Genomic DNA, 144,179 nt, shown 5'->3' with positions numbered 1-144,179 from the left:
TGTAGGTACACAGTTTAAGAATAATTTAAAATAAGACTATCAATGTTTGGCGACTTTCTTGTATTTGTAACATCAGCAATCACATGTCTCCATTTAGGTGGTGTACTACACATGGGGTGCACTCACTCTGTCGTCTGCTATTGTTCCCCACTTATCTGGTAAGGGAGTGCAAGGGACCTTGCAGATGGCCTTTTAAACTTTGTAAACCCTCCAAACATTCTGTATTGAATATTGCTGGTGCTTGGCTTTGTATAGTCATGTTAAATCTGAGAAATGTAGAAGTTTTGCTTCTCAGTCAGCAATTAAACATTCAGCTGTCTGAAAGATGCTTAAAGACTGTAGCTGTTGCATGCGCCTTCATTTCTGTCTATGAAATTGTTGCCGGTTATACCCGCAAGTGCAGGAGGAGGATTGGGCCAAATGTGAGACCTGCAACGGCTGGCTGCACAAGGACTGTGCCAATTACGAGGCCAGTCAGTCATCTGATTATTTTTTTTTATCCTGTGGGTGTGTCCTGCCTGAGCCATACTCCTTCACCAGGTTTGACCAAATGATTTGTCACCCTTCTTCTTAAATATGTATGTCAATAACTGATCTTTGAGAAATTACATACTCTGCTGTAGTGCTTTATTTTATTTTTTAATTTACAGCACTTTGACCTGCCTCATGAGCAAAGGAGTAGAATGCCTCATTTCAAAAGAAAGAATACAGGTTTGCATTTATTATCATTATCATAGTTACTCGTATAGTAAATGTTGCAACTAACGATGTTAACAGATGTCATTCTTAAAGGCACTGAAAGAAATGTTGGAACGCGGGGAGAGGAAGTCCAACAGGATGTACCTGTGGCAAAACCCTGGCAGTAATAGTGGACTTAAACAGATCCTTAATACAAAACCAACATGTTTCAGTGAGGGCCATGTAAATCAAAGTATTTAAAAGTGGTAACTTTATCAAAGTGCCAGAAAACTAGATGATGATTTACCCTTACTTTGTCCAACAGATGAGTGACCTAATTGACTTGGTGAAGACTGTGTAGTCCTATCCTTGGACTACACAGTCTGGAGAAATGTTGACTTCATCATTGACGTGATGGTGCCAGAGGTATCTTCAATTTCAGTTGGGCAAAGACATTTATTTCCATTGATATCCAATTTCTACTGTCCTAACAGTTTTTTGGTTATATTGTTTACTTTATCACCCATTGACCCCATGGATTGTCTTTCTTGTAATGGATCTATTTTTCTTCTATCGTCCACTAAAATGTGTTCTGTTTTGTAGGCCACCATAGACATCTTGATGCGGCATGAGGACTTTCCGAGCTTCCATACCGAAACAATCCTTGGAAGTGTCATCGATGAGTGACTTCAGGTGGATGGGTTGTTTGAGTTCTGTAAATAAATGTTAATTTTTTGGACTCTATAATCTGTGATTTTTGCTGAAATGTTGGTTACACAAATGCACACATGTTTCAGTAGGTATGATTGTAGGGATTAGTGCGTATCTAGCATCAGAAAGGAGGAAGACAATCGTAATGGTATTAACCTGCTGCTGAAGAGTGATAGTTTACATTGTTCTCTTACAGTGTACAATGTCCTTTTGCAATAGTGTTTTGTTCTACGGTTCACATCCTTAAGGAATCCAAAACCACTTCACAGACCACTAAACTGGTCGCGACCAGTATCTTTAGCACCCTTAGCGGTAGAGACCACTGGTCTGTGCCAGACCACTGAATTGGCTACAACCCCCTGTCTCTTCTCTCCGACTCTTGTGTCTTCTTCTCACTGGAAGCGTGTGTACGTGAGCTTGGAGGGGGTGTAAACAGGAGAGAGGGGCTCTCCAAGGGCTAGGTAGTTTAGAGCGGCAAGGTGTATGGGTGGTGTTCCAGTTAAAGAACAGGAGGATGCAGATGTTCCCTTTGTAGAGGGTTTATTGACTGCGGTCTGTAATAGCAATAACAATACAGAAAATATTATATAACATCATTCATTATGTACAATTAAACATAAAGATAATAAAGGACTGTATTAACAGATAAATTATATTTATAAATAACAGAATAAACAAATCCTCACACGTGGTTCATATGCAAAGAGGCTTCTGCTGATTAGCTTACCTAACAATAGAAATTAGCAACAGCCCATGCTCGGCTAGAGAATATAAATTGACAAACTCTAGAATTAAACAACAACACAAAACCATAATTCAACTCACCTTTCGTCAGTCACACACAGAAATAAACCAGGGACAACCAGGTGAGCGTTATGAAAGAGTGAAAACTCCGCTAGCCTATGCGGCACCGAGGAGGAAAACTAGCGTCTGACGGGCTGCATCTCACACACGATGCGTTCGATAACGAAAGTGAAACTAAACTGCGGTGCATTCAGGAGCCCAGGAAACATGAAAACGTATCGATAAACACTACAACTGCACAGTAACTAGGCAGAAAACGAATTCACAATCATAAACAACATGGGCTTTCGAACAGGGTGCTTGTTTTATACACAGCTGTATTTCGCCTCACAGGCGGAAGTATATGTAACATAGTCCCTGTAACCAGCGCGGAATAAGTCGTTTAAATAACGAAAAAAAAAAGAAGAAAAACATGCGTGTAAACTCCAAATTAGTGCAGACTTGTAAAAGTATTGATACTTTAGTATTAGAATCAATCCTACACGGACATGTTTGATATCGGAAGTATCAATTCTTTGGTATTGATTCGCACATCACTAAAAAAAATGATAATTTTGCACCGATTAATAAAAAGCCAAATGTTGGAACCTCACCAGTTTCTGTGGATGTGGAAGGAGAATTCTTTTTTTTATTTATTTTTTATTTTTAATCAACTTCGAGTGCTGTTGCTATTTGTTCGAAGTCAAACAAAAACTTACAGTCACTCGTATTAAATTTGATCAACCTCAACACGGACTTATCTCAGAATTCCCAATGTGAAAGATTTGGATTTTTACAGCTTATTGTCCAAGATAACAACTAACCTACTTATATCAACCTCAGATAAGATTAGCAAACAAAATACCAACTTCAGTGTGAACAAGCTCTTACATCAACATTGACACTGCCAAAAAAAATTGGAAGTGTTCAGTTTGTTGAGGCGTGGAAGGTAAAAAATGCCCTAAGCTTACCTCACAATGCAGAGTATTCAAATGATGCAATTCTTATCTGTGAGTCATCAGTCCTATAGGAGAGCATGCTTTGACATGAACTGCCTTGCCCTTGTGATTCAGTCACTGCCGAGTGCCAACAATGAAGTGCGCCATGAGAAAGCTTTGCTGTGCCCGGTACATGATTTAATATATGAGCAATGACAAGATGTCCTGGCAACTTTCTGTCAACTTCCTGTCAACTTTTTTCAACATGCAGGGGCCTCCATCAAACTAGCAGCAATCAAACCACATACAAGGTGATGTAAGCTTTTTTCATGATTCATTCATTTTTTTTTTTTTTTAAATCTATTTATCTTTACTGATGACAACGCACAGAAACATTGGGCCCATCTGAGCAAAGACACCAAGACGCCCAAAAGCAAACACAACACAACTCACACTGTCCACACCCAACACACCCACCTGCCCCCCCACCTCCGCCCCCCCCCCAGACACACACGTATGTATGTATACATTTACACATATATACATACCAGAGATGTCAGTCAATTAAATTCTTTAATCGCGATTAATCACATGAGTGTTCTGAGTTAACTCACAGTTATTCGAAAATTAAATGTAAAAAAATTAATAATAATGCGTTAAATTCAACAGCCATAATACATACACATATATACATATCATGTGTGTGTATACATGATATGTATATATCATGTATATATTTGTGTGTGTGTGTGTGTGTGTGTGTGTGTGTGTGTGTGTGTGTGTGTGTGTGTATTCTTTAGGTAGGTGCAATGTTATCAGGGCAACGTGTTGCGACATATCTCAGGTTTAACTCAAACATATGATATTGTATGATAAATCATTTTTAAATCATTGTGGAAGATCCTTCTAGTGGAGTGAGGGGTTTTCCAAGATACTGTATTTTACTATTCTGGATATTCCTGTTAAATTCAATGCAACATTATAGAAATAAGAACTTATTATGTCGGCAAAACATTTTTTTTTCCAATCTGCATTTCTACTTTTCTGTTCTGCATTTGTATGTTTTCTTTTCTCACGGTTTAAAGTTACACTTTTAAAACCCAAGTCAGCCCCCAAATTAGTCAACCTGTGTATCGAGGACAAGTCATTGCCCCACACACCCAGCAAATGCAGGTTGCGGGTGATAAACCGGTCAGCCGAAGCCGAGATGAAAGGCAAGGTTTCATAAATGCTTGACATTTACACTTTTGACAGTGTAATTAATTAGAAGTTGAGTTAGCTCTTTTTACGGTATTCTGTTAGTTTGGGTGTGTCACTTTGAAAAGAATAAAAGCAGCTGTCTTCTGAGAAATCTCACTACCTTTTTCAAGACTGCAAGGCTGCAAGACAGAGAGAAAGTAAGTTTCATTCCATTAAAGATTATCATCTTACTTTTTAAAAAAGCGTTGCACTCAACTGCATGTGGTACGGTGGCGGTGCAGCTGTTTAGACCGGCTTGTTTATTTGATGTATGTATGTATTAAAGATGACTATAAGGTTTTCCTCAGCCACAGGGAAATAATACTATTAAAAAGAAACATATACATGAAAAAAATGACGTACATTTTAACTAGGTTGTGTTATTACAACCCTACAATTAAACTACAGAAAAGAGTTATTTGAATAATAAATCAAGATCCCTATCATGAAACCACAAATAAATAATTTATACAGTCTATCAGACTATCTTAAAATTTGTAGGCATAGAATACTGTGCAACTTTGTGAGGTCTTTGTTTTTTTCTATTTTTGTCAGTTGATTCCACAAAATGTCATTATTTTACATTGTAAACGAAAATAAACTATTCATTCATTTACTATTTCAATTCATGTTGTTGACCAGTTTACATTTCATGAATGTTCAATAAAACGCTTATTCATCAGCATTATGTAGATCACTAAATAATCAATTTTGTTCATAACTTCTAAATATCTTGTTTCTCCTTTTTACTCTGTAAAAAAAAAAAAAAAAAACATTTATTTTTAATCAAAATATTTTCCATCTCTTTGCACTACTTTTTGTTGCTGTAATGATGCAAATTTCCCCATCGTGGGATTAATAAAGGTGTTATATTCTATCTTATTCTATTCTATTCTATTCTACTTGTGTAGACACAAATCTATAACCGTGGAGTGCATTTCAAACCTCTGCCCTTATTTCTTTATTCGTAGACACGATGGCAACACCGTCCCCTCTTTCCGAGGCCAACACAGCCTTCGCTCTGGACTTGTTGACAAAGCTGAGTGATGAGGACAAGACCAAGAATGTCTTCTTCTCCCCCTTCAGCATCTCGTCGGCCCTGGCGATGGCGCTGCTGGGGGCTCGAGGCAACACGGCTCAACAGATGTCAGAGGTAACCCAGTCGCTCGCACACACTTGGGCTCAAGACAAGTTGTCTTTGGGTAAAGTTAGTGACTCGGTGAGTTGGTTAAGGACATGTGTCCTCCGCAATATCCTGGCCTGCACAATCTCCATGCGACACATGACCCGTTTCTATGCACCACACACCAATTTAGGGAAAAAGAAGTGGGGAAACATTAAAAATACACAAAGAATGACAAACCCCCACACCTTGTTTTTAAGGCACCACAGGTGTGAACATCCTATTAACAGGGAAAAGAAGGTTGGATAAATAGATAGATCAGACAAGGGCAAACTACAGCCCGGGGGCCATGTGTGGCCTGTTAAACTATTTAATCTGGCCCGCCGGACTTGAAGAAATTATATTGAATTATATTGATGGTAAGTAAGTCGTAAAATAGCTGTTTTTCATTTGAGTAAAGAGTGTATTTGAGTAATTTCAATAAAGAGACAAAGGGGGGTGGGGGGGGGGGTGACGTATGCAGGCTGGCATATATGGTTAGGTAGAGCTCTGAGGCATCCTATATATAATTCATAACATAACAGATACACATATTTAATTATTTTTTCCCCTCTTCTGCAATTACCATTTTTTTCCTGTTTGATAATTATAGGTATAGATTATTATATATACACACACACACACACACACACACACACCCATCAATTTTGACCAGCTCAGTGGTCTAGTGGTAGAGTATCCGCCCTTAGACTGGTAGGGTAGGTTGTGGGTTCGATCCCCGGCATTGTCATACCAAAGACTCTAAAGATGGTACCCATTGCTTCCCTGCTTGGCACTCAGTATTTGGGGTTGGGATTGGGGGGTTAGATCACCTTATGATTCCCAGGCGCGGCACTGCTGCTGCCCACCACTCCCCTTGAGGGGATGATGGGTCAAATGTGGAGAACAAATTTCGTATACAAGATCTGACAATCACTGGGACTTTAACTTAGATATTTTTTAACACATTAATTTAGTTTGTTATTCACTCTGTCTATCTGTTAATGTCATTGCTATGTTCTAGCACCCTAAAAATGTAAAAATTAGTGCAGTGTTAAAAGGGGTTTGAGTTAATGCGTTATTAACACGTTATTAACTTCGACACCACTAATATATATGTATATATATATGTGTGTGTGTGTGTGCATTCATATGTATATATACATATATATGTATATGTATATATACATGTATATGTATATGTACATACACATATACATAGTCTTGTGTACTTTGTATCCTATATTTATAGTGATTAATCACATTTTCAATTTCATCCATAGGTCCTCCATTTTAACGATGCAAAAAAGTCTGAGTTTTCAGAAGAACAACAACTACAAGGACTACAACAACAACAACAACAACAACTACAACAACAAAAACAACAACAACAACAACAGCAGCAGCAGCAAGTCCAAGCCAAACTTCCAGAGGTAACACAAAATCAACAATTGCGCGAGCTGATGAACCTAAGACGGCGCTTGGGTCAACCTCTGTCAATTTGGTAGCAATTGGTAGCAACTTGTGTGAAGCAAGATGTGGTGGCAGCCGCAGCAACATAGCTAAACTCTGATCGGTCGATTGACGATTTAAATGCATTTTCGTAACAGTTTTGTCTCTTCACAGTGGTTAAAAGCTAAAGCTCGTCAGGATGATGTCAGCGCTGGCTTTAAGAAACTACTGAGTGAGCTGAACAAGCCAGGGGCTCCGTATGCTCTCAGTGTTGCCAACCGACTGTACGGGGAGCAGTCTTTCCATTTCCTGAAGGTGTGTGTTGTGTAATAAGCATGCCAGTTTTAATGCACAAACACACACACACACACACACACACACACACACATATATATACATATACATATACATATATACATATATACATATATATGTATATATGTACATATATATATGTATATATATATATATATATATATATATATATATATATATATATATATATATGTATATATATATATATATATATATATATATGTATATATATATATATATATATATGTATGTATATATATATATATATATATATATATGTATATATATATATATATATATATATATATATGTATATATATATATATATATATACATATATATATATATGGACTTTATTGATCCAAAAAGTAACTACACTGTATGACTACTAGTACTACTTCTCCTAATAAATGTAAGACACAAGAAACATGCAAGTCAATCTATGTGCAACGAACAAAGATATCTATCTATCTAACTCTCTCTCTCTCTCTCCATTTATATATACACACACACACACACACACACACATATACATATATATATATATATATATATATATATATATATATATATATATATATATATATATATACATGTATATGTATATATATATGTATATATATATATATATATATATATATATATATATATATATATATATATATATATACACACACACACATATATATATATATATATACATTTATATATGTGGCAAGACAAAGGTGATTGTGTCGATATTAACTGTTCTATCAACCACCCTAAGTCAGTCTGGAATATTCACTCCTTGAAATTAACTCAACATAATGTTCTTGATTTTTCAGGAGTACCTGGAAAACATCAGCAAGTACTACGGTGAGCTGGAGCCTGTGAATTTCAGCAGCGGATTGGAAGCAGCAAGACTGAACATCAACAACTGGGTGGAGGAACAAACTCAAGGTGTTTTGTCTGGAAATGTAACAAATGTTTTCTTGAATTTGTGAAACATCACAACTCATCCATGTCCATGCGATCTTTTAGGAAAAATCAAGGATTTGCTGGCTAATGGTGTGTTGGATAGCAGGACCAAGCTGGTGCTGGTTAATGCCGTTTACTTCAAAGGCACCTGGGAGAAGATATTTGAGGAGAGCAACACTTGCAATGCCGAGTTCAGAATGAATAAGGTACCACCGATCAATGAAGCGAAATCTGCCTAGTTGTCCCGTTGTCCCTTCAAAATTCATGGTCTGTTAACAATTAATATTATAATATTAATATTAATTGTTATATTAATATTAACAATTATACATACATATATACATACATATATATATATATATATATATATATATATATATACATACATATATATATATATATATATATATATATATATATATATATATATATATATATATATATGTATGTATATATATATATATATATATATATATATATATATATATATATATATATATATGTATATATATATATATATATTAGTTTTGTTATCATGTCTTAATGAGCTGATGTCTTGTACATACAGTACCTGATACCCTGATACCCTTCAAACGCTGCAGTTTAAATCCTGCGATATACATCACTGCAAAAGGTGATTTCACCTAGTTCCTTGATGTTAACATATTTTTTTTATTTCCTCCTTGGAGAATGACAAGAAGCAGGTGAAGATGATGTTCCAGGAGGCTAGATTTCCCTTCACCTTCATTCCTCAAGTCAACTGCCAGGTCCTACCAATTTCTTGCCTTTTATGAGCCGCCAGAAATACCGATTTCTGATCAGAAAAAAAATCAATCACGATAATCATGCTTGAAATGCTCCCTTGAACAGATCCTGGAGTTGCCTTACAAAGGAAGAGATCTCAGCATGTTCATCTTTTTACCTCAAGAAGTAGCGGACGGTACTACAGGCCTGGAGAAGGTGGGACAGAAACTTGGACACACATTTATAAGAAAAACAAGAACAATGAGACATTCAGAAAAGTCATTCAAATCAACCACCAGCTGGAGAAGGAGCTGACCTATGAGAACTTTGTGGAGTGGACTCAACCGACTAGGATGGACGTTGTCAAGGTCCAGGTGAAGATGCCAAGGTTCAAGATGGAGGAGGAGTACGGACTGAAAGACGTCCTGGTCAGCATGGGGATGGTCGATGCCTTCAGGGACTCACTGAGCGACTTCTCTGGTAGGACACGACTTGTTCCAAACTTGAAACAAATCTTATTCTTACTTGTATGCATTCTTGTATTTTCTTCTATTCTACAAAGCTCATAGGGAGGAAAAAAGGGTTAAGATTCCTGTGGAGACAGTCACTCCACAATGGAATGTTTGGGGTCATTTTTTTTTTTCAGACCAATCAAGTGAAATTGAATCAATGCTCACGACACACCTGACATTATCTCACAAGTGTACTCGCGCGTTGCGGCACAGTGGTGGAGAAACACGGTTTAGACTATAATACAGAACATCGATCAAATACATCTGCCGTCTGACATATATCTCTCTCTGACAGGCATGTCTCCAGACCAAAGCCTGACTCTTTCAGATGTGGTCCACAAGGCGTATGTTGAGGTCAATGAGAAGGGAACAGAAGCTGCTGCTGCAACTGGTGTGGTCGTGGGCACTATGATGTACGAACCTCCAAAAGAGTTCACTGCAGACCACCCCTTCTTGTTGTTCATTCAACACAAGCCCTCCAGGAGCATTCTCTTTGCTGGCAGATACTGCAGCCCAGAGTGAGATCTGCAGCCCTGTGGGTGATTTTAATTCATAAGGGCTTTGTTGTTTTTAAATTGCTGCTCTGTATTTCAAATCTAGTTGGAGTTTCTTTATTTCTAAACCTTGACTTAACGTCTGAATCACTTCCACATCACTGATTATAAATAACAAAAAACTATTGCTCATTACAACTGTTTAAATAATTCAGTAATTCTCATTTTCTGGCAAACAAGAATAAAGACATGAATTGCCTTGATTGAAAACTCATTGACTGATGCTTGACTCAACAATCTCAATATATACGTGTGTGTGTGTGTGTGTGTGTATGTATGTATGTGTGTACATACTTTATTAGCTTAATAATAAGTGGAAGTGCTTGCTGTCTTAGTCTAATAATTTTAATCACGGTAAGTAATATTGTACTGATAGTCGCACAAATCAATTTCACCGTTCCCTTGAGATATCAAGTGGACTGGATCGAACCTGAAGTATTTACTGGCAAAATAACACAAACACAATGATGAAATTAACGGTTGTCTGCAGAATCAAACTGAATTTTCTGCTGATTCTTGCCAATTGGGCCTTTGGATAGGAACTCTGTGTATAGGTTGCCTCTGAAAAACAATGCCAATGACCTTTTCCTTTTTTTTTTTTTTATCATTCCACGTTACTTGGATTTCTGAAGATTTTCTTCATCATAGTATATCTTATCTTTATCTGTCGGTAGAAGATAAAGATCACATGAGCTGGACCTGTTCTTGTGATCTCGAAGATGTTTCGCCTGTCATCCAAAAGGTTTCTTCAAGTCTCAAAAAAGGGGTTGGAGAGTCCCAGGTACGTTTGTACATTGTGAAAGATTGTTTGGGTTTGAGACAATCTCCCTAATAATTTTGGTCTCCTCATCATCTACTGTGGGCGCTCCGGTCAGAGAGTCACAAGACAGCAGGACTCGGTGCACTCCGGGGACTGATTGGTGAACAGGCAGTAATGTGTGGTTTCTGGAATGATCACAAAATATATATTTATGGATACATAATTCAAATAACTCAATTCCAAATTTCATGCAAAAATAAATCTCCAACTGAACTCAGGAAAGAAATGACTTAGGTGCCGCATGGGCATTAACTCTGTAGGTTAAAATCCAAACAGAACAAAAACAACGGCCGCCAAACCTATTTATCAGCTCAGTGCTTATTCCCTTTTCCCACTGCCGTGAGGTAAGGCATTCACCATTCTCCTGACTGCAACTAAGGAAATAAATCAATTTGTATAGGCATGTGAATATTTGTGTACATGTTAAATCGTGCTTTCCTACCGTCAAAATGCTGCTTCATATGTGCCTCAATATACCCGCAGCACCGTGTAGGATCGGACCAGACTAACAAAAGCTTTCGGCTCAGCTAATCTAAAAGAAATAACATTTCTATTCCGCCCCTGCACATGTCAAGTACAAGTTGCAGCTTGCCACCTGTTAGATTCAAAGGACTATGATAATAACTAATAGAACTACTGTGCAAATAAAAACATACAGAAATGCATTTGAAATATCTGTATTTACTGGACAAGACAGCTTCCTGGCAGGAAAGAGGCTTTGATTTGATTGTGAAGACAAAAAAAAAAAAATACAACCAATAAAGGAGCTCTCAAGAATGTCAACAGTTTTCACAGTATTGTGGCCAACTTGGCCAAGACAACTATGTACAGTAACAAACAGTCATGTCTTGAGGCACAGGTCAGTCAATATCAAGCAGCAAGTGCATTATACTCAATGTAGTATTATATAATAATACAATATAACTGATGGTGTCTTCTAACTGAGTTCACCACTGGGATGCAGAGGAGGAGAGGAGAGTCTACAGCTGCCGTCAGTGTAGGAGGACCTTCAGTGTAGAAGAACACCACGTTAGCAGCTCTAGTGGAGACCCTGGAGAAGACTGGACTCCAAGATGCTCCTGCTGATCACTGCTATGCTGGAGCTGGAGATGTGGCCTGTGATGTCTGCACTGGAAGGAAACTGAAGGCCCTCAAGTCCTGTCTGGACTGTCGGGCCTCCTACTGTTACTCTCACCTCCAGCCTCATCGTGATGCTGCTCCCCTACAGAGACACAAGCTGGTGCAACCCAGCCAGCAACTCCGGGAGAACATTTGCCCTCGTCACGATGAGGTGATGAAGATGTTCTGCCGCACTGATCAGAAGATCATCTGTGGTTTATGCTGTGTGGATGATCATAAAGGTCACGACACAGTGGCAGCAGCAGCAGAGAGGACTGAGAGGCAGAGAGAGCTGGAGGAGACCAGGCAGAAGATCCAGCAGAAGATCCAGCACACAGAGGAAGAGCTGAAGGTGCTTCAGAAGGAGGTGGAGTCCATCAACGGCTCTGCTGATAAAGCAGTGAAGGACAGCGAGAAGATCCTCACCCAGATGATCCGTCTGCTGGAGAAAAGACGCTCTGAGGTGCAGCAGTGAGTGGAGTCAAAGAGCTTGAGAAGAAGCTGGAGCAGGAGATGATGGAGCTGAAGAGGAGAGACGCTGAGCTGGAGAAGATCTCACACACACTGGACCACAGCCAGTTTCTCCACAGGTTCTCCTCACTGCCAGCACTCAGTCCGTCTCCAGACTCCTCCAGCCTGGAGATCCGTCCTCGGAGATACTTTGAGGACGTGGCAGCAGCTGTGACCAAACTGAGAGATGAAATACAGCAAGTTCTGATGGAGACTCAGACAAACATCTCATGGACAGTGAGCAACGTTGATGTTCTACTGAAGGTACCAGAACCCAGGAGCAGAGAGGACTTCCTCAGATGTTCACCTCAAATCACTCTGGATCCAAACACAGTGAACTAACATCTGTTATTATCTGAGGATAACAGAAAAGTGACACACATGATGGGAGTTCAGTCTTATTGTGATCATCCAGACAGATTCACTGACTGGGAGCAGGTCCTGAGTAGAGAGGGTCTGACTGGACGATGTTACTGGGAGGTGGAGTGGAGAGGGAGGGTTGAGGTAGCAGTGGCCTACAGGAACATCAGCAGAGGGTCAGAGGAAATGGAATTTGGATGCAATGACAAATCCTGGAGTTTATATTGTTACTCAGGTGGATATGGGTTTTATCACAACAGCATCAGGACTGATGTCTCAGGTCCTCAGTCCTCCAGAGTGGGAGTGTACCTGGACCACAGAGCAGGTCTTCTGTCCTTCTACAGTGTCTCTGGAACCATGGAGCTCCTCCACAGAGTCCAGACCTCCTTCACTCAGCCGCTACATGTTGGATACTGGGTTCCTTCAGGTTGTTCAGCTGAGTTGATGAAAGTGTGACTGAAGTCGTCAGAGAGACTCTGAGCTGAATTCTCACCTTTGATTCTTCTTCTGTCTTCACGTTTGTTGCCCAGTGTCTCCGGCTGTCAATCACAGGATGGGCGGGGCCTGGACGCCACTTCCTGTTTGTGCTGCTGGTGACTGTTTTCCACCTGATGTTTGTCTCCACGGCTGCTGGATGTTTGTGCCACATGTTTCTCTTCCTCTGCAGCCTATTCATCCCACAGATTAATAATGTGTCATTAGTCCACATGACAACTTTATTACTGTGGAAACACAGCTGAGGTCTGTTTCCACTCTGGACCTTTCCACCCTGACCTTTGACCTTTCAACAACTCATCCATCTGATCAACCTTCTGACTGTTGATCTGTTTGTCAACAATCAGATGAATGCATGTAAATATTGTGGGAGAATTTTGTCTTTTGATTCTGCTTGTTGGCTCAATGTGACAACAGTCAATCAATAATCCATTAAATATGCCATCAGTCTGTATTGCACAACAATGTCAAGTCAATGATCAACTGTTGAATTGAAGCAATAAAGCATCAAGACAATCCAGATAGCAGTGGGAGTGTTTCCTGGCAGTGAACTGGTGCCAGCCAATGAGCTGAAGTGACTGATGTCAGGCTGCAGGACCAGCTGCTCACCACAGGGGGGAGGCAGAGAGTCAGCAGGAACTCAGTCCAAGGTCTCATTTTGGTTTCACACAGACCTCAAAGTTGTCTAGGAGAAATAAATGAAACAACTTTGAGAGCTCACCTTGGCAAAATCTTTCCTCCATGTTCCACCTGTGCATCTGACCCAATTACCCATTGTTTCCACCTGTGCCTTTTTACCCTGTGTGTTTAAATATCTGGAACTGCAATGGTTATTGAATTATAAATGAGACAAAAGAAGTTTCCCTCAAAATCTTTCATGGTTTTGATCCTTGCCAGATGTTTCTGTGGAGATTTCCGAAGGACGTCAATGAATCAGAAGGAAACCAGATCATTTGTTTTGCTCTTCTCCCTCTCTGCTGTTTTCTAGCAAGACTTTGAAAATGTTTTCACTCTTTCTTTCTTTGTTTTTAAAACTGAGCTCAAACATATTTCAATGAGTCAATATTCTGAAAGTAAAAAGCATCACAACCACTGACCTGTGTGACCTTGACCTCAAGTGATCTTTCATTTCTGCCTGTATATTTTCTTCTGTTAATGTTTTCGTTGTTTGGAAATTGTATTGTTTTCTTTATGCCTTTTGTGTATTAAACAAAATGAATGTGAAACAAAAAGAAAGATACATGAGAGGGAGGAAATTAAGATATTGGGACATCAGGATACATCTGTGGTGAGGTAGCACCTGACAGAGGCGCCTGTGGGCTGCCCCCTAGTGCCCAACTGGAGCACCTGAATACTCTTTCATAAAATCTACTGAAGAGTGGAGCTGAAGGAAGTCTCCAAGCATTGCTTTGACTTTCTACACAACACAGGATGATTAGGAGCAAGTTTTGATTTTCTTCAAGTTTACAGACTGTAGGTGGCGCTAATGTTCCCTATAATGTGACATCTGGCATGTGACAACTTGAGTTGGACCTGAAGAAGTACAAGACAACCATGGAGGGAAGATTGAGTGATTCCAGAAACTGCAGGAAGGCTGTGATACATTTAGGGTACATATAGTGTGTGTGTGTGTGTGTGTGTGTGTGTGTGTGTGTGTGTGTGTGTGTGTGTGTGTCTGTGCGTGTGCGCTCTTGGTGTTAGCCACCCTGCTGATATATAAGCAGCTCCTTCAGTTACAGGGTGAATCAACATCAGCAGGTTCAGCAGGTTGTTTCAGGTGCCGCATTTGTGGGCGTGTTTGCACCTGCATGTCATTAGCGCAAAAACCTTTGTGGATCCCCGCATCTGTGGCCACAATCTCGCCGCAAAACACGTCACATTTTACTGCTACGCGCCCTTCTTTGTGGATCTGCCCCTGAGTGGTGACTTTTAGCAGGAGGCTGTCAACACAGGGCTAACTCAGCTGCTTTGTGTTGGATGGTGAGTGGAGTGAAGCTGCTCCACTGGAGTCCAGGATGGAGATGAAGATGTGACAGTGGCAGAATGAGGAGCTTTGATCAGTGTGAAGGATTCATGCAGACAGTCAATCAACACAATCAACACATTGAACACACAAACACATCACATCCTTCCTTCATTGGGCAGCAGGCAATAAAACAGCAGTTGGATCAAAGATGCAGTGGAGTCCAAAGAGACGCCAGTGAAGGAACTCTGATCCAGTGGAGCTCAAACCTGCAGTGACTTTACACACAACTGAGCATCATGTTGAGTTGAAGCAGCAGATCAGAGCAACACTGTCAGTCACAACAGGACGTGTTGACACTCAGTGGCTGGAACACACTGGAGTGTGAAGCTGCACTGAGTTCCCTTGGTGAGACTGAGTTCCCTTGGTGAGGACACTAGTGGAGACACTGAGAACCTGCTGATGAAGATGATGATGATAGTGGTGGTGGTGGTGATGATGATGATGGAAGCAGCTGATCAGCTTGTCGATTCTCTGCTCTCCTTCATTCAGTGTTCTCTCAGAGCTTGAGTGTGCAGTGGTGTCTTCAGTTCTGCAGTCCAGCCCCTCCCACCTCACACACCTGAGTAAGAACCACCTGAAGGATTCATCAGTGAAGCCACTGATGGATCTTGTCTACAGCAGAGACTATCAACTGGAGAGTGTGAGGTCAGTACTGGTTTGGAACCAGTGGATGATGGTTCCAGCACCAAAGCCAGTTGATCCCACAGGAGAGGTCCAGTGTTCCCAGTCACAGTGTGAGAGGAGGATGGTGACGTCCAGTTGCTCCTCATTCATCCAACATCTGCTGCCAAACTGCTTCTTCTCTCAGTTCACCACTCAATTATTGATCAGTTCATCTTCATCAGGCCTCAGTATCAGTCCAACACTCCATGGCCACATGACCTTCATATGTTCCACACTTGACATGTGACTGAGAGTCTGCTTCTTCTGACCAGTCACTCCATCATCTCCATCAACAGTCAACGTCTCTGTGATGATGCGTTCAAGGACCATGAGTCCTGACTGCTGCTGTCTTTTCTTCTCTCTACAGGTGGAGGTGGGATGATTATTGAGGGAGTGTGGAGGGGCAAAGTGGCCTCCCCACGAAAAAGGGGATCTGGACCGACCGGATTGAGGTGGTGGAGTAGAAGGAGGAGGAGGCAGCGTCAATTGCAGGAAGAAATTAAGTTTTATTCTTTTAACCCAAAAACCATAAATAAGCGACAGGAGACAGCTTCACAGTCCTCTAGTCTCTCACCAGACTAGTCGGCTCTCCCTCCCACACCAAAATGAGCGCCCCTTATAGTGGGCAGCATCCTAGGGCCAATTGGGCCACCCCACTAACCGTGGTGACCTCGACACAGTCGAACATTTCCAAAACAAAACAACAACAAAGAAATACATCCTTCAATAAACAGAATCCAATCCCCCTAAACATACAAACCCTTAAATACAAATAAACCCCACATCCCTTAATTACCGTATTTTCCGCACTATAAGGCGCACTTAAAAGCCTTGTTTTTTTCAAAAAACGACAGTGCGCCTTATATATGGATTGATTCTGGTTGTGCTTGCTGACGTCGAAGCGATTTTGAGAGGTACACGGCACTCTGTCAAAGTGTTTTACCGTAGTACGACTTAGGTAAATTATAAAGCCGCACCGCTCGCAGCATTACGGCTATCGCGGAGTAATACATAACCCCTGTTTTACACCAGAAGCGTTTGCAGAGCGTCCGCGTCGACGCAGTGAAACGCGGCCACTAAAGTCAATGAGCAGGTTTACACCAGGCGCAGAGCGGCCACGTTTCAGAAGCGTCCCAGAAGCAGTAAAACGCGATCAATAGTGTAAAAACACGGTGGATCCGGATGATTTTCATCATAAAACACAATGTGCTGGATTTTGTATTTATATGTGCTGTACTTTACTGTGAAACATCAACGTGACGCATTGGCTTCAACGCTGTTCAGGTCGGCCGTCAAACAAAAAACGATTTCACTTTGAATCTCAAACTATGATGAACAAAATGCATCTATACTTTAAATACCTGCATTTTGCATGATGCCAGCAGTTCGCGTTATTATTTTTTTTCTTTTTTACACACATCGATACTTCCAGACACTGTCGATGTTTTGTTTCATTGTTGTTTTCTTTAAAAACACGCGAAAACTACCTGGGTTGTCGCGCGATCTTGCAATCCTCGCGTGAACCGATCGAGACGCTCTGCTCGTAAAACGCGTCCTGTGTGGGAGGGTGCTGGAGCGTGAGCAGAGCGTCAACGCGGTCGCTCTATCGCGTAGATGAAGTGAGACAGTGTTCAGGAGTCCGGCGGTGCTGTAGAATCAAGCACTGATGGAACGTAATCGAACACCTTCCGAACCGTGGTAGAGAACCTCCGGTGGATTTCAACTCGCGTTGGTAACATATTTCTAGCGGTATCATTCTGTTTTTTATTTGTTACAAACAAGTTTTAGGGTTACTGTGAACGCAGTTAATAAAGTCTGACGGACTTATCTCTGATTCTTTTGTTTCGCTTAATGCGCCTTATAATGTGGTGCGCCTTATAGTGCGGAAAATACGGTACACATTCAAACCAAAACTAACCCCCCCTCTTACGGCAATGGGCTACTCCACTTTAGCCGGCGCTCCATAAAACCCCACCCCTGCAGCGGCGCGCGCTTCCGCCCAGGAGCAGCGGAGCCGACCGGGACCAAGCGGATGCAGGTGAGGTGAGGTGTGGGTGAGCAGCACGGTGAGATATGATGGTGTGAGATGATTGACCAGTGCACAAACTGTTACATGTTGGGAAATGGGACAGAATGGGAGTCGCGGTGCTCCGCGCTCCCGACACCGACACCCTGCTCACGCCACCCATTCCTCCGCCCCAAAGCACGGCAGGGCACAAGAACAATATGAAATACAAAATAAAAATCCCCTACACAACCGTGTGTGCCACTTTGTGTGTGTGTGCGTGCGCACGCGTAAAACAGCGTCACTTTCGCTCGCTCTCCCGTGTGGGCAACGCCACGCTGCCGCGTCCTCGTGGGGGAGACAGTGAGAAGGGGAGGCGGAGATCGCTCACTTTCTCACAGGGAGGATGAGGAGGAGAGTGAAGAGGAGCACTCCAACTAGTGGTGGCTGATAGAACCACAACTACTGGAGATGAGTGACACACCGAGGCTCTACCCCTCCTCCACCTGCAAGCTACACACACACACGAGTCGTGCTCCAAGTGGACACTCTAACACTGTGTGGGCGTGTCACGACCTTTGACCCCAGTGGAGCCTGGTGGCTGGCGGACTGGTTCTCCCTACAAGCTGCTGTGGTTACTGGGAGAGACGTCCCAGAAGCCACTGGTGCACTGGAGGTCGCCACAATCTGAAGTGAATCCAAACTTTTGGAGGCCATTAATGAAACAAAACATTTGTTGATTCATTTTTGAAAAACATTCAAAGGTTGTGACAGAATCATCTGGAGTGAACTGACCAGAGGTCAAAGGTCAGAGGTTTGACTAACTACAAAGACCATAATTAATTAGATTATTTTCTTTAATCGAGTCCCAGCACTAATAAATATATATTTGTATGCGTACCCATATAAGTCCATCAATGTTTAATGCACCTTTTTTCTTGAGCAGTATCACTAAATCTCCACCTGCTTGTCTTTGCATGTTTAGGTAGATTGATATCTATGTAGATCTATGTTAGTAGCTTCAATGTGCTGTGAAATGTGGCATCTTCACCAATACTTGTATCATTTGACTCAGGTGTCTCACCTCAGCAACAATCACAGTTGTTGCTTCTTCATGTTGTTCTTTGATTTCTTGTTGTTTTATTTCTTTAGCAGCAGTGAAGCCCACACCACATCTATATTCATCATATGTATACAGCGTAGGATGATCCACCATCTCCAGTGTCGGGACAGCCTTCTCATTGGCCTTCTCTTGGAGTGCCAGACCCCGTCCCCAACCTTCAACTAGTGGATTTACTTCATTGACTTTAGTTCAGGTTCAGATTTTCCTTGTGGTTCTTGTTTGGTTCTGATCGTCTTCGTCCTCCCTCCAGAACTTCGTCTAGGACTGATTCCAGTGTTTTCAATAAAGAGCTAAACACCCTGGTGGTTCTGGATGGTTCTGGATGTTTCTAAGAGTTAAATGCCCTGGTGGTTCTGGATAGTTCTATGGGGTTCTAAGAGCTAAAAACCGTGGAGGTTCTGGATGGTTCTAAGAGCTCAACAACCTGGTGGTTCTGGATGGTTCTAGGGGGTTCTAAGAGCTCAACACCCTGGTGGGGCTTCACAGACACTGATGTGGTTGCAACTTTGCTTCATTGTCCATTGACATTAAAGGTGACCTATTCTACTCATTTTGGGGCCTTTGTATTTGATGTCTGGCTCCTCCAGAGCAGCAACACATGATTCCCAGCACTGAAAGCTTTGTAGATCTGTGTATCTCGCTGCATCGCTTCCTCCTATTTCCTGCATCCTGTGAAAACTGTTTTGCTTCACTCCACCCCCGGCCTCCTCCGTGTCCGCCTCCCACCCAGCCCACTGCGCTGTGATTGGTCAGACTCTCGGTGTGGGAGTTGAGAGTAAAGGAGTGGAAAATCACAGCGATCACAGCAGGGAAGGAGCATGGGGAGTCTGAGTACCAATCAGAACATTCAAAGAAAGAAGCACACTAGCAGGTTGGAAGAGAGTAGTTCAGATGAAGGCAATAGAGTAACACGCAAAAAGGTTTCGAAGGGGGAGTTTCAAATTATTCTGAGCTACAGGAAGAGGACAAACACATCAAACTAAGCCCCATAGCGCTGACCAGAGAACTAAGAAAGAAACTTGATTAAGTGGAAATGGGAAAATCTGGTGGCATGGAAACTTATTGGTCATGTGTCAAACGGAGGAGCAGAGAAATAAAGCCATGCAGGTGGAAAGTATATGCAAGAAGGTGGTGGCTGAAGGAATGGTATTAGGGCTAGAAATGGGTCAGAACCGGGATTCCAGTAGATGAAGACTTGGAGAAAGTAAAAAGGAGTCTGAGTGGAGGAGAGGTCAATTCAGACTGCAAACAACAGGTGATGGGCAAAGACAAGATATCATGGCAGTCCTTCTGTAATCTCCAGGGTCCATTCTCCCAGAGAGACTTCAAATAGGGAGCATGAGCTTCCCAGTTCTGATATTCCACCACCACTTAGATGCCATCAATGCCAAAGATATGGACACATAGCTGCAGTTTGCAAAGGAAATAAGAGATCATAGGTTGGAAGAATGTGAAGAGGGAGCGCAAGATAAATGTTGCACTGGTGGGGGACAACACAGGGTGACATATGGTGGTTGCCAAGCTATAGACAGAAGGCAATAAAAGCAACTCCAATCAAAAGAGCCAGCAACTGAAGCTATGCAGAGGCAGTGAAGAGAGTAAATGAGCAAAGATGATTAGAGAAAATGATTGAGGTTCAACACAATGTAAGACAAGAAGGGGATGAGGCATTAGAGGTGGGAAAAGTGCTTTTGTTGATGGCCTACATAATAAAGTGTACTGATCAAGTCAAAGACAAAACAGAGGAGATGAGAATAATTGTAAAGGGGGCTGAAAAGTATTTGGGAATGAGGGAGGCATCCTGTGAAGATATCAGTAGAAAACTGGAGGCTGACAAGAAAGCAGGGGCAGCAAATGAAAAGACAGACTGATTATATTACAATGCAACGCTAGAGGTCTCATAGCAAATGGTCAAGAGCTAAAAGCTTTGATTAGAGACTTTAAGAAAGCAGCAGACATCTGCTGCATTCAAGAAACATGGCTGAAAGCAGTATTGGATTTGACCATTGAAGGTTCTGATAGTGTGCGTAGAGATAGAGGAGAGGCAAATGGTGGTGGATGTGTAATGTTGATGCAACAAGATACACAATACAGTGTGGTGGGCAAAGGAAGGCAAATGGAATATAGAGTCATTGAAATTTGGGCAAAAGAGGCAAATATGAAAAGAGTTCATTTTTATAATGCAGCTAACAGTAGGTGGTCAGAAGCCTTGGATGAACTGGCAGATTATCTAGAGGGCAAAGTGATATGTGGTGGGGATTTGAATGCACATAGCACTTTATGGGACAGTAAAAATGATAGCAATGGAGCGCTGGTAGAAGAATGAATGGAGACTAAAAATCTGCTGTGTCTTAATGACGGAAGAGGGACAAGAGTTGATGTTAGAACAGGGACAGAATCAGCGAAAAAGCTCTATAGGAAGTGACCATGAGCCAATAATGATAGAAGTGCCATTGAATCTACAACACCAAGATATAGGGAGAGCACAGGCGCGTTCATTTAGTGGTGCTGAGTGGGAGAAATTTAGGCACATTAGTCATAAAGACATTGGACAAATTCATCCAAGTCTTGATATTGATAGCTTGAATCAGGGGTGTCCAAATAACAGCGGTCTGCCCGCAAGAAATGTTATAAATAGAATAGAATATGGCCCGCACTTCAACTTTTGCCTGAGTGTATTGCACTTCTTAGTGTTAACACCAGGGGGAGTGGCTCCCACTGAGTGCAATGCCGTTCCCACTTTAGGTGAGTAGAAAATATATTCCACAGTACCCGTGTGTTAATAAGCATGCATGTGCAGGTACACATGCGACAAATATCAATAATGCGCATCAATTCTGTCACTGCCCTGCTTTTGCACACCACTTTCTTATGCTTTTTCCTTGTTAACACACAGAGTAGAGTACACACCGCTGTGCACAGTGTACACACTGCACACGCAAAGTCAGCTGATCACATCTGATGCAGATTTGCTCCTTGATCGAGTGACATCTGTCCGGATCTTTGGCACGAGTGGCATCGGATCAGCACCACAGCTGGATGGCCCGGTTTACACACCCAGCGCAGCTGATACTCAGCAGAATAATTGACTATTTAATACACTAACGTTAAGGCTATATAGCTCATTTCTAGCAAGTGGCCCAGCCGCTCCTATATTTTTATGTATGTGGCCCTCAGTGAGAAAAGTTTGGGTTAAATGAATATATTTGTGCAGCTATTTTAAAAGCTGCCAAGAAAGCTACGAAGTTAAAGGGAGTTGGGCAAAGAAAGAAGGTTGTTCCATGGTGGACAGTGATGTGCACATCGATATCGTTATCGATATATCCATCGCTAATCAGAGTAAAACATCGTATCGACATGCGTACTTTTGTTTTTTAACCACAACCGTGCAGCTTACTTCTGACTATTGGACAAGCCAAAGCCCACTGCAGCAGTGCATGGAAGAGCAGAGAAATGGCGGCGGCCGGAGGAGAGTCTGATTGGTTAAGCGTTAAAAGGAAACGTAGCGTTGTGTGGTCATATTTCTCACCAGTGGACAAAAACCTTGCGCAATGCCATTTGTGTGACAAAAGAGTGTCGCACAGGAGCAACACCAGCAACCCGTTTTCACATTTGAAGAGCACGCACCCAACAGCACATAAGGTTTATAAAGTTAGGCTAGTGGATTTGGCTCGGCTTGAACCTGTTTAGAGGAGCGACACGCAACCCCTCTTGATTTGTAGGAAGCTGAAACCAAGCAGTTGCAGGTCCAGGATTCCTCTCCTTCTACTCCAGTTCCTCAAAAGACGTTGCAGGAGAGCTTTCTTGGACAAAGCAAATACCCAGGTGGGTACAGGTAGTAAGAAAGTGCTTTTCGAATACTTTTCCCGTCATAAAGTTACTGTTACTGTTTTAATTTGAATCATAGATTCACTGAAATGAATATAATGAATGGGAATGAATCCTATTCTTCACTCAAATACAAGGTTTTTCTTACCAAGAAGACAGTGCTGTCTGCATAACTTGTGGCTTCATCTTTGACCTTATTAGACCAATTGTTGATAACATCTGTGTAGATTATTGTCAACTATTCTTTACTTTGTTTAAAAAATATGTATGTGTATTTAGAACTCAGCTGAATGGAAATTCAAATCTTTTTCAGGTGATTCCCAAAGAGCACAGGACATCACAAGAAGCCTCTCTAAGATGATAGTTACTGACATGCAGCCCATCTCAATTGTGGAGGATCCGGGCTTCATCAAGTTTATGAAGGTGCTTGAGCCACGCTATCGTCTACCTGGACGGAAGACCCTGATGACAATACAAATACCACATTTGTATACTGAGGTGAAAACAGCAGTGAAATAATTTTTATACAGAGCTTCTAGTGTTGTCTTAACCACTGACATGTGGACCTCCCGGGCAACTCAAGCCTTTTTGACAGTGACAGCACACTGTATAGATGGGGAATGGGAAATCCAGGCTTACACCCTGGACACTGTCATTGTTGTAGAGGATCACACTGGTGACAGAGATCACAGATTGTGGAGGACTGGGGCAGAAACAATAAAATACATGCAGTTGTTGCCGATAATGCACCCAACATGGTCAAAGCTGTCAGGACCAACATGTGGAAACATATTCCATGTTATGCTCACTCATTAAATGTCGTAGTCAAAGACTCAATGAAGTCTGACCAGAGTTTGATGTCAGTAATTGAAAAGTGTAGCGCTGTTGTGAGTGTTGGGTATATTTCCACCATAGCTCCAAAGCAACAGAAATGCTTGAAAAACAACAAGATGCATTGAGACTGAAAGAAAAGAAATTGAAGCAGTCAGTCGAGACAAGATGGAACAGTGTCTGGAACAATGTTGGAGAGGCAAAGTGCTGTCTGAACAGCAACAAGCTGCTCAGACAGCACTTTGCCTCCTTGGTAAAGCCAACCTCTGTCTTAGTGAGGAAGACTGGCATTCTATTAGCCAGGCTATTGAAGCCCTCAAGCCATTTGAAGAGGTCACTAGAGAAGTGTCCGCAGATAAAAATGCCACACTTTCTAAAGTTATACCTCTGCTGTCTCTGCTCCAAAGAGCAAGTGCGTCTGCTGGGCCCAACGCTAATATACTGGCATCACACCTTGCAGAGAATTGCAGGAGGCATTTTTCCAAGCAGAGAGCAGAACTCTATTCTGGCAGCCAGCACTTTATTAGACCCTACATTCAAAAATGTGGTCTTTTCAGACAATGGAAATGTTGAATCTATGAGGTCCAAGCTCATCGGTGAGATGCAGAAAGAACACCACACAGAAAAGCATGCCAGTGATGCCCCAGTTTCCAATAACCTGTCTGTCAGTGTATCAACCTTCTCAGTGTTGCAAGCTTCTCCTACTCCTTCAACTTCAAGGTTATGGCAGGACATTGACATGCAGGTTTGGGCTTTAGAGGGAAATGGCACAGTCAACACTGACGCATACATCCAAATAAACCAACACATGGAGGATAAAGTGATGGCCAGGAAAGAGGACCCTTTGGGTTGGTGGAAGAAAAACGAGCAGTCACTTCCAATGCTCAGCAAACTGGCCAAGAAACACCTCACTGTTGCAAGCAGTGTTTGGTCACAAAGACTGTTTTCAAAGGCAGGGGAGTTACTCAGTGTTAAGAGAAACAGACTGAAAGCAAAAACATGTGAACATGCTCTTATTCTGAAACTCAAATTTAAAGCTTGTGAGCAGTTAAGAGAAAAAACAAACACACACTCACACACACTCTACACATGTAGCACACATAAGTATGCCCATGGTTGTGTTAGGGAGATACAGTAGGTGGTCTTGCAGAACTGACCAATCATCATGTTCGCGTTCCTTCTTGTTGTATTGTTTGTTTTTGTTTTTTTGTTTCGTTTTTTCCTGTGTACAGTCCGCCGCTCACTGGCCAAGATGGCATCGGCAAGGTTAGACATAGTTTGATTTTGTTCACTAAGTAGTGGCTTCTTATAGATTCATTTTTCTTTTGTCTTACGTTGTTGACATGGTTTGGTGGAGCTTCCGCCTTCCCCAGAAGTGGCACAACATGGCATGTGTGACGCATTTTATCAGCAGATGTTACGGAGGCGTGACCAACACCTGGCACACCTGAAGCAGTATCCAGGAGAGGTGAACGAGCAGCGGGAGTGTCCTTCACACTCCTCCATAACATCTGCTGATAAGACGCGTCACGCATGCCATCTTGTGACACTTCTGGGGAAGTGTCAACAAGGTAAGACAACCAAAAAAAAAACCATGTCTCAAAAAACAAACAAACTAAGTGTAACACTATCTAATACCGGTTGGTTGGAATAGATGTGTGAGTTCCACCCCAAAAAACACACGATGAAGAGCAGTGATGTTTTGGAAAGAATCATAATCAACTAACCCAAAGATACAGACTTTGCCATCACAATACTGGAAAAACAATGAAATAAAATAAAATCAAAATCAAGTTGGACACAATAATCAATAAACACAGTTGTCAAAATCCAGTGATCAACCAATACAAACACATTCACACCTCGATTTCACATTCAAAAATAAACTCTGAGATCTCAGGAAAAAAAAAAAAGTAATAAAACCCAAAATGTCTTCTCTGTAAATAACAGGGATAAAAAAAAAAAATAAAAAAAAAATGAGTGCACTCAAAAAAAAGAAAAATCCTACCACCCTCTCTCAGTGCAGGTCCAGTCAGTACGGTAGGAGCAGGTGGTGTCCAAGATGAAAAAATGGATCAGTTGCAGCAGGAGACGGTGGACGGCAGCTACGTGATCCAGCAGGACTCCAACCCAAGGAAAAAAACCAGCCGGGAACAACTTTCTGATGTCTTTTGGACGGCAACAAACGGAACGACAGTCACACAGGAACTTGGAACGCCCCTGGTCCTCTGTTGTCTGTATTTTAATTGCGATCAAATCTTCTTCTAATCTTCTTAATTGTTCTCATAATTTTCAATAAAACAGCTCTCTTCACTCGCACGACCACATGGACATGCACCGCAGGCAGGGAGGGAGGAGAGAAAAAAACGCTCAAAGATCATCCCGAATTGAGAGGATCACTCCCCATATCCCCAGCGCACGGGAACAGAATAAATCACCGCTACCTGCCTTAAAAGGTTCACATATATATATATATATATATATATATATATATATATATATATATATATATATATGTATACATAAAATGTTTTTCAAAGGTTTTGTTTTTCATTGTCATTTTAAGTTATACTTATCCATAATTATTTCTTTTTACAAAGTGTATTATATTTTGTATCTTTTTTTATTGAATGACTTTTATTTAGTTATGATTTATATTTTTATTTATTGCACTTTATTCTTATTCATAATTTCTATATTTATATTAATTTAAATTTGATGGCACTTTTTCTTTCATTGTTTTTCATTTTTTTTGTAATAAATATATACGATATAAATATATGTGAATATATATACATGTTGGCTGAAGGAAAGTGATGTAAACTAATAGGAAGTACACACTACATGTATTTTGACTGGCAAAAGGCGGAAAAATAAAAATTGAGGGGAGGTGTTCAGCAAGGACTTTTAACAAAAAAAAAAAAAGCTTGGATGGTGAAAAACGCATATAGTGTGTACTTCCTTTTGTCGCTAAGTTAACGTCACTTTCCTTCAGCCAAGCTCGGAACGATCAGGTATTGACTACTAATCCTGGTCTGAAAACCCCGCCCAGCGGCATTTGATTGACAAACCAGTCCATTTGGTAAAGGCAAAGACAAAAGGAAAATTACTTTGGTTTTGCCTTTGCCTTTGCCTTTTCCATTTGCAAAAGGCAAAGGCAAAGGCAAAAAATGTTGTCATTGGTTTTTCCATTTGTGTTTTACAATGCCAAAAGGGAAAAAAACAATGACAAAAATAAACCCTTGTACCTCTATTTCTACATTTATTTATTTATTTTTAAGTTTGGCACTCCTGTGATTCCATACGTGTTCACCTGACTGTCACTTATTTTTTGCTTTGACGTTGTGAGGACTGTTATATCTTGTATGCCATGGCTGGAGTTGGTGAATTTCTGAAATCACCTTCGGTGAAATTATTGGACGGGTATACAAAAGAGCAGTTATTGAAAATTGTGGAACATTTCGACATTGAGATTTGTGATAAATGTTTAAAAGATACTGTGAAAAGTGTGCTGAAAGCCAATTTTTTGGAGAGGAAGGTGTTGGAAGAGGGTGCTGAAATAAGTTCTCTTCCGTGTACGGTAGATGCGACTGGTATAAATCCATCAACATGTGCGTTAACGTTCAAACAGCAAAAGGAAATGTTAATTCTGCAATTAAAACACAATGAGGTTATGCATGTCATGCAACAGCAGCATGGACACTATGAGACCCAGAGTGAACAACCTGCTGCACTCTGAGCACTAAATTCAGATGATGTTCATTCTCATGAGTATTATTATTCATTGACTTTATTTCATTCATTTGATGAAGGATGTGTGACATTTACACTTATTGTCATCTATTGATCTCATTGTTTCTCTTCTCTTGTTCACTTTGAACTATTTGAATAAAATAACATCAGTAATGTGATATTGTGGTTGTGGTCTGGTGAAGGGGGGGTGGTTCAGCCAGGGCCCAATAGGACTTTATGCATAACTCACAACATGTATCCCACATGTAGATATATGTAGACTAGATCAGGGCTCCAGCTGCCATTTCCAAACTCATCCAGACAAACTGAATCTCATGCAATCAATGTCTCGCATTTGAGCTCACAGCTTTCATGTGAAACGCTTCACATTAGGAATAAGTGACAATACAATATGATGTTATGTCATTAAGTGAGATATTAGCATGGTTATACCTCCTATTAACAGGAGTTAGAGGTTTGCTCATCCTACTGTAGGTGGCGCATTATGACAGGAAAGGCATGAAGGAAAGACAGACAGCGGTGATGAGTGGCAGATGAGTGACAGGGGAAGCAAACTGTGTCAGAGTGGCAGCATTGCAGGCAGCATCTGTACAAGAAGAAACTATCCAAAGAAGAAGAGAGTCATGAAGGTCTCTGGACTGGGCTGTATTAAGGTCAGCATCAAAACACAACGGAAAGAATTGGCTCATGGCACTCCAACAAGGTCGTGGACATCACTTTGATTGTTCACTCACAACACATCTTCTCCCCATTTGTTCTAAAGTGCAGATTCTGCTGAGGGAGGAGGGGCCACTTCACATAGAAGTGCTTTTCCAAAAAATGCACTAAATTCATCAACATTTCAGCACAGTGACAAACACAATGAAATGATGGAAACTAAACCACATACATTGCATATACCTGCCATCAGTCTATGCAATGTATGCTAGAAATCAAAGCCATAAGCAAAAGGCCATTCAAACATTGCACAGATATAGATTAGACAGACAGCTGCATACTCAACACATAGTCAGTGTTCAGCATTAAGAGGAGAATTAACACTGTCACCAGACATTTCAGAGATGCCCATGGTGTTGAAATGACTGTGATAGCAGCGACTGTATGAAGTAGTCATGACTAGAACAGCTGAATACGGCCGTTTCCATGTTGCTCAGCAAAAAGCTTTCCAAATGTATCTCCATCTAATGCTTTAGTGCCTTTTGATGGACTGCTGAGTGCAGCCAAACTCCATGCCACAATATTTGATGACCTTCCCCCACCACTTTCAATAAGAGCCGCTAGCCTACCACAAGAAAAATAATGCACAACGCTAAGACGTCCAAATGTAAAGAAGTTCTACTGGTACGTTGCGGCCCAGTTCAAGCACTGCTAGTATAACTTGTATATATACAAGTCACTTTGTACACTGTCTTACAAAGTGCATTCTATGCACGCAAAGTGTAGTCTCTCTCTCCAGAGCAACAGCTCCAAAGGCTGGTTGAACAGTTGACCGCGGCATGCGGGAACAAACAAAACAGTTTACGTGTCCTTGAGCTCGTGCTGCAGAGTTTGCGTAACGCCACCAGAGATTGGTTGCGTACGGGTGTGCAGGAGTCTCCAGAGAATGGGTGGGCATGTCAGCTGTGGCCCACCTTTTGTGTCGGTCAGCCCGTCCTGGCTGTACAACACTGATGTTCATGTGAGGTGTAGTGTAAGGTGTGGTGTGAGGTGGAAAGGCAGGTGAAATAGCAGGGTGTGCTGGAACAGGAGTGCTGGAGGCAGTGATGGTGCCGTTGCCACCTTCTCCTCGGAAACTCTTCGTGCTGTCCAAGCACCAGATTGTGAAAACGATGATCCAGCTGATGAAGAAAAGGCAGGCCAGCGTGCCCCGTTGGCCGCAAAAGCCTGGCCTGCGGAAAGGGTGCCAGGACACCGGACGTTCCATCTTGCTGCTTTCGTTGGAGTGAAGCGTTTTGATTCACCATTCACTCGTCAGCTCCCGGTGTCCTCGGCGTCCTCGGCGACAGGTGATGATCCGGCACGTGGCTCTCCTCCTCCCTCTGAAGTGCCTTTGTCAGCTCCCCAGCGACGACTCGCTTGCAGTGGCTCGCGTGGGTCCAGGTGGCCCTCTCGGCAACTTTGACGGCGGTCTGCGTCACCAGGAGCACCTGGAACGGCCCCAGCCAGCGATTTGCCTTCCAGCTTTTTCTCCTGAGGTCCTTCACCAGGACGTAGTCGCCAGGCCTCAGGCAGTGGAGCGGTCCCGTCGCAGCCTGAGGCAAAGCAGCAGACACTTGGCGCCTTACGTCTGCTAGAGCGGATGCAAGGTTGGAACAATAGGTTAGTATTGTATCTTCACACAAGGCCGTGGAGGGGAGTGCCTTTCTTCCTGTAGTCATCCCAATCTGGGGAGGAGCTGCAAACAAAACTTCAAAAGGACTGAGATTAGCGCGTGCGCGTCTCCTCATTCTCATGTACATCAGGACAATGGGAAGAGCTTTTGGCCACGGCAGGCCAGTGTCGGCACAACACTTGGCCAATTTGCTTTTTAACGTCCCGTTCTCACGCTCTACCGCCCCACCACTGGCAGGGTGATAAGCACAATGTTTTCTGAGGTCAATGCCAAACAGTTTGCCAATTTGATTAAATGCCTCGTTTGCGAAATGTGTCAAATGTACCATTATCGCTGGATACTTTGTTTGGAATTCCCCATCTGGGAATTATCTCAGTCAGCAAGGCCTTGGCCACATCGTTGGCTGATTGTGTGGCGCTGGGAAACGCTTCGACCCATTTCGACCACATATCAACCATGACCAGACAATACTTTTTCCCTGCTGATGGTGTCAATTCGATAAAATCCATCATGACATGTTCAAACGGTCTGGTTGGAGCCGGGTGTGCTGCTATTGCTGCCATCTTGACTGGTCGTCCTGCATTTTGTGAGAGGCAGATTAAACACGCTTCACAATGCTTTTGTGCTACGACTGAAAACCCTCTAGTAAACCAAAATTGATTGATTAATTCCAACATCCCCCCTTTTGACACATGGTCTAAACCGTGCGTCAATTTAGCGAAATGTGAAAATAAATGCTTTGGCAGACACGGGTTACCGTTTGGTCCTTCCCAAATGTCAGTAACGCGGTCCCAGCGTGCGCCTGCGGAGCGCCAAGCGGCCTTCTCCTTCGCTGTGGCGAGGGACTGCATCTCAGCCAGTGATGCATCAGCCTCCTCAAATGAGGCTGTCATCATCGGGGCTGACGAGGGTGCAGGCTGCCTTGCAGCGGACTTTGCTGCCGCGTCAGCTCTGGCGTTGCCCTGGGAAACAGGGTCACGAAGGTTAGTGTGAGCAGAATATTTACACACTGCTATTTGGGAGGGCAAAAGTATGGCCTGCAAGAGGTCAGCAATAAGCACATGATTTAACACCGGCTTCCCGTCTGACTTGAGGAAGTTCCTGCATTTCCACAGTGCCCCGAAGTCATGAACGACACCAAACGCATAACGGGAGTCTGTGTAGATTGTGACAGACTTGCCCTCTGCAAATTTACACGCTTCAGTTAGCGCAACCAGCTCTGCCCCTTGTGCTGAGAGGTGACATGGAAGGGAGTCAGAACAGATGACCTCCGAGTCGGAGACAACTGCGTAACCAACTCTGGTTGGCGCCTTTGTCGTCCCGGAACGCTGAACCATCTGTGTAGAAAACAAAATCAGCATTAGCAAGGGGTTCGTCAGTCAGGTCAGGTCGGGGGGAGCAAATTGTGTCTAGCTTTGCTATGCAGTCGTGTGGCTCTCCGTCGGTGGGGAGAGGCATGAGAGATGCTGGGTTAAATGTGTTGCACCTCTTCACAGTCACATTCGGCATTTCGAGCAGACAGGTGTGATAACGCAGGTACTGTGCAGCAGAGAGATGTGACGTGCGCTGCTCTGCTAGAATCAGGGACACTGCGTGCGGTACCAACAACGTGAGCTGCGCATATCCCACGATGTCACGGGATGCTGACAGGGCTTTTTCAGCGGCAGCTGTGGCGCGCAGACACTTTGGCAGGCCCGCCGCAACCGGATCGAGCTTTGCTGAAAAATAACCAACAGGTCTGAGGTCAGTGCCGTGTTTCTGCAAAAGAACAGAAGTCATGCATCCTTCTCTTTCATCCACAGCCTGAACGAACGGTCTTGTGGGGTCGGGGATGCCTAAAGTGGGCGGCGACTGCAGGGCCTTTTTCATGGCTGTAAACGCGTGTTCAGCTTCCTCAAACCAGGCGAGCTGAGATGACATAGTCATGTTCGGCTTGTGAATGAGCTCCCTCATTGGCTTCTCGAGGATCGAAAAATCTGGAACAAAATTTCTACAGTACCCACAAAGGCCCAAAAAGGACATCAGCTGTTTCTTTGTGCGCGGCTTGGGAAAAGATGAGATAGCTCCAATACGCTTCTGGGAGAGCGTACGACCTTGGCCTGATAAGACATGGCCCAAAAATGTTACAGTGTTCTGGCAGTACTGCATTTTCTGAAGGCTCGCTTTGTGGCCTTCTGCTGCGAGGTGTTTGAGCAGACTGACTGAATCAGCGCGGCATTGTTCCTGTGTTGGGGCTGCGATCAACAAATCATCCACGTACTGCAGCAGCGCAGAACCTTTTGACAGCTGTAAGGAAGCGAGGCTGTCGCGGAGGGCTGCATTAAAAATGGTGGGAGATTCACAGTAGCCCTGACACAGCCTTGTGAAGGTGTAGGGTTTGCCGTTGAACTCAAAAGCGAACCAAAACTGGCTATCCGGGTCAACAGGAACGCTGAAAAAAGCATTGGACAGGTCAACAACTGTGAACCACGTTGCATCAGTCGGAATTTGTGACAAAATCGTGTGTGGGTTGGGCACGTTCGGTGCCCTGGCGTGGACAGCAGCGTTAACTGCTCTCAAATCTTGAACAAACCTCCAGTCATCACGTTGAGGAGGAACTCTGGCCTTTTTCACAGGGAACATGGGTGTGCGCACTGGCGAGTCGGGGCATGGGACAATGACACCTGCTTCGAGAAGAGAATCAAAAACAGGAGTGATCCCTTCAACAGCTTCTGGTTTCAGGGGATATTGCGGCTGGTTGGGCCGAATATCACTTTTGGGTGTGATCTTCACCGGTTCGGCACCTTTGATCAGTCCTACATCGTATTTGTGAGCAGCCCACAGTGAGGAGGGAACCTCACTCAGTTCCTCGGGCAGCTGTGATATATCCGTAAAACATGCAAAACTGGTGTTAAAACGCTCGCCGTCACATGTGTCTGCTAGATGCAGAGAGCGCAGAGCTGGTGCTTCCAGTGGAAAATCAGTCTTGTGCACTTTCAGAGAGGGGGAATAAAAATGTCCCCGCTCATCCGGGTGCCAGTCTTTGGTTGACAGGCATTTTGTCACGGAGGGCCCTAGGTCCTTCCACTCATCGTCCGGACTCTTGGAGAGTGAAATGTGTGGAGTGGACCCTTGGACAGAAAAAAATGCACTCTGCTCTGGTGTGAGTGTAACAGAGGCAACGCATCGTTGGGGGCCCAAAACAAGGTTGAAACTAAAAGGTCATCATTCACGCTTGAAAAAAACTTACTCTCAAACACATTGTTTCTTTCATTCGTCACACTGGCTGTGCAGTGCAAATTAGGAGCTTTCATGAAGTGAGCATCACCTGGAACTTTATCTTTGGCCGCCGTTATCAATTTTTCAGAGGCCTCGAGGGGAAACAACCATTGGTAGACATGTAGGAGAGGCTTAGGAATTTGAGCCAAGGTCGAAGAAGATAACGACCTGGCAACAATTAGCCCGTCGGGGGTGGAGATGAGATTCATGCCTAAAGCTAGAAGCAAATCTCTCCCCAACAAATTCATCGGACACACTTCTGATAATATGAAGCTGTGTTTAATTTGTTTTCTAGATGCACATGTCTCGTTGTCATAATCAATGCAAGTAAGTGGAGCGGTGAGAGGCTCTCTTGTCTTCATTCCAGCTGCCCCGATAGAGTAAATGTATCTCCCAAATGTATTGTGTGAGTGTGTGCACCCTCGGCCGTTATCTCTGTCACCCCTGTGCTCCAGCGCACAGCGCTGTTCACACGTTTTTTCACTTGTTTCCTGTCCCTGACTTCTGCTTCAGTTTTCCAAATTGAAAAACACCTATCATGATCTTTGATGATCAGAACTGCATATTTGTTTGTTTTTTTCTTTTTTGTAACCTTTTCCTCTGCTATCTTCAATTTTCCCCGGAGGTTTTTCAATTCCTCCAAACTCAGTGATCCCCCTGCTGGGAAACCATACTTTTCAACCCAAATTTCCAACATGTCAAGACAATCTGGACCATATTTTTTTCTCATGTCGTCCACAATTGGTCCCCGCTGGGGAACAGCAGCAGCCACTTTGCTCTGGTTCTTCCCCATGTCTAGCTAGACTTACCCCTCCCGACTTTTCACTAAGTTTTCACAAACTTTCAAGTCGGAAAGTTACACAGGCGTCCCCGTGCACCCCTTTTTCTTACTAAGGCGCAAAAAGGTAGAGAAAAAACTCACCCCTTTGGTAGTTACCCACCAAAGGCTTCCGGCTCACTTGTGGAGCGGGAATTCAGTGTTGATTCAGAATCAACACCTACCTGACAGGCACGGTTAACATATGCGCTCCGTCCTGCCCCGGGACCGTTCGTAGACGACAAGGAAAACAACCCACCGGTCACTGATATGTCTGAGACAAGAACAATTACTTCTCACCCGATTTCCGAATCAGCACTTCCCCTCCAGGTTCGCTTGGATAGACGTGAAGCCGATCAGATCCACTCCAAAACATCGATCCTCTCGTCTCTGAATGCTTGGTTCGAGGTAGAGGTGGAACAAGGAGATTCCTCCGTTCCTGGTGGGCCCTACCCTCGACGTCCCAGAGTTTCACTGACGGGTCTCCAGCTATCCTGTTCGTGACGCCAAATTGTTGTGGAAAAGAGCGAAGATGCAGATGCAGGAATGCTGGGATAATAAGTAATTTAATGAACAAACAATAAAATAATGGATCGGAGCTCCGAGGCCCAAAACACAGTAAAAATGGGAGTGCGAGTGCATGTGCAAAGAGGGAAGGAGGAAGAAGGTCTTTTATACAGTAGACCGGGAGGGGAAGAGATAAGGAAAGAACAGGGAGGAGAACAGAGAGAGACAAACCAACAACTATACGATAGTTGACCGATTTCACAGCTCATATCCTGTACAGGGAGAGGATGAGCACATCCGTGGCAGGCCATAAAGGAAAATGAAATACGATGCATATATGTTAACCTAGGATTCTAACAGTTTACACGTGCTACTAGTGATCATACAATATAAACCAAGATAAAGAATAACACAAGAATACTTTTCCATTACAACCTGCATTGGTGTGGTTCCGTGTTTACCTGGCGACGTGAGGAAGCCATACCGAGGCTGCAGAGCTGGGGAGTCCATCATAGACAATCCACATCATCCACTGCACAGCGCCATCTCCAGGCAGAGGAGCAGCTTCAGTGACAGACTGCTGTCAATGTCCTGACACACTGACACACTGAGGAAATCATCCAGTGTAGATGATATATTTCTATATAGAGTGACTCACTATCATTCACTCACCATCACATCCTGAGCCAGCTGTTGACTCTCTCATTCTAACAGGAAATTATTGATCAGTTCATCTTCATCACGTCTCAGTATCAGTCCAACACACTCTGTGTTGACATTGAGACCATATGTGACAGAGAGTCTGCTTCTCATCAGCAGTGAATCCATCATCTCCACTCAACAGCAGTGAATGTCTCTGATGATGCCTTCAAGGACTGAAGTGTGAGTGCTGACTGCTGCCGTCTCTTCTTCTCTCCTCAGATGGAAGTGATGTGTTCATGTTGAGGGAGGATCACTTGGTCCTGAGGATGGGGGAGGGCTCTTCCAGAGTGCAGCCAGTAGGGGGCATTAGAGGCTCGGCCTCCTTGTTGTCCTCAGGAGCTGACAGGAAGTGTCACATCCCTCAACAAGTGTCCAGTCTCATCACGTCAGGGAGAAACAGGTGCAGCTCTTCAAAGAGGAAATCATATTTTTCTCTCCTGTAGTTCTGTAAAGAGCCGCCAGGGGGCGCCCTGAAGTCAAAACTACCTTCTACTCCAGACTTTACAGAACACATGCTGAAAAAATAACAAATTGATTGACAGGCAGATATTTCAGACAGGTCACTCTATAATATGTCAATAAGAAACAATGTGTTCAAATGTGGCCTTGAACCTTCAAACCTTCCTATGACGTGTCGGCCCTCGCAGCTCCCAGTTCTGCCACTGAGGGGCGCTGTTTGACCAGTTTTTGCTTGTTTGGTTTTGTTTGTAGCCACAATGCAACCATCAGTTGTATCATACTGGGGAGTTGATCTTTCTGCCCTGCCAACAAGACATTTCCAGCCAATAGAAAAACTATGTCAACATAATAATAATGCTGAAAATAAATCAACCCAGATTGAGACAACAGCGAGGCTCAGACTCTCCAGACAGGAGTCCAGCATGTGGATGGGAAGTGTGAACAGTGTGGAGCAGTTGAATGTGTGGAAGATGTGGGCAGGAGAGGAAAAGGAGCTCCACGTCGCCTTTGATTGAGAAAATCTACTGAAGAGTGGAGCTGAAGGAAGTCTCCAAGCATTGCTTTGACTTTCTACACAACACACAATTAATAGGAGCACCTTTTGATTGTCTTCAAGGTTACAGACCGTAGGTGGCGCTAATGCTCCCTATAATGTGACATCTGGCTGAATGGGGAGCAAACTGCCAAATAATAAGTGACAAGAAGAGCACACACACACACACAGAGCATAATGTGACTTCCTGGAAGTGTGGTATCAGTTGAGGCGGCTGGATGGGAGGAGCCGCTGACATAGCTGATATACCAAGAGCGCACACACACACACACACACACACACACACACACACGCACACATGCACTCTCTCTCTCTCTCACTCTCTCACTCAGCGTTATTGTGGAACCCACCGGAGTTCTAGGAAAACCCCGCCCATGCAGCTATAAACCCAGCCCCCGTGACGCCCTGTTACACTAACCTGGCCCCTGCTAAAGTTGCCCATGCTAATTAAATAATTTCCCCCCAAGAGCAAGGTTCACTTGGGGGGGGGGGGGGCTTAATGCTGGACACCCTGCCAAAGTCAGGACTGGACCAGACCACATGTACAGTCAGCCATCAAAGAGGGTTTGATCAATAGCTCCCCATGACATCTCTACCTTGGAAAAAAGTGAGTTGGGCCAAATATTAATTTACTTGAAATCTGTAGTTTTGCACTCATGTTAGCCTTTATGGTTGTTTAAATTTGCACTCAGTGTACTGTTGCCTTTATGGTAAATCTTTGCACGAAATAGAATGTATTCTGTTTATGGGAGACAAATAAAGAGACTAATTCTGTATACGTTATTTCATGTACTTATTATTTTGTTTGGTGACAGAATACACTGATCAGTTGGTCATTGGGCAAAGGCCAAACAGGATTTGCAATTCAACTCAATCATGCATTCATTAATACACCAGTGCTGATTTTAGTGTATTCTGTTGTATTTGTACATAATGTTTATTGATTGTGGATAATCAATTTAAGCTAAAGCAGGAGGATGCAATGCAAGCCTGCAGACAATAAATAATAAAGATGATAAAGAAAGTCCATCAATTTACTACAGAATATTAAATATCATTAAGCCCTTTCTTTGCAGTAAAACGGATCAATGAACCGTCCATTGAAGCTGAAACATATGTAGGCAAATGCCATAAAATATAGCTTATATTAGCTTCCTGAGATTAACTTTAAATTAATTTGTAATAAAAATACAAAAATCAAGGTGACGTTCAGAATGGAGCGTCACATACCCCTCGGAGCAGCGGGGGTAGGGTTTGCATGCCGCGTGGGCGGGGTTTGGTGCGTCACCAGCCCCTTTCTAGCAGCGGGGGCGGGGTTTTCCTAGAACTCAGGTGGGTTTGATGATAAGGCCTCACTCACACACAGCATCATTTGACTTCCTGGAAGTGTGGGAGCAGTTGAGGCGGCTGGATGGGAAGAGCCACAGTGAGCAGCAGAAGCAGGAAGAGAAGCTGAAAGTGAAAGTTGTTCTGTGTCAGGCTCCATTTTGAGGCAGCAGCAGCAGCAGCAGCAGCAGCAGTAGTAGCAGCAGCAGCAGCTCAGGTGAGTCTTGACTGACTGAATAACTCATTCAGTGTGACGCTAGTCAACAATGTGACTTCAGTCTGGTTGATTTCTTCCTGTTCACTCGCTCCCAAGTGGAAGTCAGAGTGTTCTGAGCTCACTGCCTCACTTCCTGTTTGACCTCCAGCTCAAGATGAGCGTTCGAGTGGAGGAAGAGGAGGACGGAGCAGCAGCGTCTCCAGGGTTCAGCTGTGAGTCTCTGAAGAGTCACCACTCCAAAGAAGAACCTCCACTCTTCAGTAATGAACCTGGACCTCCGGAGACACAGTAAAAACACTGTGTGTGTGTGTGTGTGTGTGTGTGTGTGTGTGTGTGTGTGTGTGTGTGTGTGTGTGTGAAGCTGGATCCAGTGACGTCAGTGTTGACACTGCAGCTCCTTCACATTTCAAAGTGTTGAAATCCAGTTCAGTCCAAAGCCAAACAAGCATCACTGTAGAGAAACACAACCCAGTGTTGACTTCAAAACTGAGCAGAGCTGATGAAATCATTTCTACTGGGCAGACTGGGAGCAGAGCATCATGGGAATTAGAGCTGATTTAGAGCCAAAGATTAAAATAAAGTTCATGTCAAAGACAAAATGAAGAATTTCAATAAACAAAGATTAAAAAGTGACGAGTTGATCAAAGTGTCTCCATCCACAGGAGGAGGAAGAGGAGGAAGAAGAGTGGTGGGTGTGGAGCAGCACTGCAACCTGCCAGTCACACCCAGACTGATCACAGTAAGACTGTCCACCTGCACCTCCTTCACTTCTGCCTCTGAGATCATGTCAGGACCTCCAGTGAGAAGATTCACTGAGGGACGTTGAGAACAACAGTCACACAGCAGCTTCACCACAGCAGCTGAAATGTTGTGGAGAGAAAATGATGCTCACACTGTCACACTGATGTTTTCTTCTCCTACCTTTTCTCTGCTCCAGAGGCTGATGATATTCTGCAGGAGATTCTACAGCAGCAGAAGATCAGTCTGGAGAGGAGATGTGAACGTGTGACTGAAGGTCAAGAAGGAGGAAGTCAAACCCTCCTCAACAGCATCTACGCTGACCTCTACATCACTGAGGGACTGAGTGAGGAGGTCAACAGAGAGCATGAGGTCAGGCAGCTGGAGACCAAGAAGAGCCTCCACGACCGTCCAAACAGGGGCAGCCAGATTTTTGAAGCCTCACCTGAGCAGAAGGGACTCAGAGTCAGAGTGGTGCTGACCAACGGCGTCGCTGGGGTTGGAAAAACCTTCTCAGTGCAGAAGTTCACTCTGGACTGGGCCCAGGGCCTGGACAACCAGGACCTTCATCTGGTGCTTCCTCTCTCATTCAGGGAGCTCAACTTGGTCAAAGAGCAGCACTACAGTCTTCTGGAGCTGCTCCATGTTTTCCATCCAACGTTAGAGAAGCTCACAGCAGAGCAGCTGCATGTCTGCAAACTTCTCTTCATCTTGGACGGCCTGGATGAAAGCAGACTGGCTCTGGACTTGAATAAGAAGAAGAAGGTGGTGACTGACGTCACTCAGAAGAAGTCAGTCAGCGTCCTGCTAACAAACCTGATCAGAGGAAATCTGCTTCCCTCGGCTCTGCTGTGGATAACTTCCAGACCTGCAGCAGCCAATCACATCCCTCCGTCATGTGTGGACAGGCTGACAGAAGTACGAGGCTTTCCCGATGACCAGAAGGAGGAGTATTTCAGGAGGAGGTTCAGAGATAGAGAAGATGTGTCCAGCAGGATTATCTCCCACGTCAAGGCCTCCAGGAGCCTCCACATCATGTGTGAGATCCCGGTCTTCTGCTGGATCACTGCCACAGTTCTGGAGAGCATGTTGAGCTCAGAGCAGAGAGGAGAGCTGCCCAAGACCCTGACTGACATGTACTCACACTTCCTGCTGGTCCAGACCAAGAGGAAGCAGCACAAGTATGGAGGAGGTCCACAGGAGCTGACGGAGGCTGACAGGGAGCTTCTTCTGAAGCTGGGCCAGCTGGCATTTGAACATCTGGAGAGTGGAAACATCATGTTCTACAGTGAAGACCTGGAGAAGTGTGGTCTCAGTGTGACTGACGCCTCTGTGTACTCAGGAGTTTGTACAGAGATCTTCAGAAGAGAGAGTGTGATCTTCCACAAAACCGTCTACTGCTTCGTTCATCTGAGCGTCCAGGAGTTTCTGGCTGCAGTCTACAGCTTCCACTGTCACACCAAGAGGAAGAAGGAGGTTCTTCAGAATTCCCTTAAATACACAAAAGCAGAGGCATCACAAAAAAATATGTTTTTAAAATTTTCAAATCTGTTTAAAAAAAAAAAAGCCCCAAACCCTAACCAAACCTTGGACACCCTGGATGAGTTCCTGAAGAGGATGATGAAGGAATCCCTGCAGAGTCCAAACGGTCACCTGGACTTGTTTGTTTGCTTTCTCCATGGACTCAGTCTGGAATCCAATCAGAGACTCTTAGGGGGCCTGCTGGGTCTCACTGACAACCATCCAGGAACCTTACAGAAGGTCATCAACAACCTGAAGAAGATGAACACTGGTGATGTTTCTCCTGACAGAAGCATCAACATCTTCCACTGTCTGCTGGAGGTGAAGGATCAGTCAGTGCATCAGGAGGTCCAAGAGTTCCTGCAGTCAGAGAACAGATCAGAGAAGAAACTCTCAGCCATCCAGTGTTCAGCTCTGGCCTACATGCTGCAGATGTCAGAGGAGGTTCTGGAGGAGTTGGACCTCAGCAAGTACAAGACAACCATGGAGGGAAAATTGAGACTGATTCCAGCTGTGAGGAACTGCAGGAAGGCTGTGATACTTTTAAAGTACGAAAACACTGTGTGTGTGTGTGTGTGTGTGTGTGTGTGTGTGTGTGTGTGTGTGTGTGTTGAAAGTCTATGTGCTGTCATTCTTGGCCAGGTCTCTCTTGTAAAAGAGATCTTGGATCTCAAAGGGACAAACCTGGTTAAATAGTTCTAATAATAATTCAACTACAGAAAAGATTTGTCAGAATAATCAATAAAGTTCCCTAAAGCACAAATCAATGGTTGATAGAGTCAAAGATCTTCCAATTCATAGATATAGTGGATTTGAAAACATTAGAAATACTATTTCCAGGAAAGAATGAAAATCTTGCACTCAGTATTCTAAGTTTTTTAAAGTGAGAGAAAATCAATCCATGTTCAGAGGGTTGAGTGTCTTTGAATGATGGAAGGTGAGAAGCATTGTTAAATATAGATGTCTTTCTTTTTTGGGAGTTCCATTTTGGAATGGGATCAGTGACCATTTGAAAATGTGTGCTTCTTTGTTGAGTTGAAAAAATCTTGAAGGGCAAAATACTTGATGATGATGAGGATAAATGATTGAATTGTGAGTCAATGATGAAGAATAATGTCAAGTATATTTTGTCTAGTTGCGTTTCTCTTTTTTTCCTTTTTGATTTTGTCTGACTAATTAATCCAGCTAATCTCATGGACTGTATAGGAGAGGCAAGAATCAGCTTGGGCTTCAGCATGCTGCTTTTTCCTTCACACAGTTGTTATGTTTTTGTTGTTGTGACTCTTTAGAATGTGCACATTTGTTTTGGAAGCTTCTTTTTCATTGTTGTCAGTTGATTGCACAAGATTGATTGAATTTACACTGTCAACCAAAATCAACTATTCAATCATTCATGATGATGGTGGTGATGGTGATGATGGTGATGATGATGGTAGTGATGGTGATGATGATGGTGGTGATGATGATGATGATGGTGATGATGGTGATGATGGTAGTGATGGTGATGATGATGATGATGATGATGATGGTGATGGTGGTGATGATGATGGTGATGATGATGGTGGTGATGATGGTGATGATGATGAAGATGATGGTGATGATGATGAAGATGATGATGATGATGATGGAAGCAGCAACTTCTCACTCTGCTCTCCTTCATTCAGTGAACTCTCAGACCTTGAGTGTGCAGTGGTGTCTTCAGCTCTGCAGTCCAGCCCCTGCCACCTGACACTGCTGGACCTGAGTACCAACATCCTGGAGGATCCTGGAGTGAAGCTGCTCTGTGCTGGACTGCAGAGTCCAAACTGCAGACTGGAAGTTCTCAGGTCAGTTCCTGCTTTCTACTGGTGGACAGTGTGTGTCAGCAGATGACAACTGGTGTGTAACGCTGCTCAGTGTGAAGACTTTGAAGCAGATACTAAAAACTCATCTAGACAAAGTGGATGTTGTTGATATTTTCATGTCAACAATCTGCAGCCAGAAAAGACTTTGGTTGGTGGAAGAAAGTGTGGAAAATGTCTCCAGTCACTTTGGAGCTCAATGGAAGTTGTTGATTGGTGATGAAGGTCACATGACTGAGCAGAAGATCCTGTGAAGAAATATTAGAGGCAGATTAATAGTGCAGCAGTATTTCTTCATCTTGTCTTTTGAATGCGTTTGTGTGCTTGTGGCTGTTTTCAGTCATCAGAGTCTCATTACAAGTCAAAGGACTCCCTGATTATTTTCCATCTTCACTGCTGATTGGCTGCACACTGACTGACACACTGCTGTTGTTATTGTGTTGACAACACACTAACACAATGACTCATTTGAGGGAATGACTCAGTGATCCCAACAGCTGCACATCTGGATCATCAACAGGGAGAAATGGCTCTTAATATGACATTTGCACCATGGAAGAAATCAAATATTGATTCTTTATTCAGGTTGAGGGGCTGCTGGTTGTCAGAGCTCCGCTGTGAATGGCTGCTCTCAGCTCTGAAGTCCAACCCCTCCCACCTCAGACTCCTGGACCTGAGTCACAACAAGCTGCAGGATTCATCAGTGAAGGTGCTGAGTGGTTTTCTGCAGAGTCCAGACTGTAAACTGGAGACTCTGAGGTCAGTTCACCCTCTTCACTCTACAACTTCTATCACTCTTGTTATTGTTGTCATGACTTTCACTTCACTGCTGTTGGAAATTCAATTTGCAGTCACTGGTTTGTGTTTGAAATGAGTGAAACTGAGGGGGGGGGGGATAATGTTTTCCACGGCGGAACAATGAACAAAAAGTGTTCAGTAGGTTGTAGCTCAGAAAAACACTGCTCAGGTTCACAGGATGGACAAATATTTGACAGGGAAAAGAGAAGAATTCAGGACATTCGGCCATGGCTCGCGCAGCGATCATTTCGGTGTCTGGTCTATTTTCTATTTTATGCACGAGCCACGAGTGAAAAAGCCAAGGACAGTGAAGAGTTGTTGAGCGCTGGTAGAATGTAATCAAACACCTTTGCATCAGTCCGAGATCTACGCCACGACAGGTGCGATATTATGACTTAGCGCACGCAACGCTCAACGTCACCCTGTGTGGCAGGTAGAAAATGTGATGTCGCATGACTGATGTTGTTGATGTGGTCAATTTCATCAAAAGAAGAGCCCTGAAAGCGCGGCTATGCTCTGCACTTTGTGAGGAGATGGGAGCACAACACAAAGCTGTGTTGTTTCACAGTGAAGCCAGGTGGTTGTCCCCAGGAAAAGTGCTGCCATTGGACAGAGGGCTGTGGGAATTCTGCTTCCTTTGGCCACATCCCATCCCTGTCAAATAGGCTTTTCAGCTGTTGCAATACTGAAGGCTAAGTACAGAGCTAAGCTCCACATTGAGCCTGATCTGCCAGTGGCAGCATCAAGCCTGCAACCCCACTGTGAGATGTTGTGCAAAGCAAAACAGGCCCATTGAAGCCACTAATACAGTAACTCTAACACACTCTCACTACTCTTGCCAAATACCTGCATTTCTTCTTTTATCTACATATTCAACTCCATTGTTTTTGTATTAGCGAAGTGAATGAATGGTTATTTGCACAACAGAATAACTTGATAGAAAACAGAAGGAATGTTGATGATAAAAAGTTCATTTTCTTTATTGGATGTTACAAAAGTGCTTTGCCAGAAAAGATATTTGCACAGCAGAAAAGTGAAAGTATTCTTGTTTAAAAAGTAATGTTCAGGATTTGATGCCACAAAGAGTGATTTGCTAAAGAGTGATTTGCTAAAGTTGTTTATTGGAACAACATAAATGAAGGGAAAAGTGAATTGAATGTGAAATGAATGTTGATGATAAAAAAAGAATGTTGGTTTTGATATCACAAAAAGTGTTGTGCCAAAGGTCAAACATTATTTGCACAGCAGAATGCGTAAAGGTGGTGAGAGGAATGTTCATCTTTTATGTTGTTTCAGTAAATTTGAAAAAAAATACTTTGTCACCATTTTGTCTGGGTGGAGGGGGGGGGGGGCATGAAACATTTCCTTCCTCCAAGGTGGGGCGCTACAGAGAAAAGTTTGAGAAGCACTGGTCTAAAGGCGGGGCGACACGGTGGCGCAGTGGTTAGCGCTGCTGCCTCACAGCGAGAAGGTCGTGGGTTCGTTTCCGGGGCCGGACCTGGGACCTTTCTGTGTGGAGTTTGCATGTTCTCCCTGTGTCTGCGTGGGTTCTCTCTGGGTTCTCCGGCTTCCTCCCACTGTCCAAAAAGCATGCATGTGAGGTCAATTGAACATTCTAAATTGTCCGTAGGTGTGCATGTGAGTGTCTGTTGTCTGTTTCTATGTGGCCCTGCGATGAACTGGCGACTTGTCCAGGGTGTCACCCTACCTTCGCCCTAAGACAGCTGGGATAGGCTCCAGCAGACCCCCGTGACCCTGAATAGGAATAAGCGGGTATAGAAGATGAATGAATGAATGAATGGTCTAAAGCAGGGCTATTCAACTTACGGCCCGTGGGCCAGTACCGGTCAAGACGCCAAGCGCGATCATTCAAAACAACATGGCACTTTCTAAGCGACGTAAGGTGGATGCAGAAAATCGAAAATTCAACGACGAATGGACAGATAACTATGTAGATAAAGCAAATGCTCAAGGACTTCCCATGTTCCTTTTGTGCTTCGATGTATGCTCCGTTAATGAGGTGTATAACGTGAGGAGGCACTTCAAGACGACGCACCAAACTTTTGACAACAAGTTTCCACCAGCATCCACGGCACGGCAGACCAAAGTAAGAGAACTTCCATCCATCCATCTTCTATACCCGCTTATTCCTATTCAGGGTCACGGGGGTCTGCTGGAGCCTATCCCAGCTGTCTTAGGGCGAAGAGAACTTATTCAGAGCTATGAGTGGCGTTCGACAACGTTATTCCGTGCACTCAATATGCGTCAAAGCTCAATGGCCGCATCCTTGCATGTTGCATGGATTTTGAGCAAAAAGAAAAGACCGTTCACTGACAGTGAAACGGTGAAAGAGTGCATGCTTGCTGCTGTCGAAGAAGTGGTCGCTGATCCGAAAGTAAAAGACCAGGTCATAACTTCAATACACTGTGAACCGTGAACTGTGGTTGTACCCAGGTCTTGTTGGTACTATTATTTTTTGCCTTAAGAGCCAACTCTAGTTTTCTGTTTTGTGCAATGTGTTTTTTTTTTTTTTTTTTTTTTAGCAAATAGCCAATTGTAGCAATTGTACATGAATGTTGTTGATACTTTCAACATTTTGCACTACATCCTTTCACGGCTATTGCATCTTTATTGATGTTAGGCTACCTCTAATTTTGCACAACATCAATGTTGGTTGCACAAAGCTGTTTTCAAATAAATCATTTTTTTTTTTAATTTTCGATCTATTTGTATGTGTCTAACGTGCAACAAACACCAACTAATGGTGTGGCGATTGAGTGGCCCGTTGGCTGGACAACCTTCCAAAAATTTGGCCCTTTCGAAATTTTAGTTGAATAGCCCTGGTCTAAAGGCACAGTGTGTAAAATCCTGCTATCTAGTGGTCAGATTTCAGACTGCAGTGCTCATTCACTCACCCTCTCTCCCTCCCTCTCTGTTTCTGTAGTGTCAGATTCTGAAGTCGACATTTCACTTTGATTTTCAGAGTGATGACACCCTGGAAAAACTCTCCATCATTATAAACTCTCCATCATTTATTCTCTATTCAGGTTGAAGTGGTCCAGTTTGTCAGAGCTCAGCTGTGATTGGCTGCTCTCAGCTCTGAAGTCCAACCCCTCCCACCTCAGACTCCAGGGGCCCGTTGCACGAAAGTAGGATTCCGTCATCCAAGATGAGTAACTAAGCCGCGCTCAACCAATCCGTGTGTCCAGGCTTAATCGGTTGCACAAAAACACATCCAGGATGAGAGCACACGGATTCATCAAGCCAGGTGAAACCTATCCTGGATAAGTGCACGCACGCGGCTTCCTCAGATAGACCCCCGTTATCCAGAATCAAGGATTTGCCATGACAACGAGAGCGGCGTCCCTTTCCCGTCCGAGGCGGAAATCATAAACAGAGGTTTACGAGGAGGTAAAAGAAGAAATACAGAAGAAAGGCAACACCACCACAGCGTTAAAACAGAGAGAAAAGCGTGGCGAAGTATCACAGACTGTCTGAATGCATAGGAAGTGCACAAATACGAACTCGCTCCTCCGCTGGAACAATCGCAATTACGATCATAATAGTTAATAATAATAATCATATCCGAAAACGAAGTCATACTCTGACTACGAACCAGTTGAAATTGTAGGTGGAATTTATTGCAGATGTGAGTGCAATTGTGTAAATGTAGCTCCAAAAAACTGTAACAATGTTGATAAATACACGACTTCGCTGACTTCACTGAATTTCCGTTTGAGCTTAAAAAAAAAAGGTTCTGCGATAAAATACAAGAACATCCTGCAAAATGGTAACCCTAACTAATATTTAAGATACACAAGTGTATGTTATATGCAGAAGGTGCCTGCTCACCTTTTGTTTTAGCATCATTTGGTGCCCACACAAAATTTCATTTGTGTAACAGGACTCAGATGCTGTGTATGGAGAGAGCCATCCTGGCAACATAGTGGGAATTAATGGAAGGAAATTCCCATAATGCAAAACTGCCACTGTGCTAATTTTCATTGGTTAACAGAACTCATAAGTTATCAGACAATTGTATGCCCAGCATCTACAGCAGCAAATGCAACTGGCTGATTTGGGCATACAATACAAGAAGGTAAAGACTGCAGACATTTTATTAGAGTCCGAAATAAAAAGGAAAAACAATAAGAAAACTCAACCTTGAAATGGAGAAGGAAAAAAGAAGAAGAAAAAACTTGAATTAGAGCTGAGGCATGCTTTCAATGCACATTGTATGCTTTTATCTGTAATCCTACCTTGGTGCTTTGATTAGTTGGAAGTTGAAACTCTGGCATCATTCATAAGGAATAGAAGAAATGCACTTAATGTACCATGAAATGCAACTCCTCAGAAATATTAAAACACTTTATGGTAATAAAACTTGAGAAGAGGGAACAGTTGAAATATCTATTCTTTAAGGTAGTAGATTTCATGACATTGAATTGAAAAAAAAAAGTACAGTGATAGTAAACTAACGTTTTGCAGCTTGTGAGGTGTAAATAGAAACCTCAATAAATGTGGCAAGACGCAAAGGGCCTGGGCAGGCTTCAAACCCCAGACTCCCAGGTCATTGTCATGCGCACCAACCATTTGGCCAAGTAGCCAGGGTGCATGATCAATTATTGGAGGCATTGGTGACAGGACTGTCAACTGTCACAAAAAAGAACCTCATGTTACTCTTTGATGTGTATTCATGTTTATATAGGATGTGTATTTTTATATATTGTCTTGTTTATATCTCCATCTTGTCTTTTGCTTATTTTAATATCATTTGATTTGTTTTATTTTTTTTGCCTATTGCCCCGTGGGTCTGTGAGGACTGAAATTTCATTCATGACATATGTCCAGTATGTGTGTGATGTTTGACAATAAAGTTGAGCTGAGTTGAGTTGATATATGATGCGTGGTAAAGTATAAGTTATGTAACAAATTATCAAATGATTGCAACATTATCTCAACTAATTTCTCGATAATGATTGAAATTAAGTGATTCCAAAAGTTGAAATGATATAATTAAATTATTCCAAACGTTGAAATAATGCCAGTGAGTCTAGTTGAATGTGATAATAATGTGTAGTGTTGAGTGGAATAACGATTGGTTTCCGTTGGTGGTGATTGTTTACTGAAATACAGGGTGAGATTAAATAGATCCTAGAATTTAGCCTGGTCTGGAGCAGGTTCACTCCACAGAATAAATCTCCATGGTAACTTATACCATAACATGTTGCTCTTCCACCTATCCTACTTTTGTGCAACTGGATCACGGATAAATTCATCCAGGATGACCAACATATCCCGGCTTAATCCCTTATCCTAGTTTGGTGCAACGGGCCCCTGGTGGACAAGGAAATCACATAACACAAGATATCACAGACAAATGTAATGAACGACATCACAGAGCACCACCCCCTCACGAAGCCTGTTACCACCCAAGAAATAAAATTGCACTTGGAGAAAATGAAATATAAAGCATCAGGAGAAGACACAATCAACACCATCCTAATAAAACAAGCAGCATTCACTTACCTCTGGCACCTCGGACTGCTCGTCACCTCCTGCATCACCACCGGACACTTCCCTTTGCCCTGGAAGACTGCACTTGTCACCATGATTCATAAACCCGGAAAAGACCCCCACAACGTCACCACGTACCGCCCCATAAGCCTTCTCAGCCATATTGGAAAACTGTTTGAAAGAATACTCACTTCACACCTCAGCAAACACATTGAATCGATGGGCCTCATTGCAATTCACCAAGCCGGTGTCAGAAAAGGAAGAGCCACCACAGACAACATCCTCCCCTTATCAGAAGACATCCATAGAAATCTCAACAAAAAAGAAATAACCCTTGCAATATTTTTCGACATAGAAAAAGCATTTGACAAAGTATGGCATAACAGACCCATATACAGGATACTGGACTCCAATCTCAAACTCCCACAACCCACCCAGTCAATCATCTCAAGTTTCCTCAATAACCGACAAATTAAGGTCAAAGTTGCATTTAACATCTCAAGATCCTTCACCCCCCAAGCAGGAGTCCCCCAAGGGGCAGTCCTAAGTCGCCTCCTCTTCCTCCTCTATATCTCTGACATCTATTACCCTCCAACCACCATCGCCAAAGTCTCCCAATTTACCGATGATGTCTGCTACTGGTCCAGGTCCAAAACTCCACAACTCGCAGCCAAAAAACTCCTCCACAGCTTTCACAGCTAGCACCTCAGTGGTTCGTGTCGGAGATGGAGAAAGGATTACAGAAGATCAAATTCATGATTGAAGGACGTCTAGAGAAGCTTTCTGAAACGATGGAAAAGATCGCTAAAGACAATGAAGCTATCAAGCATTGGGTAAAGAGCAACGAGGGGAAGCAATGTGAGTTTGATGACGCGCTAACAGCCATGATCTGAGAGAACAACTGGATGACCTAGAAAATAAAGCCCGCAGGAAGAATGTGAGGCTGACCGGCTTTCCAGAAGGAGTGGAGGGGAAAGACACAGGGGCATTTATACAAGAATGGCTGCCCAAGTTGCTAGACTTCGAAGGGGAAACTTTTGAAAGGGATCGTGCTCACAGGTCTATTTTACAACGTCCAGCAGATGGCGCCACACCCCGCACCATTGTGATCCACCTGCTCCACCTCTCTGGCACAGTCAAGATCATTGAGGCGGCCCAAAACACAATTCCACGACAATAAAGGCAACTCGACCATCATGATATTCAGAGATATATCAACTGCTCTGTACAAGAAAAGAAAAGCTTTTGCGCCACTGTAAAGGAAACTCAAAGAATAAAACATCACCTTCAGACTACTGCATCCAACCACCTTCCTAATGGATCTGGAGGGCGGACGGCGCACCTTCACAACTCCACAGGCAGCTGAAAACTACCTAAAAAAATATCACCCAGACCTGCTGTCTCAAAACTAACTCGCTACAGGTAAACTGGAATAGACACTTCGGACATGGACCTGTTTTGCCAGTGGCCCTTTTGTTGTGTTTGCTCCAACGCCGGAGCGCTGTATTTAGGAGAAACTGTGTGCTGCTTTCTCCCGTATAGTTTTGGCCACGCAGACTGGCTGTCAGATACTCTCCTTTTACAGACACTGATGGGACTTTCTCACCTCTGTCGTGGAGCCCAGATGTAAAGGTGACAGTCAATAATGCCATTACTGGTCGACTCGAAATCAAAAATACTACTCCATTCCTTTACAACATTTGTACAGGTTATCCTGGAACAGAGGTTGATTTGTTTAGTTATCAATAATGGTTTATTAGTTTAATTATTTAAAGGATTACTATTCATAAACTTTTGGCTTTGTGATTTCACGTGTGCATATATAATCTGAAATCGCCAGTTCTGAAGGGACCTAGTTCCGGTCTTATTATGGGGAGTTTTTCTTTTCTATAGTTTAACATGCTTGCAGTGCAACCTCACGTCAAATGAGTGTAACTTTCTGTGGTGAACTTGGTTTCATGGCTAATAGACAACCTAAGTTTCTAGGAGGACGGACATCATTTAGTGATGTATCAATATAGGTTTCAGCTGCATTAAAAAATGTCAGGAAGAATAGGGGTTCAGCACTACCTCAGTTCCAGAGGGGGTTGGGGCAAGAAGGGGGATCGTGGGGCTTAATGTTTTTTTTCTCTCTTTGTTTTTTGCACTATTGTTTTCTTTTACACTTTCAATCTGCGTACAAGACAAAATGTATTGCATAGACAAGACTGGACTCATTGCCCTAATTGTTTATGGATTATATATTGCCTCAGAGTAGAAATAAAGCAGGAAAATGACAGCTATAGCTTTTGTAGTGCCGCATCTGGGCCTAATCTTCTTTTCACAGGACAATAGGAATTTATTGCAGCACGGCCTTCCGATGAACCACGTTGGGAGGACGCAGAGGTGGTACCCGATTGGCTGTGATGCGACTCTTCTGATGATCAGATCTCATTTGGGGTCAGGAGAGACCATAAAATACCCACTTTAGGAAGACACTTTCCCCACAAATCACAGGGGGGAGTCAGTCCGAGGGGACCTGGCGCCAGGAACGAGGGGTCCTGCTTGGAACTATCCCCAAAGTTTACGACTCTTATCTGCTCCAGCACATTCCTCAGCTTTGAACAACAACACCAGATGTTCATGAAGGACTCACATTTGCAAAATGTTAAAAACTGTATTTTCTTCTCCACAGGGACACTTCAAACTCACGTATTCACAATTGTTGTCAAAATTAAAGCACAAATGGACTTTGAATGGTTTCCCTAGCTCAAGGTTTGGCCAACCCAGGATTCCATCCTGAAGGAGATCTGAGTACAATGGAACTTCAGGTGGAGCCACAGTGCCCTCAAGAGGCAGGAATAGGAAGTGCCTCTGGGGGGTGATTTAGACTTGGACAAATGTTTCATCAGTTTATCTCCCTCTGCGTTACACAGTTAATTCTTTCCTTCTCACATTTCTCTTACATGTCCCATGCTACACTCTAACAACATTCACTCTCACTAGGGTTACAACTATGGCACACTCGTGTCTTAGCTATCTCTAGCATTACACACATATACATATGCACATATATATATATATATATATATATATATATATATATATATATATATATATATATATACATATACATATAATATAGATACATACACTCATATACGTCGGTAATCTGTGTTTCATATATCTTTAGTTATGTCGGCAAAAGTAAAATAAAGATTTGTTTATGCCTTCTGTTACCCTGTTTCATTAAAATCTCGTTTTCAGGTATGTGTGTTTAGATTAGGTTTATACATGTGTTGATATATGTGGTACTTTATAATTAAGACGGTTCAATATGCTTGTGTCGTTTCTATCCGTTTAGTTATTTCATTTTCGTTTTCGTTGTCCCAGTTCAGAAAAGGGGCTATGTGATTGTGTTTATTCATCCTGTGCCTGTTCCAGTCATGGTCGGTTTAATTGGTTTATTGATTTATCAGCAACGAAACCTACACTACATCATACACAACTTGCGTAGGCGGACCTACCAGTTTTAGGGTCTGAACGGCCTTTTCATCAGCTCTCGGAGAGCGGGATACCGCCCCCGTCCCGAAACTTTAAGCTAGTGAATCTCACTGTGCTGTTCAGAAATTTCTCATCCCTCGTTTTGTGAAGGCCTTGTTTTCATTTGTTTTCCCTCTTGTACTTAGTTCGTTTTTGTCGTAATTGTTCGTTTTTGTTTGAATCATTTTTGCGTCGGGATTAAGCCAACTTTTTGCTTATTTAAGGCGGCAGCTGACAGCCCTAAGACTCGCTCCGAGATCGCTACTTTCATTTTAATTTTTACCTTTTTCAATTTTTCCCTTCCACGATCTGGAGACCGATTTTTGTCATTTTTCCTTTTTCTGTTTTTAATTGGCTCAACGTTTCGCATTCCTTGGCTACGCCGAGACCATCCGGATCGAGTGGGGGATTGTAGTGCCGCATGGAACCGAGTAGTTCGTTTGATCACCGCACTTATCTCGGATTACGCAAAGAAGAGCGCACGTCGATGCTGAACTGCCAGTGAAGACATCTCCCAGACAAGAGCAGAACGGGCTTCCAGCGTCTGAGCTTGGTGCGTCCATCTGAGCTCCCTGCGTGCTGCCGGACCCGAACGGCCCGGTACGATCTCCCAGGACCACCTTGGAGGACCATCAAGCAGCGATCTCCCGATCCCCTGCGGGCCGACGCTCAGCCAACGTAAGCCTCGTCACTCGCTTTTTGTTCTGAAGTCTGGTATGAATCATAATAAATTTAGTCTTAAATTCTAAACCCCGTAAACAGTCTGGTTGGCTGTTCTAACAGCCGATAGGTCATCATTTTTCTTCCCCTTTTATTTTGCTACTTTAGGTCTCAGTTTAGGGTCCGTTCCCAGTCACACACGCCCACACAACACACACGCACAACACGCTTAGATACTTTTCGTTGCTGGTGGTGTTTTTGTGGTCATTCTATGTCATACTGCCTCGTTTAAATTGTTTGATGTTTGTTAAAATAAATGTGTATTGAGCCTGACGTCGTTGTTTGACTGGGTTATTAAAGTGTGGTTCAAATTCCTGCGTACCGGCCAAGAACTCACCGTTAAGGTGAAACGGTACTGAGACTGGTTCTAGTGTTTCTTGCTCATACTAACAATCAAGAGCAGGTGGTGCTCCGAAAATTTTCATATCAAATATTCTTTCCTCTGTCCCGAGTCGGTCCGTCCGTGGGAACAGGGACGGCGTCACGCGTCCTCCCTGTCCCCTCGGAGTCCCTCTAGCGGCCAGAGTAAGAACTGCATGTAAAATCCATGTTTATATATTTGGCATTCCGTTTCATTCCTTAGGGAGTTTGATCAGTTAGATTAAACAATCATCCTCCCTCCACAACACTTTTAAGTATTTAACATGGGACACGTATGGCATCAAAGACCTGCCATAAAGCAGAGAGGTACTTAACTTTCTGAGAAACCACAAAATAGACATAGCTCGATTACAGGAGACTCATCTAACTGATGCAAAGCATATTAGACTAAGGGCCAATTCCAAGGGCCTTACGCCAAAGCTACGTCCAGTCTGTCAAGAGGACGACAACGATGAAGAAGAAGGAGAAGAAGAAAAAGACAATGAAAAAGGAAGAAGTCCTCCATCGCTACACAACGAGGTATACAAGTAACGCGAAGCCGGAACCACTGGTCCGGCTGACAAAAAAAAATGTTACGCAACAACGATGTCAATAATCCATAAAAAACTCTTAAACTAAGACAATAAAATGGTTTCGTAATATTTATATCTTTATTAACTAAGAAAATACTTCCATTTGTAGCTCGCTTTTTCATCGCCATCTTTTTCGAAGATGTCTAGGCGAAAATACGCAATGCCTTCTGGGTAGCCCTGACTCCCAAGGGTGGTGCCGGAGAATCTCAATATTGAGGGCGATACAGCCCTTAAACCCGTCCTCAACTTGGCGTTCTTAGAATCGGGACAGCACTTGCACCTCGCGGGAGCGCGCATTTTTGAGATTGAGGGTTGAGATTGAGGGTTAAGGGAGGAATTGAAATTCACCCTAACACGCCAGTGGCAAAGGCAGACCTTTTACTCTTCCTTCACTTCCCAATCTTGAGGCGTTGCCACATTGATAGGTAAAAATGTCCCTCTACTAGTGGATAATGTTGAGAAAGACAAACAAGGCAGATACTTAATAATTAAAGTCTCCCTAGCGGGTGAATCCATCACGCTAGTCAATATTTATGGCCCAAACTATGACTGCCCTCTTTTCTTTCAAAGTTTATTTTTCACACTAACCTGTCATGCTAGTGAACTCATCACAGGTGATGTTACGTTCCCCTTCTTGTTTTAGTTGTATGGTGTTTCTTGGGTTTGTTTTGTTCTTTCTCTCCCTCCCTCTGTCGCTCTCTGCAGGCCTGAGTTTGCCATCACCCCCATCATCTGCTGCATCTCCCAGCCACCTCACCTGCTGCTGATCAGAGAGCAACCATCAGCTGCGCTATAAAAGGGCGGGTTCCAGAGCCCTTTTCTCTCTCTCTCCATGATTCACACCAGCCACATGACCGTTGCTTATGAGGCCTTCCTGTTTGTTTCTCCTAGTGTGGCATCATAGTCATGCCCGAACCACTGATTGCCTGGCCTGTCAGCCAGTGATTAGGGGGTTGCCGTGCTATAAAGAGAGGGGTGGAAACAGTTGGCTTTTACTACACTTTGACGCCCCGTCACGTCACTTCCGCTGCCGTGGTCACGCTTCCTTGCGCCCGTCCGCGTCTGCCTCAGGTATGGTTGCCTCTGCGGACTTTGTTTTTAATTGTTTTGGGGTACTTGTTTTTAGATTGTATGGTTTATTTTTAGGGTTTGACATGTAGTGCGCCGTGGCTCTTTCGGCATGTGCTGCTTCTTACAACTTCCGGTGAGTATTTAATTTTTTTGAGTTTCGTCACTAGCATCTAACAGCTGATCAAACCACGTTAATGGCATTGTTTGTTTTTGTAGATACCGCCAAGAAACATGGCTTTGCCGCTGTACTGACAGCCCCTAAAAACCAGTCAACTGTACTGCTGCTTTGCTGACGCCGAAGTTTCCGATCACGTCATCTATTAAGACCCGAAATACGCAGCCGTTTGGCGTGTGACAGTCGGCGTGTAGTGGCCACCTAACCACTTCTGATTGTTTTGGTTGTTTAATTTTCGTTTTGTTGCATTGTTGATTTAATTGTGTATTTTTGTTTATTTGAATGTATACCTAGTGTGTGTGTGTGTGTGTGTGTGTGTGTGTAACCATTGATTCCGCATCCGCGTCCGTGATCCTTCCTAATTGTTTATTTTTGTTATTCAGAGGCTGAGGTCGACAGGTGTGGACGGGTGGTGGTATCCCTTTTTGTTTTAGTTTGCTGTGTCGTCACCACCCAATTCTGACTGCCCACTGGGATGCGAGCGTTTGTGCACGTGTGATTGGGGTGACTCCCCGGGCTTCCGTCCCCATCCAACCTGCTCCTGCTAGATCTAGGTGGCCTCAGCCCTGAACACCATCATCACCTTCCGTGAGTCATTTTGTTTCTGTTGCCCCCCCCCCCGTGTCGTGTCAGCCTGTCCTGCTTTTGTTTTGACCAGTCTCTTCCCCTTGTTTGAATCGTTGGTCCCTTTTATTTTGAAGATCCTTTCCCCTTTTTTTGAGTTTGAGAATTTGATTTGTCCATTTGCTTTGATATTTGTTGTTTAATTGTTCCCCGTTGTTCGTAAGTTGTTTGTGTTGAACGGTGCTTCCCCTCCTGTGTTTTTGGTATTGGTAGTTTACTTATAAATTTGTTTTCCTTTTTCTGAGTTTAGTTGATTCCAATCCGTAACTGCTGGGATTCCTTTTTGTTTAGATGCATTTCCCTTAAACAATAATAATAATAAAGCCTTGTCTTTCTTTGTAAACCACGTCTCAGCTCATTTGTAGACGAAACCTGTGTGCCTTTCATTATTTTATTCCTCAAACACAACTTGAGGTGGCGTTGTCATCCCATATCCCTACTCCTTAACAATAACCCCCTTACATTCTGTAAATTCATCAACATTATCTTCTCCCCTCCCACACACTGCTCCTTTGTGTTGCCACACTAGTTTTGCCATTTTTGGGACAGGTAAGAAAGGGGGCCTCCATACATAGGCATCACGTAGACTTCCAACTTTGTTAGTCACACCAGGTAAGGGGTGGTTGCCACCTTTGTATTTCATTCGCACGGATAGAGTAGTTAGGCAGCCAGGCTTTTGTTTTCTTGAAATGTTAATTAGTTAGTTAGTTTAGTGTGTGCCCCCCACCCCCTCCTAGCTGCTTGAGATTATTATTTTGGCAACACCCATGCCCCCCTGGCAGTGGCTTATTTTTGTTTTGGTACATTTTCACCCTTGTAAATAGCTAAATAAAAAAGAACAAGAGTAAAGAAAAACATGTTCCTACTCTTAATCCTGTGTTGACCCTCTTATTTTGCCTCCTCAATGCTTGGCTGCCCTCTGGTTTGTTAATTTATGTTGCAACCCTTGACCCTAGAGTAACTGGGTTCGTAACAGGTGGTGACATGAACTTAGTTCTGGACCCATCCAAAGATCGGTCATCCTCTAATGCCAAAACCCTGTCCCAAGCAGCCAAGCTGGTAGATTTATGGAGAGAGAAACACAAGTCGCTACATGAGTACTCGTTCTACTCACACGCTCACAAAAGCTAGTCCAGAATTGATATTTTTCTAGCTCATGCTGACAGAATGCACCTTGTATCCTCATACGAATATCTAGCTATGACACACTCAGACCATGCCCCTCTAATGCTCAAGATAGTGCACAAGAACGCTACTGGTAGTTATAGACTTTGGTGATTCCCACAGATTATGTTAAACTTATCAGCAACAAAATTGGCAGTTTTATCAGCATTAATAGAGAGACTGCCTTTCCAACAGCTGTGTGGGAATCCCTAAAAGCTTACGTGAGAGGTGAGACTATTGGCGAAATCATGGGAAAAAAAAGCAATACACGCTTAAAACTAAAACTCTGGAATCAGAGACCAGGGGCCTCATGTACAAAGACAAAGGTGGTGCTGGATATACTGCTACCCATCCTAACAAATTGTGGTCTGTCGGTCAGGTAGTCAGCTATCCAGGAGATGTGGGAGGGGTCCACATGCATGGAAGCCAGTTTTTCCTGCAGAAGTGATGGCTGAATGGTGTTAAACGCGCTAGAGAAGTCAAAGAAGATAATTCTCACAGCGCAACCTCCCTCCTCAAGATAGGAGTGGGTTCGGTGGAGGAGATACAGGACCGCGTCCTCCACTCCCATCTTCTCCCTGTAGGCAAACTGGAGTGGGTCTTGAGTCTGCTGCACCTGTGTCCTCAGGTGGTGCAGTACCCGTCTCTCCAGGGACTTCATTACCTGATAAGTGAGGGCGATGGGACGGAAGTCATTGGGGACCCTTGGTTGTTTTATCTTGGGGACAGGAATAATGCAGGAAGTCTTCCACAAGGAGGGGACTTTCCCCAGGTGCAGACTCAGATTGAAGACCTGCTGAAGAGGGTCGCCAAGCTCCTCAGCACAGGCTCTCAGGGGTCTGGGGCTCACCAGATCAGGACTGGCTGCTTTCCTGGGGTTAAGGCTTCTCAGCACACCTCTCACCTGATGAGCAGAGAGGAAGGGGATGGGGTGGGTGGGAATAGGGTGAGAGGCTGGGGAAGAGATGATGGATGAGGTGGACACTGTGTTGGGTGGAGGAGGTGGATGGGGAGATTGGGGAAATTGAGGGGACCAGGGGAGTGGGCTGCTAGGAGGGAGGGAGAGAACTACTGGAGGAGGTGCAGCTGTAGATGATGTGGTGGTGGAAGGGGATGAGGAGGCACCTGAGTTGAATCGGTTGAAGAAGGTGTTCAGCTCATTAGCCCTCGCTACACTTCCTTCAGCCCTTACTGCTGTTTTTTTGCACCCAGTGATGGTTTTCATGCCATCCCACACCTCTTGGATGTTGTTCAGTCTCAGCTTTCCCTCCAGTCTATTTTTGTAAGCCTTTTTGGCCTCCCTTAAAGATATTTTCAGTTCTTTCTGTACAGCCTTTATCTCCCCTGTGTCTTTGTTCCTGAACGCCCTCTTTTTCCTGTTGAGTACTGCCTTCACCTCGCCAGTGATCCACGGTTTGTTATTGGAAAAGCAGTGTACTTTGTTGGCAGGCACAGCAATGTCAGTGCAGAAGTTGATATACTCCGTCAGGCACTGTGTAACTTCCTCAATGTCTTGACCGTGAGGATCAAGCAGCACGCTCCAGTCGGTGCAACTGAAGCAGTCTCTCAGCACTTCCTCAGCCTCTGGTTTCCAGAGTTCTTGTGGTAATGGGCTGTCTCCTCACTAGTGGCATGTACCTGGGCTGCAGATAGACAAGGATGTGGTCGGACTTCCCCAGGGGTGGGAGGGGCGTGGCCGAGTAGGCATCCCTCACGTTGGCGTAGAGCAGGTCAATGGTCCTGTTGTTCCGGGTTGGACAGTCCACGTACTGATACATGACTGGCATGATGGAGTCCAAGTTGACGTGATTGAAGTCCCCCGAGATGATGACTAGAGCCTCTGGGTGTTGTGTCTGTAGCCCCTCAGTCGTGGAATGCACTATGTCAAGTGCCGCCTCAACATTAGCCCTCGGAGGAATGTAGACGCAGATCACAATGACCTGCATTAACTCCCTCTGTAAGTAGTACGGTCTTAGGCTAACGGCTAGCAGCTCACAATCACGGCAGCACATGACAGATTTAATACGGCAATGTCCTGGGTTACTCCATCTGTCGTTCACGTACACCACAAGCCCCCCACCTTTACTCTTCCCGCTGGCGCTGGTGTCTCGATCTGCCCTCACTGTAGCGAAACCGGGTAGCTCTATGTTACCGTCAGGTACGTGCGAAGTTAGCCAGGTCTCCGTGAGGAATATCAAGCAGCTCTCTCGGTAAATCTGTTGGTTTTTAACCAGAGCTGCCAACTTGTCCATCTTATTAGGCAAAGCATTTACATTCCCCATCAGCACTGAGGGAATCGGTGGCTTGAATCTTTGTTTTCTTGCTGTAGGCTTAGCCCTGCGTTTCACCCCAGCACGGCTTCCCCGGTACCTCCTCCTTAACTCCTGAGGTATAAAGTGGCAAAACTGTGGAATGTAAGTGTCCATGCTTTGGAAGGCAAAAGCCTATCTCGATGAACAATCTGCCGATAGGACAAGTCTAGGTCCTAAGCGTGGTGGTGGGATGAAGCGATGACACCAAGACCCCCAGGACAGCACAATCCACCTCCTGGCGCAGTGGTCATCACCTGCCGGGGACACAGGGACTGCGGCAGTATCATGCATATCGAGCATACTATGCAAAGCATAATGAGAGCAAGTTTGGACAGAGTAGATGGAGTCAAAGGTTGATTGGGTGAGGAAAGTGATAGAAGCTCCGCCTGCACAGAGCAACGATCCCTGTAACGGGAGCGAAAGATTTTCCCTCCACGGCGTAAGCCTATAGCAGCTTAACTGACAGTGGATGGAATCTAACTATAAGCTTTAAGAAAAAGGAAGGTCTTAAGTCTATTCTTTAATAAACTAACTGTGTCTGCCCCCCTCACCGAGGCTGGAAGATGATTCCAAAATAAAGGTGCCAGGAAACTGAAACACCTACCTCCTGATCTAACTCTAGAAATTTTTGGGATAACTGAAAGTCCTGAATCCTCAGAGTGAAGGGCTCTTGGAGGATGATAAAGTTCAATTAGTCCTCTAATATAAGAAGGAGCCTGAGAATGAAGAGCTTTGTAAGTTAAAACTAGAATCTTAAATTCAATTCTAAATTTGACTGGCAGCCAATGCAAGGAAGCTAAGATTGGAGTAATATGCTGCCTCCTTTTAGTTCCGGTTAACAATCGTGCCACAGAGTTTTGGATTAACTGTAATGTCCTAAGGGATGAATTTGGGCATCCTGCTAGTACTGGGTTACAGTAATCTAGCCTAGACGTAACAAAAGCATGGATTATTTTTTCTTTGTCTTTGAAGGACAAGAAACTTCGAATTTTGGCAATGTTTCTTAAGTGGAAGAAAGCTGACCTCCCTACAGTGTATTTAATACTCCCTATGAGTATTAAAGGTCAGGTCCTGATCAAAAGTGACTCCAAGGTTCCTCACAATAGAACTGGGTGTAAAACCAAATAGACCACATTGTCCATCAAAGGCTCTGTCCCTAAGCTCTCATGAGCCAAATTTAATGACCTCAGTTTTATTGGTATCAAGCAACAGGAAATTCTGTGTCATCCAGGTTTTGACGTCACTAAGACAAGATTCCAATTCAGCCAACTGATGAGCCTCATTTGCCTTAAAAGACAAGTACAGCTGTGTGTCATCTGCGTAAGAATGGAAGCTGATGTTATCCTTTCTAATGATGTCACCAAGAGGTGACATGTAGATGTTAAAAAGGAGTGGCCCAAGTACAGACCCTTGAGGGACACACCATGACTAACCCTCCTACGTTCTGATGAATGCTTATGAACATGAACAAACTGAAAACGGTCAGACAAGTAAGATCTAAACCAGTTTAAGGCCCGATCCTCGATGCCAATAGCATCTTCTAATCTCCTAAAATGAATGATATGGTCAACTGTATCAAATGCTGCAATGAGATCTAGGAGGACCAGAACAGAGAGAAGACCTCTGTCAGATGCACACAAGAGATCATTACTCACCTTAAGCAGTGCAGTTTCAGTGCTGTGATCAACTCTGAAACCTGACTGAAATGCCTCAAGCAGATTGTTGTCATTTAAGAAGTCAACAAGCTGCCTGGCAACAACTTTTTCTAAAATCTTAGAGAGAAAAATATACTCTACTCTACTATCGTACTATAAATGGCACAGTGCGCCAGCGAAAATCAAGTCACTAAACATTACGCACGTCTTTAATTGACGTACTTGGGGCTGCTTAACACACAAAGAAATTTGTGGGCTTAAAAAAAAAACCTTCAGAATTTGTTGTCAGTTGTTGTTTGCTACTGTCTTATTTAATATTAAAAGCAATGAATGAATGACAGTTGGAAGAGATGAGACACACGTCAGTGCACGTCCAGCAAGTTTTGATTTGTGTATTTATTTATTTATTTTTAAAAGTAAGACGATGGGCAACAACAACCGCCTCTTTTTTGTTCAGAGACAAAAAGTATTGGCAGGCAGTATAAAACCAAATACAAATAAAATATAAAACAAAAAGAAAATCGAAAATAAGTTTGGCAAATATTAAATTCTTCACAGTCTTTTACTTTTGTCAGGGTATTCATCGAGACAATTAATTCACTTTTCAGTCACCAAAAAGTCAACCATTGCCCACCATCCCAGCTGGAGACCGGCTTCACTCAATCATTTGTTGAAGACAGCATCTCTCGCCACAATATTAATAGCTACATCATGCGTGCACCACTGATCTAGATTCATGGAATGAATCGTGTGATCGCGCCTTTATGGCAATGGCTGTGCAGCTGCGTAACTCCGATTACGTTTGGAAATCAACCTCTTGCTGCAAATTGTGCTGTAATGTCGGCCAGATCAACTGCCGGGAATTTGATCAACTTGGTTGACACAAGGATGATTCCGTAACACACAACTGGCATGGTTGGACTGGGTCGACTGGGACCTCTCTTTGGAAGGAACTCCAGCATGGTCAGCAACTGTTGGCACCGCGGCTCCTTCTCGCACGGTGTTCTGAAGGGCTGTGGCTCAGAGCAGAGTTCTAAAAGAACCGCCCTTCAGAACTTGACACGGCTCATGAAGTTCGGATGGTCTCTTAAAATTCTTTGGTGGCGAACTGCTCTATTCACCTCATCCTTCATAGTACCCACACTGCCATTGTTGGCTTTATTTTCTACACCTCTGTGCGCCAGTGTTGTTCTTGGCAGGCATTTTAGATTTAGTCTTAGTCATAGACGAAATGCTTCTTCGTTTTAGTCATTTTGTATTCCTTGGTAGTTTTAGTCTAGCTTTAGTCGACTAAAACTGAAAAGGTTTTCGTCACATTTTAGTCATTTTGTATCTTTAATAGTTTTAGTCGACTAAAACTCAAATCAATTTTAGTCAATCTTTTGTCAATTAAATCACTAAAGGTTATGGTCCAGGTTCAGTTAATTTTTTTTTTAGAAGATGTTTATCAATAAGGCCAAAATTACATTGAATCCAAAAGTTGACAGGTCATATGAAGTGCAATTGAATTCATAAAGCAGTTCATTTGCCGAACCCTTTTGTAAAATAACTGTCACACCGTGGTGAGGTTTTGTCTTGTCTTGGAGTTTTGTCTCGTCATTTCCTGTTTTATTTTGACAACTTCCTCTCGTTTCAGATCACAACCCCTCCTCATGTTCCACCTGTTCGTCTGACCCAATTACCCATTGTTTCCAGCTGTGCCTTGTTCCCTTGTGTGTTCAAATAGTCTGCGTTCCCCTTGTCTTGTGCCAGAGTGTCTTCGTCCGTCACGTCTAGTCCGGAACCTGGTCACAGCCACAGCCTTCGCCTTAAGAGTCCACAGTAAGACGGTTGTTCCTCGAGATTGAGTGATTTTTTGTTAATGCTAAGTTTTGTTATTAGAATAGGATTTTGTTTACTAGTTAGTCTTTTTCCTCCTTGTGAGTGATTTTTTTTTTTTGTTTGTTTTGTCATTGGAATAGTACTTTTGTTAGTTAGTCAGTCCTCTTTCCTCCATGCGAGTGATTTTGATTTTGTTATCAGTGAGAATAGGATTCTTATAGCCTGTTTTATTTGATCTCTCTGATCTGCGGACAATTGCTTGTGTGAAATAAATTTACTTGTTTCCCATTAATCCTCTGCGTCTGAGTCCTGCCCCAAGTCCTGGCCTGACATTACACTCTGGCCAGAATGGACTCAGCAGAGGCATGCCAGCTTGCAGATGCGCTGCGCGCCCAGGGCGCAAGGATCTCTTGCCAGGAGGAATTCCAAGAAGCCATGACTGCCCAGGTGAGCCAGCTGGCCTCTCAGATCCAGGACCTGGTCAGTTTTGTCCGGCAGTGCCCTAAACCTGCAGCGCCGCCCCCGTCTCCGGACGCAGCCACTTCGGGAGAGGGAGCAGGCATCAGGTTGGCGCCCCCAGAGCGGTTCTCAGGAGAACCGGGTCAGTGCAAAGCATTCCTTATTGACTGTTCAATTCACTTCGAGCATTCCCCGCGAGCCTTCACCTCTGACCGCTCCAAGATAGCCTTCATGATCTCCCACTTCTCCGGGAGAGCGAGGATGTGGGCCACCGCGGAGTGGGATCAGGACTCACCCCTTTGCCGATCACTCCACGACTTCCAGGAAGCGCTCAAAAGGACCTTCGATCCTGTGGCAACGAACCGAGAGAAAGCCAGGGAACTGAGTGGACTGCGACAGGGAGGCAGCTCAGTCTGCGACTATGCCATCCGATTCCGGACGCTGGCGTCGAAGAGTGGGTGGAACGAGACTGCGTTATACGACATGTTCCTGAAGGGGTTGACGGTGCCTGTCCAGGATCGGCTGATTCCTCTGGACCTTCCAGCTGACTTGGACTCCCTCATTGCCCTCGCAATTTGTATGGATAACCGGATCCTTGAACTCAAGAAGCAACGGGAGGTCAGAGGCACCCCTGGGTGGTCTCCGCGCCCCTGGACCACGCCTGAACAGATTCCCCAAGTTCCAGAGCAGAGCCAGGCATCTCCCACAACCAACGGGGTCGAACCGATGCAGCTTGGCCGGGCGCGCCTGACTCCAGAGGAACGTCGAAGGCGACAAGTTCAGGGGTGTTGCTTCTACTGTGGAGAGAACTCCCATCTCGTGGTTTCATGCCCCGCCAAAAGACCCAAGACGGTGAGTTCTCCCTCTAAGTCCCACCGCACTTCACGAGGTCTCACGCCCGTGATTATCTCCCACCATGCAGTTTCAACCAACTTACGAGCACTAATCGACTCTGGGGCTGATAAATGTATGATGGACTGGGGGTTGGCTGCTCAGTTGGGTTTGCAGTCTGATCAATTGATGAGCCCCATAGAGGCTAAGGCCTTGAATGGACACAATCTCTTCATTACTCATCGGACTGAACCCGTCGAACTATGCATTGGCAGCCACAAAGAACAAATTAGTTTTCTCCTCTTCAAGTCGAACCCTGGTCTTGGGTTATTCATGGCTACGTGATCACAACCCAAACATTGACTGGCAAACTGGGGGTGTCTTAAGTTGGGGAAACCGGTGTGCTGAAAAGGGCGAGTGCCACGCTAATCAAGAATTTTTAGGACATATTGATCATGTCTCTCTTAATGTTATCACAGAATCCATGACAGACCTGAGTTCTGTGCCGACCTGCTACCACCATCTCCGTGAACTCTTCAGTAAAGCCAAAGCCTCATCTCTTCCACCACACGACCTTATGACTGCCCCATAGACTTGATTCCAGGTTCAACCATCCCGAAGGGCCGCCTTTACTCTCTCTCTGGTCCTGAGAGAGCAGCCATGATGGACTATATCAAGACCTCGTTGAAAGCGGGTCTTATTCGCCACTCTTAATCTGCAGCTGGGGCTGGGTTTTTCTTTGTAGAAAAGAAAGATGGGACGTTAAGACCCTGCATTGATTCGACATCACAACGACATCACAATTAAAAACCGCTATCCTTCACCTCATGTCCTCTGTGTTCGACCAACTTCAACAGGCTAAGATCTTTACCAAATTGGATCTTCGCAATGCATACCATCTCGTGAGAATCAGGGAGGGTGATGAGTGGAAGACAGGGTTCAACACTCCCAGTGGACATTATGAGTACCTCGTCATGCCTTTTGGTTTAACTAATGCTCCCGCAGTTTTTCAGGCCATGATCAATGATGTGTTAAGACCCTTTTTAGATCACTTCGTGTATGTTTATTTAGACGATATCCATATATATATTCACCTGACCTTGACACCCACAGAAAACATGTAACCACGGTTCTGCAACGACTCTTAGATCACCAGCTCTATGTCAAAGCGGAGAAAAGTGAGTTCCATGCCGACACCGTCTCTTTCCTCGGCTTCATTGTAGCCTCTGGAAGGGTTCAGATGGACCCGGCAAAAGTTTGCGCTGTAGCCGAGTGGCCCACTCCTGATAGCCGTAAGAAGGTTCAGCAGTTCCTCGGGTTCGCTAACTTCTACAGGCGGTTTATCCGGGGCTTCAGCGCTATAGCGTCTCCATTACATGCCCTTACTTCCTCCAAGGTGCGGTTCGCCTGGTCTCCAGAGGCCGAGGCTGCGTTCCAAGACCTCAAGGTTCGCTTCACCACTGCTCCGATCCTGTCGATGCCAGATCCCCAACGACAATTTGTTGTAGAGGTGGATGCATCTCTGAAGGGGATTGGTGCAGTCCTCTCCCAATGATCGGAGAAGGATGGGAAGATGCATCCCTGTGCCTTCCTGTCTAGGCGGTTGTCCAAGGCAGAACGAAATTACGACGTCGGCAACTGGGAATTGCTGGCTGTCAAGGTGGCCCTAGAGGAGTGGAGGCACTGGCTGGAGGGAGCTAAACACCCATTCATTGTATGGACTGACCATAAGAACCTGGAATACATGTGCAAAGCTAAGAGACTGAATTCTCACCAGGCCAGGTGGGCACTGTTCTTTAACCGCTTCTTCTTTTCTCTTTCCTATAGGCCAGGGTCCCAGAATGTCAAACCTGATGCCCTGTCTCGTCTCTGACCCTGAGCCTGTTGCCAAAGAACCCAGCCCTATCCTTCCACTGACATGTGTGGTCGGAGCGGTAACTTGGCAGATGGAAAACGAGGTTAAGCAAGCTAATGGTGAGGCTCCGCCACCTAGTGGGTTCCCTGAGAATCGATTATATGTCCCTGCCAATCTGCGCCCACAGGTGATTCATTGGGCCCACTCCTCGCTGCTTTCCTGCCATCCGGGAGTCCGGCGAACAATGTTTGCTATCTCCCGGAGGTTCTGGTGGCCTTCAATGGAACTGGAGGTTCGGGAGTACATCGAGGCATGCCCGGTCTGTGCCAGAAACAAGGTGTCTACTCAACCGCGCATGGGACTGCTACAACCTCTACCCATCCCCTCCAGACCGTGGGCCAACATCTCAATGGACTTTGTCACGGGGCTCCCGGTCTCCCAAGGCACTACCACAGTCCTCACTGTTGTAGACAGGTTTTCAAAGATGACTAAATTCATTGTCTTACCTAAGCTGCCCTCAGCCAAAGAATTGGCCGAACTCATGATACACGAAATTTTCAGAACTCATGGATTCCCCAGAGACATCGTGTCGGACCGGGGGCCCCAGTTTGTGTTCTGGAAGGAGTTCTGCAGACTCATTGGAGCCACAGTCAGCCTGACCTCATGCTACCACCCTGAGTCCAATGGTCAGGCCGAACGCCTCACCAGCAGTTGGAAACCGGCCTCCGGTGCCTAGTGTCCCAGAACCCCTTAACATGGAGCAAGCACCTGGTCTGGGTAGAGTATGCCCACAACTCACTGCCTACCTCTGCCACAGGGTTTACTCCCTTCAAGTGTGCCTACGGTTATGATCCTCCAGTGTTTGCCGCCCAAGAGCCCGAAGTGTCGGTTCCCTCAGCTCACGCCATGATACGTCGTTGTCGCCGCATCTGGGCAGCCGCCCGACAGGTTCTCATCCGCCAAGGTGACCGCACCAAGAAGGCAGCAGACCGCAGCAGGTGTGCACCCTCCTACCAGCCGGGCCAGAAAGTGTGGCTTTGTGCCAAGAATCTCCACCTCAAAGTACCCTCAAAGAAGCTGGCTCCAAGGTTCGTGGGTCCCTTCCCCATCGCCAAGGTAATCGGACCCGCTGCTGTCCGTCTCCGCCTTCCTCGATCCCTCCGAGTTCATCCCACCTTCCACGTCAGCCAGGTCAAGCCCGCCAAGGAAAGTTCCATGGTCCCGATCCTCCCGCCCCCGCCACCTCCAGTGATGGTTGACGGTGGGCCGGTTTACAAGGTAAAACGCCTGTTAGCTGTACGCAACAGGGGTCGGGGCAGGCAGTACCTGGTGGATTGGGTGGGTTACGGGCCAGAGGAAAGACAATGGGTTCCTGCTCGCTTTATTTTGGACTCTACTCTCATCAGTGACTTTCACCTGGATCATCCAGAGCATCCTGGACCGTCTGGTATCCAGTCCTAGAAGGGGGGCCCCAGAGTGTTCTGTCACACCGTGGTGAGGTCTCGTCTTGGGGTTTTGTCTTGTCATTTCCTGTTTTATTTTGACAACGTCCTCTCGTTTCGGATCACAACCCCTCCTCATGTTCCAGTTGTTCGTCTGACCCAATTACCCATTGTTTCCAGCTGTGCCTTGTTCCCTTGTGTGTTCAAATAGTCTGCGTTCCCCTTGTCTTGTGCCAGAGTGTCTTCGTCCATCGCGTCTAGGCCTGAACCTGTTCACAGCCACAGCCTTTGCCTTAAGAGTCCAAAGTAAGACGGTTTTTCCTCGAGATCGAGTGATGTTTTGTTATTAGAATAGGATTTTGTTTACTAGTTAGTCTTTTTCCTCGTGAGTGATTTTTTTGTTTTGTCATTAGAGTAGACCTTTTGTTAATTCGTCAGTCTTTTTCCTCGTGGGTAATTTTTTTTTGTTTTGTCATTAGAATAGTACTTTTGTTAGTTAGTCAGTCCTTTTTCCTCCATGCGAGTGATTTTGATTTTGTTATCAGTGAGAATAGGATTCTTATAGCCTGTTTTATTTGATCTCTCTGATCTGCGGACAATTGCTTGTGTGAAATAAATTTACTTGTTTCCCATTAATCCTCTGCGTCTGAGTCCTGCCCCAAGTCCCGGCCTGACAATAACTCATTCCTTACCATCACTTACCAGATTGATATCTCTCTTGCCTAGACTTCCCAATTGAGTGGAATCTGTTTATTATACTCTACAAGTTAAGAGACAAAATATTCTTTCTTTGGTTTTATTTTTGAGAACCATCAAAAGTGCAATCACAAAGTGATTAAAAACAGATAACACTAGGCAATCAGAGGGGCACACACACACCCCAATAGTTCTGAGACCCATCAAAAGTGCAATCATGAAGTGATCTGAACAGATATTGTCATTGAAATAGGCACATTGACCAACATCTGCTCAGCATTGTTTTAAAACAATATAGACACCAACACAGACATCAACAAAAGCCTCATTTATACTTAGTGGCATACTGGTGTACTGCTTAGTAAATAGCATATACACGAACTCACCATGTGTTAAGAACGTGATGCATGGTGAGCTTGTGTATCTGCTATTTACTGCATGCAACAAAATCAGGTTTAAGGATTTGCATCTGACGTCACCTTCATACGGAAGACAGTGCACCGTTTCTGGTTGGAACTCTGTAACGTGACTCACGTCCCCTTGTGGCTTTAGCCTGAAGGCGATAAGGCTCGACGTGCACTAATAAAGCATATAACATGACACAATAACTAACTGTAGCCCGTTGAAGCAACGCAGCTAGCCACCCGTCCCGTTTTACAGAATTGTTCTCTTTTTTTCACCACCTCACCACAAAAATAAAATCTCTCCCGTTTCTTCGGGAAAATGACAAAATCTCATTTGATTTCCGTCTGTGGTCTAGATAGGGTTGCCAACCCTCCCGTAAAATACGCGATTGTCCCATATTTGGCAACTAAAAAACCTGTTCCGTAATGAACTGATACGGGACGCACGTCACTTTGTCCCGTATATTTCGGGGACGCCTCCGCCCCCGTCGTTGACAGACTTGAGAGATCGGAACCCCGCCACCCCCGAGATGTCCCGGATTTGAAACTCTAGGAGGTGGCAACCCTACGAGCAACACAAACGTTTTCGTCTAGTCTCGTCTTGTCAACGAAAACGCACATTCGTCTCGCCACAATTTAGTCATCAAATACTTATGTTCGACTCGTCAACGTCACGTCTTCGTCACGAAAAAAAGGGGCGTTGACGAAATAATTTCGTCAACGTCATCGTCAACGAATACAACACTCCTGTGCGTGCATGCTTTGATACTGATTGATATAAATTAATTTGTTGTTCGTCAAAGCCTATTGAAAACCGCCTCAGAAATCCTTTCCCAACTTAACCAGTGAGTATCGCCAACGGACAACCAAGGGTAGAAATGTACGTACACAAGTTAAAGACTGGGCTTTTATAAAGCTTTTACATCTAATCTAATAACACCGCTAATGGATATGTTTAAACACTCACTTGAAATACACCAACTGCCAAAAACCTTAGAACAGGCTTTGATCACTGTCCTGCTAAAACCCGGAAAGGACCCAAAACTCTGTGGTTCCAATAGGCCGATATCCTTTCTTTCATCAGAATATAAAATACTCACCAAAGTAATAGCTACTAGGCTGGAGGAAATCATACCTGACCTTATACATAAAGATCAAACTGGCTTCATTCAGAACTGCCTTTCCTCTGATGACATCCGTAGATTTCTCATTTGAATGGTCTGTGCCGAAAACATCAGTACACCAGTCGTTGCCCTCTCATTAGATGATGAAAAGGCATTTGATCGTTTAGAATGGCCCTATCTTTTTGCAGTCTTAGAATTTTTTTTTTTGATACAAGTGATTTAGATACTATAAATCCATCAGCAATCCGAACAAATACTGACATCTTATCCCCTTTCCCCTTGGCACGTGGCACTTGCCAGCGCTCAAAAGCTGTTCATTGTCCTCTGGCTTTTTCGCTCGCAGCTCACGAATAAAATAGAAAAAAGACCAGACGCCGCGTTTGTTTTTCTCCTCTCTCGCTACCAAACACGCTGGATGAGAGAAAAGGTCTCACTCTGTGCATTTGTCTCGACACCTGTTCGCGTTGGCTCTATAGCGGAATGAACGGAGTGAGTGAACTCTCCTGTCAGTCATTAAGTCTCTTTGTCACGGGATGGGCGAGGCGGGCGCTGGCGCAGACACAGACACACACCGACACAGTGCTGCAAGTGAGCGAAGTGAAGGAAAAGCGAGCAAACGCTATGACTGATGAACAGTGTCAGTATGGGAACATTTCGGCTTCAAACGAAACGAACGAGGTGAGCCCATGAACACGGACGAGCCGATATGTCGCATTTGTTCGAAAGTAGTGGTGGTGAAGAAGGGGAATACGTCGAACATGCACGTGCACCTCAAGCACAATTATCCCCTCCAGTTTTCCCAACTGTGAAAAAAAAGTACCGCCCGACAGAGCAAAATGGTGCGCACTTACAGACAGCGTCAAAGTCCTTTCTTTCTGCTTTTTTTTTTTTTTTTTTTTAATTATCATGGCTTTTAAGTGCTATTTTTGATAAAACAGAATGTGAGTCCATTTTATTTTTATTGTTTTTTTGTTGTCTTTTATGTTTACTATGTTTGTTCATCTTATTTGCAACCTCTTAATCTTGAGAAATGAAATGTATTGTTTTTGACATTGTGTACTTGCATTATTATGTCATATATTATCATTATATGATAAAAAAAAAATGGTGTCAATAATATCGTTTATCGACAATAATTTGTAGCACTTTTACTGTCCAGCAAAATTTGTTATTGTGACAGGCCTAGTCGTCGCTCTTTCGGCATGTGCTGCCTCTTACAACTCCCGATACCGCCTGGAAACATGGCTTTGCCGCTGTACTGACAGCCCCTAAAACCAGTCAAATTTGCTGCTGCTTTGCTGACGCCGAAAGTTGTCGGATCACGTCATTAATTAAGATCCGAATTACGAAGCCGTTCTGCTTGTGACAGTTGGTGCGTAGTGACCACCTAACCATTTCTTATTGTTTTGTTTGTTTTGGTTGTTTATTTTTCGTTTTGCTGCATTGTTGAATTAATTGTGTATTTTTGTTTATTTGAATGTATACCTAACCCTGATGTGTGTGTGCTTGTGTGTGTGAGTGTAACCATTAATTCCGTATATGCGTCCTTGATCTCTCCTAATTGTGTTTCTTTTTGTTATTCAGAGGCTGAGATCGACAGGTGTGGACAGGTGGTGGTATCCCTTTTGTTTTAGTTTGCTGTGTCGTCACCACCCAAGTCTGACTGCCCACTGGGATGCGAGTGTTTGATTGTGCACGTGTGAGTGGGGTGACTCCCCTGGGCTTCCGTCCCCATCCAACCTGCTTGATGTAGATGGCCTCAGCCCTGAACAGCATCATCACCTTCCGTAAGTCATTTTGTTTCTGTTGCCCCCCGTGTGGTGTTGTCAGCCTGTCCTGCTTTTGTTTTGACCAGTCTCTTCCCCTTGTTTGAATCGTTGGCCCCTTTTATTTTGAAGATCCTTTCCCCTTTTTGAGTTTGAGAATTTGATTTGTCCATTTGTTTTGATATTTGTTTTTTTTGTTGTTGTTTAATTGTTCCCCCTTGTTAGTAAGTTGTTTGTTTTGAACGGTGCTTCCTCTCCTGTTTCTTGGTATTGATAGTTTACTTATAAATTTGTTTTTTTTCTTTTTCTGGGTTGAGTGATTCCAATCCGTAACTGCCGGGATTTCCTGTTTTTTTTAGGTGCACTTCCTTTAAATTATAATAAAGCCTTGTCTTTCTTTGTAAACCACGTCTCAGCTCATTCGTAAAGAAAAAGCCGTGTGCCTTCTATTGTTTTATTCCTCAAAAAAACAACTTGAGGTGGCGTTGTCGTCCCATATCCCTACTCCTTAACAATAACCCCCTTACATTCTGCAATTGCATCAACATTATCTTCTCCCCCCCCCCCCCCCCCCCCCCCCACACACACACACACACACACACACTGCTCCTTCGTGTTGCCACATTATGAAACTGTACCATGGGCAAACGTAGAACTACAGACGTTTCTGTTCTCTGTGGCTGAAGAAAAAGCTCAAAGAGAGCTGGATGGACGGAGCGACTACCGAAGCACCAAGGACTACAACGGTCGGAGTGGACCGAACAGAGAAAATGTTGGAGGTTTGTTCAGCCTAATGCAGATGCGATGGAACACCGGTGCGGTCAGCAACGGGAGTGAAATGGGCTCGACTCGGCCGGTGGACGACGAAAGAATAGTCGGCCACAACAAGTAAACAGTATTAAACAAAATCATTCTAAGCCCTACGTAAATGTCTCGCACAAAACAAAACAAAACCACGGTTAATACAAAAAGTGAATCCTATGGTTTCGGGGACACGGGAGGCACAAAAAACCGTTGGTTCACCTTGCAACCGTGACTCCAACCACGATCAGGTTCTGGTCAGGCTTAAGGAAATACCTTTCAACCGAACTGTCCCGTACCGCGGCTGGCACTAGCCGCTCAGGGCTAGTGGGTAAACGCTGAGAAACACTGCCTTGGAGGATTTTGAGTTAGATACTATAATACGAGGCAAGTATAATTCAAAATGCTTTTTTATCCTATGTTTATGACAGGCTAATGAGCAGTATAAAACAGACACAGACTCTGTCATCAATGAGACTGATTGGGAGCAGATCTGCAGTAGCTCTCAATCATTCTCCTATAACAGTCGGCATAAAGTATTCATAAAATAAGCAGTAACTACTCTGAAAACTGCCCTAGGTGTAAGACTGAAACAGGAACCCTCCTCCACGTGTTCTGGACGTGCAGGCACTTGGAACAGTACTGGAGATCTATTTTGGACATTGTCAAAGGAATTGTGGGGGTGGAAATCCCAGCCAATCCACGGCTGACAAATCCGTTTTGTCATCCGCTTCGCAGAAAATCGCATTCGTCACGGACGTGCGAACAGAATGCGAGCTCCGTCCCCATTAACGACCGCCTACTCGACTCACCTCTCCCGTGCACGTACTTGGTCGGAACCCCTCCTCCCGGCGTTGTAATTATAAAGTTACAAACAAGACTCTTTTATTAGGATGCTAATAAATTTCATTCCGCATTAGCGGATTTTGTCAGTGGAGCAGCGGTCGCAGTTTCCCACATATGTGATTAAATGTGCGACGAAAGTTTGCCAGCCACTGTTGATCCGAAAAAGAAGTCATCACCACTCTGTCCCACCAGTCGTTACTCCTTGTGCGGATCCATACGAGCTGCAGTAGAATTAAAACGACTGACTTGATATAGTTCGCAAACAGGAAGTTGATTCTTATTCGCTTTCAGGTAAAACTAGCCGTGGTTTTGCACTTCACTGCCCCCAGTCGTTAAAAATGCACTAATGCGATCACAAGTGGCACGCTCGAGACGCATGTTAATGCCATGTGCGAACAGATGCTTCAAGATGCGTATTTGTGATACGATCCCACAAAACAGTTACAAGTGACAAAGTGCAAACAGGGCCTTGGAGCACTTGCTTTCCCAACAAGAAGAATGGGGCCAGGAACCCAAATCGGTCGTGCACAGAGGCTACAGTTGAAAAGATCCCACGCTGGGTCATTGGTCTCTCATCGAGGGAGGCCTTAAAGGAGAAGGTGTCCTCCTTTACATTCCATTGTACTCCAAGTGCCGTCCAGACTGGGAGATCATTGTGACTAAGATCTACGTCCATCACTTCTTCGGCTCGTTCACTTGCACCGACAGATTGCAGGACCGCCTGGTGATGAGATATGAAGACATAACTGCCCTTTTACATGCACTGCTTGAGCTTCTACCACCAGCTGGATGGCAGCCTTTACAGACTCACGGCTTGCTATGCCATTGTCAACGTGAAAATGATTTTGGATGAAATTTGCCGTTTGCGGGTACTCTTTTTCGTTCTGGTGAATTCTTCTTTCTAGGATCTGAAGGAACTGTATGTCTTTCTGAGATGTGCTGCCTTCTCTTGGGTTTGTATCTGTAAAATTAATCGCGGCAGCTGGTGAAGCAGGTGGTAGCTCTCTTACGGATATGCGATTGCACAACCCTGTCGCATCCTTGGAGTTCACGCTCGGGGACACACCTCCAACAATACTCCAGCCCAAGTCTGTCCGTATACCATAGGGCTCGCTGTCGCCTCCTGTGATGACCTGACGCGGTGCTAAGGCTCTAGAGCAGTAATAGCCAATCAAAAGTCTGACTCCACAATCCATCAGTGGAGGTATCTCGTTGGCAATGGATGCAAGATGACTCCACCCGTTGCAGTATCACTGGTGGGAATGTGTGCTCTCTCTAGTGGGATGAAGTCTCTGCTGTAGACAGAAGGTAGGCTGATGGTGGTCTCTGAGGAATAACCTCTCACCTTAAGTCCACTGACTCTCTGGCTTTCTATAACTGAGTCCCTTCCCATCATGGTGGACAGCTTGAGCTTCACTGGTTCGCTTGCAGCCTGTAGCTTCTCACACAGATCTTGATCAACAAAGGTTTTACTGCTCTGGGTGTCGAATAAAGCATAAGCTAGGGTCTCTGATCCAGTAGTTCTTGATGATGATATCCATACTGGGACTATCATTTATGTGCTTCCGTTATCACCTCCATTCACCTTACATGCGTTTTCCTCCGTTTCTTGAGCTTTTTGTGAAGGTGGCTTCTCCACAGGTGGACGGTCTTCATGTAGCGGAGTGGGATGACTCTTTTTACATTTGCCACACGTCGCTTTCTTTCGACAGTCCTTTGAAATGTGACCTCTCCTGAGGCATGCGAAGCACAGTTTGTGGTCTCTAATAAACCTTTGCTTTTCTTCCATAGATGTTGTTGCTAATTTTTGACAGCTATAGATGGAGTGGCTCTCTTCGCAGTATATGCATTTCACTTCTTCAATTTTAGTGGAATCTTTGGGCTCTTCGTACTTGAATTCATCGCTGGTGTGGGATTCAAATATGGCGCTTGATGTTTCTGTAGTCTGCAACGTTGGTGGCAAAGGTGTCTGCCCTTGGACGCTTTGTTTATCTTGTTGGCTTTTCCTCCACGGGCATGAGAGCATACCTTGATGAGACTGGGTTGCATGCTATACGTGCCTCCTTTGAAATGAAGGAAACAAACTCTTTAAAGTTAGGATAGTCTCCAGATCTATAAGGGCCTTCAAGCTTGCGCTCCACTGTGCAAATTTTAATGGCCGTTTCAGCTCTTGCCGTTGTGCATTGATCAGGTTTTCCATTTCGCATTCCACCCTTTTTGCAGCCAACTGAGCAGCCATCTCGGTTTTCTTCAATGCAATGCTTGGCGTCTCGGAGCCTGGTTTGCAACTGTTAGCAACAGACGACGTAGAAGAAGCTGTGGATCCATATATGGATTTGGCCTACTCCTTGTCCAGCAGCAAACGCAACCTTAGCCTTTCCGCTTCTGTGTCAAAGTCCTCTCCAGTCTCAGACAGGCGAACTTTCGTGAACTGCATTAAATCTGCTGTCACTGCTGAACATGCGTCAATCTTTCTCCTTACTTCTTGGGAAGGGTTTGACGTTTCTCTTAGACTGTTATATTCTACCTTAGCTACAGCCTCTAATTCTTTGAGAGTTTTCATTATTGCAAACAGATCCTCATCAGAACACTCGCCTTTGAGACTTTTACGAACCTCTCTAACGTGAACCTTCCACTCTTCATACGCAGAGTAGACCCTTTTTTCCTTTTGAACTGATTGTTGCTCCATAAACTCTTGCATCTTCGGTGTTGGGCGTTTCTCTCAAGATGACCTTCTAATACTTGGCTTTCGTGCACTAGGATTAGGATCCAAACGCGTCTATCGGCTCTGCTGCCTTACATCAATCAAAAGCCTGATTGTCTAACTCTTTCAAAAGGTCTGCTAGCATGAGTTCAGGATGTCTAGCTGGCTCATTCTGAATATGTGGATCGTTATGCACAGACATTTTCCCTTTAGACCACAACTCAATCAGAAATAAAACAGCAACAACCTATACCAAAGGGTAAACATATACAAGGATATAGGCCTGGGCGATAAATCGATTACGATAATAATCGCGATTAAAAACTCCACGATAACGATGATAAATGCATGAGCTGTTATTTCGATAACCCAACCAATCCCACAGGAGAGAAACAAGCGCGTGCTAAATGAACAGCCAATCCCAGCAGAGAAACAACGGCGTGCCTCCTTCCCTCCACCCGCCTCCTCTCGCTCGCAACAACTCAGATGGGAGACACACACAGCCATCCGCTAAAGCTAGTTATAGGAACATGTAGAAATGAGTAGCGAGGAGCAGAAAATGAGGGAAGTGAAGAAACTGTACAAAATGTGCCTGAGAACTGTACCCCTTACACCGAGGGTGAGGAGGAATCTGAAAACGTCCAGCAGGATGAAATAGTGGCGAAGAAAGGCAATACCAGTTCGGTGATTTGGAATTGGTTCGGCTACCTCAGGTCCGACAAAGTACAGGCTAACGCTAAGTGCAAATTATGTCGGAGAACAGTCCCAAGCAAAACAGGAAACACCACAAACCTCTTTCAACATCTCAAGAAGTACCACGATAAAGAATGATATGAAAGCCAGAGTTTACGTTTTCATGCTAGCCTCCCCGCAGGTAACGCTAAAAACAACGCACTGCTGCAAGAGCCCAGGGGGAGTGTGCTGCATGATACTCCTGCTAGCAGTAGTAGTAGCCTAGCTAGCGACAGTGCTAAGCAAACAGTTGCTCGTCAAACAACAATACAGTCAGCCTTTAACGCAGCTGCCCCGTACAAGGAAAAAGATCGACGCGGTACAGAAACATAACCAGAGCAGTGACATGCAATATTGTACTGTCTGTCTGTACCTCTTTTTATTTTTGTTTTTATTTTATTTAATCAGTTCAGTACACTACCTCTAAAATGTTTGAGAGATGTTAAAAACAAGACACATAATCCTCAACATTTAAGTTATTTTATTTCAGTACATCTAAGATGTAAAAAAATAATACAAACGTCTTGGTTCTGTCGGGTTGTTGTTGAATGTTTTGTATTGTCATACATTCTAACAATAAATATATAAAAATAATCCTTCTGGTTTCTTTGCGGTCCAAGGAGAATACTAATATTAAAACTATTATTGATTAAAAAAAAAATCATATCGTGATTATTATCGACATCGAGCAATATAAGAAAACATATCGTGATAAAAAAAAAATGCCATATCGCCCAGGCCTACAAGGATACCACTCTAGATGACACAAATTCAAGATTTATGGTGAATTCCAATTCCTCCCTTAACCCTCAATCTCAAAAATGCGCGCTCCCGCGAAGTGCAAGTGCTATCCCGATTCTCAGAACGTCAAATTGAGGGACAAGATTAAGGGCTGTATCGCCCTCAATATTGAGATTCTCCGGCACCACCCTTGGCAGTAAGGGCTACCCAGAAGGCATTGTGTATTTTCGCCAAGACATCTTCAAAAAATGGCGATGAAAAAAGCGAGCTACAAATGGAAGTATTTTCTTAGTTAATAAAGATATAAATATTATAAAACCATTTTATTGTCTTAGTGTAAGAGTTTCTTATGGATTATTGACATTGTTGTTGCGTAACATTTTTATTTTTTTACTTTACGATGTTTGTCAGCAGGACCGGCAGTCCTAGCTTCACGTTACTTTTGTACATCGTTGTGTAGCGACCGAGGACTTCTTCTTTTTCGTCGTCTTCTTCTTTTTCTCCTTCTTCGTCGTCGTCGTCTTCTTGACTGACTGGAGTCAGGCGTAAGGGTTGGCGTAAGGCCGACCCCCACAGTCTGAAGACGTAACTGCACTTAAGGGGTGTCCCATTTCTAAGCCCTTACACTTATTTTTGAGGGCCAACATTGAGGGCCAAAGATTGAGGGTTAAGGGCGAGGGTTGAGATTGAGGAGTTGAGTGAGGAATTGGAATTGGCCCTTTCTCTAAAAGAGATATGGGTAGGTTTCTCCATCGAATTAGATAGTTTTCTATTTTCTTTAATAGCGGGATGAAATTGAGTTGTATTAAGTCTGATAGGTTGGGAGAGAAGTTGATAACTAAATATCGTATGTTACCAGCTTGCAGTGGTGCGCAAGAGGTTCGTTCAAATTTACAATTAAGCGGTAGAAGTGTGGATTTTCCCCAATTTATTGTATAGTCCGAAATACAAGAGAAATTGTCAATAAGGGTGATAACTTCAGCAAGTGAGGATTGTGTATTACGAAGAAATAATAATACGTCATCGGCAAATAGGCTCATTTTATGGTCGGATGTTGAAATTGGGACTCCTTTGATGTTGTCATTTTGACAGATTGCAGCTGCCAGAGGTTCAATGAACATTGCAAATAGTGAAGGGGAGAGAGGGCAGCCCTGTCTGGTGCCTCGTTGCAGATTAAACCTTTGAGAGATCTGGCTATTCGTTCTAACTCAGGCCCACGGAGAGCTATATAGTGTTCGTATCCAGGATATAAACAAATTTCCAAAACCAAATTTTTGTAGCGTTGCGAATAAGAAACTCCCTGTCACCCTGTCAAATGCTTTTTCTGCATCTCGCGAAACAATTGTTGTTTGTAGATTATTGGTGTCAGTGAATTCAGATTGATAAATCTACGTACATTGGAAATTGAGTCTCTACCTTTAATACACCCTGTTTGGTCAGGATGGATTATATATGGAGTAATTTTTTCTAGTCGTCTAGCTATTGCTTTACAAATAATTTTAAGATCAGTATTGATTAACGATATTGGTCGGTAGCTAGTCGGGAGCGATGGGTCTTTGTCAGGCTTGAGCACGAGGCTAAAGTTAGCAGAATTCATGTTTGAGGAGAGATGTCCAGTGTGTAGGATCTCTCTAGACATTCTATAATAGGTAGGACCAACAGTTGGCCAAAGTGCCTTATAAAATTCTACTGGGAAGCCATCAGGTCCTGTGGCCGTATTTAATGGCATTTGTGCCAAGGCTTCTTCAAACTCCGCCTGAGTGAGATCTGCATCCATTGTAGTAGCCTGTTCCTGATTTAATTTTGGTAGCACAATAGTATTAAGAAAACTATCTATCGAGGCTTCTGAAGGGTTATTATTAGAGGAATATAATTTTTTGTAGAAATCTCTGAAGCATTTGTTAATTTCTTCTGGATTATGCGTTAGTTTGCCATCCAGGTTTTTGATGGAGGGGATTGTTGCTCTTTCTCTGTTTGACTTTAGTTGGTTCACTAAAAATTTACTAGAGTTATTATTGCATTCAAAATTCTCTTGGCGTAATCTTTGCATTTGGAACTTGATTTTTTTTATCTGTAAGTTTAGCTAATTCTGTTTTTAATTTACATAACTCTCTCCACATGTCTTCTTCCTGTTGTATGGCATATGAAGATTCTAATGTTTTAATATTATTAATGAATTCAGACTCCAAAGCTAGTTCCTTTTTTTTCTTGTGGCATGAATAAGATATTATTTTGCCCCGCATTACTGCTTTAGCTGTTTCCCAGAGAACATGTACAGTATTTACATGCAAGTCGTTAATTTGTAGGAATATTGTTCACTCCCTATTAAAGCGTCTGGGAAAATTGAAACAACACTGGGTTTTCCTTGAAGTCTTGCGGCAAGACTTGGAATGCCGTTTAGAATGCGTTTGTACCGATGAGACAATGTCCAATAATGCATCATCGTCAGTGGGTGTCTCGCACGTTACAAATTCGTCGATAAACGCAACTATCTCCTCATCTGTGTTCTTGCTAAGTTTGGGTGCACCCTCGATCCAAAACAAACAATGAACGTGAGGAGAACCACACTGCTGAAACTCAACTCTATAAAAGTGATCGACGATTTTGCCAATGATTTCAGCAGGAGACTTGAGCACCTCGTTCAGAAAACAGTGCCATCTGTAGGAATTCCTAACTGGCCCACACAAGCCAACAGGTCCCTCTTGGCTGAACTCCAAAAATCTGGCGTTCCTGTAATAGGTCTAAGAAATTTACAACCCTCATCAAACTGCAATAATTTTTTTAAAGATGCGTCATTCGTCAAAGTCAAAGTCACGCTAACCTTCTGTGCAACCTGACCACCTTTGCCTTTGTGCAACGTAATCGACACACTTGACGATACCTGCTGAACCTCTGACATGTATTGACCTGAAAAAATATACTCCACGTTCCACGCAAAATGACCATCGACATGCATTATCCTATTACTTAAATAACGTGACAACATCAAACCCCGAGGTCGACTGTCGTGGTATGTCCCTCTACCCTGTGAAAACAACACCGGAAAAGACTTGGCCTCATTCGTCTCATCCCGAAGTACCCTAACCGGACTATTGCCTTCTGCAGGCGCGATATTCAAAATCTGGTCAAAATGCTGATCCAAAAGCTCCTGGCCTACATCTACAGGCATGTGACAAGTGTCGTGAAACATGCAGTGCTGCTGCCTGTCATGTAATTGTTCATCTTGTAACATGTCTGCATTCGCATCTTCCTTCTGACCCTGATCACCTTACTTTCCCTTCACTTCAACAACTGCCTCCTCGCCTTCCACAACTACCTGACCTGACTCATTGACCTCTTCCCGACAAAATGCATTAATCCACGCGTCGTTGAACTTGATGTCCTTGTAAAACTGGTTCAACCTAACAAAACACTCTAAAGCTCGCCTGACATGCATGGTATCCACAAACTGATACTCATAGTGTCCTTTGTATGTTGACTTGCGCTTCAGCTTAACTTGTAACAAAGACCCTTCTATACTGGAATGTGGCAACACGTTTGCAGTCTCAACAATATTGCCTGGAACACAAGTCACTGGTCCATGCACTCCATTCTGTCCCCCTTTCTGCAGCGCCAACATTTTCATGAAGGGTATATGTAGCGCAATCAAATGCTGCTCTAAACTGTTCAAGCAGCCCAGTTCGGGTGGAATGGGATCAAGCTGCAAGTTGTTATTCCAGCATTCAGCCGGCTCCTGACCTTTAAGTAGCTTCTGGTGGCACGTGTAACAGATCCACAGCTGACCTCTACAGGAAAGCAACTGACACGGTGCAACACAGTCAACATTGCATGTGTGCAAGTACTGCTCACTAATGCAATTGTTTGCGACTCCTTCTTCATAAACCTGCCTATCACAAGCATGGACTTGAGTTTTAAAGAACAACCTGAGACAAACAGAACACACAAACTCGGGTCCATCTCTAACCTTCTCATTGAAGTGCTCCATGACAAAACTAAAGTCTTTCAGATGAACCTTCTTCTGCTGACGAGTCAACTGAACTCTAGCAATGACTCCCTGCTTGTGGTCTAAATTGCCGCGATACTTGTTACGACTTATCTCTTTTGTCCTTTCCCTGTGAAGAGCATCATGCTTATATTTAGAAATACTGTTTTGTCTAAGTTTTTCCCATGTGAAGAGCGTGTCACACTGCGGTGAGGTTGCGTCTTATCTTCGTGTCGTCTCGTCATTTCCCGTTTTATTTTGACATCACTCAGTGCGTTTACATGCAGAGCTTAATCGGACTAAGCAATAAATCGTTTTTCTCGTCCAATCGGAGTTCTCACCTTGCGCCCGTATACATGCAGCTGAGAAATTCGAATTATTGACGGGAACATGTCCTCTTCCCAACACAAGGGGGTGGATTGAGTCTTTTCAGCTGGTCAGCTGCTTATGGTTGACATATTAAATCATTATATGGAACGATAGTTCATAATGTACGTGTTACTTACTTTGCAGATAAAGTGTACCCTATTTCTTGTGCTCATGGTGATTTTAAAAGGCAGACAAGAACGTTGTTTGCTGTTGGAGGGCTACAACAACACAACTGTCTTCGATGCTACGCTTTGTGCCGTCGCTACGGACCCGAAACTCTCGTTCTTGTTGGATTCGGGTTCGGAGCAGACTGGTGGGAGAGTTTGTGTACAGGTTTTGCAAAGGAACGGTGTCTTCAGTTATACACACGCTCATTAAAGTGCCGACCATGGAGGAAGCTTGTGCCGCTGCTCCAGCAAAAAAAAACAAACAGCAAATTTACCAAAATAAAAACAAATCAGAAAAAACATATTTTTGGTGTGCTTTTATTTACAAAGTTGAAATTCTTCTAACTTACAAAAAATGTGAACGAAAAGGCAGAGAAATTCGAATTCCAATCGCATTATCTGGGTGTCTCAATCGGAGTTCTCCGATTCCAATCGGAGTTCTCAAACTCCGATCATAATCAGACTAAGGTGTTTACATGCACGTGAGTTCTCCAATCATAATCGGACTAAGGTAATAATTCGAATTTCTCTAATGCCACGTAAACTGCTAACCTTCCTCTCGTTTCAGATCACTTCCCCCTCCTCATGTGCCACCTGTGCATCTGACCCAATTACCCATTGTCTCCACCTGTGCCTCATCACCTCATGTGTTTAAATAGCCTGTGTCTCCCTTGTCTTGTGCCAGAGTGTCTTGTGTCGTCATGTCTAGCGCTCTGGCACAGCCCAAGAAAAACTCACAGTAAGCCAATTCATCCTCAAAGACTAGTGATGTTTTTGTTTTTGATAATTTTTTGTTCTTGGTCAAAGTTTAGTTTAATAGTTTAATTGAGATTCTGTTATTTAGCCCCTCTTAGAGAGTGATTTTTCGTTTCTACTTCATTAGCCCTTTTTGCATGCCATGTTTCGATCTGTTTTAGTCTAGGTTTATCTTTTAGTTATATGTAGCTTGCCCCATTTTCCTCTGGAGTGATTTTTAGTTTATCCCCTGTTTTTCCCCATCCTCAACCCTTTATCCCTTGAGCAACTTATATCTTACCCTTTTCGTTTCATAGATTAGGTACCCTAGGAGTTTCACAGCCTGGTTATTTTGATCACTTGGTCTAGAGGTGTACCGCGTGTTTGGTACAATAAAGATCTTTGCCTCTCACTACCCTCTGCGTCTGAGTCCTGCCTTGAGTCCCAGCCTGACAGAGCGTCCTGCTTATACTTAGAAGTACTGCTTTGTCTAACTTTTTGCCTGTGCAGAATGTCTTGCCTATACTTTCTGACACTGGATGTCTTGTGGCTGGAGATTGTGCTGATAGTGTTTACATTGTCTGGATTTTATTTTATCCCTAATCTGTGTATCTACTGAATAAGATGTCTTATATGTCAGGTTCCTTTTTTTTTTTTTTTGCAAGAAAGCTATCTTGTTTTTCATGTGCCGTCTTCTTCATTCTCAGGTATGTTGACCGCGATAATCTTGCCCCAACTTTGTTGGTGTTGGTTCTTTTTGCAACCTCAACAACATTAGAAACGTCTACATCTGAATGAAAAGCCTTTATATTTCGCAAAGTCATTCCGTCACTGGTCATCTGGTTAACCTTATAAAAGCCATAACAACGTCGCTGTCCAGGTTCATGAACACAAACGTTTTCATAATGGTTTCTGCCAACATTCTCTAAATAAATACAATGTGAGAATTGTTTTTTGCAAGAGCTGTATTTCAACCAATGACCACCAATTAAACGTGTTGTGGAAAAGAGCGAAGATGCCGATGCAGGAATACTGGGATAATTTAATGAACAAACAATAAAAAGGGGATCGGAGCTCTGAGGCACAAAACACAGTAAAATGCGAGTGCGAGGAGGAAAGGAGGAATAAGGTCTCTTATACACTGGACTGGGAGGGGAAGAGATAAGGAAGGGAAGAAGAGGAAAACAAAGCACAGAGAATCAGCACAAGCTGACACATTTACAGCCTCCTCTGGTGGACCACGAGGAGAATGTCTCGAAGGTTATACTATGAAACGAACAGATTACACGTGCTACTAGTGATCATATGACACAGGATACAACATAATAAAGAATAACCCAAGAATACATATTTCCCATTACAGTGTACACATCTAATCCTAAACAATCTGCTGCAACCTGAATTTCCACTTCTGAGGCCAAACTATGAACATACCTCATTTTGGACAAGACATAGGAATACTGACTACGCAAAATACTTTTGTATTTGTCAGCATTTACCTCCAACTCTTTACAGATAGCCAAACACATCTTGCGATGGTGCTTCTGTGAACGATTCACAGCCTGACTGACTGCTCTGAAGAAGCAGTTCCCATCAGCCACAACACTCAATTGTACAGGGAGCACCTAGGGAACCACTGCAATCAGAGAGGGGAAAAGTAGTGCGTTCCAAATATTGAAATTGTGACAAAGGTCAACACAAATATCAACACCAAGAGGACAGAAAATAAACTCATCATTGGTCACAGCACTGACAAACTGTACGTCAGAATTATCTGTGTCAAAGTGAGTCTTGCTACTCTGAGGTGGGTCACTGTTGCCAGTTGGGTCTGGACTTACAACAACACAATCATCAGGCTCACTGATATCAGCTGGTGCTGACTTCTCCAAAACAACACACTCAGATACATGGCTGCCAGGTGGTGGTGATGGACTTTTGGGAGGGAACTCAAAAATGTTAAAACCCAACAATTCAAAGCCCTTGGAAACAACAAAAGTAATGGTGCAAGTCTTCAAAAGATGCAAAGTGCAGAATTGAACTTTTACCACTATCAGCAGTCAAGCCAACATGACTACGTGAGTTGCTGTCAACCACCACAAAGCGGCCATTGCCATGGATGATGGGCGGCTGAAGAATACCCTCCCAGTGTCAAAATAGAGGTGCTGTACTGATATAACACCCTCTCCAGTCCATCTCGAAAAATAAGCCACCTCTTGTCGGTGATGTATGGATGTTCCATTAGGCCCACTTGGCCTGTCACTGTCTCCAGAAACGCACATATTTGCCATATTTCTACGACGCGTGGCAAATCTGGAACAGAAAGATGCTTGTATTTCCGAACACTTGCTTTCCTGCTATGCACAACTGCGTATTCTTTATCACCCTGAATTAAATTTGCATCCAGATCATGCACACCCCAAGACTCCACACTGCGCAATGTATGTTTGGCTAAACTGACTAAAGCCACGGCCATACACTGCACTCCTGGGAATTTTTAATTATGACCGGTTTCTCCTTGATGAAAAAAAAACATGCAGAACTTTGGCTAATCTAATACCAGTGCCATGATCTACCACTGCATCTTCACTAACTGATGATGGATCACAAATGTTACATGTGCGAAGCATAGAATGAGCGGAGCAGTCGGAGGCAACAGAAGAAAGAAAAGCATCCTTAGCTTTGTTGATCTTCTGTGTTGCCTCCTGGACGGTGCTGGCCTCCTCGGGCTTGGCGCTGGCAACCACGGGAGCCACAGGAACTACGTGAGCCACAGGAACCACTGGCACGACCCAGGTCATCTGCCGCATCGCCTGGAAAAACGTAAAATTATGCAATGAGAAACAGAAAGGAAAACACGCGCAGGTGATGAAGTGGAAATGAATAAGTACAAACCTGCTGAACTGCTGTGACATTGCTGGAGGCAGACTCAGTCATGTGGACAGGTGAACGTGTTGCCAGAACCTGCAAATACAAGGTCACAAAGTTTAAAGAATTGCATTTATTGTCCTATCCCAAAGATGCTTACAATGAAATACAGATATCCCAAATACCAACCTGTCGCTTGTTTGTTTTGATTTTTGAAGCAACACGTGCTGATCGACGTCTCATGCTGGACATCTGGAAGAACAGAAATTAATTCATAAACAAAGTAACACACTAATTATACTGTACATGTACTGTACATATGTTGTGTCAAGTATTTTTGTGAATGTTACCATGGCAGCTAGGGAAACCCTGCCAGATGAGTCCACGACGGTGTCCATGTGGTCCAGCACAGCCTCACTGAACCACACTGGATTGGATGGGATGTCTGTCTGAAATGTTGTCTCAACAGCTGTTGGTACTGTCTATAAGAAAAAGGGGCAGAGGAAATAATAGTCAAATTAGGATAAGGGTTGATTTTTAAAATAAAGGGATGAACAGGTTACCTCAACCTCCGGTCCAACCAGAGTCCATTCAGGAGCAGGTCCATACACTGGCATGTGGACAGGACCCGTCACAACCACTCTGGGAGACACCCTTGGCGATGATTGGTTGTGGCACAACACCCCTGGCCTAGGTGAAGGGGGTGCGAGCTGACGGAGCACTGCAGCATGCAGACACTCCACCAAAATCAGTCCTGAGGTGCACCTAAACATAAAACATGTTAACACATGTCAGATCAAATGAAGAGCAAGTAAGGCTTAAGAAGGCAAAACTTACACCATAACACCACATGTACAGCTGACGAAGGGGGAGGTGATCGGCCATATACACAAATGTTAAACCTGGAAGAAATGTTGCATAATCAATTATCTAATCACATAATTCTAAGAAATATCTTAACACTGTCACTGAAGAGAAAAAATATAACAAATACATATTTTACACACCCATGCGTGCAGCAACACAATGATATTTTTGACGTAGCGCTGTTTGTACTTCTGGCTTGACAGTCAGGCGAGGTGGAAAGTCAAGCACAAACACCTACAAAATAGTTAAAAAAATAAAATAAATGCAAAATTCAAGAACATTACTGTTATTGAACTATAGATCATGTAATTATTTGATATTGATAAAAGAAAGTGGTGATGACATTCATATGTTCAAATTTGTTGTCACAGCAGATAAACAAACCTTGGGCCAGCGGTCCAACACAGTTGCCAGTAACGCAGCAAAATCCTGGGCGGAGTCTGTTACAAGCCTGTGTTCAGGGTTGTTGCCCGGGGCGAGAACTGACAGACTGCATCAGGTGTGAAGGGCACTTCTCGGGCATCGACGCAAAACAAGTGGACGGAGATGTGAGTCTCCCACCACCAGAACACTCAGCAGGAAGAGAAACTGCGTTCGTAAGACAGAAAAATAAAGAAACTCGTGGCTTGACAAAATCACAACCCATACCTTGTCTGGTTGCTGGGCCTTAAGAACGAGCTTGCACTGTTTGTCAGTCAGGAGTGAAACAGGCCATCTTCGCACCCGAGGTCGCTGACCAGTACCGCGCCCTGTGTAGATTGACCAAAAAAAAGAAAAATCAAAAATATGAACATGTTTAAGATTTATTTGGAATACAACATAACAACACAGGCTGAACGTCGCGAGTATCTCCATGTTCATGATTTCATGTTCTAAGTCCTTTCTAGGTGGCAATGCTGTCCAATCCTGTTTTTGTTCCAGGCGTTGTTTCATGGCCAGACAGCGACGGAATGCCTTGGTTTTCGGCATCTGAACATTAAAATTTCCAATGAAAGACAATGATAACAGAAGTTTAAAGTTTTGTGTGTAAAATTAAATGTGTGGTGTTTTGAGAATCTAAGTGTTGAAAAGAAAGTGGGGTGATCCAAGTGATAATGCAAATAGTCCAAAAAGTCAGTCCAAGTTTTGCCAAAGCAAAAGGGTTCTTTTCTGCAACAGACAGAAAAAGCTGATTTTTTTTTTTTAATACAGTAATCATTGTTGATGGCATGACAATGTATAGTTAACAATTGCACATAACATCAGATGTTTGGAAACATTTAAAATAAGTTGTTGCACTTAATCTACTTGACAGAAACTACACCATGTGAGTTAGACATATGAAAATAGTTGCAAAATGTTAACAGAATAACTAACAGATAATTAAAAAGACAAAACATTTGTCATGTGATACTGTATGTCATTCATACATATGAGCTCTGGTTTGCAAGGAGGAAAAAAGTGTCAAAACTAAAATTATTCAATACATTAATTGTTAAATGTATCAATCAATGAAATATTTAAATACAATGTTATTTGACGATATAGACATAGTAACGGGTCAAATATTTAATTTAAAGAAAAAAGGGGGCACTATTGTACCTCAACAGTTTCGCTTCGTCACGGAGACGTGTTAATATATCTAAACTTCGGCAAAGTGGTATCGTAATTATTTATAATCGATAGATCAATGTTTTTGACAACCCTATTTTTAATTTTTGCCAGGTCCACATCAATACATTTCAGAATCAATATGTTTGAGTTGATGTGCAGAACAACAATTCCACTCTGAATAGTACATGTAAGCATCGCGCTAGGCTTAGGCTCGAAAGGCATTGTTTGACACAAAAATGGAAGCACTTAGGTTAGCAACCTCATTGTAAACTGATCAAGCTTCAAAAACAAACTCAGGCGCATCGAATGCATAATATACCAACAGATTTGCTGGGTGCGTTCCACCATTACCACAAACCAAACGGGTAAAAACAACCACCATGTTTGCTTACAGTAGTATAGGCTAACGTCAGCTCGGGGAACAAAAGCTACAAGCTAGTAGCGAGACGATAACTTAAGTCAGTGTGGCTCGATTCTACATGCTACTACGCATATGTTGAGACACGTATAAAGCAGCATTTTCAGCTGAGGAAAACCCAATTTCATATGTACACAAACTTAGACACAAGTATATAGTAACACAACCATCATGTCTAATTCGGTGGCACAAATTAGCCTCGAGTTCGGCTCACAAAGGCAACAAGCTATTACGTAGACAAAAACTTTTGTCAGTGTTGCTCGATTCTACGTGGTATTAAACATATGTTGAGGCACGTATAAAGCAGTGTTTTCACACAAAACAACTCATTTTCATTTGTACACATACATTTACAAGTATAAAGTAATGAAGTTATTCCTGGAAAAAATTCAGTTCAAACACGCAGAATGGACATGCGCTTACCTCATGAAGGGAAGAGAAGGGCAGACCGCAGGTACGTTGTTGAATATAAGATGGCTGAAATGGGAACCGCCCCCTACTGGAAGTGCTCGTGGAAATCCATGCCGCTCGTTATTTGTATTTTCCTTGTTTGTTTGACAACATTGGATGAAGAATTTTGCAAAGCAATAGAAAAAAGTAACAAACAATCACCAGGGGGGTGCGTGGGCTGACCGCAGTTACCTTGCTACACATAAGATAGGGGAAATGGGAACCCCCCCAACCACCACCAGTGCATGCTGATTTGCGCGTTTTTTTTTTTTTTGCCCTACAACACTGGATGAAGAATTTTGCAGAGCAATCCAAAAATTAGCTCAGGTCTTCAGGAATCTAATGATCTAACTGAATTAACTGTCGGCAAGGCCAGTGAATAAATAAAGGAAACATTTAATTTGTTTGTTTTTTCTGGGGGGTGGGGGTTCAAACAAGAAGAGAACTTTCTTTTCCAATATGTTCGAAGCCATATCAATTATATTACGGTTATCTATCCATCCATTTTAATAAAATTGAAATCACAATGCAATGGCAACTTAAGAACAATGATTTTTATTTTCACAAAATTATAACAACAATACATCTATTTTACACAAATATATATACAACAAATTAAAACACAAAAACCTATAATAACAACCTATTTTTTTTTTTATTTAACAAAATTGAACAGGTGATGAAAACTCCAACGAATTTGTTTATCTGTTAGGGTTACAAAAGACACATTAATTAATATGGTTCAGTACTGATGACACATATTCATCTTAATATTCAATGTACATTTGTATTTACCATTAAGAAGTGTTAACATTATGGCGCTGTGGTCATTTGGTTTATATAAGAAAAGACAGAAATTATAAACAAAATTATGTTGGGGTTACATGAGTAGATTTTATTAAGGTTCAACATTGTGACAATACATGTCATTGTAATAAATCCACAATAAGGTCAAGACATGCCATGTCTGGTGGCAATTCTGCTGTTGCTCCTGTGGTCAAAATGTGTTAAAAAAATAAGAGGAAAAATTAGTTCAAATTAAATGACAGGATATTTTTGTTAAAGTGCAGTTAAATTGTGACAAATGTACACCAAAATATTATATTAAATTGTACCTTACAATCCTGACATTTGATGAGTGGCAATTCACTCTTTGGTGGTGCTGTGGTCACATTGTTTTCTTTAACAAACAAAAGAATATAATTTAGGAAAAGTCTTTTGGGGACACTGATAAGAAAATGCTGTTATGCTCAAGCTATGGACAGCAAAGACTGGAAGGAATGTTCTCATGATTATAATTATCTGCAGCTGCTCTATCTACCTGTTATGCTCGAAACTCGTGCCTACTCGAGATCTGCACGAAGAGAAACGCAGTGTTCTAACTGCAAGGTCACGCATGCACACCCCCCTGCTGACAAGATGATACCCGCTAATGAGCTGATTGTTGTGCTAGCTGTTTTCGTGCGATGGCTCCTCAAACAGTCATTCCCCCTCCTTTAGGAGGAGTCATCACATTCATGTAACTAGGGCTTTCCTAAATAAAGGAGGCTCTCAATCACAGCGTAGGCAGAGTAGTATAGTGCCGTGTAACTGCGTGCGCTGTGACTGCTCTCCTCATATGAGAAAGACTTAACTCTCCTTGTGTCTCTGTCCTCCCAGCAGCAAAACGCATAAATGACTAGGGTCTGAACCTGTCAGACACATTAATCAACAATAATTAAGGTGCTATTGGTTAATGACAAATATTCATTGCAACAATAAATATGCATGTGCATCTTACCATCGACACATTCAATATTGAATGGTTTCCCCTTGCTTTTCACGTTGTCTGCATTGAAAAAAAGGTAAGGAAAAATAACTAAAAAAATCTGTAATGTCATGATCACACATTAAGTACAATGCAGATACATTGTGTCAAATATACACCATAATAATGAATATACAAATGCATCTTACCATGAAGGGCTTTTGGCTCATCGTGGTCTGGCCATTCAGGGAAATTTCCTATATTAATGAAAAGAACAAACAGAGAAATTACAGGTTAAATGTGTTAGTGTTACATAAATTGTCAACAATTAATACGATTGTGGGAAGTATTTGATATTTCAATTGTGTTAAATGCAATATCGACATGTTCTCTGGACTGTTGGATGTATTACGTAATGACCTATGTGTGTTGTGCTTCTGTTTTCAGCTAATTTGAGGGAAAAGAAGTAGAAATTGAGTTTTTGAAAAAACAACTTTTTGTCCGGTTCCCATTGGCTGTGTAACAGAGTAAAGTGTAGACAGCTTTTATTTGATGCCTATGTTACTAATTTTGTCATTTTGGTGACTGTGTGTTGAAATACAATCTAATGTTGTGATATTTAATTACAAGCATCTAACACAGTTTGAATATGATCTAGATGAAATTATGAATAAATCAGACAACATGTTGTCTTGGTTTACATTTGTGTTTACATTTTTACAGTTTGATGAAACATTGTACCTTACAATTATGACAGCATTTAACCAAAATTCATTCAAGCATTCATATTAGCAACTTGGGATAGATACTATTGAACTCTATGTCAAAATATAAATTAAATGGTTGTAAGTTATTAAAAATGTGTATTCCAATTGAGAAAACATGTTTTTTTTTATTAGAAAATGAATAATAGAGTGATTTCTAATTGAATTTGTACCAAATAATATTAAACTGAGTTGTGAAACACACAAAAATTCACAACCCTACTAGACTTGACTAATAACTTGTGATTACATTGTGACAATTATGCACTACAATAAAACATTTATAAATGACATCTTACCATCAAGAAGTGTAATCAAAGTTTCTTCATCCTTTTGACCTTCAACTTGTTGGCGCAATTTCGCCAATTCCTTGTTGAGGAATCTTATTTTTTGCTCAGCTGCAGCTCTTCTGCGCACCTCTACAAAGCAGGGATAGTGCCTTGCCACATGCCTCATTGGATAAATTATACAAATCTGCACGTGGCAAGTTGTGATCTTGGCAGGAGTACTGGAAAACAGGAAAACTAAGATTGTGAAAATGATTGGTTGGTTGTGATGAATAACATTTTATGGACATGAACTCACAGTAAGTAGTTGCAGGTCTGCTCTTTCTTCACATCAGGGTCCTCCACACGATGGAATTTCGCGGGACTTGCCATCTGTGTGAAGGTAGTTAATACATATTATATGATGTATTGTACTGATTATGATGCCACCTTTTGCGACCGTTTCGTTGTTCGGGTTCCTGACTATTTCGTAAAATATAATATTGTACCGTATTTGGCGATTAAAAGACTAAGGGGGAAAAGAAAATGCTGTGAGACACACTTTGCCCAACGCCCTCCCTTCCCCCTCAACGAACATTCAGAGACACTTCTTAGCAAACTGTACATTCACCCTCCCCCTGTCAACAGACCCCGCCCGCTCCCCCCTTTACGAAAGGTTATGGGGACTGGAGGTATGCGGGATTTGAAACTGTAGGAGTTGGTATATACATTGACCATATGAAAACTGACACTTGTAGTGGCGTCTCTGTATGGTCGGCGCAACGTAGTAGCAATAACCTAATACATTAAGAACTGGGGAGGAAGTGCGCTCCCCAGTACGTATAAAACATCCACACAAGCATAACATAGGTAAGAGTAGCAACAGTTAGTCCGAAAAATGCTAAGCAAAGTTATTGAGACACTTTCAAATCAGCATTTCCACCCTCGAAAATACCTAGTTAACAAGTAAACACACCATGACATGTTTTGGGAAAGTAGTGGAGGGAGGATGATTGTTTAATATAACCGATCAAACTCCCTAAGGAATGAAACGGAATGCCAAATATATAAACATGGATTTTACATGCCGTTCTTACTCTGACCGCTAGAGGGACTCCGAGGGGACAGGGAGGACGCGTGACGCCGTCCCTACTCCCACGGACGGACCGACTCGGGACAGAGGAAAGAATATTTGATATGAAATTTACGGAGCACCACTTGCTCTTGATTGTTAGTGTGAGCAAGAAACACTAGAACCAATCTCAATACCGTTTCACCTTAACGGTGAGTTCTTGGCCGGTATGCAGGGATTTTTAACTACATTTTAATAACCCAGTCAAACAACGATGTCAGGCTCAATACACTTATTTTAACAAACACCAAACAATTTAAACGAAGCAGTATGACTGACCACAAAAACACCACCAGCAACGAAGGGTATCTATGCGTGTTGTGCGTGTGTGTTGTGTGGGCATGAAAGACCCTAAACTGAGACCTAAAGTAGCAAAATAAAAGGAAAGAAAAATTATGACCTCAGCTGTTAGAACAGCCAACCAAACAGTTTACGGGCTTTAGAATTTTAAGACTAAATTTATTATGATGCATTCCAGACTTCAGAACAAAAGCGAGTGACGAGGCTTACGTTGGATGAGCGTCGGCCCGCAGGGGATCGGGAGATTGCCGCTTGATGGTCCTCCAAGGTGGTCCTGGGAGATCGTACTGGGCCGTTCGGGTCCGGCAGCACGCAGGGAGCTCAGATGTACACACCAAGCTCAGACGCTGGAAGCCCGTTCTGCTCTTGTCTGGAAGATGTCTTCACTGGCAGTTCAGCATCGACCTGCGCTCTTCTTTGCGTAATCCGAGACGATTGCGGTGATCAAACAAATTACTGGGTTACCTCAAAGGCGAAACGTTGAGCCAATTAAAAACAGAAAAAGGAAAAATGACAAATCGGTCTCGAGATCGTGGAAGGGAAAAAGTTGAAAAAGGTAAAAAATTAAAATGAAAGCAGCGATCTCGGAGCGAGTCTCAGTGCCGTCAGCTGCCGCTTAATATAAGCAAAAAGTTGGCTTAATGCCGACACAAACAATTCAAACAAAAACGAACAATTACGACAAAAACAAACAAAGTATGAGAGGGGAAACAAACGAAAACAAGGCCTTCACAAAACGAGGGATGAGAAATTTCTGAACAGCACAGTGAGATTCACTAGCTTAAAGTTTCGGGACGAGGGCAGTATCCCGCTCTCAGAGAGCCAATTAAAAGGCCGTTCAGACCCTAAAACTGGTAGGTCCGCCTACGCTAGTTGTGTATGATGAACATGTATGTAGTGTAGGTTTCGTTGCTGATAAACCAATAAAACCGACAATGACTAAAACAAGAACAGGATGAATAAACACAATCACACAATCACACAGCCCCTTTTGCGAACTGGGACAACATTAAGAAAAAGGAAGAACGAAAAAGAAATAAGCAGATAGAAACGAAATTACATTTACAAGCATATTGAGCCGTCTTAATTATAAAGTACCACATATATCCAAACATATATAAGCCTAATCTAAACCCACATACCTGAAAATTAGATTTTAATGAAACAGGGTGACAGAAGGTATAAACAAACCTTTCTTTTACTTTTTCCTACATAACTATGGATATATGAAACACATATACATACACTCATATACGTCTGGTGTGTGTGTGTGTGTGTGTGTGTGTGTGTGTGTGTGTGTGTGTGTGTGTGTTGCATGAAAAGGGCTGCATCCGGGCACGGTAAACTTCAGGCAAACCTGCTGTTACCCGGAGGTATCCGGAAGTTTGCAGCAATGTGTTACGCAGACCGGCAAATTCCTGAATACAGCAGGTTTTCAGGAAGCTGCCAGGCGAAAGTCGTTAGCTGGTGGCTTGGCCTTTCAAATGCAAATGATATGGATGGGGCTGAGTACTGAAGCCTGCCCCCCTTCCCCTCATTTACACATTCCACTGTATTATTCACACAAAACTGTTAAACTTTAATCTTAAAACTCTCTGACGTTTTCCCACATTTTGTACATTTTAAGAACCAGTTTTAGAAAATGAGTAATAGAGTAACTGATGATGATGAAAATAATTGAAACTGGAGAGCTGAGAATCAAGAACAGGGGGGGCGGTGGAAGGCCTTTGTCCCAGCACCTCATCCATGAGGTCAAACCAGGGCCAGGTTGCAGCGGTGGGCTTCCTGCTCACTCCCTCTCCAGTCCCTGGGTATTTGCAATCCTAAGGCAGTGGAAATCATTCACGTCAGCAACATGTGTATTTGCATGGTTAAAACAAATATGAGTTAATTTCCACATCATCATTCAAGTCCACACCCACCTTGTATTTCTTTTTAAGTTATCCCGTTTTTTTTTGGCTTGCTGGGGCTCCACAGTCCCCAGCAAGCCCATCTTCTTCTTCTACCGCTTATCCGGGGTCGGGTCGCGGGGGCAGCAGCCTAAGCAGAGATGCCCAGACCTCCCTGGCCCCAGTCACCTCCTCCAGCTCATCCGGTGGGACCCCAAGGCGTTCCCAGGCCAGCCGGGAGACATAGTCCCTCCAGCGTGTCCTGGGTCTTCCCCGAGGCCTCCTACCGGTGGGACATGCCCGGAACACCTGCCCAGGGAGGCGTCCAGGAGGCATCCGGAACAGATGCCCAAGCCACCTCAGCTGGCCCCTCTCGATGCGGAGGAGCAGTGGCTCTACTCCGAGCTCCTCCCGGGTGCCAAGCTTCTCACCCTATCCCTCAGGGTACACCCAGCCACCCTGCGGTGGAAACTCATTTTGGCCGCTTGTATTCGCGATCTTGTTCTTTCGGTCACTACCCAAAGCTCGTGACCATAGGTGAGGGTGGGAACGTAGATCGACCGGTAAATCGAGAGCTTCGCCTTTCGGCTTAGCTCCTTCTTCACCACGACGGACCGGTACAGCGACCGCATCACTGCAGCCGCTGCACCGATCCGCCTGTCGATCTCACGCTCCATCCTCCCTGAGACCCTGAGATACTTGAACTCCTCCACCTGAGGCAGGATCTCCCCACCAACCCGGAGAGGGCAAACCACCTTTTTCCGGTCGAGAACCATGGCCTCGGACTTGGAGGTGCTGATTCTCATCCCAGCCGCTTCACACTCGGCTGCAAACCGCCCCAGCGCACGTTGGAGGTCCTGGCTCGATGAAGCCAACATGACCACATCATCTGCAAACAGCAGAGACGCAATCATGTGGTTCCCGAACCAGACTCCCTCCGGCCCCTGGCTGCGCCTAGAAATTGTGTCCATAAAAACAATGAACAGAACCGGTGACAAAGGGCAGCCTTGCCGGAGTCCAACACGCACTGGGAACAAGTCTGACTTACTGCCGGCAATGCGAACCAGACTCCTGCTCCGATCATACAGGGACCGCACGGCCCTTAACAGAGGGCCCCGGACCCAATACTCCTGGAGCACCCCCCACAAGATGTGTCGAGGGACACGGTCGAACGCCTTCTCCAAATCCACAAAGCACATGTAGACTGGTTGGGCGAACTCCCATGAACCCTCGAGCACCCGGCGGAGAGTATGGAGCTGATCCAGTGTTCCACGACCCGGACGGAACCCGCACTGTTGAGCTAAAGCACAGGAATGGGAGTGCACTGAGAACGACTACACTTCCCAGAGTGCACCAGCAGCAGCAAACCAGCTGCATTTCCTGATCACCCAATGATTGAAAGCACCTGAGGAGTAGTAGGGTCAGGTCAGTCTGAAAGCTGCCGTCGGAGAGAGCCAGGAGGAAAAAATTCAAGCCCAACAAGTTCACCAAAATGTTCGTTCCAAAGACGCCAATGGTCGGTGAAACATTTTTGTTTACCCTTAAGGTGTGATACATTTATGTTGACTGATTATATTTGCCTTAGCAGAGATAGCTATGTTATCTTCTAAAATTCTGTTTAAACATTTAAACCCTGCTAAAATTTAATTTGATAGAAGTCATGTAATCATTTAATCATGTTCTGCAATTCAGTTAACCAATCACATTTGAGTTAAGATGTTAACTTGATTTCTTTGTGTTTAAAGGTTTACAACCTGATGAACTATCCAACTAATCAACTGATGTAACCAACCAACCAGAAATCAAAAGTTGGAAGGGAATAAAAAGTGATTAAGTTGGCACATCTGAGTTGTCCTCGCGTCCTTTGGGGTTGAACTAGGGAAGGACTTGACACGCACCATAATGAAAATGGGAGGTTTTCCAACAGCTTAAATGCAGTGTTTGCATGATGGCAATTAAGTAATTAGGTCACTACCTAACAAGGCAACCTTAGCTGGGCCGGCGGGGTGTGATCGCCCCCTACAGGGCCTGCTCCGCATAGCTGAGAGTTGCAAGAGCTCCCTCTCGCGGACAAGATTTAAAAAAGGCAAGTACACATCAAAATTAAATTTCAAACAACAATAAATGAGAATTAAAAAGTCACACTAAGCACAGCAAACAAGATCAAATCAAAACAAATTAATATTTACAAAGTTGTGGCTCCTGGAAAAAAATATTATTTAAAAATAAGGTTAAAAATGAAGTTAAACAGATGATTTTTTTTATCCAGTAAAGGAATTGATAAACAGTAAGACTACTGGTTCTGGTTAGGCACGGTAAGACTACTGGTTCTGGTGAGGCAAGCCCCAAAAGGGTTCTGGTTAGAAAAGAAGTCAGGGTTATGCTTACGTCAGAAAGTATATTTTAAGATTAGGCGTGTAAAAAAACAAAGGTTAAGTTGAGACGTGTAAAATTAATATTAAGATTAGGCGTACTGAACAAATGGTTAGGGTTAGGATGAGCTAAGTGTGGGCTTAAAACCAAAGGTCGTCCTTTAAAGGAGCCACAACAAGAAAGAGAGGGTTAGGACGAGGGTGTTGTGCCCGGTCCCCCCGTAAGGGGGGATCGGGGATGGCACGGTCCGTCCGTGCCCCCCGGCTCCAATCCCGATGCTTGCGCTGGTTCGCCGGGGGCGCCGCGATCGTCCCGGAAGTAGCTGCTCATGCTAGCGGGTCGAGCCGTAAGTCTCGCCCGGGGGGTTGCAGCGATCGTGGGTGAAAAAAAGTCTCTTACCCGGGCAGGATGAAGAGTTGCAGAGTCCAGTGATTGTTCAGGGTGATTTATTGGACAGGAATTTTATTTACAGAGTCTGAGGAGGGGAGCCATGGGAGCAAAAAAGTGCTGCATGAAATTTGAAAAAAATAAAACATGAAAAAAAACGGTGAAATGTTGCCTGATCGCGACGTTTCAACCCTGCTGGGTCTTCTTCAGGCTAGGCAAGGCAACAAGAATGATGAACATGAATAATTGCAGAATGATTGTAACATGCATAAATCACTGTAATCGAGCGGTGATTAATGCCGATTTCTTTTTGCAGAGCGCTGTGGTTGCTCGAAAAGAGCGGGGAGCCAGGGGTGGCTCTGATTGGTCGCTCCCACGGGGCCGAGAGTCTCGGGGAACCCCGCGAGAGTTGGCCAGGTTCGCGGAGAGCTGCTCCTGGCAAGCCCTCTCTGCTTGGCCGGGCAAACAGTGTAATTACAACCAAGGTTAAAGAACCAAACTATAAATACAGTGGGTAAGGGGTCAAGGTGGAGAGCGTGCACGAGCCTCAGGCAGGAATACATGAATGAAATCACATTACAACTTTTCTCTAGTCTTTGGCAGGATGCTGGGAAGGCCCGTGTGGGGCTCCGGTCGGTGGCGTGCGGCCATCAGGAGGTGAGTGAGAGTGTGAAGGAGAGGAAAGAAGTGTGTGTGTGTGTGTGTGTGTGTGTGTGTGTGTGTGAGAGCGAGAGAGAGGGAGAGAGAGAGAGCAAGAAGGGGGGGAGAGGAGGGAGGGGGGCAATTGGCCTTCAGATTAGGCGTGAGGTGGGGGGCCTTGTGATTAGGTGTGGGGGCACTGAGGTTAGGCTTAGTGTGAGGGCCTGGGTTAGGGTTAGAAAAGGAGGGAGGGTGGGCAAGTCAGGGGGTCAGTGACCTTATGTTTAGGCGCGCATGTTCAGATTAGGCGTGGGGTCAGTGACCTTCAGTTTAGGCGTGGGGTCCAAGGGGTTAGGTTAAGGGTTAGGGTCAGGGTTGGGGCTAGAAAAAAAGAAAAAAAGAGAAAAAAAAGAAAAAAAACAAGAAAAAGAGAAAAAGAGAAAGAAAAAGAATGTCAGTGTGTGGATGTGTGTGTGAGAGAGCGAGAGGAGAGAAAGAAAGATGAAGATAGGGTATGTGTGAAAGAGAGAGAGCCGGAGAGGCTCAGGTCCATTCTGTCCTGTGGTGGTGCTGCTGTGTGTCTGTGTCACAGGGTGTGGGGTCTGTACTGCAGGTTGAGGCCGTGTGGGTCTCTGGTGCCCAGGCAGAAGATCCACGACCTCTCGCAGGCCCTCCTCTCCCTGTCCGACCAATGTCGATATTTCTGCAGCCCGGCAACCTTGAAGGCCGACCAGTCGTGGAGGCCGGCGTGCTGCATCAGGGGGGTGTCTGCCCGCTGATTGTGGGCAGCGTTGTACCGGTGCTGCCACAGGCGGGTGAGGATGCTGTTCTTTGTCTCCCCCACGTATTGCTTGCCGCAGGTGGAGCAGAAGAGGAGGTACACGCAGTTGGTGTCACCGGGGCCGATTCTCTGGCTGATCCTGCAGAGGTTCTGGGAAGACTGGTTACGTGCGTATGAGAGGACACAAAAGGCTGTCTTAAGCTGGTCTAAACTAGTGGGTGTGCGTGGGGGCACTATGGGGGGCAATTTGGCTCTGACCAGGAGGTCCTTTAAGTTCTTATTCTTGCGGTAGGCCGCAATAAGTTTAAAATTGTCAAGAATGCCTGAGTTGGGGATGAGAGCATTAAAATTGTGTTTGAGTGTCTTGTTGAAAAGTGTGCTCATAGTGGAAAATGTGGATGTAAAGGGAATGATTTCCCTGGTGTCTCTGACCTTTGTTTCTTTAAATGTTCTTAAGCAGCACCGGAGGAAGGACCGGGAGTAGCCCCTGGGTCTGAGGGCCCGGAAGAGGGTCCGGGTCGCCTCAAAAAAGTCGGCCTGGACTATGCAGATGCGGGAGAAGCGGAGGAGCTGCGACTTCACAATCCCCCTGAAGGTGTGTTTGGGGTGAAAACTGGTCTTGAAGAGCAGGGCGTGTGTGTCTGTCTTTTTGAAAAACACCTTGGTTTCCAGCTGGGTGGTGTGGGAGGACGTGGGGCCTTTATACACCGTGGTGTCTAAGAAGTCAATGTGGGAGGGGGAGATTTCGAATTTCATCTTGATGGAGGGGTCTTGCTGATTGAGGTGCTGGATGAAGCCGTGGAATTCTTGCAGGGAGGAGGTCCAGACCCCCCAGATGTCGTCCAGGTACCTGTAGTAGTGGAGGGGGGCTGTGGGACAGTGGGCGAGGGCCTTCTCCTCCCAGGTGGCCATGAAAATGTTGGCGTAGGACGGGGCAAAGGACTTGCCCATTGCTGTTCCTTTGATTTGCAAAAAGTACTTTTGGTCAAAAATAAAATCATTTCGGGTCAGATTGATCTCTAATAGTGTGATTAATTCGTCGTCTGGGCGGGCGGGGTCGGGGTAGCGGTCCAGCATGCGGCGCACCGCCGCGAGGCCAGACGGGGTCTCGATGTTTGTGTACAGACTGTCTACATCGAGGGAGAAGAGGAAGGAGGTGGCGGGGACCTGGAGGCCCTTGATGATTTGGATGAAGTGGTAAGTGTCTTTGATGTAGGCCGGGTGTCTGATGGAGAGGGGGTTCAGGAAGTACTCAATGTAGTCCGCCAGTCTGTGTCGCTGCCGCAGTCGGACACGATGGGACGTCCTGGGGGCATGATGAAGGGGGGATTCCAGGTGGAGGGGTCTTTGTGGATTTTGGGCAGGATGTAGAATTTTCTAATGCTGGGTTCCTGGTCGCCGAGGAGGTAGGTGTATTGCTTTTTGGTTATGGTCGATGAGTTGGTCGATGAGTTTGTTGACCACTTCAGGGAGCGCAGCTTCAGCCGGGAACCAGAGGGAGGGCGGAGTGAAGGGGAGGGGGGCGCGGTCCCTCGCGCCTTCAAAGTAGGCTGCCAGCTTGAGTCTCCTGTAGAAGGTCTGGAGGTCCATCTCCAGGTCCAGCCTGGACGTGCGGGTGCCCACCTAGGGGACGAAGGTGAGGCCCCGGTTGAGGAGGCTGGCTTGCGGGGGGGTCAGGGAAAATGATTTGGCCAGAATCACAATGTTTTTGTGTTGTGTGGGGGGGGCGGCTGCCCCGGCGGCAGGTGCCTGGTCTGGCTGGGGAGTGGTGAGCCCCGGCCTGGAGGGGTTTATGGGGCCGTGAAGTTTAAATAAGTGACCCAGTGTGTGAAGATGGCCTTTGCTGTGTTTCTTGTCCACAGGTCCCCGCTCGTGGTCTCAACCAGCTCATCATCAAGGGGTGGGATGTGGGGGAAGGTGTGGGCCACATATTTGTTTATTCTGATGAGTGCTGTTCGCTCACCGGCAAGGAGCCCCTCGGGCACGTTGATGATGGGGATGAAGACCTGGACACCAGGGAGGAGGATTTGGGCCATCCGGACGGCTGCCCGGAGCTGTTTGATGCCCGTCTCTTTGACCTTTTGTTTCCTGCAGGCCAGGCTAAAGAATAAAATCATTCTTTCCACCATTGTGTGTGACGTGGCTTTAATGATGACTTCTGTAATGTGTCTGTAATTGCCGTCAGGGAAGCAGTCCACCTGGAGGTCGGCAATGTCGTGCGTCGGGAAGCGGCCCACATTGGAGTCGCCCAGAATGACCCACTTCTTGTTTAAGCTCAGGCCCCAGTCCAGCAGTTTGTGTTTGGAGTACAGGTGTTTGGTGACTTTGCACGGTGTGGTGAAGGTGCGGGGTCTGGCGGGTGACTGGAACTCCTCAAAGGACATGAGGACCCCGTCAGAGTCCTGGTCTGACTGCAGGTCCTCTGGGGCGTCGGCTGGGGACTGGGGTCTGTGGACCATTGCCCGGAGGACCACGACCGGCACCAGGGGTCGTGGGGAGGCGGGGGGCTGGGTCTCCTCAATTATGTGTGGTGTGGTGTGGTGGCGGTGGTGGGTGGAGTGGGATCCAGACTCACCAGGATGCTCTGGGCGACAGTTGGCCGTCTCTGGGGCAGTGGGGCGGGCTGTGGTGGCTGAGAATGCAGCCATGATTCTCCCCTAGTTGGGGAAGGAGCCGGAAGGTCAGCCAGGGGCTCGTGTCGGAACCACTCCTGCGAGATGGGCGTGGCCAGGGGTTCTGGCGGTGTGGGGGAGGTCCCAGAGTTCTCATTCCCCTGGTCGATGGTGGGTGTGAGGGGAAGCACTGGAGACTGGAAGGAGAGGACCCGTCTTGCGCCTGAGTGGGCGGGGCCCCTCCTGATGGCCTGCGGTGTTACAGGTAAGGGGGGTGTTTGAGTCTGTGCCTCTGTTGTGCTTTTCCCCACCTGGCGGGGTGGAGGGGGCCGCGGTGGGGCCTTTTTGGGAGGTGGCTCCGGTCCGGTGGACTCCTTGGCCGGGTTTTCCCTGTGCACCCAGCCTGGAGCAGGTGGGGGAGGAGCCGTCTGATTGAGGTGCTGCTGGGGTGATTGGTCACGTGGTGGAGGCCTGGTCTCCTCCACAGCAGCAGTCTGGAGTCAGGAGCTCCCGGATTAATTCCTCCGCCTGGTCCACTGTGGATTGCCGCAGGCGGGCCAGGTTCCGCCTGGCCCACCTCGTGGCGACCTGGAAAAGGTGTTTCCAGTCCTGCGGCAACTCAGGTAAGGTGTCAACAAGCACACACGTTCGCGCGTCTTCGTAGTGTTCCCGAAGAATTTGGAGGGTAATGACGCCCCACTGTCGTGCATTGCCGTTCAAAAAGTCTGTCGTGTTTGGTGTGGGCGCGGCAGGTTTGATGAGCGCGCAAAGTTGGTCCACTGTGCGCGTTATCATGCGGGAGCCTAGGTCGAAACCCTTTGGGGAAACGTTTTCTAGGTGGTGGGTCAGCCGAATTATCTGGTGTAAATTGCGCACCAGTTGTTGAAAGCGCGCGTCTGGGGCCGGGAGACGCGGCGGGTCTGTCGGGTGCGCCTCCGTGTTGTTGTTTACGCGGCTGTTGCGAGTCGGGGCTTCGGTGAGTGTGCTTGTGTGGGGGCAACTTCGGGGTGGGTTACGGCGGAACCGTTGGTCCTGGTTCCCCTGTCGAAAGGGCCGTCGGTGGGGAACCGGCTCATGGTGGCCATAATTGCGTGTGCGGGAGCGGTCACGGGAAGCACCGCCCGCGCGCCGTGTGCAGTAATTGTCAACCAGCGCTTCTTCGCGGCGAAAACAATGCCTCCCATTGTCATGGTAATGGCGATCATCATGACGATAATTGTCCCTTTCAAGTTCATAGTTGTGGCGTGTGTGGTGACGATCGGTGTTGTTGTCCCCGTCTCGTCTACTCACAGTTGGTCGGGTGCGGTGTCCATCCGGGCTCGGCCATCGCCGGCGCGGAGGGGACGGAGTCCGGAAGCGTGGAGGCTCTGGCCGGTTAGGACGAGGGTGTTGTGCCCGGTCCACCCGTAAGGGGGGATCGGGGATGGCACGGTCCGTCCGTGTCCCCCGGCTCCAATCCCAATGCCGGCGCTGGTTCGCCGGGGGTTGGGGGCGCCCCTGGTCACGGCGATCGTCCCGGAAGTAGCTGCTCATGCTAGCGGGTCGAGCCGTAAGTCTCGCCCGGGGGGGTTGCAGCGATCGTGGTTGAAAAAAAGTCTCTTACCCGGGCAGGATGAAGAGTTGCAGAGTCCAGTGATTATTCAGGGTGATTTATTGGACAGGAATTTTATTTACAGAGTCCGAGGAGGGGAGCCATGGGAGCAAAAAAGTGCTGCATGAAATTTGAAAAAAATAAAACATGAAAAAAAACGGTGAAATGTTGCCTGATCGCGACGTTTCGACCCTGCTGGGTCTTCTTCAGGCTAGGCAAGGCAACAAGAATGATGAACATGAATAATTGCAGAATGATTGTAACATGCATAAATCACTGTAATCGAGTGGTGATTAATGCCGATTTCTTTTTGCAGAGCGCTGTGGTTGCTCGAAAAGAGCGGGGAGCCAGGGGTGGCTCTGATTGGTCGCTCCCACGGGGCCGAGAGTCTCGGGGAACCCCGCGAGAGTTGGCCAGGTTCGCGGAGAGCTGCTCCTGGCAAGCCCTCTCTGCTTGGCCAGGTAAACAGTGCCCACTATTGGGCAAACAGTGTTCCCCCGTGGGAAGAAACCTAGGGCAGAACCAGACTCCAGAGGGCCATCATCTGCCTATGAGTAGTTGGGGTGAAATACAATAATAGAGGAGAGACAGCTGTCAGCTGGGCTAATTGCCCATGCTTTGGAAGGCAAGAGCGTAGCGTAGCCATGCAATCTGCCGACAGGACAAGTCCAGGTCCTAAGTGTGGTGGTGGGATGAAACGATGACACCAAGACCCCCAGGACAGCACAATCCAGCTCCTGGCACAGTGGTCATCACCTGCCGGGGACACAGAGGCTGCAGCAGTATCATGCACATCGAGCATACTGTACAAAGCATAATGAGAGCTAGTTTGGACAGAGTAGATAGAGTGAAAGATTGATTGGGTGAGGAGAGTGATAGAGGCTCCGCCTGCACAGAGCAACAATCCCTGTAGCGAAAGATCTCTCTCCACGGCATAAGCCTACAGCAGCTTAACTGACAGTGGATGGAATCTAACCATAAGCTTTAAGAAACAGGAAGGTCTTAAGTCTACCCCTAAATAAACACACTGTGTCTGCCCCCCTCACCGAGGCTGGAAGATGATTCCAAAATAAAGGTGCCAGGAAATAAACACCTACCTCCTGACCTAACTCTAGAAATTTTTGGGATAACTAAAAGGCTAAGGAAAATGAGCTAAGGAATTAAATACTAGATAGAACTGGGGTAAGGGTTTAGCTTAGTGGATAGAAACAGAACAAGGGGTTAGGGTTAGACGTTGGTAAGGGGTTTTGGTTAGGTTTAGGGTTAAGATAAGGGTTAGGCATAGTCCAAATTAGGGGTTAAGTTTAGGCGTATATCTCAAATTGGTTAAGTTTAGGTATAAGGTCAAATTTGTTACGTTTAGGCGGGTTAGGGTTAGGATAAGGAGAAAAGGCCCGAGCGCTCTCCATCCCCCTGCCGGCCCTCCCGAAACCCTGGTCCCGCTGTCGGGGGTGAGGTTGCTGACGGCGCTTGCCGTAGCGGACCTCCGTCCACTCCATCTGGTAAGGTGGTTTGTATTTATTATCCAATAATCAGTTGATAAATTTATGTATTAGATTATTTATTATTATTTGTTAGTTTATTTATTAATAAGAATGTATCTATTAATAAACAAATAAAAAACAACAAACAACTAAGGAAGGTGTGCCAAAAGTAAACAAAGAAACAACGTTTCGGCATTTGAATTGGCCTTCTTCAGGTGTGGGCACACAAGAAAAATGATGCTTGCTCTTCGAGAGCTAGAAGAGAAATGAGCTCTCCCTCTATTTATGACCTGCTGCTCCAAACGCTTTTGTAATAATGAACGCTTTTTAAAGCTTTTTTAATGAAACGGTTTTTAACGCTTATTTAAATGAACACTTTTTTAACGTTTTTTTTTTCAACATTTTTTAATAAATGATTTTTAACACTTTATATAAATAAAAAATTTGCTCTCTTTTTTAACGCTTTTAAATCTTTATAACTTTTTTATGTCTTTTAATTGTTTTTTTATTTTTTTTGTACTTTTAAAGTTTTTTAATTTTATAATTTTTTCAGATTCCAAAACACGGGACGAGGTGTTAACATCCTTTGTGCAAGCGCATGCAAAGTTCATTGGTGAACACTAAAAACAACAACTGTTTGAAATTTGGGATGCATCTTCAGTAGTTTCCTTCAGATCATGGAGTGTTTCGGCCATTTAAAACTATACACCCTCTCCGAAGGCGGCCAGCTCCAGGGTGATCAAACCTGAGCTTGCATCCCATGCCCAATTAAATAGGAAGACGCTTCCTTTTAGGTTTGGCCTTTTGGAGCCCAGCAGGGATCCTTCCTTTTCAGCCAGAGCCATTGGCTGCTTTTTTCTGCTGCTTCTGATGCAGCTTTGATGGCTGAACGCTGGCTCTGGCCCATGAATCCCATGTCCTTCATTAGTTTGGCAGTTGATGTTGCCACGAAACCTCTGCACCCGACTCCACAGGGCGTACCTCTGTGTTCCAGCCACGATGTTGAGCTTCAGCAGCTAGATCGGCATATCGCAGGTGTTTCCGCTCATTTGCCTCATCCACTGCCTCTTCCCAAGGCACGGTGAGTTCAATGATGTAAACCTTCTTTAGGGAGGGGGACCAGAGCACTAAATCAGTCTTAAGATGGTGATGGCAATCTCTGGAGGGAAAACAAGCTGCCTTCCAGATCCGCCAGCAGTTTCCAGTCGCGAGCTAAGCACAGCTGGCCTCTCTCCGATGGTGTGGAGCTGCCCCTGATTACCTTAGCCCCCTCCCGGACAAACGCAGTTTCCCATGGGGGGTTGGAAACAGGGGGTGGTTGGGAATTGTTGGTAATGCGCTTGCCCTCCAGGGAGGATGTAAGGGCCTTTAACACTTGGTTGTGACGCCAAGTGTACCGCCCTTGGGCGAGGCTGGTTTTGCACCCTGTGAGAATGTGCCTGAGGGAAGCTGGCATGGCGCACAGGGCACACTGCGGGTCTTCACCAATCCACTGCTGGAGATTGGTTGGTGTCGGAAGGACATCGTATGTAGCTCTGACCAAAAAGCTGAGGCGGCTTGCCTCCATTGCCCATACGTCCTTCCAGCTGAAGTTCCTCCTCTCAACACCTTCCCATCGTGTCCACCGCCCCTGCTTGCCAAGGGACACCGCCCTGGCCCACCTCACAGCCTCCTCCTGACGGCGTACTTCCTCCACCACCATCTTCCTCCGCTGTGGAGCGGAGGCCTTAGCCCAAGTTGGATGGCTAGGTGTAAGTCCAAGGCCTCCCCTTCCTTGCTGAACATGTCCCACAATGTCAGCATGTCTGAGGGCTGACATTGCCTCCTCCACTGCTGTTGTTGGTCTCCATTTGCGCCCGGTTGCCAAAATTGGTGCATTCTCCCTCACCACTAAGTCTTTGGACTCGTTCAGCCTCATTTGGAGTCGTGTTTTTGCACACTTAAATGAGCGTGGAACCCCAAGCCACTTTTTTATATATGCAGTGACTCCTCTTTCCAGCTTCTCCACTGTTGAGATGGGGACCTCATACACTGCAAGGGGCCACAACATCCGGGGTAGCAACCCAAATTGTAGGCACCAGGTCTTCAACCGGCCAGGCAGATGGGTTTTATCAATCGACTGTAGGCCTTTGGTGATGTCTGTGCACAGCTGTTTTACCTGGTCTTTGTCCTTCAGGCTTGCGTCATAGCACCTTCCAAGGATTTTTACAGGCTGCTCAGTTATCGTGAGGATTGTATCATCTCCAATGAAAAATCTGAGGTCAGTAAGCACTCCCTTCACCACTGAGATACTGCGTGACTTGGATGGCATAACATTTTTAATTTTTTAAATTATTATTATTTATTTTTTTGTGAAAGAATGAAACGATAGAAAAGTCTAGAATAGATTAGGATAGTGGTTAGGGTTAAGAATAGTGGTTAAGTTTAGGTAAGAAGAAAGTTGTTAGGGTTAGGGCCAGAAGAGTGATTAGGGTTAGGTTTAGGAAAGTGGTTAGGGTTAGGTTTGGAGAAAGGAAAGTTCTTAGGTTTAGGGCCAGAAAAGTTGTTAGGGTTAGGATTAGGAAAAGATAGAGGTTAGGTTTAGGGTTAGCAAAGTGGTTAGGATTAGAGAAAGGAAAGTGGTTAGGTTTAGGGCCAGAAAAGCGGTTAGGGTTAGGATTAGGAAAGTGGTTAAGTTTAGGTTTAGGGCTAGGGGTTAGGTTTAGGGTCAGAAGAGCGACTGGAAATGCAGGTAAGTAAAAAAGGTAAGTAAAAAAAGGTAAGTCATACATCCACGTTTTCCCACAGGTACTCTCCATCCATCCACAGGTAGGTCATACACACATTTTTTCACAGGTAACATGTAGCAAGGGTGATAAATTGCTTTGGTTGCTGAACCCAGTTGCCCCAGGAATTATCATATGATCACATGGGTCGAGGTGGCCAATGGATATCAACGCTCTTATGATGACATGGAGGCACATGTGTGAGCTGGCCAAACAATGGCCAGCCTGCATGTGATGTCATATGGTCAGGTGGGTTAGTGTAGCCAATCACCACCAGCGTGTGGGTATATCAGGCCTCTGTGGCTCACTCTCAGGGAAGCAATGGGGGAAGCCACATGAGAGATGAGCTACAGGTTGGTTCTTATATACCCACCAGAGATCTGTTTTGGGCACTGCAAGGCTGTTTTGTCATTTGACTCATTGTTGACTTGTAGGAGCCTTCTATTGCGCCAACTTGAACTGAACAAGGCTGAGTGTTGCCACTGCCTGTGACCTGGTGAGTCATTTGTTGTGCTAATGTTAGCTTAGCCAGTTCCCATTCTTTTGTGATATTATATGGTTTCTATGTGTTTGATCTTATGTTGATGAATTTTACTTTGAAACCCTTAGAGACATACTAACTTGTTTGATTTGATTTGCATGTAAATATGATTTATAAGAACTGCGGTCCTGTCCTCCAGGCCAGGTCCATGAAATGATGGCGAGCTTAAGAAGCAGGATTTGAGCGATCCTACAGCCGAACCCCCCTACCTGCCAGGCCGGTAGGAACTCAATTAAAAACTCTCACCCCACTTGCTCAGCCGTGGCCCCTTTCCATCCACACCCATACATACTGACATACATACACTCATTTATATACACACACCCTCTTTTACTGAACTTTCATTTCCTTCCCATATTTCACCCCGACTACTGTATTTGACCCCAAACCCAGACGTGGGTTGTTTTGTCATGAACTGTGGGTGGGCGGAAGGGTTGGGTGGCTGCATAAATGCTGGGCTATGGAACAGTTTGTTTGATGGTTTTGTTGAAGTTTTTGGTTCTGTTATTTGTTTAAATGGCCATTTTGTTTTCCTTTTGCAAACTTTTTTTTGTTCACTGTATATAATTTCACCTTGTTTACCACCATTATTCATATATAAATATATATAAATGCAAACCTGTCTCTGGTCGCTTGTCTCCACTCCCTCCTTGAGCAAACTCTAGAATCTTCTGAGTCTTCTATTACGTGCGCCTCACGTTGGCCTCGTTTTGATTAAATACAAGTGCTACAAACAGGTAAGTCATACGTCCTTTCATCCATCCACAGGTAAGTCATACACACTCTTTCTCACATGTAACAGGTAAGTAGTTCCCCCCTAGTTTTTCTTCAGATTTAGACCCAATGGTTCCCTTGTATTCAGAAAGAAAATCCAAAATCTTTCCCGTTTCTTGCGTTCCCAATCACTCCAATTCGAATTCCTTCCAACCCTGCCAATGTTAGATTTGATATCCCATGTTCAAAAAAATGTTTGACCAATGGCGTATGGGCTTCTTTTTTATTCCTGATATTGCCCATATGTTGTGACAATCATTTTGACAAATTATTTTTAGTTTCTCCCACATATTTTTGATTACATGTTGCACAAATAATCACAAACAATAAATTTACTGATTTCAAATCGAATTCTCCCCTGATTTTGATTAATTGATTTGAATTACTCCGAATAAAATCTAATTTTGAAAAATTCTTCTGTTGTGCTGGTGGTTTTTTCCAATCCAAGGTAGGTAGTTTTGCACGTACCAACCAATCTTTCAAATTATTGTTCCTCCTATTGGCTGAGACCGTCCCTAAATTTGGAACAATTTTTTTAGATTTGAAAATTGTTTTGAAATTGCATTTCCACGTTCTATTTAAATTGCTGCTCATTGAGGAAAAGGTCGTAATTAAAGGAATTTGTTTATCATTAATTTTATCTTTCCTCTCTTGGAAATTCCTAAAATGGAATTTCAGGAATGCACGGGTGTATCCCCTTTCTATCAGTGCTTCTAAAAAACACTCACATCTCATACAGATTCTTTGGAATCTTAGAAGCTGCGCTTTGATAATACCTTTAAAGGTATGCGAAGGATGTAAACTATGTTTGTGGAGTAAGGCGTGGGTATCTGTCGATTTGAAGAACACCTTAACATCCAATTTGCTGGTTTCTAAAAATTCTGGGCCCCTGAAAATTGTCATATCCAAAAATTGTATAGAACTTTCATTGATTTCGAGTTTTAATTTTATAGATGAATCATGTGAATTTAGAATAGCAAAAACCCCGTCCAAATTTCAAAAAAGTCATCCAAATATCTCAAATAGTATAGTGGTTTATGTACACATTTAGAGAAAGCTTCCTCCTCCCAATTGGCCATATACAAATTTGCATAGGCAGGTGCAAATATCTTGCCCATAGCTGTACCTTCAATTTGGAGATAGAATTTTTCATTAAAAATAAAATCATTCCAAGTAAGATTAATTGTAAGTAACTAATAATTCGGTCTGCTTTGATCAGGATATTTTGTAAAGGCTTTTTTAACGCAATCAATACCCCCCTCGATAAGAATATTAGTATAAAGATTATCAACATCCATTGAAAAGAAGAAAAATGTTTCTGGAATTTTGAATTTTTTAATAATATTTATAAAATCAAAAGTGTCTTTGACAAAAGAAGTACGCTTCATAGCAATGGGAGTCAAATAAAAGTCCAAATATTCTGTGGTGTTCAGGTCTCACTTCCACAATCTGAGACAATAGGTCTCCCTGGAGGTACCTGGAAGGGTACGGTCCAAGTTTTGGGATCCTTGTGGATCTTGGGGAGGAGATAAAATCTCCGCTCCCTCGGCTGTCCAGAACCAATCAAATATTGTTTTTGTTTAGCGTAGATAAAAAAAAAAATTCTTTAGGGAGTTTAAAATATTTTCGACCATGGGTAGAGTTTCCAAATAGATTAATTTTTGTCAGCTGGTTTCATAACAATATCTTTAAGACTTTTTAGATCTCGTAGTGTTTTAATATCTTCAAGTGATACATTTGGCTTCTCTTTTATGAAATAATAACCTTTTTTAAACGTTTTTAAATCTTCATCAATTAAATTGACGGGGCGGTAATTTTTCAAGGGGGGGTGTCCAAATTGAGGGGCCGATGAAAGGGGTTCTTTTTTGGTCAGGGGAATTTTTATAATATGCTGCTAATTTAATTTTTCTGTGGTAATTTTGAAGGTGAAATTCTAATTCCAATTTTTGATTTTTGCCTAAATCTATGGTGGGGATAAAGGATAATCCTTTGCTCAATAAGCTACGTTGGGAGTCAGAAAGCTTAAAATGAGGGGCTAAAACGACAGATTTTGCGCCACAAGGGGCCGCGGAGTCCGAACTTACAGGGGCCGGAAGTTTAAAAAGTTTGTCCAGTATTCGAACACGGCCTCCGCCGTCTCATGGACATCATCCTCTTCCGTCTGGAACTTGTCCTCTGGCAGAAAAGGAATATACGGAAGGTTTCTTTTCAGGTAGGCGTTCGGGAAGTCCAGGTTCTCCCTCTCTTCTGCAGGTAAGTTTGCCGTGTAATTAACCTGGGGGATCCAGATTTCTGCCACCGGGAACCTCTTTTTTTTTTAGACCTGACCGCGCTCTGTACTGACTCCATGGTCGTTTCCCTGAATTTGTTTGCTCTATTGTTCATACCAAACGCCAGGACCACCTTTTCTACCGCGAGGTTCTCTGGTACGTTTAGCTTTTTGAGTAGAGCCTGGGCGAGACGGAAGTGACTGCCCGGGAAACTCTCAACCTGTAGGTCCGGGATGGCAAAGTCGGGAAACTTGGAGAGGTTGGAATCTCCCATTATTATTATTTTTTTTTATTCACATTTTTATTGATATTCTGCAGCAATTTTGACAAAAGATATCAATTTCAAATATTATCAACCAAATATTAGCCTGAATATCTCTTTTTAAGGTAAAAAACAAACAAAAAAAAAGATAAGTAAAATAAAATTTTAACGAAATAAAATAAATAAATAAAATAGAACAAAAAAAAACAGGAAAAAACAAAACAAAAAAAACCCTATGAACAAAAACACCCAAAATAAACCATAAACATGAACAAGTAAGGAGTGAGGTGCATTTTAGTTTCTTTTTTTTCCTTAGCCTTGCATAATCTTTTATAAAAAATTTGAAAAATCAAAGTCTGGTCTATGTGGTGTGATATAGTCTATTTCTTCCAGCGCAAAGCGAACAAGTCCTTCTTAAAGTTCACATGTGCAGTTAGTTTTTCCATTTTGTATATGTCCATTGTAATGTCCATCCACATCATCTGCGTTGGGATTTCCGATGAGAGCCATTTTCTCATGAGGGCTTTTTTAGCCGCTACTAGCCAGCCAAACTCTTTCCAACTCTGTGAACTGCTACACTTCTATTGATATTCCCATATTATTGCCCATTCTTCATCCGTCAAATCTAATCCTCCCTCCATTTCCCATTTTGTTTTAATATATAAAGTGGAGTGTGTTTTCACGTTAATCAGCCCTTTGTATAGACCCGATATTATACCTCTATCTTTATGTGAATTATAAGCCCTTTTAAATACATTTAGCAGCTGATTGTATTGTTCTGATAGTTTATTGTCCTTTCAACAAAAAAATGTCTCAGCTGCCGATAACGATAGAAATATTGGGTCTCTAAATCATACTTCTCTTTAACTGTTTCAAAACTAAGTAATATATTATCCTTTATAATTGTGCACATAGCTGTTATGCCTGTCTTTGTCCAATCTTTGAATCTATTATCTAATTTATTTGGTGTAAATTGTGTGTGATATGCACACCACTTAAGGACCACAATATATTTTTCTAATTTGTATTCAGCTATCACCGTTTTCCACATTTTAAAAGTTAACTTGATCCATGGATTTTCTATACTTCTAGTAAAATCTGACAGATTACCATCAGCCATCAGGGCTCGTATGGGAATGGAAGTTAAACCTTCTTCAATATTTTTCCACTGAGCTTCATAGGAAGGGTTACACCAGCATATAATGGTTCGTAATTGTGCTGCCCAGTAATAGTCTCGAAGGGAAGGAAGGCCCCACCCTCCTTTTGCTTTAGGCAGTTGCAAGGTTTCAAATCTGATTTGAGGCCTTTTACGTTGCCATATGTATCTGGACATAATTTTATCCCATTCATTAAATTGCTTTTGTCCTATTTCTATTGGAAGGGTTTGGAATAGATATAGAAATTTAGGTAAAATATTCATTTTAATTGAGTCTATTCTTGAGCTAAAACCAAAGCATGGAATTAGATTCCATCTCAAAATTTCCTCTTTCCTCTTTCTCATTTTCTTTTCAATCGGTACATAGTTGTGTTGATATAGTTCTGTAAGATCTTTCGGTATGATAATCCACAGATATTTCAAATATTCTGTCTGCCGTGCTAGATTATATTTATTCTTATTTTTGTCTGTTGGGTTGTAATTATATATAAGTAATTGTGTTTTACTTATATTAATTTTGTACCTTGACAGACTACCACAGTAATCAAATGAATACATTAATTTTGGCAGAGATTTGGTTGGTTGACTCCAAAAAAATCAATATATCATCTGCGTAACAGGCCAATTTATGCTCTTTTCCCTGAATACTAATACCTTTTATTTCTTTGTTTTGTCTTATGTATTGATTAAATGGTTCTAAATATATATATACATATATATATATAACAGTGGTGAACATGCACAACCTTACCTTGTGCCTCTTTCTGAAGTGAAGCTCTCTGACAAACTGCCATTTACTTTGACCCTAGCAGTGGGTTTATTATGTAGTGCCTGTATTGTTTTAATCATTGTCTCATGGACGTTAAATCTGTGTAGGACTCGGTAAAGGAAACTCCAACTCACTGAGTCGAAGGCCTTTTCCGCATCTGCACTAATTACCATCACTGCTATTTTGTTTTTTTGGATGTGGTGAATTATTTGTAAAGTCCGTCGTATGTTATGTTGTGTTTGACGTTCTCGAATGAAGCCAGTCTGATCATTGCTTATTAAGTCAGGTAAAAAAAAATTCCAGTCGTCGAGCTATGATAGAAGTATACAGCCAGTAGTCTATATTCTGAACAGATATAGGTCTGTATGATCCACATTCTAATTTATCTTTATTTTCTTTTGGTATGGCAGATATTATAGCTTCCCTCCAACTGGATGGTGTTTGTGCTTTCTTTAATGCCCAATTTAGTGTGGGAAGCATCACTGGTATTAGCTCCTCTTTCATCTCTTTATACCATTCTGCTGTGTAACCATCTGAGCCAGGCGACTTTTTTAATTTCAGTTTACTTATTGCTATTTTTAGTTCTTTGTCTGTTATATCCTCAATCAATGTTATATTTTGTTCTTCGTTTAATACTGGTAATTTCAGATAATTTAGCAGACTATCTATTTCAGCGATGGTACATTCTGTCTTCTTATTATAAAGAGTCTTATAAAATGTCTCAAATGCTGCCTGGATTTCATTTAGTTTAGTTTTTGTTACCCTCGTCAATGGATCTTTAATCTTATGAATTGTGTTCTGTGCTATTTCTTTCTTAAGCTTCCAAGCCAGCACTTTCATTGATTTTGATCCTCCTTCATAATATCTTTGTTTCAGGAACATTAAATTTTTCATAATCTCCTGCGTCGCCATATTGTTAATTTCGTTTCTCGTTTTCCTGACTTCCAGTAAATACTGTGTAGCGTTCTCTTTATGCCTGTTCTCTAACTTTTTAAATTTATTTTGTAATTCTTCTAATTTTTTATTTCTCATCTTTTTTTTATAGGATGATATTGATATGATTTTTCCTCTCAGGACAGCTTTTAGAGCATCCCATAAAATGGGAGGAGACACATCTCCTTTGTCATTCACATCCAAGTAGAAACCAATCTCTTTTTTAATCTGCTCTTTAAATTGAGGGTCATTAAGCAGGCTTTAGTTTAGTTTCCAATTATATATTTTTGCTTGTAATTTTAGATCTATCGAGAGGCGAATAGGTGCATGATCGCTTAGGTCAATTATTTCAATTTCACAGGTGTGTATTTTGTCTCTGTCTTTTCCAAATATTAAGAAATAATCTATTCTTGTATATAATTTATGGGGATAGGAGTAGTGTGTATAATCCCTCCGATTGGGATGTAGTTAAGGCGTTGCGAGCCATCTCTGAAAGGCCGCACGAGACACGCATCCAACCGTCTATGATCGACTCTGAAATGCCCTCCCCACTCACCGCATTCCCAACCGCCTCATCCCCCCTAGCCGACTCATCAGACCTGGAAAAAGCCAAAGCAACTATTGCCAGCCTCAAACAAGACATCTGGAAACTCTCAGCAGAACTGAAAATCAAATCGTACTTACTCACCGCTTGCATGAACGTTGCCCACAGTCAGTGCCGTCGGATTACCTCCCTTCAGGCCTCCCTCCACGACACACTTCCCTCTTCTAGCTCCACCCCGCAATCTAACCAGACCTGGAGCAAAACCATGGTCCGCAGTAGGCCAAAAATCCATCACGGCGATGGCTCCCCGGTCTGCATCGCCACGACAAATCGTGCTGCGGGCCTGGATCGGGTGGACGGCCTCGGCGCCACCACCGCTGCCACCCCGGGCGAAACGCCGACTGGCGGTGACGCGGCCTCCCCCTCCAGCTTGCTAACTGCCCGGACGCCCGACCATGGCTCGCCCGGTACCCTGGGCCTTTCTGCTACGGCCGCAAAACCTGGGCCGGTATCTTCCCCTCGGTTGCCGCTGGACGTGGGTGTGAAGATCACCTCCCTGCCGACGTACAACGGCCCCCGGACGCCACCTGACGCTAGCGACGGGGAGTCCTCCCCGCCGGCCGGCGGCAGCGCCCGGACTACATCTACCGGTGAGCACCGAGCCAAGCCTTCCAAAAATCGGAGACCGCGATTTGGCTACCTGAAGGAAGCAGTCCTCCGCCACTCCGCTGGTCGCTTCGAGACACACAGGCTGAAGGCTCCCTCACCGCCTCGCCCAGGTCTCGCCGCGAACATCCAGCCACAAAACGGGACCGAGCTTGGAAAGCCGGAGGCGGCCCGCCGACACATCACCGACATTCCAACCGCAGACTCCATTCAACAATCCACCGATAGCGCACCCACTGGCCCACCACACGCACCGCTCTTCCCGCCGACCACAGCCATCATCGTGACTCCATGATCACAGGTATCTGCTTTTTTAACGCCATTACTCTCTCTTTTCCGGGCACCACATTGGCCGACATCACAGGAAAAATACCCTCCCTTCTCCGCTCACTCCCCTCCTCAGTCCACCGCATCATCCTCCATGTCGGCGCAAACGACACAACTCACTATCAGTCCAATAAAACCAAACAAGATTTAAAAAAACTTTTAATGTCCGTCACTGACTGTGGTAAGGCAATTTTTATCAGCGGACCCTTGCCTACTGTCCTTCCGCGCAAGGACCGCTGCACCCGTCACCTCACGCTGAGCCGCTGGGCTCAGGCTTACTGCTGCGCTCACAACATCTGCTACATTGATAACTTCGTCCCTTTCTGGAACAGCCCTGAACATTACAGCCACGATGGCATCCACCTCAACAGCTCAGGAAAGTCATTGTTTACCTCACACATCCGCAACTCCGTTCACAGCTCCGCATGACTAGTGTTTACATCTGCTTCTTCTTCGCACTCTGCCACACCGCCACTTCCCAGCCATAGCGCCCCCCAGCGGCAACAGACAAAACTACTCCCTTCACCTGCCTTCCCCAATGAAACGCACCATTCGACACCTACTGGATTCTACCACACCATGTCCAGCTCCATCATTCCCACCATCATCTGCTGCAGACGCCCCCATCCTCCCACCTCCAGAGTGTGCAACCCCACAAACCTCCGCCCGCTTCCCCGTGCTCGTCATCAACCAACTACCCCCCCCTCGCCCGACTCAGTCTGGCCTCCTTCAACACCTGTTCACTCAACAACAAGAGCCTCCTCATCTCTGAATTCATAACTGACAATAAACTGGACTTAATCTGTCTCACTGAAACCTGTCACAAACCCACTGACCACTTCTCCCTCAATCAAGCCACACCAACCGCATACAAAAATGTGGACCAACCACGCACAGAGGGCCAAAGAGGTGGCATCGCAATAATCTTCAAGGAAAACATCAGTGCCACTACCATCTCGCTCCCCCCCGCCCCCTCCTTCGAACACCTCGCCTTGAAATTTCCCGGACCATCTCCATTCATCCTCAGTGTCTTCTATCGTCCACCCAAACCCAACCCCTCTTTCCTCCAGGACTTCTCAGACCTCCTCCTTCATCTTAGTACAATCTCACCATCCATCCTCCTCCTCTGCGACCTCAACCTTCATCTCGATGACCCCACCTCCCGACCAAGACTTTCTAGACATCCTCAACCACTCCAATTTCACCCAGCACATCAACTTCCCCACCCACAAGCGTGGCCATATTCTTGACCCCGTCTGCTCAACCAATATAACCATCTCCAACATCTCCAGCCATAACCTTCACATCTCGGACCACCTTGCAATCACCCTCGACATTCACATCCCTCAACCCAGCCCAACCAAACCAAGGACCATTAAACTCAAACTCAACTCCCACTCCCCAGTACAGTTCACACTTCAGCTGGCTAACTCCATCCCCACCCCCCCTCCCCTTGCCTCTGCCAACACAGCCGACCTCATTGACCTGTACAACTCCACCCTCTCGTCCTGCCTTGACATCATACTCCAACATCATCCTCATCGGCTCCAGCAACCCCAGAACCCTATTCTCCATGGTCAACCGTCTGCTCAAACCACAGGATCACACCTCCGCATCATTCACCCCCAGCAAATGCAACACCTTCCTCAAATACTTCCAGGACAAAGTCACTACCATCTACCGCTCCTCAAAACCCGGCCTTGACCCCGACTGCCCCAGCAACTTCCGCCTTATCTCCAACCTACCATTTCTGTCTAAAATCATGGAATGTGCCGTCGCCTCACAACTCTCAGCCCATCTCGAATCCAATAACCTCCTTGAACCATTCCAATCAGGATTCCGCAAAAAACACAGCACTGAAACAGCACTTTTAAAAATCACCAACAACCTCCTGCTCACCTCTGACTCCAACCAACTAACAATTCTCCTCCTCCTGGACCTGTCTGTCGCCTTTGACACAATCAGCCACTCCATCCTCCTCAACCGTCTATCATCCGACCTCCACATCACTGGCTCTGCACTTTCTTGTGTAAGACAGTCAAATCCACATCCTGAAGTGTTTTCTCTAACAATGGAAGTTCTTCAAAGACGGGGGTTACAACTGTATCAATCTCACCTATTGTAATTAACTAACATGATTTACATGTCGCGGGAAAGGAACCCCCGAGGGCCAAAAGGTATCTCCTTGTGTTTGTTGGATTTGCATTCAGGGACTGTCTCTGCCTGTTGTTTAGAACTTTCCTTTGAAATGTTGTGAGTGTCAGTGCGAGAGGTATGAAGGTCTTGGTGATCTATTGTTGCTGTGGAAAATGACCCCTGATGACCAAAAGGTTCCCGAGTAGGAAGAGTTGATCTGATTTGAATCTTTTAAATATGCATTTTAGCAGTGTCTCTGTTCTGGGAGGATATTTAAGGGAAGGAACAAGAATCTGAAACGCTCTTCTTTTTTTTCTCTCTCCTTTTCTGGGACCCACTCTCTCTCTCTCTTTTTCCTCTCCTTTTCTGGAACCCACTCTCTTTCTTGATTCTCTTTTTCACTCTCTCTCTCTCTTCTTCTTCTTTTTCTTTGACTTCTTGAATTGTTTACCATCATTTTTACACAACCGGTCTGTTACATTTTTGCTGCATTTTTACTCTGGACATCGCAATAAACTGGTATGTTATCCATTCCCCTTCAATATTAACTTGTTGAGACTTTTGTTTCTATGTAGAGAGCAATCTGACATCAGATATTGATTTAGTCTTCAGTTATATGGTAAATTCATTTGAGTAATGCTTGTACTCTTTACCTCTGAGTTGAATAGAAAAGATTGAGTGTCATGTTTTTCTAACTATTGAGTTGGAAGATATAAACCTCTGAACATCTCAACCTAGATGTCTGGGCTGTTCTTCTATGTTAAGAAGGTCACTGAATGCTTTGTCTATATCTGCCATCACTGAACTAAGACAGGGATTAATCAGAATCCCAAAGACCTTAGTTATATGGTTTCAAGTTTTCAAGTTTTCAAGTTTCACTGGACATTATTCAAACCCTTAACCTCTGAGTTGGTCAGATAAGATTGGGTATCATGTTCAATAACCTCTGAATACTCCAACCCAGACATCAGGCTATTCTTCCATGTTTAATGAACAAACTGAATAGTTTTGTTAATTTATATAAGCCATCCCTGAACTGAAGACTAATGTTAGATCACGAGAATTTTATTATTATTGAGTCTATATTCTTAATTGTTAATCAAGTCTTTCTCTCAATCAAGATATAAAAGTAAAGTTATTATTATCAAATGGAGTCAGATTAAATGAATTATTATGTACTTTACTTTGAAATCCTCATCTTGACACCGGAACGACGGAATACGTATTGGGGAGATATTACTATTTGTGTCTAGATATGTCCTCCCCTACAAAAACTTCCTTTGTGCAAACTGTCTTGCTCTCGTTCTGTATTTGGTTTCACTTTTGCTTTCGTTTTTCGAGCGAACTGCCTGTCTTACTCTTTCCCGAGCCCACCCAAAAATCCATAGTGGAGAAGGTCCCCTAGTGGCCGTTAGCTGTAAAAAAAAACAAGATTAGCCGCACCGTTGTATGAGCCGCAGGGTTCAAAGCATGGGAAAAAAGTCCTACCTTGCTACACCCCTCCCCCCTTCGCAAAGACCACAAATGGTGGTTGTTCAGATCCTTCTTTTCCTCATCTTCCGAACTTTCCTGGAATATATCTAGGATCCTTTTCTTTTCCAGCTGCTCCAAATCTTCTGCAGTGGGGTAGAACGGTCTGAGATTGCAGACATGTACAGTATGTACATCCTCACCAGTATCCTCCAACACTACACAGTAATTTAGAGGGCCCAACTGTTGAACAATCCTGTAAGGACCTTTCCATTTTGGTGCGAGCTTAGCTGTGAACTTTTTAGCCGCATTTGACTGAGGAAAGTTCCTTATCCACACTCGTTGCTTTGGTTTGAAAAACACATTACGACGGTTTTTATTATAACTAACCAGTTGCCTTTGTTTTGATTTCTTGATGTTTTCCTCCACGTCTGCTTTAAGTTGATTCAACTGATGGACAACATCATAGGCAGGAGTGTCAGGTGGGCAAACTTTTCCTTTCAGCACCATGTCCATGGGACTGTTGAGTTTTCGACCAATTTGTCGTTCAGCAGGAGTGACTCCTGTAGTTTCTTGAACAGCAGAGTTAATGGCAAATCTGAATTCTGGGAGATATTGGTCCCACTTAGTGTGATTATTGTCCACATAAGAGGCAATCATGGTTTTTAAAGTGCGATTTACTCTTTCAGTCATGTTAGTTTGCGGGTGATAGGCTGTGGTGAGTTTGGGAGTTACAGTCCATTGGTCACATAGTTCACGGAACACCTCAGATACAAACTGACGTCCTCGATCAGACAGAATGTAATTGGGCACCCCCCATCTTGTAAAGATCTCCTTTTTTAGAAATTGGGCAACAGTTTGTGCCGTAGCAGCTCTTATAGGAGTAAACTCAACCCAGCCAGTAAAATAATCCACCACCACCACAAGGTATTCATGTCTTTGGGGGCTTCTGGGCAGAGGACCCATAAGGTCGATACCAAGCATTTCATTTGGAGCTTTAACCTGTGTCTGTTGAATTTTCCCAGCCGGTTTCTGGTTATCAGCTTTCAGACTCTGACAAACCGCACAGTGTCGGATAAAGGTTTTCACATCCGTCCACATACCAGGCCAATATGCTACTTCGTAAAGTCTCTTGTAGGTTTTAAAAATGCCAGCATGACCACTGAGAGGGTTTTCATGATAAGTCTGGAGTAATTCTTGAACCAGACTAAAGGGAATGTAGAGTCGATAGTGGAAGTGATTTTCAGAAAGCTGTTTTTTATGATATAGTTTATCTTCAAGGACCACAAACTCCCGTTTGGTTTTCTTGTTCTTGTCGTTTGTTTCAGCCAGCTGCTTAAAGATCCTCTATTTTGGGGTCTTTATGTTCATCTTCCCATACTTTCTCGAGAGATAGGACCATTTTTCCATCCAGTTGATTTCAGCATTGGACATCAGGAGGGATCCTAGAAAGAGCATCAGGGGCACTGTGTAGTTTTCCCTTCCTGTATTCTACAATGAAGTCAAACCTTTGTAATCTTAGAGCCCATCTGATCAGTCGACTGGTGGTTTTGGTTGAGGAGAGAACCCACTTAAAGGCAGAGTGATCAGTAATGACAGTGAACAGTTTAGGTTCGAGGAAGTGTTGCCATCTCTCGAGAGCCCAAATGATAGCTAAACACAGTTCAGTTTCAGTTGCAGTGTAATTTTTCTCTGCTCGATTTAGGGTTCGACTTGCATAAGCAAGTACCATTTCCCTTTCGTTGTTTTCTTCCTGGGTCAACACAGCTCCTAAGCCTATGTTGCTGGCGTCAGTGTACACATAGAATGGCATGTCAGGGTTTGGATGACCGAATACAGGAGGTGAGATTAGACAAGTTTTTAACTGATCAAAAGCATGTTGACATTTTTGGCTCCACACAAAAGGGATTCCCTTTTTCTTTAGGTAATTTATAGGCTGGGCTATTTTGGAGAAATCAGGCACAAATTTGTGATACCAACCAGCGAGTCCAAGGAATCTCTGGACTTCCTTGAGATTTGTGGGAATAGGGTAGGATTTTATGGCTTCCACTTTATCAGGGTCAGCACTAACTCCTTTTTTGGAGATAATGTGTCCCAGATATTTAATCTCCGTCAGACAGAATTTAGACTTCTTCAGGTTAATGGTTAATTTAGCCTTATGTAATCGATCCAGCACAGTCTGCAATCGCTCAAAATGTTCAGTTACAGTGGAGGAATACACAATAATCTGATCCTTTTATCTCCACCCACAGGTACTCGTGCATCAGAGTATAACGAGCTCCTGTATCAACAATTGCCTTCCCACGCCAGGTACCGATGGTGACAGGCACAACAAGTTGTTGGGGACTTCCAAGGGACTCCAAAGGATCAGAAGTCTTTTTCATGTGTGCTTTGTGACCTTGGGGTGCTGTTGGTCTAGAATCTCTCTTCGATTTCACAATTGCCACAGACCCATTTCCAGGCGAACCCTTGTGCCTTGGTGCTCGTTGAAGGTGTTTTGGGGACCCCTGCTGTTGATAAGAAGTATGCGAGCTGGTAGTCGATAAGCTGTAATGTGGGCATGAGCCAGGAGCATGATCTCCTTTACACTTCCAACACAAGACAGATGGTTTGGGTTTATAATTGGGTTGAGCACCGGCAAAATTTTTGTGATGGAGAGAGACATTTCGGGCTCCCATTTTCTGGTTCAAACTGATGACCAAGACGCACCAACTCTTCCACAGTATCAACTCGACCTCGGAGCTGACTTGCCAGAAGGGGTTTGATGTTTTTTAGGATCATCTTCACAATGTTAGCCTCTGTGAGAGAGGGATTCCACCGCTTACAGAGAGCTCTATAGGAAAAAGCAAAATCTCGAATAGGTTCATTTTCTTTTTGTCTGCAGCTTCTAACACGTTCAGCGAGCTCATCTTCATAATCTTCTGAAAGGAAAGCAGACAGGAAGAAAGTCTCAAATTGATCCCAAGTCGTGACCTCTGTTCTCGCAATTTCCCACCAATCCCGAGCAGTACCGTAAAGTACGGTTCGGAAAGTTGCTAGAATGTCAACATCAGATAAAGGATGTATGGCTATGAAGTCATGGCATTTAGACAGATAATTAAGGGGGTCTGGATCATCTGCAGGTCCTCCATAAGTAGGAAAGGTCAACTTAATGTGATCACTTTTTATCAATGTGGGTTTTGTAACTGCAGCACCAGGACTAACTGACCGCGAAGAGGAAACAGCAGATTTGGCTTCTTCTCTGAAAGTTCCTAGCCGGCTTTCCAGATTGGAATTCATTTTGTCAAGAAGTTCAATCTGTGCTTCACGTTCACTCTCCACTGTACTCATGTGGATGGTCAGTTTATTTAGGTCGTTATTCATGGCCATAACCGTCTCTGAAAGCTTGCTAATGCTTTCTTCAGTTGCAGTCTGATAGCCTTTAAGGTCCTGTTGGGTCTCCATTTGAAACTGCTCCACCATGAAGCGAACTTCGGACAACAGTGAAATTACAGAATTTTTCACTTCCTCTTCAATTGTTGCGGCGAACGCTTCGTGGCGTCAATTTCGACCGAAACAATTAATTGGCCACCCGCATGCACCCAGCGGATATAAGCGGAGCGCGCAATCGGGGGCGGGGAAGAGCGAGGACGCCAGTCTGGAGGAGACATTCGTCGGAGCGAAACCGCGCACGGAGCTGTGCAAAGAAGGCAACCAAACTTTTTAGACTGAACAGACAGCCGGTAAGACCACCAGCCATGGTGTTTACAGACTGCTACGACTGCTACATGTTGCGCCTGCGCCGCATCGCTCTTGTTCCCAGCACCGGCGCAGGAGGACACGTGGGGGTGAATTGTTTATTGTGAATTGTTTACTGTGAAGCAAATGGGGCGAGGCATGTAGATTGTTGCACTTGTTTAGATTGAATTAAAATCTCACTGCTGATTGGTAAACATAATTAATAAATAGAATAGGTAAACTTAATAGTTAATAATTAAACCTAATTGATGACTAAATTAATTGGTTAAACTGTATTTATTCATTTATTTTAAATATTCATTGCAAACCATAGTATATGGTGTGACTAATGTGTTGCATCAGTCTTTTGGTTTTTGGTTAAAGGTTTTTCACCTGTACATGCGTGGGGGCAGGGATCAAAAAGAGAAAATAAAGGATAAAACCTGCAAAACAAAGTCCTGTGGTTGAGTGAAGCCCAGCAAAACGTTGAGTTCGGTGCCTTTCCTCTCAAGTGTGGGAAATGCACAGTTCAGAAGGACAAGAACACTTGACATCAATCATGTGTTTCATTCCTTTCACCAGTTTATCCATTTCACTCTCAGTACTTTCGTGATGTGTTTTAATCAATGTAAAAAGGTCCTGATGATTTGTTCTCATTTGAACAGGGATGTTGTGAGCTCTTTAATAGCTGCGTTCTGTTCTTTAATCTCAGTGTGCATCCTTTCCCAACTTCTTTGTGTATTGTCCACAATTAAGTGCAGATTCTGAGCAGGTGTAGGCATTGCCTTTGGAAGTTTATATGGAGCTGGAGTCACACAGGAAGGTGAAGTTGTGAGGTTAAAGTCCCCTTCATCCTGTAAAGTTGCCACCGCCTCAGTTTCCCAAGCGAGAGATTGATTAATGGAGTAGAGATTGTTCAAAGGGGGAACGGATCTGGGGGGCGGGGGGGGGTTATTAACCTCAGGCATCTGGGCCAGAGGTAGGCGAGGAGTGGGGAAATAAGTCTGTAGGTGGTCACCATATTCAGGGTGTGCAGCATGGGGGATAACAGGAGTTTGAACATCTGGAGCATCAATGTCAAGAGTAACAGAGTGTGGGGTTGAGGAGTGTGGTGAGTGAGCCATCATGTAAAGATGGGTGAATGAATATCAATGCCCTCATAGAATAATGCACTTCAAGGAACACATAAACAATTCAAAACATGAAACCCTTGCAAAATTAAACATGCACTTCACTTGAGAACAACCAGGCAATAAATGCTTTTATCCTCTCAATTTTAGATTAATTAAATTCAAAAGCTCAGCCCCACGTTGGGCGCCATTTCTGCAACGGAGCACGTCTCTCCAAACCTATATAAAACGTTCGAGTGTTGGGCGCCAGACAGAATTCACTCTGTCAGAAAAATAACTTAATCTTTATATAGATATTCTTTTTATAGTGGAAAGTGTGGAGAGAACACCCGACTTATGACTATTATACTCCTTACAAAATGTACACAATAAGGGAACCAAAAGGTAAGTTTGCAAGGTAAGGGTGATTTAAGGGACAACAAAAATGCATTCCAACATAAACAGCGAGCTTCATAGTCACTTTCTCAAAATATGCATCAACAAACAAACATTTATATAAACCCAAATTTCCTGAAAAAAACACAAACAATCAAAATCTCAGAGATTGATACTCCAAAAATATTCAAATTAGTCCTATCAATATGTATGCGAGGGTGTGTGGTCAGATAGATTCCAGTTCACTCAGTTCATGAATGTGGTGTGTGTGTGTATGTGTGTGTGTGTGGGTGTAGTCAGAGAGGGAGAGTGATGAAGAAGCAAGAGAGCATGTAACGTCAGCAGCCAAGTGGAGAAGCCTGGAGAATAAGGCGGTGGAAGAACTTAGCTGAGGGGGAGGAGAGTGGCCTTTGACCCGGTCCAAGGAAGGGTTTTGGGGTTCCGAACAGGTTTGCCTGTTCCAGGGAGTTCCTTTTTCTTCCTCCTTCAAGACACTGGTCGTCGGGTCCACCTCTAGTTCACTCCGGTTGTTGCATTTTCTTTTAATCCACATCCAGGTTAGTTATCCTTTTTCTCCATAGCTCACTTTTCTTTGGTTCTGCTTCAGCTCTTTTGGTCTTCTTTCTTTGAAGTTCCCGCCTTTTTTTCAGCTCAGGTGTCTCTGATTTATAACTTCCTTCCTCCTTCACCTAGTGTGATGTCACTTCCCCCTTACACTACTTCCTGCATCCTACCTTGCTACAAGGTAAACGGTGGCTTTTCTTACACTGGGTCCCCCCCTACTGACTGCCTAACCACCACTAACTACACTCAACCCTAGTCTTCAGTGGCATTGCTGGGTTTGCCAAAGGCACTCCCAGGGTACCACCCAAAACAATAAAGGCAAAAAAAACTGCAACAGACCCTCTATTAGGGACTGCCGCCAAGCCTATCAGAGAGAGACACCAGCCAATGCTTGCCACACTTACCCAATTACCTCCAACAATCTACCAACCATTCACTGATGTTTTTGACGAGCCCCCATTTGTCATGCCTCAAGCCCTGTGATGTTGACAAAAAGGTGGAGACCAGGCTGTGGGTGAAGCTTTAACAATAATTTATTAAGGAAAACTACATAAACCAACAAAGAACGTAATCAGTAATGCAATGAAATGGTTGCGTGTAAGTCTAGTGTGTGTGTGTGTGTGTGTGTGTGTGTGTGTGTGTGTGAGTGCAAACAACCCAAATTTAACCCATAACACAAAGAAAAAAAGTCCTAAAGTAACCCCCAGCTTCTCCCTTAGAGGTCCTGCTTCTCCTGTATGCAGCCACCCAATCCCAGCAAGAGCACCAGCCTCTTGTGTTCCTCCATCCACACCCAATCAGCCTCCAGGTGTCCCTCATCAGGCCAACGAGCTGGTTGTGCAGGAGCTGGAGATGGGCTGGGCACAGGAGGCTCCCCACAGGCCATCACATGATATATAAACTGTATAATATGTAAGAACTTAACCCAGAACATGGGTGAAAATGAGAACTAAACTGACCTTTGAAAACTAAAAACCCTGAAATGTGAAGAAGAATCTTTGCTGTCTTTGCCTTTTTGGACAAAGTCCTGGGGGTCCCAGTCCTCTCTGGAGTCCCCTCTGGAACATACTGTATACTGTATATATGTGGGTGAGAGACAAAAATATTACTGAAGTTCCAATCGTAACTTACCATCATTATATCACTGGTTCCACTGAGCTCTGTTCTGTGCTCTGCCGTGTCAGAGTCGGACTCCTCATCCTTTCTGCTGCACTCAGGTGCATGTTTGCTGAAATACGGCTGCTGAGGCTCACCAGTGCTAATGCTGCTGCTGCTAGTGCTGGCTATGGCTAAACTCAGTCCCGAACCACCACCAAATAGGTCTGCAGTTTTTTTTTTCCTGGTTGCTGCAGGTTCCTCGAGGGATTTCTTTCTTTCTTTCTTTTTAATCCCTGAGCCATCAAATATGTGTGTTAAATTTTACTTTGGTTGTGTGTGTGCAGATGACGACTTCGCCCATTCGCCAGCCTGCTGCTGGATGAGTTGCTGCTGCTCCAGGCTCACGATAGGCTCCTTCCACCCCACGACCAGAGCTCCCCACGGTAACAACAGCCACTTCCTGTAGAGCATATGTGTCAAACTCGAGGCCCGCGGGCCAAAAACCAAGTTAATTATCTTTGGCCCGCATGATGATATTTCATTGTTAGTATTACAGTTGGCCCACTGGTATATTGCACGCACCACCATACTACAAGTACCACAGTGCACTGTGAGTCTGGGGACGTAATCTGGCTTCCTGAAAACACTCAAATATTTCCTCAGTTTGGCCGTGCGTTTTACACAAAGCCAGCGTTTTCACTGAAACCACACAGAGCAAAACTGCATATTAGGTAAGTTTGAAAATGCCTTTGTCACAGCTCTAAACCCCGCCCCTCCTCTTGCAACCTGAGCAGCCGTAAGGTGCAGACGACCAACAGCAGCAGCATTGGACAGTGGACTTGTTACTGCTACAATGATCAGCCTGCAGTCTTCCATTAACCTCCACTAAAACAAAGCACTAATAATAACACATGGTGCTGGTGGATGGTGTGCAAAGTGAAAATAAAGACAACCAAACCGATCTGCATATTTCCTGTTTTACTTTTTATTGATTTTCTTTTGGCTCGGCAGACTGGCCGACCGTCTTTTCATGAGCGACCTTTCTGTTCTCTGTGGTGCTCATGTTGTTAATGAGCTGCTGCTTCTTTAAACCCAGCGTGCTTCTGGTGTTCTTCTTCTGCATTCATGGAGTAAACTAGTGGCGCCACACCAGGTCTGGCATAGGGACTACATCGTCTTCAGTCGTTTCCAGCGTCTTCGTGTAAACGGGAACATTTTTAAAGATGGCTTCATGTCAACATGTTTTTTTCAAGAGCGTTTTGGAAAATTGTCGGTTTGAAAAAATGCCATCTCCGTGTCAACGGCCCCTATGTTTGGTAGCACATAGTTTTGTGAGCCACTGTTCTCTTTGATAACAATAAACAAAGCATCACTCAAAACTGGTCTTACTGATGAACACCTTCACTCCATCCTGACTTGTAGATGAGGCACCAAGTATCTGGCTCAGACTGGTGAGCATCATGCAGCAGCAGACTGACCCATTTTCAGTTTTTATTTTAGTTTCCTTTTTGAATTTCTTGTTACTATAGACCATTTGACTTCTCTTTGAAGGAAACAGTTTTTGGTTGTTGCTTGCCTGTAGATATCTTCTCCGTTGAATGGACACTGGAAAGGTTGCAGAGATGGAGCCACAAGAAATGTATGCAACTGATTTTATTTATTTTCAACATTTCTAGCAGTGATTGGTGAGGATCACAAAGCAGCAAACTTACTTCAATGCAGCTTGAATGCAGCTTCATTCTTGCACTTTTCTCTCTTGCTATTGAAAGGACAGATTTGATTTCTCTTTGGAAAAACTTTTTTTATTTTGTTTGCCTGTTAAAAATGTTTACACTTGAAATTATTGATGAAATAAATGATTTAATGCAAGGCTGCATTTCCCTCTTTACATTGTGAACAGAAGATGTCCACTGAAGGTTGTATGGTGCTTTACATTGTCAAACAGTTGTGAGTTTTGTCACAATTTCAGATACACAACATCTCCAACCTCAAGAAGGCGTTTGGCACCATTACTTGAGCTCATATCATATGTACGCTGATGCGCATAGGCCATAAAAATCTGGAATCCATTTTTAATCAACAGAGCAGCTGCGGGATGCCAAGGATTTCCACGTGAAAAGACATAGAAGTCAAACTGGTAGACTCCTCTCACTGGTGCAGTAAAGAAGCCTGCAATGGCAGAAGAGAATTGTCAGATGAATCAGTGGTCAGGTGGAAGTCTTTACACTGTAACCAGTCAATCAAAGTAGGAACCTGTGTTTGGGTTGTAGGCATTTCCGATGTTTATATAATATCCTTCGCCTGACGCCAGTAGAGTGGCGCAGTGGTTAGCGCTGCCGCCTCACAGCAAGAAGGACGTGGGTTCAATTCCGGGCCTGGGACCGTTCTGTGTGGAGTTTGCATGTTATCCCTGTGTCTGTGTGGGTTCTCTCCAGGTTCTCCGGCTTCCTCCCACAGTCCAAAAACATGCATGTGAGGTCAATCGAACATTCTAAATTGTCCATAGGTGTGCACGTGAGTGTGAATGGTTGTCTGTCTCTATGTGGCCCTGCGATGAACTGGCGACTTGTCCAGTCTCTTTCCAGAGGCCCTGAACAGTGTTTCGGGGATAGGGCTTCCAAGAATGATGTAGCTGCTCACATCGAGGCTGTAGTCAGTTGCCAGCCACCCCCCAGAGAGTCATGGAGATTAAACAGCACACACATCAGGAATGGGTGGCCCGAGTATGTAGAGAAGGTGGCAGCCACAATCAGACACTTTTATCAGTTGCGGGGGGAACTATCTGAGTTAGACGGCTTGGTAGTTAGGGGGAGCCGCACAGTTATTCCCAAAGCGATGAGAGAGCTCATCTTAGAGAGGATTCATGATGGACATCAAGGTCTAGCTAAATGCAGAGACAGAGCTAACCAATCTGTATGGTGGCCCAAAATGTCAAGTGATATCGTGACAAAGGTGCAACAATGTGAGTTCTGCAGAGAAAACAAAAGCGCACAGAGGAAAGAGCCCCTAATGCCGAGTGAACTCCCATCCAGGCCATGGGAGAATATCCATAGACCTGTGTGAGTTTAAAAAACATTACTACCTAGTAGTGTCTGATTATTATTCCAGATATATAGAGACATAGGCATGTTGCCATGACAATACAACATATGGGATATTTTTCAGTTTTACCCAGAATCCCTTGCAGCAAATAGTTTTTTGTGAACTTTTTTTGTCGGTCATCAGTTTTTCTATTTTCTTTGATTTTCTTGGTTAGGCTTCAGTTTAGGTGTCAGGGTAAATGAGGTGACGTCCACCTCTGGACATGAAAGATCAGCTGAGGTCAAGGTCACGCAGGTCAGTTGCTGAGATGTTTTTTTATATTTACAGAATATTAAATCATTGAAATATAATGATTGAGATTTTGTCTTATTTATAATTCAATAATCGTTCGAAGTCCAATCACAGTTGTTGTGAGTCACTTTGTCTGTTTCAGATGAAACAACATGTTTTATCTGATTGAGTTATCATAAACCAGAAATTAAGTCTCATAAAAACAATATTTTCACCTCAAAATAAAGGTGTGATATCAACAACACAACCTTCACAACGCTGTCAGACTTTGACAAATTCATCTTTGTGCTTCACATGAGAAACCAGGTGGAGTTGGATGGAGAACTCTGAAGTGAGAGCAGATCAGTGTGTTGTTGATGTGTGAAACCTTCATGCTGAGATGTTCCAGCCGTGGATGATGAGAGCAGAACCAGTGGTTGTGTTGCTGCTGCCTTCACTGAGCAGCTGCTCCAAGTCCTGCTTCTTCCACTGAGGATTCAGCTCCACCAGTGGCTTCTGGGACGTCTCTCCCAGTAACCACAGCAGCTTGTAGGGAGAAGCAGTCTCATCTCCACTAGTTATAGTTCTGTCAGTCACCACTAGATGGAGCTCTCCTCTTCACTCTGCTCCTCATCCTCCCTCACCTCCACCTGCAGAGAGAAGAAGAGACAGCAGGAGTCAGGACTCACGGTCCTTGAACGCATCATCACAGAGACGTTGACTGTTGATGGAGATGATGGAGTGACTGGTGAGAAGAAGCAGACTCTCAGTCACATGTCAAGTGTGGAACATATGAAGGTCATGTGACCATGGAGTGTTGGACTGATACTGAGGCCTGATGAAGATGAACTGATCAATAATTGGGTGGTGAACTGAGAGAAGAAGCAGTTTGGCAGCAGATGTTGGATGAATGAGGAGCAGCTGGACGTCACCATCCTCCTCTCACACTGTGACTGGGAACACTTGACCTCTGCTGTGGGATCAACTGGCTTTGGTGCTGGAACCATCATCCACTGCTTCCAAACCAGTACTGACCTCACACTCTCCAGTTGATAGTCTCTGCTGTGGACAAGATCCATCAGTGGCTTCACTGATGATTCCTCCAGGTCGTTCAACCTCAGGTCCAGCTCTCTGAGGTGGGAGGGGTTGGACTTCAGAGCTGAGAGCAGCCAATCACAGCTGAGCTTTGAGTGTCATCACTCTGAAAATCAACGAACGAGCGAAAGAGTGCTGCACTGCGGAGTCCATTACTGGCTCTTGATGATTTTGCTGTATGGGCCCGGACACGGATTCATCAAGCCAGGTGAAAGCTATCCTGGATCAGTGCGTGCACAAGGCTCCCTTCCATAGACCCCCGTTATGGAGCTGAGATTGACGGATTGGCCATCTTTGACCTCCTCATAAGCCTCAATGAGGATTTGCGCCTGGGACTGGGATTCAAACTCTCTCACTTTCAAAGCTCAATAAAATGTGGGCCGGCACAGAACATATCTCACTTCCACCTATCCCACTGTTGTGCAACCAGATCACACATCAATTGATCCAGGATAACCAAGATATCCCGGCTTAATCCCTCATCCTAGTTTCCTGCAACAGGGCCCAGTCAAGTGAAAATCATGACAACAATAAGAAGAGTGATACAAGTTGTAGAGTGAAGAGTGTGAACTGACCTCAGAGTCTCCAGCTTACAGTCTGGACTCTGCAGAAAAACACCCAGCACCTTCACTCCTGAATCCTGCAGCTAGTTCCAACTCAGGTCCAGGAGTCTGAGGTGGGAGGGGTTGGACTTCAGAGCTGAGAGCAGCCAATCACAGCTGAGCTCTGAAAACCTGCACTTTATCAACCTGAATAAAGAATCAATGATGGTGTGAGTGGAATTTTAATAACTGTCTCAAATTAAAAAAGTATGAATGTCTATAACACTGTAACGTTCATTAGACCAATCAGAAGCACAACAACAGCACTGGGTGACAAAAAAAACTTTTTGTAAGTTGTCTATGTTTTTTTTTTTTTTTTTTTTTTTTTTTAGCTTAATTAGGACCATTTTGCATTGCTGAATCCAAAAGACATCCATTTTTCTCAGTCAGGTCCGGTTTTCATGCTAATTTGATTTAAAAAAAAAAATAAAATCAGATCTTCTGGCTAAATTGATTACATTTTGTGACACTATCAGTTGATTTTCATTAATATTTCTCATCGAAAAAAGGTTTTAGGAGAAACAAATAATTTTCTAACAGAATGTATTAAATGTTACAACATTCAATTTCTGTAAATTGAATAATAGACATTGATAAAGGTCGGTACATGTAAATTGAACGTTACATCTTCATTGTGCAAATTCATTATTATGGGCAGCTGTGTCTCAGTTGGTAGAGCAGCTGGGAATTGATGATCAATGGGTTGGCGGTTCAAATCCTGCCCCCCCCCCCCCCCCCCCCGCCCACATGCTGAAGTGTCCTTGGGTCCAAAGACAGGTCGTGGAATTTAATCACAGTGAGCAACAGGACAATTCAAGATCAGGATACTTTCTCATGATCCCAGTCACATCAATAGTGCAGAAGTAGCAGTCAGTGAAAATGGTTTGTCAGCTCTCTCCAAACCATGGGAATTCCAAACTTCAGATACAGACTTCATGACTCACCAAGTTTAATACCAACATAAGCATGGTGTAGTGGGGTAAGGTTGATTGATTAGTTTAATCGATCAAACTCACAAAGGAGTGGAAACGGACATCAAAAAGAAAATAATTTTAATGTTTATAATATTTAATATGATTTGATCGGGGCACAACCTGCTTTTTGGTTGTTGACGTCAGCAGGAAACGCCAGAATCAGTCTCAATACCGTCTCCTTAACGGGGAGTTCTTGACGATACGCAGGGATTTGAACCACACTTTAATAAGTCAGTCAAACAATGACATCAGGCTTAATGTGCATTTATTTGTGTAACAATAGATGGTTCACACAGAACAGTATGACATGAATGTGATCATGAAGACACAATCAGCAACGAACTGTGTGAGTGTTGTGTGTGCGTGCGTGCGTGCGTGCGTGCGTGCGTGTGAGACAGAGAGAGAATAAGTAAAGAAAACCTAAACTTAAGCTAAAAGTAACAAAATAAAAGAAGAAATATAAAAGAGTTTCGTTTGTCTGCTAGACTTGTTGTGACTAAGTCTAGCAAAAATAATTTAGCAGTTATTGGTTACACTGATGCGACAACCAGACTCTTGACAGTGAGCAAGTGATGAGGGCTTACGTTGGATGAGCTTCTTCCAAGGTGGTCCTGGGAGTTTGTACTGTACCGTTCGGGTCCGGTACCGCGCAGGAAGCTTGGATTAGCAACACCGACTGTCGAGGTGGAACTGCCCGTCCTGCTCTGTCCTGCAGGTGGCTTCACTGGCGTTTTGGCATCAGTCTTCCTTCATAACCAGTTGTAATGTTGGTGATCAAACAAATTACACGGTTACGAGGAAGGAAAAACTGCTTGGCTGGTCCAAAAAGAAAAATCACAAAAATCACAATCTCGGGGCTGAGGATGCCAGTTGAGATTGGGCAAAAGTTAAAATGAAAAATAGTTCCTCCAAACGTGGTTCACCGGAAGGCCATGCTGCAATAAATCCCAATTGTCCTGGTGAAAAACATGAGGTCCAGATGTGGCACTACAATGGTAAGCATGCTTTCTAGAATCGTGTGACTAGATTCCAGTTAGGAACAATGGTGTATTCACTGCAGATGTAGCAGAATATGTCAGGCCTATTTTTGTAAGATCTTCTAGTCAAAGCTATTTCATTCACTTGTAATAAATAAATTAAAAAAAACAATTCGTCCTAACGTTGTTTTTCAATATTATATTGCAAAATCTTCAGATTTCAATGATTGCAAGAAATATCAAAGAATTTTGCATCATATGACGTGACAATACCACTACAAGTAAACAAAAACGTCAAAAAACAAATGCGTAGCATAGTTCAGAAAGTTGACCTGACTGAGCAAAACCATTCAGTCACATCAAAATTATCCTAAATCAGCTTGAAAAACTTCAACAATAAATTTGGTGTTGACCTGTGTAACCATAAAAAAATTAATCACCACAATAAAATATTTTATGAACCACTGATCAGCTGTTCAAAATGTTGCAATTCATTGATTCATTTTGCCTCAAAGGTTCAGTGTGTAAAATCAGTACAGATTTATTGCTGAAAGCTTCATATACAACCATCAATATAGTTTGAAGTGTTTGATTAGTAGAAAATAAAAGTCCTCTGCTTTTCCTGCCGTTAGAACGGTTCTTTATGGAAACAGACAGAAGGTCAAAGGTCGTGGCCATCTTGCACCACCATGTTTGTTGGTGGCTGGTTGGGAAGATCAGTTTGAGAGACTGTTTCATATTGATGGTTGGAGGCTGGAATCCTCTAATAAAGCAAATGCTGAGAACAAATGGTTATTAAGTGACTGAAATGCAGTGGAATCTTTTCTGCATCTTGCTCATCAATACTGAACTGACTGAGATGATAGAACCTGCATTGACACTTGACCTTCTGCTGAGTCCAGCTGGATCTATCTACAGTATCTAAGTGCTCATACAGGTGGCTAATGCTAGCACTAGCTGAAAATTATGCTAACACTGGACTGTCTGCTGTGACTGTGACTGATTGTGATGCTAAAAAGATGCTGAACAGTCTGTTACACTATTAAGAGTCGATTAGAGGTACAAGGAAGTAAAAGCATGCAATAAAAAAATACACGCAAAACACAGCAACAATAAAATTCACAAATTATAAAAATCAACCAATAAAACCAAAATTCAAAAAGAAATATATAAAAGAAGAAAAAAGAAAGAAAAAAAGAGTTTGTACCCCTGTGCCTGTAACATGATCACACCCTGGAAAAACTCTCCTTCATTATAAACTCTCCATCACTGATTCTCTATTCAGGTTGGGGAACTGCAGTTTGTCAGAGCTCAGCTGTGATTGGCTGCTCTCAGCTCTGAAGTCCAACCCCTCCCACCTCAGAGAGCTGGACATGAGTAGGAACCAGCTGCAGGGTTCATCACTGAAGGTGCTGAGTGGTTTTCTGCAGAGTCCATACTGTAAACTGGAGACTGAGGTCAGTTCACCCTCTTCACTCTACAACTTCTATCACTCTTGTTATTGCTGGCATGATTTTCACTTCACTGCTGTTGGAAATTGAATTTGCAGTAACTGGTTTGTGTTTGAAATGAGTGAAACTGGGTCTAAAGCAGTGTTCCTCAAAGTGGGTGGTCAGAGTCACGTCTGTGTGTGTGTGTGTGTGTGTGTGTGTGTGTGTGTGTGTGTGCGCAAGCTGCGAGTGAAAAAGCCAGAGGACAGTGAATAGTTGTTGAGCGCTGGTAGAATGTGTAGTGCCACATCTGGACCTAATGTTTTTCACCAGGACAATTGGAATTTATTACAACATGGCCTTCCGGGGGAACCACGTTTGGAGGAACTAAAGGTGGTACCTGATTGGCTGGGATGCTACTTTCTCTGCGACTATCTCTACTTAAAATCTTAAAGCCGTAAAACACCCGCTCTAGGAAGAACACTTTCACCCACAAATCACAGTTGGGAGTCCACTTTGAAGCTTTCTCAGACGACCTGGTTCCAGGCAGGGACTGGTACCACTGGCGGCCAGTGCTAGTTTTACAACCGTTATCTCTCTGCAGAACATTCCAAGGGGGCATCCTCAACACAGATGTTCCTGAACATCTCAGTATCAGACAATGTTAAAAACTCTTATTTTCCCCTTTTCAGAAAAATATGGAAGTCACACATCTATGACCACCATCAAAAATAAAGCATTAATGGACTTTGAATCACTCTTCTAACCTCAAAATTAACAGATTTACGATTTCCTCCTAAAGGAAGCCTGGAGGCTTTCAAGCTTCAGATGGAGCAAGAGTGTCCCCTAAGGGGGGGTTACGAAAGTGATTTCTAAGTGATCGATTAAAAGTTGAATAAACTTTGCACCTTGGTTTTCCTCATATCAATGTTACATGCTTTGCCATAATCCCTATCATTACCATCACCAGTTTTCTACGTTACACTTAGGCGACTGTTACCTCAATCCGTACATACACCTTTTAAATATTGACAACCACAGATACATATATCTACTCATATCTATATAAATAATCTCAAACACGCTCTGGTACTGTTTTTCATGACCAATCACAAAGTAATCTGGAAATGAATTGAACGCTGAGAAGCAAATTGGCAAGGTTTATGCTCACAGTGGAATGAAGCGGACACAGGTGCTATCGATAGCCCTGATGTCAGTAAGATCTGTTGGCTCACGGACAGGATTCACCCCCTTTGAGCTCGGGTGGGTGTTCCCTTTCCGGGACCTCGAGCAGATAATTATTATCAAATCCAGCACTGTTTCTGACATATAATCCTATTGTGATCAAACTAATAGCGTTTCTCTTAAGTTTTCTCTCAACAGTCAGACCCAGAAAATGCAGCAACCTGTGAACAAGAGATCATGAACACAGCCAAGCGAGGTGGACCAGTATGTTCCAGACTGGGGAGTGGACTACACATAACACGTCCGCCTGAAAAGTGGTGGCCACGGTGTCCAACAAGATATTACCTTATATTAGTTTCAACAAGGTCTAAATTCAAATGTCTGATCTGAACGGGAACAAAGAAAATGGTTTCATTCTTTTTTGTTATTGTTGGTTTGGTATGATGTGACTGTTGTTCTGTTACTTGCATTTGCTTTTAGTGTAATCGTTTGATTATAGTTGCTATTGAGGGGTGAAAGTGATGAAATGGAATTAGACAGTTTGACAATGCATTGATAATATTGGCCTAGCGTAGGCTAGGCCAAAAGGGGGACTGTTGGAATCATATATTTAGTTTAGATGTTTGTGTTGAATAATATAATTAGTTTAGATGTGTGTTTGTAATAATATGATTATTAATATAAACTGTTTAGATCAAAGGCATTGTTGCAGGAGGCTCAAGAAAGAACAAAGGGAAGAACATCCCTCACAAACTGGTGACCCTGGGTGACCAGAGGGTGACCCTGGGGGACTTTGCGACCATCATAAAACTATATAACCCGGTCATTTACAGGGGGGGAGAACTCATGATCCATCGGAGGCACGGGGGAGAGGAGCCTGTGACCTCAGGCATGTCGTGCACTGTATTATATCAACTGGTCACGCTGGAACCAATGATGGGATCATTTGGCTCCCTGCCAGATAAGGACTTGTTTCCTGTTGCAATCACTAATCAGAGACTTGGATCAAAGGCTGCCTCAACATCCAATGAGGCTGGGGTCTGGAGACCAGGCAGCCAGTCAGAGGAGGACTACATCTGGGAGAATCTGCATGTTTTCTTTTGGATAAAAGGACTGGGTCAAGGGACAGATAGGTCAGACTTCGTGCCCTGACAATACTTTGTTGTTGCTAGGATTTTGAACTCGGCCCAGAGCTCTGTATATTTGTATCCTGAATTGTTTATTTACTAAAGATATATTTAAATTGGCATTCTTCTCCTGAGACTTCATTCAACAAACACGCGGATCAGCAGCACGACACGAGGAAATTAATCTGATCCAACAATATTTATATATTATATCTATATAGACTTATAAAAGTTCTCCGGTACTTGCACAGCTGAAGTCCAGCACTTTTTTTTTCATTTATTTATCTTATTTTATTTTTAACTGGAGTTGTCTTTTGTTTAGATTTGTCTTTGGTTGTTGTTTTTGTTGTTTTTGTTGTTTTCTGCTTTCTGTTATCTAATCATATATACTTAATTTAGTTCACCAGCTTGTATATTTATTTAAGTTGGGGGTAGGTACATATACGTTTTTTACTTCTTCCTACCCCTTTTCGAGCATGACCAATATCATTTTGATGTATATTTCACTGATGTTTGAGTGCTTATTCTATTTTTTTTAATATGTTTTTCTTTAAGTTTTCTTTCATATGTTTTGGGTTTTCTATCCCTTTTATTTTCTTATTACTTTTCATGTTCGAAATCAATCAATCAAATAAAATAAAATCAAGATGAGGATTTCAAAGTAAAGTACATAATAATTAATTTAATCTGACTCCATTTGATGATAATAATAACTTTACTTTTATATATCGATTGAGAGAAAGACTTGATTAATAATTAAGAATATAGACTTGATAGTTTATTGCGATGTACAGAGTAAAAATGCAACAAAAATGTAACAGGCCGGTTGTGTAAAAATGATGGTAAGCAAATCAAGAACACAAAGAAAATCAAGAAGAAGAAGAAAAAGATTATTACCGTTGTGATTCAGCCAAACAGCACACAAGAAAGCAAGGATGCAAACTAACAGTAGGCTATAGGGTAAAAAATAGTGAACACTCCCACTCTTTGGGGGGTGGGGGGGACTAAATAGTTTGTATCCCTCCCCTTAAAATATGTGGATACTGTAGGGGAGGAAATATCTAGACACAAATAGTAATATCTCCCCAATACTGAAATCAACATTGGATGATCTTGCCCCTTATAAGGTAAGTATGAAAAGGCAGGATCGATCAGCCCCTTGGTTTACTTCCTCTACTCGCAAATTAAAACAAAATTTGCGAAGGCTTGAGAGAACTTGGCGTTCGTCAAAAACAGCTTCATCCTTCAAGACTTGGCAGGATTGCTTTATGTCCTATAAAAAGGCCCTGCGTATCAGTAGAACTTCCTACTTTTCTGCTCTTATTGACTCTAACAAGAACAACCCAAAGTTTTTATTTAGTACAGTTGCTAAGCTGACGAGGAGCCATCATTGTGTTGAGCCATGCGTCCCTACTGGCCTGTCAAGCAACGATTTCCTGAACTTCTTCCAGCAAAAAGTAGAAGGTATCAGAACTGAGATTGGGAATTCCTCGTCTTCTTTGTCTTCTTTGTCTTCCACAGGTCACATGGCAGATCTTTCTCAACATGGCAACCCCAGTGTGTATTTTGGGAGTTTTCAGCAAGTTGGACTCTCGGAACTTGATTCTCTTGTCTCCTCTGCTATGTCGACCACTAGTCTTCTGGACCCAATTCCAACCAGGCTTCTCAAGGAGGTTTCCCCATTGCTTCATTGTGTCATTCTTAGAATTATTAATCATTCTCTATCAACAGGTTTTGTCCCTCATGCTTTCAAAGTGGCTGTAATCAAGCCTCTGATCAAAAAACCCAATTTGGACTCGAGTGTGCTTTCAAATTATAGGCCAATCTCGAACCTTACGTTTCTCTCCAAGATCTTAGAAAAAGTTGTTGCTAGGCAGCTTGTGGACTTCTTGAACGACAACAATCTACTTGAGGCTTTTCAGTCCGGCTTCAGAGTTGGTCACAGCACTGAAACTGCATTGCTTAAGGTAAGTAATGATCTCTTGAGTGCATCTGACAAAGGTCTTCTCTCTGTTCTGGTCCTCCTAGATCTCAGTGCAGCATTTGATACAGTTGACCACAGCATTCTTCTTAGGAGATTAGAATATACTATCGGCATCAAGGATCGCGCCTTGGACTGGTTTGGATCTTACTTGTCTGACCGTTTTCAGTTTGTTCATGTTCATAATCATTCGTCAGAACGTAGGAGGGTTAGTCATGGTGTCCCGCAAGGATCTGTACTTGGGCCACTCCTCTTCAACATCTACATGTCACCTCTTGGTGACATCATCAGAAAGCATAGCATCAGTTTCCATTCTTACGCAGATGAAACACAGTTGTACTTTTCTTTTAAGGCAAATGAGGCTCATCAGTTGGCCAAATTGGAATCTTGTCTTCGTGATGTCAGAACTTGGATGACACAGAATTTCCTGTTGTTTAATACTGACAAAACTGAGGTCATTATATTTGGATCGCGAGAGAGTAGGGACAGAGTCTTTGATGGACAAAGTGGTCTATTTGGTACTAGACCCAGTTCTACTGTGCGGAACCTTGGAGTCACTTTTTTTTTTTTTTTTTCCTTTGTCCGGTCTGGTCATAATGACAAGCAGAAGTGTCTCTGAATGTTTATGATGGCTGACAGATTTTATTCTCAGAGGTAGATCTTGAGAGTGTGAGCCACATGGGTGGTTTCAGGAGCTACCTCTTCAGTGGTTTTATTATAATATTCTTGGTGACATTCTGGCCATGACCGGACTGAGGGGGATAGATAGGGGGGTGAGTAGAGAGGGGAAATGAGTGTGAGGGAGGGGCGGGGGGGGATGATGAGATGATGAGAGGGATAGAGAGAGAGGAGTAGAGGAGGCAACTGGCAACAATATACAATTGTGTTAAAAGAGAACAAAACAGATCGTAAATATGCATAGCTAATTGTCAGATAGTGCATATATACCCATACAAACATACATGCGAGTTCATACAGTGATGATAATAATAGCGATGATAATAATAACAACGTTAATAGTAATAATAATAGTAATAATAATAATAATAATAATAATAATGATGATGATAGTAATAATAACAATGATAATAATCTATTCATGGATAAATAAGACAATAAGCTATGCAATGGTGTGCAACAGTGTACCCGCGCTTGTGTATATTTGTGTGTGCGCGGGTGTGTGTGTATATTTGCATGTGTGCATACTTGTGTGTGTGTGCATGCTTGCATCTGTGTATACGTGTGTGTGTGTGTGTGTGTGTGTGTGTGTGTGTGTGTGTGTCTATGGATGTGGTGGTGTGTGTACCTGAATGTGGGGGTGGGTGTGTTTAAGTACGTCACTGGAAGTAGGCTGCCAATTAGTGCGGTCTCCGAGGCCGCAACCGCCCCACGCCAGCGACGAGCCACTTGCCACTTGGCACAAGTGGCAAGGTCCCCATAAGCCCAGCCGGTCTCGCACCCCGGGGGCACCGGATTGCACAGGGCCCATCCAGGGTGGGAAAGATGTCGGGTCCAGCCAGTGTAGGAGTGTCAGTGTGTGTATATGTGCACTTGCTGGTGTTTTGGACTATGGTGCGTTTAAAATGGAGGGGTGGTAAGGCCCTGGGGCAACCACACTGCTGCTGAGCAGGGCGGCGGCCGCAGTGCACGAACCCCCCCCCCAGGCCCTAAGTGTCTATAATGCTATTAAAATTGGAGAGGGTCTCTGATGGAGCGGTGGCCGGCCGATGGAGACCCTCATCCAAAGCCCTAGTGATAATGTCAGTGGGTCGTTGGCTGCGTGGGGGCCAGGTCCTCGCCAACGAGGGTGCAGTCGGTGCCCCATAGCAAGGGTGAGGAGACCGCACTGGGGGGAGGACGTTAATTCCAAACTGTGTCACAAGCTCTTAAAATGGTCTAAAATTATTATTCTCTCTTATGTGTTTTACGTGAGTTATACCTTTATCTGCCCAATGTGTGAAGTTAAGTGCTTTTTTATTTTGTAGTAAATCAGGATTGTTCCAGATGGGCATACGACCGCACGGGAGAAGGGAAGAACCTGTGATTTTCAGAAATTCCATCCAAGCCGTCAGAGAGTGACTTATATTAACGCTTTTCATGCAGCTGTGGTGTTTTGGTGTGCTGATAAATGGCAAGTCTGCTAACTGAATATCACCACAATAGGCTTGTTCTATGACATGCCAAGATACATCATGTGGGCTAGGGTTGAACCACTTATGAATATACTTTATTCTGTTGGCAATATAGTAGTAATAAAAGTTTGGCAATTCTAGTCCCCCAGCATCTTTCGCTTTTTGAAGCGTCTTCAGACTGATACGGGGTGGTTTGTTTTTCCATAGAAATATTGTGACGTTTGAGTTCAGGGTTTTGAACCACTGAGCAGGAGGTTGATAGGGAATCATTGAGAAAAGGTAGTTTAGTTTAGGTAAAACCATCATTTTTACCGTTGCAACTTTCTCTAAAAGAGATATGGGTAAGTTTCTCCATCGAATTAGATCATTTTCTATTTTCTTTAATAGCGGGATGAAATTGAGTTGTATTAAGTCTGATAGGTTGGGAGAGAAGTTGATACCTAAGTATCGTATGTTACCGGCTTGCAATGGTGCTAGAGTGGTTCGTTTAAATTTACAATTAAGCGGTAGCACCGTGGATTTTGCCCAATTTATTGAATAGTCTGAAATACAAGAGAAATTGTCAATAAGGCTGATAACTTCAGTAAGTGAGGATTGTGTATTTTGAAGAAATAACAATACGTCATCGGCATATAAGCTTATTTTATGGTCAGATGTTGAAGTTTGGACTCCTTTGATATTATCATTTTGCCGAATTGCAGCTGCCAGAGGTTCTATGAACATTGCAAATAGTGAAGGGGAGAGAGGACAGCCCTGTCTGGTTCCTCGTTGCAGATTAAACCTTTGAGAGGTCTGGCTGTTTGTTCTGACTGAGGCGCACGGAGAGCTGTATAATGTTCGTATCCAGGATATAAATGAATTCCCGAAACCACATTTTTGTAGTATTGAGAATAAGAAACTCCAATTGACCCTGTCAAATGCTTTTTCTGCATCTAGCGAAACAATTGTTGTTTGTAGATTGTTGGCGTTAGTATAGTCTATCAGATTGATAAATCTACGTACGTTGGAGGTTGAATCTCTACCTTTAATAAACCCTGTTTGGTCAGGATGGATTATATATGGAGTAATTTTTTCTAGTCGTCTAGCTATTGCTTTACAAATAATTTTAAGATCGGTATTGATTAATGATATTGGTCGGTAGCTAGTCGGAAGCGATGGGTCTTTGTCCGGTTTGAGTATGAGGCTAATGTTAGCGGAATTCATGTTTGACGGGAGAAGTCCAGTATTTAGGATCTCTCTAGCCATTCTATTATAGGTCGGACCAATAGTAGGCCAAAGTGCCTTATAAAATTCTACTGGGAAGCCATCAGGTCCTGGGGCTTTATTTACTGGCATTTGTGCCAAGGCTTCTTCAAATTCCTCCTGAGTGAGATCTGCGTCCATTGTAGTAGCCTGTTCCTGATTTAATTTAGGGAGCACAATACTATTAAGGAAGTTATCTATTGAGGCTTCTGAAGGGTTATTATCGGAGGAATATAATTTTTTGTAGAAATCTCTGAAGCATTGGTTAATTTCTTCTGGGTTATGGGTTAGTTTGCCATCCAGGTTTTTGATGGAGGAGATTGTTGCTTTTTCTCTGTTTGACTTTAGCTGGCTCGCTAAGAATTTGCTAGAGTTATTATTGCATTCAAAGTTTTCAAGGCGTAATCTTTGCATTTGGAACTTGTTTTTTTTATCTGTCAGTTTGGCTAATTCTGTTTTTAGTTTGCATAACTCTTTCCACACGTCTTCTTCCTGTTGGATGGCATATGAAGATTCTAATGTTTTAATATTATTAACTAATTCAGACTCCAGAGCTAATTCCTTTTTTTTTTTTGTGGCATGAGTAAGATATTATTTTGCCCCGCATTACTGCTTTAGCTGTTTCCCATAGAACATGTACAGGAGTTTCATGCAAGTCGTTAATTTGTAGGAATATTGTCCACTCCCTATTAAAGTATTTTATAAAATCTGAGTCTATGAGTAATGACGTGTTCAGCCTCCAATTCCAGATCGGTGCTCTAGGTGCCTTTGTAGAGACGGAGATAGAGGCAGGTGCATGATCACTAATAGTGATGGAGTGGATCCGGGCTTCCCGGATATCTGCCAAGAGTGAGTTGCTGGTGATAAAGTAGTCCAAGCGTGAGTATGAGTGGTGAACAGAAGAGAAAAAGGTGTACTCTCTGTGAGTTGGGTGGTTTGAACGCCAAGGGTCTGATAAACCAAAATCACTCATATACTGTTTTAATGTGTCTACAGCTAATGAGTGTCGTTGGCTAGCTGAGGTGTTGGATCTATCAATATCAGAGTTTAACACTAGGTTGAAGTCACCCCCTACTATGAGTGTTGTGTTTACATGTGCAGAGAGTGACAAGAAAAAGGCATGATAGAAAGAGGGATCATCCACGTTTGGGCCATAAATACTAGCAATACAGTAATCTTTATTGTCAATGTTAGTGTTGATGATTATATATCTTCCATTAGGGTCAGATATTGTACTATTTATAATGAAATTAAGTCTCTTATTGATCAAGATAGCCACACCTCTCTGCTTCGAGTTGTAACTCGCCGAGTAGATGTTTGGAAAAAGGGTCGATTTTAGATTATGTGCTGTAGTGTTTGTTAAGTGAGTTTCCTGTAGTAGGGCAATGTCGGCTTCAAGAAAATTCAAATGGTTGAGAATTTTAAATTTTTTGTCCCTGGTACCTATACCCCGCACATTCCAAGTGACGAACTTAAGGGAGGTCATGTTTACTATATAGACCTAGAGTGGTGTATGTGTTAGTGTGTGTGTGTGTGTGTGCGTGCGTGCGTGCGTGCGTGCGCGCGTACAACTGCCAATGTAAACAAACATCGTTGCAATCTGTCACGGTGAACATTGTTACCAGAGAGAAAAGAAGTGAGGAAGAGACATTAGTGCAGTTTGAGGGGAGGGATATTGAGGGGGGAGAATCAGTTCGATGCAGAAAAGTCATACTTTAACTGAAATGGCGCTTACGTGATTTTCATTGACAACAATGTTGGCATAAGCTGCGTTAATACGATATTACCTGTTGTCTTGAAGCCTGTGGAGAGAACGGTTAGTACAACCACGGAGTTGACTTGCTATCGCGGTAGAGCTGACCGTTGACAAACAGTTTGTCTACCGCGACAACCGCTTTAGAGCCTTCAGCGAGGAACCTTTTCCGGATCGGGAAGAGGACTCTTCGTCGATCCAGAATCTCCTTTGGAAATTGATCATTCACTCCAAAGTCGGTTCCGCGAAGTTCCCGTCCTTGGCTCTTTACCAGCATTTTTTGCTTGAAGTGTTCAAATTTTACCACGATGGGTCTCGGCCGGCGGCTGTCAGGTTTCTTCCCTCCAAGACGATGTAACCGGTGGAAGGTGATGTTCTTGACGGTCTCCGTAGGAAGCTTCAGATGCTTCGTTTAGAAGTCCGCTACCGTCTTCTCCGGGTCTTCTTCCGCCTTTTCGGGGATCCCTGAGAACACCAGGTTGTCCCTCATGCTGTGCGCCTGGAGGTCTAGGACTGTTTCTTTTAAATATTTATTGTCTTTAGGGAGTTGGCTCATTCCCTCAGTGAGAGATTTAACCGACCCTCGCAGCTCCTTATTTTCTGCGGCTAGTGAGACAACCTGTTGCTGGCTGAATTCCAGCGACTCGCGCATCGCCTGGAATTCCTTGTGGAGTGTTTCCATTAAGTTTAATCTGGCATCAACGCTGGAGAGCCTTTGTTCGATCGACAATAATATGTCAATCGAGGAATTGCCGGGTGGTGAAATTGTTCCGGGGGAGTCTTCGCGACGGCTTCGCTTGGAAGACGGCGTTGACGTTGGCGTTGGCGTCTTGCCCGTCTTCCCCATAACTCTTCGGTCGAAGATGTCGTCTAGATATT

The 144,179-nt window shown here is 43.8% G+C and overlaps 2 protein-coding genes, 3 long non-coding RNA genes and 1 pseudogene across 5 annotated transcripts in view; 4 read left to right on the top strand and 2 right to left on the bottom strand.

The window, feature by feature from the left end:
- Positions 1-17,155, bottom strand: part of LOC142891210 (uncharacterized) — an 80,926-nt gene extending 63,771 nt beyond the window's left edge. Inside the window, exon 1 of the long non-coding RNA XR_012927202.1 lies at positions 17,050-17,155. This is a non-coding gene — a long non-coding RNA (uncharacterized LOC142891210). The remainder of the gene's footprint in view (positions 1-17,049) is intronic.
- Positions 648-1,094, top strand: LOC142891212 (uncharacterized). Its single transcript, XR_012927204.1, has 3 exons — positions 648-711; positions 793-921; positions 1,004-1,094. It is a non-coding gene; the product is annotated as an uncharacterized LOC142891212 (long non-coding RNA).
- On the top strand, positions 4,462-10,102 carry LOC142891200 (leukocyte elastase inhibitor-like). Its single transcript, XM_076030666.1, has 9 exons — positions 4,462-4,507; positions 5,321-5,502; positions 7,138-7,278; positions 8,103-8,217; positions 8,299-8,441; positions 8,925-9,002; positions 9,106-9,195; positions 9,279-9,459; positions 9,787-10,102. Exons 2-9 carry the CDS (start codon positions 5,326-5,328, stop codon positions 10,011-10,013), a joined length of 1,152 nt encoding a protein of 383 aa, XP_075886781.1. The 5' UTR covers positions 4,462-4,507; positions 5,321-5,325; the 3' UTR covers positions 10,014-10,102.
- LOC142891072 (tripartite motif-containing protein 16-like) lies at positions 11,689-13,775 on the top strand (annotated as a pseudogene).
- A 20,623-nt stretch (positions 17,156-37,778) lies between the features above and the next one.
- On the top strand, positions 37,779-134,599 carry LOC142891071 (NLR family CARD domain-containing protein 3-like). Its single transcript, XM_076030400.1, has 7 exons — positions 37,779-38,037; positions 38,412-38,488; positions 38,687-40,571; positions 41,673-41,834; positions 42,435-42,608; positions 133,736-133,907; positions 134,573-134,599. Exons 1-7 carry the CDS (start codon positions 37,904-37,906, stop codon positions 134,597-134,599), a joined length of 2,631 nt encoding a protein of 876 aa, XP_075886515.1. The 5' UTR covers positions 37,779-37,903.
- Positions 84,888-86,076, bottom strand: LOC142891206 (uncharacterized). The gene is made up of 5 exons (XR_012927198.1): positions 85,952-86,076; positions 85,708-85,801; positions 85,264-85,602; positions 85,051-85,182; positions 84,888-84,952 (listed from the first exon to the last, which is right to left on the bottom strand). It is a non-coding gene; the product is annotated as an uncharacterized LOC142891206 (long non-coding RNA).
- Positions 134,600-144,179: the final 9,580 nt, after the last annotated feature.

The sequence above is a fragment of the Nelusetta ayraudi genome, unplaced genomic scaffold, assembly GCF_046127955.1.
Source record: "Nelusetta ayraudi isolate G7.1 ecotype Tasmania unplaced genomic scaffold, CSIRO-AGI_Nayr_v1 ptg000028l, whole genome shotgun sequence".
In the NCBI taxonomy this organism is placed as follows: Eukaryota; Metazoa; Chordata; class Actinopteri; order Tetraodontiformes; family Monacanthidae; genus Nelusetta; species Nelusetta ayraudi.
The sequence above is the reverse complement of the archived record's forward strand: the minus strand, read 5'-3'. Positions and strand labels throughout refer to the sequence as shown.

What these genes read in the sequence shown, in the direction of transcription:
- LOC142891200 (XM_076030666.1), top strand. Translation starts at nt 5,326, where the DNA reads ATGGCAACACCGTCCCCTCTTTCCGAGGCCAACACAGCCTTCGCTCTG. An exon ending in GGTGGAGGAACAAACTCAAG is followed by an intron (nt 8,218 to 8,298) that starts GTGTTTTGTCTG and finishes GCGATCTTTTAG; the next exon opens with GAAAAATCAAGGATTTGCTG. An exon ending in TTCCTCAAGTCAACTGCCAG is followed by an intron (nt 9,003 to 9,105) that starts GTCCTACCAATT and finishes TCCCTTGAACAG; the next exon opens with ATCCTGGAGTTGCCTTACAA.
- LOC142891071 (XM_076030400.1), top strand. Translation starts at nt 37,904, where the DNA reads ATGAGCGTTCGAGTGGAGGAAGAGGAGGACGGAGCAGCAGCGTCTCCA. An exon ending in CCTGGACCTCCGGAGACACA is followed by an intron (nt 38,038 to 38,411) that starts GTAAAAACACTG and finishes CTCCATCCACAG; the next exon opens with GAGGAGGAAGAGGAGGAAGA. An exon ending in TGTAAACTGGAGACTCTGAG is followed by an intron (nt 42,609 to 133,735) that starts GTCAGTTCACCC and finishes TTCTCTATTCAG; the next exon opens with GTTGGGGAACTGCAGTTTGT.